Source organism: Ochotona princeps, chromosome 21 (assembly GCF_030435755.1).
Source record: "Ochotona princeps isolate mOchPri1 chromosome 21, mOchPri1.hap1, whole genome shotgun sequence".
Classification (NCBI taxonomy): Eukaryota; Metazoa; Chordata; class Mammalia; order Lagomorpha; family Ochotonidae; genus Ochotona; species Ochotona princeps.
The window spans coordinates 35,158,517-35,284,808 of record NC_080852.1 but is presented as its reverse complement, the minus strand read 5'-3'; the positions used below and the strand labels follow the sequence as shown (position 1 = coordinate 35,284,808).

General features: G+C 44.9%; 7 protein-coding genes, 2 long non-coding RNA genes and 1 pseudogene across 13 annotated transcripts; 7 read left to right on the top strand and 3 right to left on the bottom strand.

Annotated features, from left to right (window-relative positions):
* Positions 1-3,839: 3,839 nt before the first annotated feature.
* On the bottom strand, positions 3,840-4,772 carry LOC101536408 (vomeronasal type-1 receptor 94-like). Its single transcript, XM_004581682.2, has one exon. The coding sequence runs from the start codon at positions 4,770-4,772 to the stop codon at positions 3,840-3,842; it is 933 nt and encodes a 310-aa protein (XP_004581739.2).
* Positions 4,773-24,357: 19,585 nt separating this feature from the next.
* LOC101536659 (vomeronasal type-1 receptor 90-like) lies at positions 24,358-25,272 on the top strand. The gene has a single exon (XM_012925929.2). The coding sequence runs from the start codon at positions 24,358-24,360 to the stop codon at positions 25,270-25,272; it is 915 nt and encodes a 304-aa protein (XP_012781383.2).
* Positions 25,273-35,794: 10,522 nt separating this feature from the next.
* Positions 35,795-36,712, top strand: LOC101516095 (vomeronasal type-1 receptor 90-like). Its single transcript, XM_004581683.2, has one exon. It carries the CDS (start codon positions 35,795-35,797, stop codon positions 36,710-36,712), a length of 918 nt encoding a protein of 305 aa, XP_004581740.2.
* Positions 36,713-43,181: 6,469 nt separating this feature from the next.
* On the top strand, positions 43,182-44,108 carry LOC101516339 (vomeronasal type-1 receptor 90-like; annotated as a pseudogene).
* A 10,386-nt stretch (positions 44,109-54,494) lies between these two features.
* Positions 54,495-88,637, bottom strand: LOC131482901 (uncharacterized). Its single transcript, XR_009247397.1, has 4 exons — positions 88,607-88,637; positions 87,990-88,062; positions 85,493-85,546; positions 54,495-54,799 (listed from the first exon to the last, which is right to left on the bottom strand). It is a non-coding gene; the product is annotated as an uncharacterized LOC131482901 (long non-coding RNA).
* LOC101516819 (vomeronasal type-1 receptor 90-like) lies at positions 65,462-66,376 on the top strand. Its single transcript, XM_012925927.2, has one exon. The coding sequence runs from the start codon at positions 65,462-65,464 to the stop codon at positions 66,374-66,376; it is 915 nt and encodes a 304-aa protein (XP_012781381.2).
* Positions 73,484-74,665, top strand: LOC101517057 (vomeronasal type-1 receptor 48-like). The gene has a single exon (XM_012925934.2). The coding sequence runs from the start codon at positions 73,502-73,504 to the stop codon at positions 74,462-74,464; it is 963 nt and encodes a 320-aa protein (XP_012781388.2). The 5' UTR covers positions 73,484-73,501; the 3' UTR covers positions 74,465-74,665.
* Positions 80,140-81,535, top strand: LOC101517304 (vomeronasal type-1 receptor 90-like). Its single transcript, XM_004581684.2, has one exon. The coding sequence runs from the start codon at positions 80,195-80,197 to the stop codon at positions 81,122-81,124; it is 930 nt and encodes a 309-aa protein (XP_004581741.2). The 5' UTR covers positions 80,140-80,194; the 3' UTR covers positions 81,125-81,535.
* A 149-nt stretch (positions 88,638-88,786) lies between the features above and the next one.
* Positions 88,787-113,742, top strand: TCAIM (T cell activation inhibitor, mitochondrial). Of its 4 annotated transcripts, none has more exons than XM_058679038.1 (11): positions 88,787-89,042; positions 92,242-92,314; positions 94,890-95,025; positions 96,831-96,984; positions 102,283-102,535; positions 105,705-105,827; positions 107,838-107,935; positions 108,164-108,255; positions 110,753-110,985; positions 111,389-111,520; positions 113,075-113,742. In XM_058679038.1, the coding sequence occupies exons 1-11, from the start codon at positions 88,880-88,882 to the stop codon at positions 113,313-113,315; spliced, it is 1,698 nt and encodes a 565-aa protein (XP_058535021.1). In that variant the 5' UTR covers positions 88,787-88,879; the 3' UTR covers positions 113,316-113,742. The 4 variants fall into 4 exon arrangements, with proteins under 4 accessions (XP_058535021.1, XP_058535023.1, XP_058535022.1 ...); XM_058679040.1 differs by lacking the exon at positions 88,787-89,042 and adding an exon at positions 89,668-90,106; XM_058679039.1 differs by lacking the exon at positions 88,787-89,042 and adding an exon at positions 90,638-90,735.
* A 2,684-nt stretch (positions 113,743-116,426) lies between these two features.
* Positions 116,427-117,276, bottom strand: LOC131482900 (uncharacterized). 2 transcript variants are annotated; one of them, XR_009247396.1, is made up of 2 exons: positions 117,191-117,276; positions 116,427-117,060 (listed from the first exon to the last, which is right to left on the bottom strand). It is a non-coding gene; the product is annotated as an uncharacterized LOC131482900 (long non-coding RNA). The 2 variants fall into 2 exon arrangements; XR_009247395.1 differs by having other exon boundaries at positions 117,203-117,271.
* Positions 117,277-126,292: the final 9,016 nt, after the last annotated feature.

Below are 126,292 nucleotides of genomic sequence, written 5' to 3'. Positions count from 1 at the left end.
TGTGAATTGGCTGCTGGTATTGTAGCCAGGCCAGGCATGACCCACACCCCATTCTGGCTCTTGGGTTTACCAGTGGGTGATATGAACTGGTGCAGTCTGGCTCACCCCAAAGGCAGGCCCATAGGTACCATAACCTGGGCTGGTGTGGGCTGCTCCCTTTCTTGGTCCTTGCACTTACCTGCAGAGACTGTGTCCCCACAGAGGAGTTTCCAAGCTCCTCCATCAGAACCTCTCCCATTGCCAGATCTTGCGCACACCAGTGGGTGCGTGGGCTAGCCCTACCGAGTCCACCTCCTGTCCTGACTGGCCCTCACCCATTCTGGTTCATATTGTTGGGTGCTACAGCCCAGCCTAGGCTGGTCCACACCCAGACACAGCTCACACATGGCTCAGCAGGGACAGAGATCTAGCCTACATCTGGTTCTCACAAGCTTCAATGGGCGCTGGAGTCTAGCCCAGTCTTGCATGCCCCAGACCCCATCCACACCTGTGCTTAGAGTCTGCATCCAAGAGAGTTGCATCCACAGCCTCTCTTTCTGCACATTCTGGATTCCCATAACTCTTATATTTGGCCTTTTAATAGTGTCTTTCAATTCTTTTTTTTTTTTTTTTTTTTTAATTCTTGGATAATTTTTTTTTTTTTTTTTAGCTTGACCCAGCTCTATTTCCACCCTTTTGTTTGTCTCCCCCTGGTGGCAATATCTTCCAATTCTGAGAACCTTTCTTCTGCTTCCTTCATTCTATTTTGGAGACTGTACTGTGCTTTTAATTTGTTCCATTGTATTCTTTTTTTTTTTTTTAAGATTTATTTATTTTTATTACAAAATCAGATATACAGAGAGGAGGAGAGACAGAGAGGAAGATCTTCCGTCTGATGATTCACTCCCCAAGTGAGCACAACAGCCAGTGCTGTGCCAATCTGAAGCCAGGAACCAGGAACCTCTTCCGGGTCTCCCACGCAGGTGCAGGGTCCCAAAGCATTGGGCTGTCCTCGACTGCTTTCCCAGGTCACAAGCAGGGAGCTGGATGGGAAGTGGAGCTGCCAGGATTAGAACCAGCGCCCATATGGGATCCTGGTGCGTTCAAGGCGAGGACTTTAGCCACTAGGCCATGCTGCTGGGCCCTCCATTGTATTCTTAATTTCTGATATATCAGCTTTCATGTGATTCATTACCTGTATGACACATTGGTTAAATTCCTTGAACTCCTGTATTATGTGCTTCTCGTTAAGAAGCTTTATAACGAGTGTTTTGAATTCTGTATCCCCCATTTTCTCAATGTCTTCCTCAGTTAACTCTGAGGTTGGCAAAGGGTTTTGCTCCTTTGCAGAGGAGTCTTTAGTTATATTCATTGTGCCGTTGTCTCTTCTTTTGCACTTGGTACTTCTGGTTAGCAGATTCTTTTTCTTGGGGCTGGTTTCTAAGGTATGTCACCCACGGGTCTACAGTGCGATTTTACTTATTGCACTTGGCACACTGCTCTTTGTTTGCAATCACTTGTGCCCCTCCCTCCAGCGAGTTCCAGGTCTGGGTTCTTTTTTTTTTTTTTTTTTTTTTTAAAAACATAAGACTTCTTGTACAATAAAGCATAAGCATGTTTCATCTACAAAGTCAGAATATCTTCCTCATAGAACACGCAGGAAGAAAGGAAAAACACACACATGGCAAAGTAGTCACAGATTACCTCTAAAATAATTAAGACTTTGGGCCAGAAAAATTAATCTTTTGAAAACAAAAGTATAACAATTACAAAAAGCCATATTTCACACCTGGTACTAACAGTAAACATTCATAGTACAAAATTATCTGTTAAAATCAAATTCCTATATATTGAAAGTATTAATATCATCAAAATACCCATTGTACTTAAAGCAATTTACAAGCTTATTGCAATCTCAAAATGCCAAAGACATTTTTTTCTCATATCTAGAACATTTTTTTAACTGTTTTTCGGATTGACATCATTTCATAACAGCCACATCAATCATAGCATAAATAACAACAGCAACAACGTCAACAACAAATTGTAGCACCTTGATTAAGTAATGTGCCACTGAGTAGGCAGCACATGCTTAACTAAAAGGAAACACAGAAGTCTCTTAGGAACTATGTGGCCATCGCATACTCCGTGGGCACTTAATGAACTCCACAAGAGAAAAGAAATTATTTGGAAACAAACAAACCGACATAAAAACATCAAAACATCTGAGACACTGCCAAAACAGCCAACAGACGCTCAAAAAAACAGTATAGATTGGACTATTGCAGTTACCCTTTCCATGTTGGCTTCCTTATATGAGACAGAATATATGGTATTTATTCTTTGTGATTGACCAGGTCTGGGTTCTTATGTTAGATTTCCACCAAGGCCTCCGTAGCCCCAGCTCCTGGCTCATCCCTCTCTACCTCCTGTGATCCCGTGCTGAGGCTGCACAGTTGTCTGTACAACTTTTCTCTCACTTTCAGTTGGAGTAGGTCCCAGGAGTAGGGAGACACCAGGAGTCCTATATACCTAGGTTGTTGGTGATGCTGATGTAAGTTGATAGATTTAGATGAAAACACAAAGAATATCATGTAGGTGATAATTAAAGTCAACATATTCTCTCGTGTGGGAATATTTATCAGTGATCGATTGAACACTCTTCTTGTTGCACATGCATTTGAAAATGGTGATGACTCACTTTTCACCACTGATGATCACTAAAGGAACAAGAATGACAAGGCCATTGCCCACCAACATCTGGACGCACGGGACAGTCATGTCGTTTCTCTCTCTCTCCACCCTCCCCCCAGCATTCCTGAGAGGAACACGATGCAGTCCACTAAACGCAGGAACACAGACACCCATGAGCAGCAGGCTGGCGCGGGTGGCCCTCAGCTCTGGGAGGCTCTCGGAGAAAGGCTGGTGCTGTGAAGGTGCTGGGACTGCTCTTGTGCCTGCACAGGAGGGTCACCATGTAGGCACTGGAGAGGGCCAGGAGGCATAGGAGAAAGACAGGTCCGTGGGGGACAAACATCCAGTGATCAGGTCGGTGAGCTTGGGCCTGTACTTGAGAAAAAAATGAATGAGAGATTGTGGAAGAGCAAAATTAAGGCATTAACTGCAATTCTAATGCTGACTTCAAAGAAAAGGCCATTTTTTTATGTCAATAAAACTAGAAGGGATGTTGCTTCTGGGGTTATGTCCCAGAAGACTTTGCCAACACCAATATCATGCAGGATCCCTAAGTTTTTCTCTGGTAATTTGGTGGTTTAAAGTCTTAGGTTTAGAAACTCTGACCCATTGTAATGTGATCTCTGTTTAGGATTAAGTAGGGCCCCTGTTTTCAGTTTCTATATTTAGAAATAAAGTATTCCAGCACCATTTCTGCTCTTAATGACTCTAACATCTGAAAGCCTGGTTGGGTAAGCAAGTGTGGAATAGTATCTAAGTTTTTAATTTTGTTCCTTTTGTCAGCATGTGTATTTTAGTGTCAGTAATGATGGTTTTCATTATCATAGCTCTGTAGTGGGTTTGAAATTTGATAGCGTGGTCCTTTCTGCTTTGTTCTTATTGTCTAATATTGCTTTAACTACTTTGTATTTCTGTGTATTTTCAGGGTTTTTGGTAGTTCTGTGAAGAATGTTCTTGGGCTTTATTGGTATTTCATTAAATTTGTAAATTGTTTTTGAGAAATGTGAGTGTGTGATTATATTAATTCGTTTACTTCATCAACTGAGAAGATTTATCTGTGTTGTTGGATTCCTAACAATCATATATTTGTCCATTTGATATCCCATGAATACAAAACACTGTTTTCAGTGTTTTGAAGACTACACAATTTGTTACTGCACAATTAATCACTTATTTTTATTCTTGCACATGGATTTGAAAAGCTTGATCAGGCGTTTTTCACTGCTGATTAGCACCAAAGGGGCAATGGAGGCATAGCCATTGCCCACAAACATCTGGACACACAGGCGAACGGGGTCACTGGTCCAGGATACCCCCGAGAAGGAGTACACAATACAGTCCATCAAGGACAGGAGCACAAAGATACCCATGAGCAGCAGGATGGTGCGGGTGGCCCTGAGCTCTGGGGAGGCTCTTGGAGAAAGCCTGGTGCTGTGAAGGTGCTGGGACTGCCTCCTGTGCCTGCACAGGAGGGTCACCATGTAGGCACTGGAGAGGGCCATGAGGCATAGAAGAAAGACATCCTGGATTATGCCAAGGATGTGCAATGTGTGCCTGGGTAAGCTGTGTAAGATCAAAAGGGAACAGGATTTGCCAACGAACAAAAGACTGTTGGACGTTCCATTTTTAGTAGCAACAGTGGAAAGTAATAAATGAGCAGTCTTGTACAAATTGATGACCCAGAGGAAGATAAAGCCACTCTGGATGTGATGGGAGGAGGTCTGTTTGAACTTAGCCAACCAGGAGCTCCAGGGGCTGAGGGTGATGGCCTGGAGGACACTCAGCTGGCAGGTGGTGCACAGGGAGAGGCCCCGCATCACCTGGTACAAGTAGAAAAGCGCTTTACACTTGAAGTCATCCCATAGCTCCCAAGACTCAAAAACATCTGTGGCCATGACCCCGATGATGATCAGCATCACCAGGTGGATGAGGGCCAAGTGCCCGATGGTGAGGTCGGTGGGCTTGGGTCTGTGCTTGAGAAAGAAGGAGAGAATGTGGAAGAGCAGGAGGAAGGCATTGGCTGAGATCCCAATGCTGATTTCAGAGAGAAAGACATTTTGTACAGCAGGAAAATGTAAATAAATATTTCTTTTACTCATCTTTTGTGGGGTGACAGTCACACAGTAAATGTCTGAGGGAAAAGGAAGCAAAATGGTTGAACACATGAGTTATCTGTTTTGCCAGTCTCGGGCACGTCTACTCTTCTCATAATGATCTGTGCACATGTCAGCCCCTGGGAATGTGTGTCCACCTCACACTCTCTCGGAAGTCAGTCTCTTCCCGGTTCCAGACCTGTCATCCCAAGTAGGTAACTCTCCCCATTGTCTCATCCCAGCAGACCTGGAAAATAAAAGTTCCAATATTGGAAAATTGTTTGTGGTTTTTATGTTTTATGTCTTAAGTCTGTACCAATGAGCTATTTCTCTTTTTATTTGCAAAATTCTGATATCTTTCAGGATACATAATAGTGCTACTTTTGATAAATTCAAATAAATTCAGAAAATTCAAAAATCAACAGTTTTCTTATTTCAGTGCTAGGTTTTTTTGTTTATTTCCATAGTGAATATTTCAGTATACAAGGGACAAGACTGGTTAATGTAGGCTATGAATTTATTTAGTAGTTTTGTATAACTTTTCATAGTTGACTTTAGTTAGTGTTAACTGATTCAGTGACACAGTTCTTAGGACTTGCTTGTACTCCCTCCCTCTCTTCCTACTTCTTTACCTTTCCTTTTGTCTCTTTGTTTTTAGCTTAGGAATGATGTATTTTAAATTTGCAGCAAGAAGGCTTAATACTTCCTGAATAAGAACCTCAATAAATAAATACCGAAAATAAATAGTGGCCATCGGAAATACAATAAATGAGTAGTATAATCACTGGTTTGACACGGGGTGGACAGATGCTGGGTGAGGGGAGGGAGGGAGGTTGCTTTGTCTCCTGTAGCATGAGCATCATTCTTTCTCTCTCAGGATGCACCTGATGTGTAACTACTAGGATGTGTGTCCAGGAGATTGTAATGTGCCTTAGATGAAAGAGCGCGCCTTGTTTGGTCATTTCTGTATAGGTCACCATTGTGCTGAACATAGGAAATAGCTGGTGGGTGATATTGACCATATACAGTGCATGTATATTAGAAACTGTGAGTATATTTAGTGGTAACATGTTCTTCGTGGACATTCTGCCTGGACAATTGTGAAGAGGCCTGTGGAGCAACAGCTGACTGCTAACAGTCAGCATAGGCAAAGTTGGCACCAAAGGGTTGTTAGTGCTATGGTCAGAGATGCTGTGACTTACATGAATTCAAGGAGAATGATGGAAAACTTGAAAAATCTTAGGTGAATGAAAGATATTGACAGGATATGTCTGAGTTAGAATTATATATAGGTCATGCAAGCTGAAACCTGTGAAGTGCAACTTAGGTGCTTGCTTGCCCTTGAGCATTTATGGCATCAATATTTATGGTGCAGCCTGAGAAAAACTAGAAGCAGTGTAATTAATCCTCCTCCAAAGCAAAGCCAGGGACATTACTGAGATCTCGTCACTACAACATTCAGTGCATCGAAGATACTGACCAGGCCATCATGAGTGTTGACTTCCCTGGTCAACAGAGGACAGTCAGAGTGACTTCCTGTCTGTCTAGATCTTTCTCTCCCTCTCTCGTCATCACACAACAGTCTGTCTTTTTAGCAAGAGTGGTCACGTCACACTGTGTGTTCTAAGACATGCATGACAGATGTATACACAAAGGCACAATATATCTACACATCCCATGACATTTCCTGGAATTTCCTCCTAACTAACGGTTTATGGAGTGTTTCTTCCCAATGAAACAGGGAGGGACTTTTTAAATGTCTCAATAATTCTGAGATATAATTCTTCTAAAACTTCTAGTTATGCGGAATAAGGATCCCTCATCATCAATGTATTCTCTTTCTTTGCATTGTCATTTCAGCCTAATTTCCCCCAATTCAACTTTGGAATTTTCTTACTACCTTAAGACATAACTCCATCAATTTGAAATATGATGTTTGAGCCAGGATTAGAAAAAAAGTATTCATGAGAAAATACAGACACTGTTTGGAAAGGAAAGGCTAACTATTCACTACACTGTTGTGATCCAAGATCCCCATTTCCATATAAAGGCTTAAGTTGTTTTTAAAGATAAACTGTAAGGCAGCTTCAAGTGATGGTTTAGCTTTATGAAGATGAAACTATAAAACGGGTAGTAAGTGTTGGATGAAAACCTAAGTTCTTCATCTCCCAGGTAATTGGTACTTATGACAATAGTTTCAGTCTAACGTAAGAAAATCTGTGTTTTCAGAGTTTAAGCACTAAGAAAATCATTTTAGCCAAACAATTGGAAAAATAGAATGAGCTAATTTTATGTGTTGCCAAACTGAAACACCAAGTGTCCGGAGAAGACAGTTACCCACTGTGTAAGACAAGGAACACCCCTGAGCTGCAGAGGGCTGTCGGAGCCCGCATCTCTTCTGAGGCTACTACAAACCTCACTCTAGTTCCATGTTCCCCCCTTTCTAACCCTGCCTGGGAGCCCACCCACCCACGAGTCCCCATCTGTGGAATAAAGAGCCACTTACCAGGAGCACAGCTGAGGGACTCCAGGCACCTGAGAGGACCTGCAGTGCTTTAAGGGAAGGCCGCCCTGAGCTCAGCTCTCTGTGGATGGCGTCTTGGTGTCTGAGAAAGGTGACACGCTGCCTCCGGGCAGGCCAGGACATGGAGTCCCCGGTGGGACACGTCATCTGTCTCCTCATCTTCCTGTATTCTCTCCTGGCTAACAGCCATCTGGGGAGAGCTGTGCTCACAACTCTGCTCTGAGTTCCCTGACACTGTGTGGGGGTCACAGGGGGCTCAGGCCTGCAGACAACACCAAGTTGTCTCATTTTCCTCCAGGCTGTGCAGTGCTCACCTTGGACCCCGGGGGCCCCCTGTGAGTTCCCAAAGGCGGAGAGTCCTCCCCCACAGTGTGTGCAAGGCAGCCTTGTCCCTGCATCCACCTGGACACACAGCACCTGGTTTCTCATGGTCAGTCTGATTTTCATTTCCCTATTGATGAAAGTTGAGCATTTTTGTGTGCCTGGCTATTTACATGTCCTTTAAAACATGACTGTGGAGCTACTTCTCACTTCTAAATTAGATTATTTGACTTTTTTGCTTTGTAGTTTTTTTTTTTAAAGAAATTATGGTTATTGACCCCCTTGTCATATGTGTGCCCTGAACACCGTCTCTGACTCTGTCAGGTGTCTTTTCTGTGCTCATTGCTTGGTTTGCTGTGAAGATCATTTTTAGTTTGATGAAATCATTGTCTTTTGCTTCTGGAGTCTATCAAACTGTTGTCCATTGCTTGTTTTCTTCCAGCAGTTTCGAAGTATTAGAACTTACACTATCTTTGATCCTATTTATGCTAAATTCCACCTATGGTATGCGATAGTATCTAGTTATAGTTTTCCAAATACTCAATTTCCGGACACCATTTAATGAAAAGACCATTTTTTTCCTACAAACCCATTTTGAGCACCTTTGTCAAAGATCAGTTGGCTCAGTGAGTATGTTTTATTCTAGGTGTGTGTTTTATTGCTGTGGCGTTGCACTATAGTAGGAAGCCAGGTAGAACGATGCGTTGTGTTTTTCGTTAAGGACTGCATGGGCTGTCGGGGTCTTTATGCCTCTGTACACATCTAGTAGTGTGTTTTCCTAGCTCTTTCAGATACACCGTTGATATTTTGATGAGAGTGCAGTGAAGGTTACATAACTGTACAGTATGGGCGTTTTAATGATGCCTACTATTTCAAAGCATGAACATTTGGTGTCTTTCTGTTTATGTATCATTGATTTATTGTATCCTAGAGATCTTTTCTCTGTTTGGCTTAATTGATGTTTTTGTAGGTTACTGGAAATGGAATTGGTTTCATGATTGGTTTTACAGATAGTTTTTCCCTGGTGTAAAACACTGCACTGATTTGTACCCTTTAACTCGTTGAATTTATAACAATTTTTGGTGCAGTCTCTATTCCATCATGTCACCCGCAGACCCCCTTGTCTTCCAACCTGGATGACTTTTCTTTTCCTTGGCTAAATTCTCCGGCTGGGACCACTCTGTTTCTGACATAGTTCCACAGGATACTCTTTAAGTCATCTTTGATTTTTCTTTTATTAACATGAAGAAAAATGTTGCTATTTTATTAACACCTTCATTTTCTTTTTTTAAAGATTTATTTTTATTACAAAGATACACAGAGAGGAGGAGAGACAGAGAGGAAGATCTTCCGTCCGATGATTCACTCCCCAAGTGAGTGCAACGGCTGGTGCTGTGCCGATCTGAAGCCGGGAACCAGGAACCTCTTCCAGGTCTCCCTCACGGGTACAGGGTCCTAAAGCTTTGGGCATTGGGCCGTCCTCGACTGCTTTCCCAGGCCACAAGCAGGGAGCTGGATGGGAAGTGGAGCTGCCGGGATTAGAACCGGCGCCCATATGGGATCCCGGGGCTTTCAAGGCGAGGACTTTAGCCGCTAGGCCACGCCGCCGGGCCCAACATCTTTATTTTCACATTCGAGCTTGGCAAAGTTGGAACTCACTATATCCAAAACAGTTCAGTTCATCTTTAGTTTCCTGACATTGACAATATAAACATTACAGCTGGAACAGGATGGAATGTGGCATAATGTGTTACTCACAAAATTGATACAAAAGATAGCTCAAATATGTACAAACACACATTATAATATGGTATCATAACCGAACTGGTCAACATCTCTCTCTACTCATACAAATATAGCTTAAAAATTATGCAAAGAGTTGAAAGATGTTTATTTTCATTCAAAAAACTTTCATCCATGAAAATTTTTTATAATATGTATTTCCATGAACTTTTTGAAAACTTCTTACAATTCCCTTCAGTGTACAGCGAAAATCTGACATTTGTCCTCTTGCGCTACATAGAATACAGCAGTCTTAACCACTGAATGTGCAGAGATCGTCAGACTTAGGAAGTTACGTATAACAAATGAATTTGTAACTTATTTTAAAGCTATTTCAGATTTTGTTTAGGCGCAAAACGTTTTTGAATACCATGCATAGTTTTATTCACAATGTGAATTTCTGAACTGTTTAATTCCCTGCCCATTCTTACACACGTTTCATCTGAACCTGTTAATTTCCTTGTTTACATATAGGAGTGAAGCCATTGCGTCATGCGTTACACTTCTGTATATGACATCTTGGGGAAATCTGTTTTCCAAGGCTGCCACTTTGAACATCTTTATCAACCATATGGAACTTCCAGTTTGTTCACACCCTTGGCAGCATTCTTTTCCATGTTTGCTACTCATCCTTGGAGTTATGAACTGGCATCTCATGTGGCTCTGATTTGAAGTTTTCTGATGGTCAAAATTACTGAGTGTTTAATGAGATTACTGGTCATTTGTATATTGGAAAGTCAGAGAAAGAGAGACAAAGAGAAAGATCTTATTGCTGTGATGGCTGGCACTGAGCCCTTCCAAAGCTTGGAGCTTCTTACAGTCTCCTACATGGGTGCAGGGTCCCAAGGTTTTGAGCCGTCCTCGACTGCTTTCCCAGGCCACAAGCAGGAAGCTGGATGGGAAGTGAGTAAGCTGAGACTTGAACCGGTGTCCATATGGGATCCTGGCACATGTAAGTTGAAGACTTTAGCCACTAGGCTATGGCACCAGACCTTACTTTGCAACACTTACAGTGACTAAAACATTGAAAACACAGGTGCTTTAAGGATATAAGAAAATCAGAACTCTCATGTGGCTGACAGGACATCGGATGCAGCTGCTTTGGAAAACAGTTCCCTAAACAATCAGTCAGAAGTGTGATCCATGACTCTAATACGCCACTCCTAGGGGTTTTCTCATGGAAATGGAACAGTCAAGGTGCACCAAAACTCAGAACCTCTCTGTGAAGGGTGTTCAAAAGTTCACGGAAAATGCACACAATGAAAAAAACAACAATGCTTGATTTTTCAAAAATAGTGTTTGTACCAGAGCAAACACTTTTTTTAAAGATTATTTTTGTTACAAAGTCAGATATAGAGAGAGGAGAAGAGACAGAGAGGAAGATCTTCCGTCTGATGATTCACTCCCCAAGTGACCACAATGGCCAGAGCTGAGCTGATTCAAAGCCAGCAGCCAGGAACTTCCTCCAGGTCTCCCACGCGGGTGCAGGGTCCCAAGGCTTCCTGGGCCATCCTTGACTGCTTTTCCAGGCCACAAGCAGGGAGCTGGATGGGAAGTGGAGCTGCTGGGATTAGAACCGGCGCCCATATGGGATCCTGGTGCGTTCAAGGTGAGGACTTTAGCTGCTAAGCCACTGCACCAGCCCCCCAGAGCAAACTTGTAATTCCATTTCCAGTGAACTTTTTGAAATGCATGTGCACATACTGCCATTTTGTGGGAAATGGTTGCACTGGAGGACATTACAAAGGGCACAAACTTCGTAAGAGAAGTTCTAGAAATGTCTACACACCATGGTAACTAGTTAAACACTGTATTGCAAACCTGAAATTGCATAAGCGGGTAGATGAAGATTTTTAGCTTGTACAAATATGAGAGTTCAAAAGCTTTATGAAAATAAAAATTATGATTTTAAAAACTAAGAATTACTTTTAGAATGTTGTGCATTGACATGAATTTATCTTTTATTTTCCCACCATCCTTATGAGGTCACCATATGTGAGTGTAGGAGGTGTTGACAGGTCTGATCATGATACCCATTTCATATGTGTATGTCCACGAAATTCAAGTATCTCACACACATACACTATTTACAACAATTATCTCCCAAAACTCGAGAGGTGTCAATCACCAGAGGTGGGAAACTTATAACATATACAAAACAATTTACCCTTTTAAAATTTTAAATGCTACCAAAACAAAAAGTCATTTTTTCTGTCGTGTAAGGCCTGTTGTTGGACTTGCCTTGGCTGAAAGCAACTCTTCACCAGTTCTGGTGAAAATGAGGGAATAAAACTAACTTTTTGTAAATGACATAAATATACAGACAAACCTTAAGGATTCCAAAAACAGGAGCTCAAATTTGTAAACAAACTCAGCAAAATGGCAGTGTAAAAATCAATAGTGCTGCCATGAATCAGTCATGTTTTCCACTGTCTGAAAAGAACTCAAGAAAGCAATAACATTTTCAAAAATTATAAAAGCAGTAACATGCATTTCAGCCAACTAACCTTTGAAATATGTGTTAAAAATATGCTTTGGTTAAAGGTCAGTCTGTCTAAAAAATGGTGCTTGCAAATTGAATATCCAACTGCAGATTGTTAGCTATACTCTACTCCTCGCAATGTGCAAGATTCAACAAACAAATGGTCTAAAGAGTAGGGGAAGGTAATTTCCAAGCACACGCGTATTGAGGGGTTAACATCCAGAATACGTAAAGCTTAGTATCGAGAAAGCCAAATAATTTCAAAACTCTCTCTCCCTCTCTCCCATTCAATTAAATGAGAGAGAGACCCGGAACACCCATCAGCTGCAAACACCTGAGCGAGTGTGTGTTGGTGTGCCCAGGTACCCATCTCCAGGACTTAGTGTCAGCCCAAGGGTGCTCCCACACTGCCTCGTTCGTTTCCCCAAGATCTTGCAACAAGACGTCTGATATTACCTGGGTAGAGAAAACAAAAATATAAAGCCATTCAAACTTTTTAAAACATGCAGCGTGAAAGAAAAAACCATCCCACCTTTGGAAACATGCAAAACTAGATTTCTCGTAATTGGTGCTGGCAGGCTGCTGCTCGAGTAACAGCCAGCTCGGTCAGCTGCTGGGCACCAGGGGACACCATCCTTCACTCGTACACTGTCCCCTCATTCTGTTGGTCAGCAGCCACAGTCTGAGCCATCCCTGGTCGGGGCAGCCAGGACACAGCTGGGAAGTGGATCCCCCCAGTCACAGCCCAAGTGAGCCCTGCCTCCTGGGGGCCACACACAGGCTCACAGCACTTCCACTAAACCCACAGTTGGGCAGTCAGCTTTACAGACAAGCTGGCTGAGTAATAGTGTTTCCCGAACATCTAACTTATCTGAATACAGAGAAGTTTTTCTCCTCTAAGCTTCCTTCCTGGTGAACGTAGTCATGAACAGAAAATAGCCAGAGATGAACTTGTCTCACATCTCTGAGGACAATCACCCCTGAAGCCTGGGCTTCCTCAGCCACCAGGAAATCCTGGCTCACACTGCACTGCTCCACCGAGCTCAGTCCTCACACTTCCTGTCCTGGAGGCTGGCCGTGTGGCCATCTGAGGGCATCACCACACACTGCACAGGTCCCTGCCTGTGTGCACAGGTGTGAGCTCATCCCCAGCAGGGTGCACCATGGCAGGCAGGGCTGCGTGTTAGGGTCACACGTGGGCCACAGCAGGGATCACCAGAGGATGAGGATGAGCAAATGAGCTCCAAGGGAAGTTCTCTACATCCACACATATAACGTGTGACAGAGCCTGCAACTAGAGCAGCTTGGACATCACGTAGTCCCTGATTGGTGTGACTTGGAAAGCGGGTGCTGCAGGAGGTAGAGGCTGCAGTGACCAGGGAGCCCCTCCCACTGCAGGAAGAGGACTCTCAGCTTTGGGGAACTCCTGGGGCCACCAGGGGTCTCTGACACCCGAGCAGAGGCTCTACACGGTGGGGATTGGGTTGGGACTCATGTGCTTCAGATCAAAATGACAGAACTTGATGTTATTTACAAAGCTTGGCCCCTTGTGACGCTTACACAATGTCAGGGAACTCAGAGCAGAGTTGTGAGCACAGCTCTCCCCAGATGGCTGTTAGCCAGGAGAGAATACAGGAAGATGAGGAGACAGATGACGTGTCCTACCGGGGACTCCATGTCCTGGCCTGCCCGGAGGCAGCGTGTCACCTTTCTCAGACACCAAGACGCCATCCACAGAGAGCTGAGCTCAGGGCGGCCTTCCCTTAAAGCACTGCAGGTCCTCTCAGGTGCCTGGAGTCCCTCAGCTGTGCTCCTGGTAAGTGGCTCTTTATTCCACAGATGGGGACTCGTGGATGGGTGGGCTCCCAGGCAGGGTGAGAAGATGGACAAGTTGGCCCTTGGGTGAGGTTTGTAGTAGAAGAGATGAGGGCTCTGACAGCCCTCTGCAGCTCAGAGGTGTTCTCTGTGGCTTTTTAATTCAGCAATTCACAAAACTGCTTCATTCATTTAGAACAGTCAAGTAAGAAATTTAGTTACCCATTCATTTCCTTGGATGAAATAACTTTCATTTGTTTGGTATATTAACTCTCAAACCACACATTTTCTAATCATTTAGACTACAATGTGCACACTCATAACCACTCTTACAGTTCCACTAGGCCCTTCCCAGGCACCTCAGTTTTCATCCACTATTATTGGCTTTATAAGTTCATCTTTATGGAACAGAGGCATCATTTAAAACTATTTAAAAATACTGAAAAAATTACCTGCCATAAGGATCTTTGAAGAAATGCTGGGGAAGTTGCCCCTCTCCTCCTTGCACAATGTCCAGTGTTTTCTCATTAATCTTTCTTGTAGTAGCTTCAGATGGAGTCAGTTTTTAGGCTGTGTCTTAAGTCGTAAACTAGAAGATGGAGAAATGAGGCTAAAGTTATCGTAAAAAAATCTCCAATTTTTCCATCTCAGAACACTTTTAAAGATTCATTTTAAAAAGTCCCCCCTTTTCTATCACTGCTAATAAACGCTCTAGGAATCCTTTGTTAGGAGCAATTTCTAGAATAAATGTCATATACCTTGATGTCAACGCTTGGGTTTATACTTTCTTACCCCAGACTAGATGTACTGATTTCCATGACACATGTAGAAGTAGTGACTGACGCTGAACGACGGGGAGCTCGCATGCTCTCACCTGCTGTGTTGCTGATGAGGGAAGCCACGACGGGGAGCTCGCATGCTCTCACCTGCTGTGTTGCTGATGAGGGAAGCCACGACGGGGAGCTCGCATGCTCTCACCTGCTGTGTTGCTGATGAGGGAAGCCACGACGGGGAGCTCGCATGCTCTCACCTGCTGTGTTGCTGATGAGGGAAGCCAGTTCTCAGGTCGGTCCGCTCTCTTCTTGTGGCACCGTGCAGTTCTGTATTTTGCTGTGGGTTGTTTTTGTATTACCGATAATTATTCTGTGGAATGTTTTCTCAGATTACACATAAAGATTGGGTCTAAAATACCCAAGGATCAGTAAGCCCCCTGAGCTATATAACATTTAAGCTTGCATTACTAATTATAATATCTACCCACAGTGCTTACACACACCCTCGAGAAACACTGAAGCCCTGTAGTCCCTCTGTCACAGCTTGACACCGGCGCACAGGCTGCGCGCTCACATTCCTGGCATCATACATTTGTGCTAGTAACGGTCACTTATATTCAAAGCTTATGAAAGAGAACTTCAAAAAAATTTCAAGTTAAATGGAATTAAAAGTTCTTTTTGGCAAAAAAAAAAAAACATTTCAAGATATATACATAGCTTTTTCATAGTATGCCTTTTAATGAAAAATCTAAAGATTTCATATTTAGGGAGTTCAATTTTTTGAAGTCATCTTTCAACTGTTAGATTATTTGGGATATTTGAGGATTTAATATGAAATATGTAAGAACTTCTAAGAACACACAGTGTAAATTTCTAACTTTTCTCACCATCATTTGAAGTGTTACATTAAAATTAAACTATCAAATGATATAATTTAAAAAAACACTACCAGTATATATATTGCCTAGCTTAGGTAAAATAGGTACAATCACGAGGTAACATTTTGAACACAGGAAACACTGCTCAGGGATGGGGTCCTGGCCTACCATTAGACGCACAGAAACAGGTGAGTGGTGAGACGAACATTTCCTATTTTCTGAGCATTGCACAGCACCACACCCAGTCTTGCTGAATGAATGGACTGAGAATATGATGATGTCATTGTTTCATGGATTTCAGAAAAGCTTAATGTTACTATGGAATTTACAATGACTACAGTGGAAAGTTTCCAAGACTGAGACCTTGCTTCCACATCATCTCACTGTTAAATGTTAAACAACAAAGGGGCTTGAACAGTTCAGCTCCTCCTTAGCAACTCATACTGTCAAACCACTGTCTTCTTTCTGTGAATGAAATTCAGCCCGACATGCTGGCTTTTCAGATAATATATGAAAATGTATTCACGGGAGGATTTTTTACCATACATCAGATTTATAAGGTTTGAGTCAAAGTAGATAGCTATATTGCAGTGGGAAAATAACCCAGAAAGAAATTATAACCTATTTCTCTAGCATAAAATCAAGTCCATGCACTTCCGGAGGACGGAGGGCTCAGGCCCACAGCAGAACCCCTGTCTGGTTGAGGCCAAGTTCATCCACCTCTCTGGACTAAGGAATATGGACTCCTGATTCTACACACCAGTGCAAGAAGAAACCAGGGGACAAAGGTTACAGAGATGCCACTGGGGTGGTGCTCCCCGAGCCAGGGACGGGGCAGGCAGAGCCGGAAAGGGCTGCACTCTTTCAGGGATGTTTGTGAGGTAGATACGCATTGCAGAGTGGCAGCAGCTGCCATGCCCACAGAGATGGCTGTTTGCCAGGCATACTGCCCGCTTCATGCGTTTCCCTAATACCGTGCAGCATACAGTGCCGCGAATAATGCTGACACATGCTTACAGGCAACGGGCTTACAAAGGTCACACTTCAGGGGCCCGGCGGCGTGGTCTAGCGGCTGAGGTCCTCGCCTTGAAAGCCCCGGGATCCCATATGGGCGCCGGTTCTAATCCCGGCAGCTCCACTTCCCATCCAGCTCCCTGCTTGTGGCCTGGGAAAGCAGTTGAGGACGGCCCAATGCTTTGGGACACTGCACCCGCGTGGGAGACCCGGAAGAGGTTCCAGGTTCCCGGCATCGGATCGGCGCGCATCGGCCCGTTGCGGCTCACTTGGGGAGTGAATCATCGGACGGAAGATCTTCCTCTCTGTCTCTCCTCCTCTGTGTATATCTGGCTGTAATAAAATGAATAAATCTTTAAAAAAAAACAAAAAAAAAAAAAACAAAAAAAAACAAAAAAAAAAGTCACACTTCAGTAAGACAGATCACGGACTAAAATCCAGAGCCCACACTAATCAGTATTTGGTGTCTTCCATATTAAGAATATTTGTCTGCAATTGAATAAATCAAAACTAACAGCAAGAGAAATAACTGTAAGAGTGGATATGCCGTGAACACTTATTGATTAGGAGGTCTAATTTCTACTTTCCTAAATTTCTTATTTCAATTTACTAAATTATTACAGCACTCTTATTAAGGATCTATGAACATGAGTTAATATAACATAGAAATCAGCAAATCTTTCACACAGTGGCGATTGTGTTGGCCAGGTCCTGTGGGAAACTAGCAATGGGACTTGTTATCAACTCATGATGGGCAGGGTGTGGTGCTAGGAACATAGTAGCTTCTGGGTCAACTTGAGGGAGACTGCAATGCTCTGTGGTGATAAAGGGTGCGTTGGGATTGATCCAAATACCTTCCTAAGGGGATAGTTGCAGTTGAAACTAATGGAGTTCGCACCTTGTGATGTTACTTTACTTTTTCCTCAGACATTGACTACGTGCTTGTCTCCCCTAAAGGATGAATGAAAGTCATATAAACTCCAGGTTTATTGTTATAAGAAATGGATTTTTCTTTCTAATCAGCAATGGGATTGCAGCTAACACATTCCTACTTCTCTCCCACTTGGTCTTGTTCTTTCTCAAGCTAAAGGCCAAGCCACCGACCTCACCACTGGGCACTTGGCCCTCATTCACCTGCTGATGCTGACCATCATACATCATAGCCACAGATGACTTTGAGTCCCAGAATCTCTGGGATGACATCACATGTAAAGCAGTCATCTTCTCCTACCAAGTGATGCGGGGCCTCTCCCTGTGCCATGCCTGCTAGCTGAGTGTCCTCTAGGCCATCACCCTCAGTCCCAGGAGCTCCAGGTTGACCAAATTCAAACGGACATCCTCCCATCACAGTGCAAGTACCTTTTTATTCTTCCGGGTCTTCAATTTGTCCTTGAGTGCTTGCTTCTTAAACTCCATTGTTGCCAACACAAATCGTACATCCAGGAGTATTATGTGAGAAGTGATTGCTTCCTTCACCCCAGTGCAACAGGGAGTCCTAACAGCACGAATTTGCTCCTGAAGGATAATCAGCCTTCTTGATGAGTTCTAAGAACTCCTGGCTGTGTACTTTTTGTTCTCCTAGTCTGCCCATTTGCCTTTCCTTTCCCTTCTATGGTGTGACCTGTCCTAGTGAGAGCTCTTTCAGAACTTTATATGATTTTTCCTCTGACCTACATCATTATATTCAAAAGCTAAAATCCCTTCGAAGACAGTTGGCTTTCTCTGGTGTGGAAAATGTGATTTGGTGACTTGGTAATATGACGAGAGCAGGTGCCATCTGTGCCACCCTCTGACCTCCTGCACTGCGCTGTGCCAGTCAGGACTGTGCGTGAGGAGGCATGGGTTGGGAGATGCTGCCAGGAGCACTTTTATCTTCTTAAATGCTCTCCTCTACCAGGACATTGCCTGGAAAACTCAATGCACCAATATAAATCATTACTTTTACTTACATTCCTTCCCTGTTTACATTATAAAAAACCTAAGGTGTGGGTATCTAACATACGTGTTCCAACAGGAGCAGCAGGGTAAACGGGATGAGGTGGAGACAGCCGAGTGAGGGGACTTGTGTCTGGGCGTGCCCCTGAATGCTTCCAAATGTGTCATTTTCCTTGCTCAACAAACAGAACAGGAAAAGCTTTCCAACTCCTTCTGCACAATCTCCCTTAAAGGAAAAATAAGGCTTATCCAGAAGTCTTGACTAATGATCCACCTAACGTGATTTCCTGATGAAATCCCAGTAGTGTGGCATTGCCCTTCTAAATTCTGAGTAACCCGAAGGCACGTACGCCTTGGTCACAGTAGAGCAACGAGTGGACAAGCCCCTAGATCAGTTTTACACTATTATATATTTGCAAAGTTCATTTATTTATTGGAAATGCAGAGTTATTGAGCAGGGGAAGAGACAGAGAATTTCCATCCTATCACTTTAACTTCCATTGCCGTCTTCTAAAATTGTTGTAATACATATTAAATACCATTATTTAAACTAAAATACGATCAGTGTAGTTTGCCAAGGCGAGGTGAAACAGTTACTAGAGGATGGCATTTTCAGTTCAGGAAAGAGGCGGCTGACTATTCACAGCTTGTAATTAATGGAGGCACAGGACCCATGATTAACAGAAACAGGAGGGTGCCAAGACAAATGCTTGCCTGCATTCTCTGAGCACGTTACAGGACCTAAGCTTATCTTGTTAAATGTATTTATTGGAGAGGACTGCGTCATTTATTTGACCAGATCTTTGAGAAAAGGTTAACATTCAAAAATGCTGCTATGGAACTCCCACTGCAAACTGGAAATTTCCGAGGTTCATACCAAGATCCCCTATCTCTGAATTGCTATGAAAGGTATTGGTGTTTAAGCACTCAGCTTCTCCAAGAAACTCAAAGGATACAGGTCAACAGGATACTTCGCTGTGGATTCAGGGAAGCCAGACACAGAGAAGTATATTCCTGGGTTTCTTTACAATATTTAGGGCACATAGTTGTAAGCTGGGCAACAAAGTCCATAGCTACATTGCACAGGGGACCACCAGTAGGTCATAACCAAATGCTCCAACATGACTTCAACAAATACAACACAAGCGCTTTCCGCAGTGAGGAGACATCAACACCTGGTTCCCATGGAGATCCACCTGTGTGTTGGAGATAGAGGAAGTGGCCACTCATTTCTGTAGATAGCAATGCCTGTCTAAGTACACTGGGAAAGTGTTTGCTGCCATTTCCATATGCCAGGCAGTAGAGAGAGAAGAGATTGGAACAGGTATTTTCAGAGCCTCCTATTGGTGTTCATCTTCCCCTGTTTCTTTACACAGGGTCAGAGCTGGAAAGTGAATGGATTACGCTGTCTCAAGGCAGGATCGTGAGGAAGAAACACCTTAAGAACAATAATAGCTGGGCCCGGTGGCGTGGCCTAGTGGCTAAAGTCCTCACCTTGAACGCACCGGGATCTCATATGGGTGCCGGTTCTAATCCTGGCAGCTCCACTTCCCATCCAGCTCCCTGCCTGTGGCCTGGGAAAGCAGTTGGGGACGGCCCAATGCCTTGGGACCCTGCACCCATGTGGGAGACCTGGAGGAGGTTCCTGGTTCCTGACTTCGGATCAGCGCAGCACCGGCCATTGCATTCACTTGGGGAGTGAATCATCAGATGGAAGATCTTCCTGTCTCTCCTCTCTGTAAATCTGACTTTGTAATAAAAAAAAAAAATAAATCTTAAAGAACAATAGCTACAATTTCCACAGAGGCCATTGTTCTCCATAACCAGGCCCATCTCACATATTTGCCTGGCATACCTTCACACAAAGCATCTCTAGTCACATGCTCACCAGTATTTACGGAGAGTCTCCTGGGGCTCACACATCAAGTGACAGCTACAGACCACACGCTGAGTCAGTGTGCGAGCACAATGTCTTCAGAAGCAGCATTGGTCTCTGCTGTGATACAAATGTTCTCTGGAAAGAAATGAACCAAAATAAGCCTAATGGTGGGTGAGATAAGACTACATGCATGGACATACCCTAGACACACACTGCGTATGGGGGACTATTTTCCAATTCCCTGAAATGCATATTGGAGTTCATTACATATTATAACATTCCCAGTACGGATGCAGGACTTACCTGAATTTTGCAGACCTAAAGGGAAATAAGTCATTGCTCTTGACTTGGAGAAACTAAAAATAGGGAGAATGAGCAAGGGAACCCCTTTCAAGTACGGGCAGTTTGACAGTTCAGATCCTGGGGCAGTCCAGAAGTGGGACATTTGATCAAATCAAACTTGGTATGAATAGAGACAGCACTAGGGCGACTTCTGGCAGTGTATGAGCTAGACTGCAGGACGCCCAGGTGACAACTGCAGTGGAATTGATCCACATACCTTCAGAAAGGCAGTAGTTGTGGCTGAAACTAGAAGAAAGAGGTAATAATTGGGATGAATAGTTTCTCATTCTTTCTCCTTAGACATTAAATATATTTTTGCACCAAGAACATGAGTAAAACAAGTATATTTTCTAGCATTAAGGCAGAAAAAATTTCATTTTCTCAGAAATTGGCATTGGCATTGGCATTCCAGCCAATGCCTTCTTTCTGCTCTTCTACGTCCTCTCATTCTTTCTCAAGTACAAGCTCAAGCCCACCGACCTCACCATCGGGCACTTGGCCCTCATCCACCTGGTGGTGACCATGAGGGTCATAGCCACAGATATTTTTGAATTCTGAGAGATGTGGAATGACATCACATGTAAATCAGGTTTTTACTTGTACCTGGTGCTGCGGGGCCTCTCCCTGTGCACCACCTCCCTGCTCAGTGTCCTGCAGGCCATCACCCTCAGCCCCAGGAGCTCCCGGTTCAGTCCTCATTTTTATTGATGCAGAGGCCTGAAGGCATGGACTGCTCCGGGCATCAGCCACAGTGTGCACAGGACCGTACCTGTGTGCAGAGCTGGAAGCTCAGCTCATCGACGGAGACGAGCTGCAGTTTCATGTCACGTGTCCGGCCCCAGCAAGCATCACTAGAGAACACAAAAATGACATGGGTTCCAAAAGAACTTTGCTGCCTTTCCCCATACCTTTAAGAAGTTTTTATCTGTCTTTATCTGAGATACAACTTGAAATCTGAAACAAATCTTAGATATCATGTATTAGGAATATCACTCAAAGAGCAGGTGTTACATGAGGTAGAAGATGTAGTGGCCAGCTGCCCCTCTCACTTTAGGAAGAGGACTCAGCCTGTGGGTACTCCAGGAAGGCCGTCCCAGGCCTGAGCAGAAGCCCTGCTCACTGGGGACTGAGTTGGGACTCAGGTGCTCTCGGGATCAAAATGAGAGAACATGGAGTTATCTACAGAGCTGGGTCCCTCCTGATCCTCACACATGTGTCAGAGAACTCAGAGGAAAGTTTTGAGCATGGCCCTCCCCAGATGGCTGTTATCCAGGAGGGATTACAGGAAGATGAGGAGACAGGTGGCATGTTCCTCTGGGGACACACTGTCCTGGGCTCCCCAGCGTGATCTTGTCGCCTTTCTCAGACACCAAGACGCCATCCACAGAGAGCTGAGCTCAGGGCGGCCTTTCCTTAAAGAGGCTGCAGGTTCCTCTCAGGTGCCTGGACTCCCACTGTCCTGGTAAGTGGCTCTTTATTGCACAGATGGGGACTCTGGGTTGGGTGGCCTCTGGTCAGAGTGTGAAGGGGCAAGACCGGGGGTGGGGTTGTATATCCTCAGAAGAAACGTAGGCTCTCACAGACCTCCACTACAAGTGTTCTGGGCAGCACAATGGGGAATGTATCTTGGGAATGTTTGTCGTCTTTGGCAACTCACAACATCCGTCCATTTTTCATGTAAAACAGTTACTTTTAGTTGCTCATTTCTTTGAATGAAATGGTTTTTGTTCGTATAAACCCCCCAAAGATGACATTTTCTAAACATTTTAGACTAAAACTTCACTCCTACTGCTCGACTTCACTTTACAGTCTGAATTGAAGCTGACCTGCACAAGGGAACTCCAGGACTTCATCAAAGCAGAACAAAAGGGTTAAGTATATTGTCACATGTTAAAATTGATGTATATTTTTCCATCATGTGCATATTAATGAACATCTCTAAGACCCTTTACATATGCAATGTTTTAAAAATATTTTAAAAATCAAAATGTTCAATATTTTGAAGTTCTCAGCTATTGCAAAGAAGATTAGTAAACAGAAGTTTACCTTTTATCAAGTTTTAATTTTCTCCTCAGTCTTTTAAAGTTATGTCTGTTAAATGTTATTACGGTAAAGCAGCAGAGGTAATATGTCCTAACTTAAGTGATACTGACACACAGCAAATAGGTGTGCAGAGCAGATTGGACCACACAGAGCAGGTGCATGAGGGGAACACAGGACCAACAGGATGATGACAGCACTGTCCTCTTTTCACCTGAACATACCAAAGGATCAAACCTTATCTTGCTTAATAGTTCAGTGGAGAGGAGTATGCCATCTGGCCAATATTTAAACTTAACTTGAAAAACACTGCTAAGGAATTTCCATTATAAAAAATAGAAAATTTCCCAAAGTTGGAGCACCTTTCCAAATAGTCTCTGTATTGTTAAATGCTAAACAGCAGTGGGTCTGAAACAGTTCAGCTAAGCAACTCAAATATGGAACCACCATACTCATTTGCTGTGGGTACAATTTAATCTGATTCTTGATTTTCACACGATAAACGCATAAAAATGGATTATTGTGATGTAATCTCAATATCATACACATCATCATTTGTAAGGTTTGAAACTAAGTAAACTGCTATGTTACACAGGGGACTCATTCCATTCCTACTTCCTACCAAGTTCTCCAGCCTAAATTGAACACTTGGGCCCCAGGCACTCCTGACCCGAGGACGACATGAAGGCTCAGGGTCCCGTGGAGAGCCAGCTGCTGAGCCCAAGAACTGCCCCATCATTTCAGCAGCACAGAACCATCCTCTGCTGAGACCGATCAGATTCACTGAGGCTTCAAAGCCAGGAAGGAAGAGGAGAAACTGCCACACAGAGGCTGTCCAGAGGCTGCTGCTGTGGGTTCACTTCCCTGGCTCCTGCAGGCAGGGGTAGAGCCTGCTGCTCTGGGGTTCACTTCCCTGGCTCCTGCAGGCAGGGGCAGAGCCTGCTGCTGTGGGGTTCACTTCCCTGGCTCCTGCAGGCAGCGGGACAGAGGCTGCTGCTGTGGGGTTCACTTCCCTGGATCATCACGCAGGGACAGAGCTGGCAATTATGAAAGGACTGCCCCCTCTCAGAGATGCTCATGAGGAAGACATCATAACATCAACAGCTGTGATTTCCACAGCAATCACTGTTTGCCAGGCATGACCCTGGACCACACATTCACCTGTTATCCTGGCATGCACAGCATCTCTATTAATCATGTACTTACCCACAGCTACAGATCCTTGGGGCTCAGACAGTAAAACGGACAGCAAAAGGTCACAGAGTTAGTAGAATACAGATTTAACTTCTGAGTCTGCACTAGCCAGCATTTAGTCTCTTATGAAGAATATTTGTCTGGAAGTAAATAAAGCAAAATAAAATTACAGATAGACAACGATTCTCGTGGGCACCACTGACACGTACTGCATATGTGGGCCTGGATTCTACTGCCCTAAAATTCCCATTTGAATTCACCCCAAATTATGGAACTCTAACTTGCCAGAACTGTATCAGGATTTTTGCAGATAAAAGTTACCTGCCCTGATTTGAAAACTAAAAACAGTTTCAGGCAATTATTTTCATATGACAATTTATTTGTCCAGGTATGTTGGAGTCCAGCAAGGGGATGTATTTTACAGTCACAAGTGGCATCTAGTTTCCATCAGATTGTGAGTTCATCATTCCCAGGTTGAAACAGTGCATCGGGATATATTTACACATCTTTCTGAGGAAGCAGTAGTTCTTCAAACGGACAAATGAGTTAATTATTATGAAAAGTAATTTTCTTGCATTTTTGTTTATTACATGTCTGTAGTCCTCCAAAAAGATGAGTAAAATATATTTTTTTTCTCATTTTTTTACCGTAAGCAATGCTTTTTCTTCTGAAATCAGCATTGGGATTCCAGCCAATGCCATCCTTCTGCTCTTCCACATCCTCATGTTCTTGCTCAAGCACAGACCCAAGCCCACCGACCTCACCATCGGGCACTTGGCCCTCATCCACCTGGTGATGTTGGTCATCATACGGATCATAGCCACAGATGACTTTGAGTCCCAGAATCTATGGAATGACATCACATGTAAAGCAGTCATCTTCTCCTACCAGGTGATGCGGGGCCTCTCCCTGTGCACCACCTGCCAGCTGAGTGTCCTCCAGGCCATTACCCTCAGCCCCTGGAGCTCCTGGTTGGCCAAGTTCAAACAGACCTCCTCCCATCACATCCTGTGTGGCTTCTTCTTCCTCTGGGTCTTCAATTTGTCCATGAGTGCTCGTTTTTTAACCTCCATTGTTGCAACCACACATTGTATGTCCTGGAGTCATATGTTTGTCACTAACTCCTGCTGTCTTTGGCCCCTGAACTACTTACCCAGGCACACATTTTCCATGTTGGGGATCTTCCGGGACATCATCTTCACAGGGTTCATGGCCTTCCTGAGTGTTTACATTGTGACCCTCCTGTGCAGGCACAAGAGGCAGTCCCAGCACCTTCACAGCACCAGGCTTTCTCCAAGAGCCTCCCCAGAGCTCAGGGCCACCCGCACCATCTTGCTGCTCATGGCCGTGTTTGTTCTGCTGTACATGATGGACTGCACTTTGTATACTTTTTCAGGGATGTGGAGGACCACTGACCCTGTCCGCCTGTGTGTCCAGGTGATGGTTGGCAATGGTTATGCCACCATTGCTCCATTGGTGCTCATCAGTAGTGAAAAACAAATAATCACCTTTTTCAAAACTATGTGAGAGTAGGAGACCAAGCATTTGATTATTCATTAGAAAATAGTACAGCCTTACATGAACATGTACTTTACTCCAAAATTATCCCAATTGTACACAAGATGTGCCCTCTGGGGCCACTGAAATTTGTGGAGCCAACATTTTTTTTCTGTAAAACTATTTACTTTGTCATGTTAACAAGTAAATAATAGATCATTTCATCTATAATAACTACTACTGGGGAAGCTCTAGGGGTTCAATGCAAATCAGATATGTAATAAATACAGCTTGTACTGTGTTTTCACTTAGAAGTTAAACATAGGTGAGATTTTGGACATGGGGTCTGAGCACATGCAGGAGAGCACACAGAAACCATTGTGGAAGAGATTGTTGTTACACTCACAGGATCCATTGCCCTTGTGAGTGGACGGGCACAAGGTTCAAGAATGGCATGAGGGGACACTACCCTCCCCGCTGTAGCCTCAGTGGAACCATGCTCACCTGAGTTGAGACAACGCTTGGAGAGTGTGAGGTCCAGCACACACTGCCTCGCATTAGGGACACAGAGAAGCACACTTGGGTTGTCATCAAAACACAGGTCACTTTCACCATTGTGGCCTCACTTGAGCTTCTCAGTGGGTTCAAGACAACACTCTTGTGCTGGGATCTGTGGGGGACACGAAGGTGTGAAGAGTATTGTTCCATTGCAGGCAGGGTCGCAAGGAATTTTCCACTGTATGGCAGGGCCCTGGGATGTCTCTACAACCACCTGCATGCAGCCCCACCTTCCTTTGCATGCACACCGGACCACCCTGCGGTCCAAGGGACCTGTATTTAGGGTTTTCATTCTTTCCTTGATCTTTAGGTTCTCCTTTTCTTTGTGATACAAGATTGAGTTGTAGAATAAGAATTGTAGTAGGAACTTCTATTGTTTTTAGGTGAAACAAATGGCAGAATTATTCTTGGATACACCCATTTCCATGAGTCTGTGCCAGGGCTTATGATTGCTTCTGTATAAATAAACAGGACAGCTTTCTCGCATTGTCCATTATGATCCTGGAATTGCAGTGGTCTGTTTTGTTCCTCTTTGAGCCTCATCTACACACCCTCCTCAAGTTCCGAACTCAGCTGGAGCTGGACTCCGGCACTCTTGGGTCTTTTCAGCTGAGTAAGCATCCCACACTGATATCCTCAGATTGTTTATTTTGGAAAACATAAGCCTCACTGTCACTGTTGGGATCACACACATCTAACCTGCTGGGGTTGCTCTGATGCATTGATACCACGAACTGAAAGCTGTGATATCAAAGCTGGGACAACGTATGTTGTTGTGAAAAAAGGCCATGTCCTGGTCATGCAGCAATCTCCGTATGTCTGACTGAGTTTGAGTCACACCAATAAAGTGCTTTGATGCTCAGGAGATGAAATAGCAGAGAACAACTAAAAGGATTTTGGGAAAACCTCAGCCATTTGTGAATGAATCAGTGCACTTCTAAAAGAAGTCAAGAGACACATGGGAAATCAGAGGATGTGTAGAACCAAACCAAAGTGTTACTTTGGGTGACATTTGTGTGACATTGCATAAAATGAAATATGCCTCAAAAAGGAATGAAATATGCAGTAGTAAATGGTATTCTAGCCAAGAGTGGTCTCTAAACGGTTGTCTGAAGTGTTACTTTCAGAAACTGAAACACAGAAGATTCAGCAAGTAAATGTTAAAAGATGAAAATAGTTACACAATAAGTAGGCAGAAAAGCACCAGGCAACACTCAGTGCTAAGGAAGAGGCACCACCATGAGGTACATCTCACTATAGTCATTACCAAAGAAACGTAAAGGGACTATGTGGTGTCACAGCAGGTAGAACTATTGCCACCGCAATGCCAGCGGCACATGTGGGCACTGATTCATGACCTGGCTGCTCCACTTCTGATCAGCTCCCTGCTAAGGCACCTGGGAAAGCAGCAAAACATGGCCCCATACTTGGTCCCTTGCTACCCATGTGGGAGACTAGGATGAAGCTCATGACTCTTGGATTTGACCTTGGCTGTTGCAGCAATCTGGGAAATGAACCAGCAGATAGGAAAACTTTTTTTGTCTCCATCTCTCCCTTTCAAATAAATAAATTTTTATAATGTAATTAAAAATGGTCAGCTATTTTGCTGTAAAATAAATGTACTGTCAACAATCTTTACCATGAGACCTGAGACACTGATCAAAGACAATGAAGGGAATACAGAGCGATGGAAAGATTTTCCGTGCTTATTACTTGGAAAAGTATGTTTTAAAAGTCCACATTACACAAACAGAGTCACTGAATGTAACCTGCAAATACAAAAGACAGATTTCAGAGAACTACAAAGAAAAACAACCTATCATGAAAGACCCCAAAACAAAATCAGTATTGAGCTTGAACAAAGTAAGAAGCATCACATTGCCAGGCTTCCAAATACACTATAAAACTACGCTAACTAAAGCAGCACAAAGTATTAGCACCAAGAAAAAAAACAAAACACATAGATCATGGAACCTGAGTTGCTAGAATTAGACATTCACACCTACAACTCCAGCATCCTGTTAGGAATGTAAGTTTGTTTTCCTCTGTGAAAACAGAAGTTCCTCTATAAACTAAGAATGTAAGTTTGTTTTCCTCTGAAAACACAAGTTCCTCTATAAACTAAAACCAGAGCTACCCTATAGTGGGACCCAGCAATCCTACTATTTGCTGTTGGGGCCACTACCTGGGAATATGCCAAAATTGCTCATATGTGCAGGGCACCTGTGGCTTGGCACACTGAACTGCCTGGCTCAGCTTCACTGAGTCAGGAAACGGTGGGTAGCACTCTACCCCAATCCTGCCCCATCTCTATAGCCACCTGGCTGCACCTGCAGGGCCCACTATCAGACACCCTTCTCTGCCTGCACAGTTTGGCCCTTATTCCTATTGGTTTGTGCTGTTGTCTGACACCTTGCCAAGCACCTACTGAACTGCTTCCACCTAGCAACCCAAACCCTATATAACCATTACATGATCTAATAAAGGTGGATTGAGTGTTCTACAACTGGCCTCTCGGGGTCTGTTTGAGACTGCATTGCCACACCTGCCCCAGCTGTTCAGTGGACCTCTCTGCTTGGCTGGAGCCTAGGAAGACACTCCTCGCCCAGCAGGATCGAGCCCACACTAGTTATATATCCAAGAGTTATATATCCAAGAGAAATGAAATCAAAACTTGTCCAAGAGATATATATATGATAGGGCTTATTATAGTAATCTCACAATAGCCAAGATATGGAAACAACATGTTTGTGAACAGATAAATGGTAAAGAAATGTGCGTGGAAACAACAAAATGTTCTTCAGTTAATGGATAAAATCTCTCCCCTCCATACAAACACCCTTCCTGCTTTCATTAATTTTGCTGCAATGATATCCTGCTTGTCACTGTTTTATTGGAGATACTGTAGCTGCTGGGGTACGTATCTCAGAAAAATTTATAAAATTAAATCTGGGACAAAGTATATAGTCATGAGAAAACACTGGTGCATGTTTTTTGGAAAGAGAGGTTATTATGTCTATAGTCCAATGTCATTAGCAAAAGCTGTAAAGACATACAGTGAGATCCAAGAGCGATCCTGACAGCCTCTTAACAGGAGGTCATATGCACAGAGCAGGGGGGTACCCCAGAGTGGAACAGGAGGACAGGAGGAGGCTTGCATCCTAATCCCAGAGACTCCCGGTACCTAACCAAGGACTATCAGTATGGGCACCAAAGATTGTATCCTAACTGCCAAGGAGATCACAGGGAATTGGAGTGCCCTCATAGGCCAAAAACTCTGAGGTCAACCATTCCCTATCCGGTCTCCCTCACAGGATGGAAGAAACTCAGATCCTTCCTCACAGGATCTAATGTCAACAGAACAACAGCCAGGAGCCCTGAGCAGTCTTCAGAAACAGAAGAACAGTAAACTTCCTTCGGGACTCAGGAAAGGAGCTTTCTCTGGTCCTAACTTAGTTCCAACTTTGGCTCCCCACCCTCTCTTGCAATGATCATCAGGGTGGCTCCAGAGTCCTCAAAATTAGATCAGATAGAGACCAATAAGGAAAGCTTAGAGCAGATAGGAAAGAGTCAGCTTGGACTCACATATACCTTGCTAGGTAGGACATAAAGATTAGTTACTCCTCACTAAGGTATTGAAGATTTTTCTGCACACCCCTCTTAAAACTGTCTTGCTCCTCAATCGTTAACATACGGCATGTTAGAGTTATAAGCCAGTTTGGACTATCCTAAAATTCACCAAGTTCAGTAAAAATTATGCTTCAATACAATAAATTGCTAAATATAAAAATGAAAATAGACACAAGACAGCTGAATAGTACCCTACAGCCATTTTAAGGTGTATAGCAGCCAGTTGTGTATAAACTAAAATTGAAATGTCAATGAAGCAGTCAGGACATGGTTAAGAACTTGCATTTTCTAACATATTGGTCACTCAATACCATGCCAATACCATGTCATCATTACAATCATGTTGTAAATTGTTGAAACTGTGTAGAGGCTTTTCATTGGAGAGGATGATATTCTGCCAGCTCTACTTTCAGACCAGAGATGGTCTCCCCAAGAAACTGTTGAATTTATCTGTACAACAAGATGCTGGACTCTCTGCATGGTCTATGCCCACAATGAAGGAATCATGACTGGATATGAACTGTACTACTATAATAATATGGAGGAATTCAATATGGGAGGAGGGCTTTTTGGAGGGGTTGGGGGAATCCCAGAGTCTATGAAACTGTCATAAAACGAAATAAAAAAAATGCTTCTGAAACACAAAAACATAAAAAATTTTTCTAAATTTTTAAAAAATTCTCTATGTATTTGAATATATAAAGTAAAGGGCCTTATTAAATAATATTTTCAATTTATTTATGAAGATATGAGATGCAAAACTAAGTATGCTTAATGAAACTCTGGCGTTAACCTCACCCCTCCATGAATGAGCACATGACTAATTTGTGAACCTGAAACAACTAAGGTAACACAGCAATGTGCACTCTGAGAATTGTCATGGCTCAACCCACTTATGAATGAATGGGAACCTACATTCATTTAGTCATTGCTTTGAAAAAGATTCATTTCTCTTGCAAGTCATAATTACAGAGAACGAGCGAAACAGAGGTCTTTCATGTGCTGGTCACTTCCCAAATGGCTGCAATGACCAGGGCTGAGCTGATAGAAGTTGGAAGCTTCGTCCAGGTCTCCCACTTTGGTTCAGGGGCCTAAAGAATTTCCTTTCCCTGCTACCTTGCCAGGCCATTAGCAAAGAACATGACCAGAAGTGGAGCAGCTGAGACACAAACGGTGCCCATACAGGATGCAGTCATCATAGGTAAAGAATTAGGGATCTAGTCATTTCTTTTCAGAAAATCAACTGGTTGTATTAGTTACCTAATTAATGTACTCAATATAGTCAAGAAAATTTCCCCTCAGCATCCTAGATAAAACAGTTCAATTCATGGAGTTCCATATGAGATGGCTGATTAACCTGAGGCTACCAACCCAACATATCTCCCAGAATCACTTCAGAGAACCCCAGCCACTTGGTGATCCTATTGTTACAAAATTCTATGGAATTAAAACTCATCAGGAGGACGCGGACTTGGGATTCTGTGCACCCCAGAGGAACCTGCACAGTTTAAGGAAAGGACATCCTGAGTTCATCCCTCTGTGGATGTCATTTTGGCGTCTGAGAAAGGTGACAAGATCCCATTGGGAGCACAGGACACAGTCCCCACTGGAATACATCACCTGTCTTCATCTTCCTGTGTTCTCCCATGGATAACAGCCATCTGGGAGGGCTGTTCTCAAAACTGTCCTCTTAATTTCCTGACCTATTTTTTGAGACAACTCAAAGTTATCTCATTTTAACCATGAGAGCACAGAAGTCCTAACCCATTCTCCACTCTGAAGTGCCTCTGCTCAGGGCTGAGCGATCCATGTGGCTCCTGTGAACTCTCCGTGGCCCAGGGTCTTCACCCTATAGGGTGAGGGGCGCCCCCTTCTCCAGCTGCGCTACCTCACCAGTCATGTCGTTTGAGGCATTATTGACCATATGTGTCATTATCTCAGGTTTCATGTCCTAAGCTTGAATAGGACATAAATATCCCTTAAGGCCATGGACAAAAGTAGAAAGAGGTTTAACCCAATTCCTTTCAATGTTTCAGAATCTCCCAGGTGACCCAAGATATGACACAAAGTTATGGACTGCATCCTGTGACCCAGATTCCTTCTGAGGGAAACACACATCTTTGCCCAGAGTTGGGAACTTTCTTTGCGTTCTGTGACCTAGGCACCAAAAGATTCAACAAGCTGGGAATAGAATGGAACTCACTCAACTGACAAAGGACATATACAAAGGAAACCACAGTTAATATCCTACTTGTCAAAAACTGAAAGATGTCTCTGTAATATCGTGACAACAAATGAGACAATGATGTTCATTCTTGGTACTTCTCCTTAAGTACATTGCACTTGAAGTCCTAGACTGGATACTTATGCAAGGCAGAGAAACCAAATTTAACCAGACTGCAAAGGTTCGGCATTTTCCTGAATCAATGGGGCTACCATTAATCATCATCATCATCATCATCATCAATGTCTTTCCCTTCTGAAAAGCCCCTCTCGTGAATTGTAAAAATGAAAAGCTGCTAGCACACTCCGATCGCCACCACACAGGCTACAGGATGGTCACTGTCGTAACCCATCCCGTCCCACAGCACAGAACCCCATGCACACGGCCATCCTTGGGACCCAACTGAAATGCAACAGGAGTAATAAAAACCACTTCAGTTTGACACATCCAACTAGACCCGTGAGTGACATGAGCCCATTGCCTTGCCCTCCACTACATGGGGCAGTCTGGTTTGTGACAGCAAAGATTCTACGCCTACAACTTTAGAATGTGGGTTGGTGACCTCTTTGGTTTTTGAGCCATCCCCTTGTAATTGCTACCTTATAATTGTAAGTTGTCTGCCTTCATCCCCAGCTAAGAGACTTTCCTCCCTTCTCCCCACAGAGTTTGAAACCTGAAACTAAGAGCTTGAACATCATGCAGTCCATGACCAAGGCCACTCAGAAATCACATGCAGTCTGAGGGAGTAGCTGCAGGGACAAGGGCACCTTCACTGTACAGAGGGGACCTCGGAGCCACAGGGATTTCACAGGGGCAATTCAGGGGTCTCTCAACCCACATTATTGAAAGTAAAGTGCTCTCAGGATAAAAATCAAGAGAACGTGGTGCTGTCTGCTGGGCAGGCACCCTCTGATCCTCACACACATCAGGGAGCTCGGAGGAAAGTTGGAGCACAGCACTCCCCAGACGGCTGCTATCCATGAGAGAATAAAAGAAGCAAGAGACAAGTGACATGTTCTACCGGGGGGGACTCCATGTTCTCTGCTCCCCAGCGGCATTTTGTCGCCTGTTTTAGACACCAAAATGACATCCACAGAGAGATGAGCTCAGGACAGCCTTTCCTTAAAACTCTGCAGGTTCCTCTCAGGTGCACAAATGCCTTACCTGTGCTCCTGGTAAGTGGCTCTTTATTCCAGAGATGGGGAGTTGGGAGATGGTGGGATCTAGGCATGTGAGAAGAGGAAAATTGAGGCTAGAGTGAGGTTTGCAGTACCCGCAGAAGGAATAAAGACTCCGAAAGTCGTCCATGGCTCAGGGTTATTTTCTGTATAACACAATGGGGAAATTATCTTTCTAGAATATTTGATCTTTCAATTTAGCAACACAAAGAAGTAATTTTTTTCCTATAAAATAATTAACTTCAGTTTCTATTTCACATTGGTGGATTAAATCATCATCTGCTTGTCATATCAACTGTGAAAGCACATAGCTCCCAATCATTTTAAAGTGAAATGTACTCATTGAGAACCACATATTCATTATGACCTTTGCTTTCTCAAAGAAATATTACATTCATTTTAAAATTTTTCTGGTTTCTTAAAAAAAATGATTTACACCTTCAGAAGGAAATTGGGATCACTGTTCATAACCACACAGTATGCAGCTAGCCCTCCATTTCACAATGTATACTAGTATTTCTTTATGAAGATATTTCCTGTACCAGCTTAAGCTGACAATTTCACATTGAAGGAGTCGCTTGTTAGGCAGTGAGGAAATTCTAATCTGGACGAAAAGGAAAGGCTGAAATTTACACTAAAAACAAAGGAAAAAAAAAAACCTAAGATGTTGAAGGGGAATTATTCTTCTTACCTACATCTCAGAACCATGTGACCAGCCTTCTGTCCTCTGTAGTTCCCGTTTCACTGAGAAGTTCTCGGGAAACTTAGTTAGAATATTCCAGATTTTATGTGTATAAAATCAAGGTTCTTATAACCTTGATTATGCTGAGATCTCTACTTTCCCCCCAGTCTCAATGTATTGATGATACATGGAATGTTTTGCAGCTCCATACATCATGCATTTATTAGAATTGATAAATGTGAAATCTGCCTTGTTAGTAAGCTCCTGACTAATGCACGCCACACTAGTCAGTGTGTGTGTGCGGAAGCACAGCTGGGGAGGAGAACCTGCTGTGAGAATTATTTTACGCTTCTTTTATGAGATGTGCATATCTTCCAGGAGGTTTTCCAACAAATGTCAGCCCAGATATAGCTAATATAAAGGAATATGGAGGTCACACTAGAACAGCTGAGGTCAGTGTGTGTCCAGCACAGTGTGGACACAGCAGGCTGAGTGGGCTTGTGGCTTCAGCCCTCTCTGCAGTCCTCTGCAGCAGCTGCTATCAGTGGAGGCCCCCGAGGGGGAACAACTGTGTGGTTTTCCTTCATCTGAGAACATGAAGAAGTTATCCAGTTCCTTCTGAGAAATTCTCCTATAGGAAAGCTGAGCATTTTTCAGTATTTTTCAAGAATGCTCCACCTAAGATGGGACTTTCTGATTTAACACCAAGATCAACGTTTACTTACACAACCCTGAGAAGCCCTGCATAGATGTGGTCCTAAACTCACAGCTCAATAATGGTAAGACATGCTACCTGGCCAGCTTGTACTATTTGCACTTGGACTTGTAAGGTTCAATTTTATTTTTAAAAATACTTAAAGCAAACCCTGCGTGAGTGAACTTTAAAAAGGGGAGCAAGGGCAGTGTAATTGCCTTCTCAGAAATGTCTCTACAGAATGCATCAAATCCATATCCTTTATACTAACAGAAATCTAAGATTTTATAGGAGACAGAATTGTATACAAGAACACATTTGTGTTTATTCATAAATGGACAAATGTGTGTCCTTTTGTTAATATACATTATTATAGTCACTAAAGCAATTAAGGAGACAGTAAGAGTTTTGTTTTAATCACTTTAGAGCATGTTTATGAAAACACTGAAATGCACTAATACAGTAATATAAAGCTATATCATAAAAGAGTGCTATGAAATATTCTTATAGCCAAGACTAAAACATAGCATCTACCTTCAAAAAAGCTGTATTACAGTCTTGCTTTATTGCTTGCAATAAATATTTCCTATGCCAGCATACTAAATTTGAAAGGGAAGGATACTGATAGTTTTCTTCTCTCAGAGGAGGTTAATCTGCTTGCTGCTTACACCCTAAAGCACATTAGCATGCATTTTCTTTGAAGAACATAACATATGCAGATGTTATAACATTTTGTAGATTACCTGTACAAATATATACATAGAGGCAAGTAAACAATCTCAAAATCAATGAATAAACTCAAGGTGAAACAAATTGCCTTACTTGTAAATTTCTGTATATTGGGCCCGGCGGTGTGGCTTAGCGGCTAAGGTGCTAGCACTGAACGCACCGGGATCCCATATGGGCGCTGGTTCTAGTCCCGGTAGCCCCTCTTCCCATCCAGCTTCCTGCTTGTGGCCTGGGAAAGCAGTCAAGGATGGCCCAAAGCCTTGGGACTCTGCACCCGTGTGGGAGACCTGGAAGAAGTTACTGGCTCCTGGCTTCAGATCAGCATAGCATCGGCCGTTGCGTTCACTTGGGGAGTGAATCATCAGACGGAAGATCTTCCTCTCTGTCTCTCCTCCTCTCTGTATATCTGACTTTCCAATAAAAATACATAAATCCTTAAAAAAATTTCTGTATATTAGAACCAATGTAAGATTTAACACTTAGAATAAACAAAGAATTAAAATGTAGAATGAAAAAGGTTCATGAAACAAAAGCTATGTTCATTTTGGCACAAAATAAATAGCATAGAAATTGGGAAGCATGTTTTACTTAATGACAATCTTATCATTCAGATCCTGTTGGGAGCCGAGCAGCGGGATGCATCCTCCAATCACGGCTGACTGATGTGCAGCTCAGGACAGAGTGGCTTCCAGGAGACAGTGAGGTGGATGGCAGTGTTCCCAGGGGAAAGCGGTGCACTGCGACGGATCCAGAGAGCTGCACGAGGCAGCTGCAGGGACTCATGCTGACAAGAGTTCCAACAAATATTTTTCAACTTTTTCTCTAACATTTACTACACTCATTTTGTCTCCAAAAAGATGAGTAAGAACGGTATGATATCCAGTCTTATTGACATAAGAAATGCCTTTTTGGTTGAAGTCAGCATTGGGATTCCAGCCAATGCCATCCTTCTGCTCTTCCACATCCTCATGTTCTTGCTCAAGCACAGACCCAAGCCCACCGACCTCACCATCGGGCACTTGGCCCTCATCCACCTGGTGATGCTGATCATCATCGGGGTCATAGCCATGGACGTGTTTGCGTCTCAGCAACAATGGGACGACATCACGTGTAAGGCAGTCATCTTCTCCTACCAGGTGATGCGGGGCCTCTCCCTGTGCAACACCTCCCTGCTCAGTGTCCTCCAGGCCATCACCCTTAGCCCCAGGAGCTCCTGGTTGGCCAAGTTCAAACAGACCTCCACACATCACAGCCTGCACAGCTTTTTCTTCATCTGGGTCTTCAATTTGTCCATGAGTGCTCACCTCTTAATCTCCACTGTTGCCACCACGAATCATACGTCCAACAGTTTCATGTTCATCACTAAATCCTGCTCTCGTTGGCCCCTGAATTATTTACTCAGAAACATATTTTACACACTAGGGATCTTCCGGGATGTCTCCCTCACAGGGCTCATGGCCCTCTCCAGTGCCTACATGGTGACCCTCCTGTGCAGGCACAGGAGGCAGTCCCAGCACCTTCACAGCACCAGCCCTTCTCCAAGAGCTTCCCCAGAGCTGAGGGCCACCCGCATCATCCTGCTTCTCACGAGTGTCTTTGTGCTCCTGTACTTGATAGATTGCATTGTGTATTCCTTCTCAGGAATATGGTGGGAAAATGATCCAGTTCGTCTCTGTGTCCATATTTTGATTGGCAACGGCTATGCCACCATTGCCCCTTTGTTGCTAACCAGCAGTGAAAAACGAATGATCACCTTTTTCAAATCCATGTGGTAGCATTAGAGTAATGGTTCCCTTGTTCAGGAATAAACAACATGTCTTTACATGAAGAAATACATCAAAATGATTCATAGATATCCACGGGATATGCTCTCTCTGGGTTCATTGATATCTGTGAAGCTAAGATTTTTCTGTGAAACTATTCACTTTGGCAAATGTTGACAAGTAAGTTATGTACTGTTTAACCCTACAGGAATTCTTGAATAAATCCAAGGTTCCAATTCAAATTAGGTTACAGGAAATGCAGGAAAAGAGAATATGGGCAACAAAGGCAACACTGTGGAGATAACTGGGTTAGTGTCACCTGTGCTCTATATGCTGAGATTGATCACCCATACGCTTAAATATGTACACGTCATCTTGCATCACTCACACCTCAAGAAGGCTGTTACTGTAACAGAGCATCAGCATACACAGGTAACTAGTGAAGATGCATCCAGTTACCCTCAGAACTTGTAACAGGAAGTTCAGAACCAGAGGAGTTCATTGGTACACACTGCACAGTGAGGGGAGTGGATTACAGCAGTGATTCCAATTTCCCTCTAAAGGTGAAATGATGTTTTAAAATGTTTGATGAGTGATTTATACCAATTGTATGCATATTTGTTCTCCATTTCTATCTTTCAAAACCTAAGATTTGATTATTTCTAAAGATCCAATGATTATCTCGCTCCCTGTTTTGGAAGTCTGAGAGCCAGACAGCCTTACCTGCCGGTCCAGCCACACTGGCTGATATGACCACAGGCTGTACATTGCTTACTGCAGGTGAAATCTCTTGCCAAGAGAGCTTTGTTGCCCCTCCAGGCCCTTGTGTTTACAGCGGATGTGGGTCTTTGTGATATGGGTCTTGCCCTGTTACAGACAGCTGCTCACAGGCCAGGGACAGGTGAAACCTTCCTTCAGCCCTCCCAGCTTGCTGTCAGGGTGGGACAGAATCCTACTTTAATTTACTTTTCTGTCCTTTGTGTAACACAAGTCTGTTCTGTCTTGATAGGTTTAAGATATATGTGGGCCAGGCAGCGTGGCCTAGCGGCTAAAGTCCCCGCCTTGAAAGCTCCTGGATCCCATATGGGCGCCGGTTCTAATCCCGGCAGCTCCACTTCCCATCCAGCTCCCTGCTTGTGGCCTGGGAAAGCAGTTGAGGACGGCCCAATGCATTGGGACCCTGCACCCACGTGGGAGACCCTGAAGAGGTTCCAGGTTCCCGGCTTCGGATCGGCGTGTACCGGCCCGTTGTGCTCACTTGGGGAGTGAATCATCGGACGGAAGATCTTCCTCTCTGTCTCTCCTCCTCTGTGTATATCTGGCTGTAATAAAATGAATAAATCTTTAAAAAAAAAAAGATATGTGCAAAGAAGGCAGAAACAAACAATACATTTATCTACAGATACATTTATAAGTAGTACCTAGTTGTTAGAACTGCAATTAATCAAATTCATATGTAAATGTAAATTTAAAGCTGTATACATATACAAAAATACATATGTGTATATCTATGAATGTTTCAACAGTACATGGAGAAATAGAATTAAAAGATTATTTTGTTGCTGGGTACAGGGTGTTTGATACAACAGGGTGCTCCTGCTTCCAAGACCCTAGAAGTAGGACCATTTGCCTTGGGGTCTTCGGAAACATGAACACTCCCTGGGACAATGCATACCAACATAAAGAACTGTGCATGCCTGAACTATTGTGCCAGCACTGCTGATCCACTGCATGACTGCAGTGGTGAATACAGGCAACTGTAACTCACCTAGGACTTGGCATGACTCTACAACAGTTCTGTGCCCACCTCACTCCAGCTCTTTCCCCACACTGCTCTAGCTCTGTTGGGTACAGACAGGAGCAAATTCCCCCTGGGCATGCTCAGCACTGCCATGACTTCAGCAAAGTCACAGGCGACAAAATCAGCTCAGAAGTCAGAAGACTTTCTAGGCACAAATCATGAATTCAGTGGCAAGAGCTACAGGACACCATCCAAAGAACTAATGTTAGAACCATGGGGTTTTTCAGGCTAAGAGAAGTGTATGTATCAGAAACCTCTTTACTAAAAATAATGTAAAACTTCCCCAATCACCCAAGGACAGGAGAATGACAGGATGTGAAGGAGATGTGGCCAGAGAAGGTTCCCACTATGACATGTGGCACTCAAAGTGTCACAATAGGGCCCGGTGGCGTGGCCTAGTGGCTAAAGGCCTCACTTTGAACACACCGGGATCTCATATGTGCACTGGTTCTAATCCCGGTGGCCCTGCTTCCCATCCAGCTCCCTGCTTGCGGCCTGGGAAGACAGTCGAGGATGACCCAAAGCCTTGGGATCCTGCACCTGTGTGGGAGACCTGGAAGAGCTCCTGGCTCCTGGCTTTGGATTGGCACAGCTCTAGCCATTGAGGCTGCTTGTGGACACGGCAGGTCAGAGGCTTGCTGAAGGGCAGCAGCAGGCTAAACTTTTATAGATGTAGAGAAAGGCAGACACAATATTTCCAATCTTTTAAAAAAGAAACCTAGTTGGGTGATGGACCTCACCAACCCCAGCCAGAGTGAGCCAGGGCCCCGAGCCACACAGGCTCACAGCACTTCTGCTAAACCCAGTCTTGGTGGTCTGCTTTGCAGACACGTTGGGTGAGTAATATGTTTTCTGAGGGATTTACTTTCATGTCATTGAAGTGCTATTAGATTGGAACTTTTCCCCTCTGAGTGGTTCTCCACCTAAAGAATTAAAAAGAACAGACCATTTCTCCAGGCCAAATTGTCTGCGCTCTCTGCTTTGGGACGACAATTCCATCTAACTCCAATCACACCTAAGTCCACTGCCAAGAAACCCTGGCTCACACCACAAGCTCTATCACGATTCAGTTCTGATTGTTCTCTTCCTGGAGGCCTGAGTGCGCAGACTCCTTAGGGAGTCAGCCACACAGTGTGCAGGCTCCTGCCTGTGTGCAGACGGGCACACAGGACGAAACAGGACCCCAAGGAAGTTGGCCACCTTCACCCATGGCCCGAAAGGAAAATCTTGAGATCTCATTTAAACTAAAACAGAGTTGGAAGCTTGAGATTAATTTTAGACTTCATTCAGTGTGTGACTAAGGCCACTCAGAAACCAGGTGCTGTGTGAGGAAACGGATGCAGGGACAAGGGTGCCCTCCCACTGTAGGGGGAGGAGCCTCAGCCTCTGGGACTTCACAGGACACTCCAAGAGCTTCAGCCTGTGGCAGAGACACAGCACAGCCTGCAAGGGGTTAAGGCTAATGTGCTCTCAGGGTAAAAGTGGAAGAGCTGGGTGTCATCTACAGTGCTGGACCCTTCTGACCCTCGCACGCAAGCGTCAGGGAAGTCAGAGCAAAGTTTGAGCACAGCTCTCCCCAGTTGGCTGTTATTCAGGAGAGAATACAGGAAGAGGAGAAAGGTGACATGTTCCACTGGGGACTCTGTCCAACGCTCCCCAGCGTGATCTTGTCACCGTTCTCAGACACCAAAATGACATCCACAGAGAGATGAGCTCAGGACGGCCTTCCCTTAAAAAGCTGCAGGTCCTCTCAGGTGCCTAGAGTCCCCACCTGTGCTCCTGGTAAGTGACTATTGCACAGTATCAGCAGCGGGAGGGCTTCTAGGCAGGGTGGGAAAAGGAACAAATCAGGCCTACAGTGAGGTTTTCAGAAGCCACAAAGGAGACGAGGGTTCCACCAGGCTTCACAACTCAGGAAAATTCCCTGTGTAACACAATGGGGAAACTGTCTTCTCAGCATATTTGTTCTTTGGATGTGGCAACACACAAAATTAATACACTATTTTATATAGAAGAATTCATTCTACTGTCATAATTTCATCTGTGTATGGATTGCATGACTTTCATTTGCTTGGTCTACCATCTCTCATTTTTTTTTCAATCACTTTAATCTGCCATAAGTAGGAGCGGAAAAGCAGTTGAGGATGGCCCAAGTTCTTGGGCACCTGCACCCACTTGGGAGACTGAGAAGCTCATGGCTATAGGACCCAAACAGCTGCATCAGCACAAACCAGAACCCACATGGGGGGTAGAGGATTCCTGTGCTGTGCCACTGTGCTGGCCCCTAAAAGCATCTCTTAGTATTTTCTGCTTTAAAAAAAATAATCATTTAAACCTCTAGAAGTAAATGATATTCTTTGTTTTAAAAATACTATGTACAGTTAACCCCTTCCTTTCTGTACAATGTCTACAAGTGGTTTGTCAAAGACCTTTCTCGCCCTGGTTTCAATTTCATAAACATCATACTGAAGGAATCAGCTCTTAGGCTGAGGAGATTCTATTATGAAAAAAGGGAATGGGGTTGAAGTTATACTAAAAAACAGGGGGTGTCCCTCTCTCTCCCAAGAGGGAGCCTTCATCCCAGAGCCCTCATGGAAGGCGCTTTCCCCTTCCTTTTCTCATGCTTACTTTGCGAACAAAACCTCTCTGTCTCAAAAAAAAAAAAAAAAAAAAAAAAAAAAAAAAAAAAAAGCTAAAGCTAAAACAAAGAAAACAGATTGCGATGGGAATTGATCTTTCCCACCCCCTCATGATGGAAACAAAATAGGTCAGAAATACATGTCCAACTGTTCTTTTTCATTCATTAAAAACAACATTTTCACTGGTAAATTCACCTTCTAGAATAAATTTTATATACCTTGATCATGCTTCGATTTATGCTTTTTCCCCAAGCTCAATGCACTGATGACACAAGAATGCAGGTCTACATTCAGCGTGCATTTATCAGAACAATTAAATGTGAACGATTCTCTGTCCTGTTAGTAAACGCCATAGTATTCCACGCTGTTAGTCAGGAACGTGTGTGAGGAGGCATGGCTGGGGAGGACCTGCTAAGAGCACTGCTTTAAGCCGCATTTATGAAAGGCTCGGGTTGTTCAAAATGTTTTATCAGCAGAGAAACAGACACCATGAGTAAAGGAATATAAAGCTAATCATAATGTAACACATGCACATGAATATAAAATGTAGGTATTTGACATGTATGCCCCCTGGAAGCAGGGAGTGTGCTCAGCGCAGTATGGACACAGCTGGCTGACTGAACTCTCATCTTCAGCTGCATCTGATCCTCCATGGAGATCCCCAGGATGTATCCCTGAACACATCCCAAATGTATGGGTTTTCTCCATTTCCATTCTGAGAAAATGAGGGAATTCTGCCAGCTCCTATTGAGGAATCCCCCTAGGCTAATTCTATGGAAAGCAACCAACCACCTACTCAGACAATGGCCTGTTGCTTCCACATGCAAGAAACAGAGAAGAAATCATGGGATCAAGACTGCTCAGAGCCCTCTGTGGAGGCCTCCACTGCCCCCTGCTCCTCACGTAGGGATGGAGCCGGCACATCACAACAGGGCTTCACTCTGCAGAGGTGTGTGCGTGAGGAGCACATCACGGTAAGGATCATGGCTGCAATCTCCACAGAGATCGTTGGTTGCCAAATATTGCCCTGATAGAGCAAACATGTAGAATCTCTAAGTCATGTGCTTGCTTGTATCTGTACATGAGAGAACTAGGGATCAGATTATGAAGTGACAGCAAGTGCTCACACACTTGGTGAATGTCTAACACATTTAAATTCAGGGTCTACACTGAGCATCATTTGGTTTCTTGTGTATCAGAAGTATTTCTCTGAAATGAAACAACATAATGTAACAGTGAGAGACAAGTAACGGCTTGACTCAACCAGTGACAGTTACTGTATAAGGGTGGCCACGTGACTTTCTTTAACATGAATTCACAAAAAGTATGAGGGTTTTCCCTATGCATGCATATTTTATCCGATTTTAAGGGATATAATTGCCTAGTGTGATGGCTCAATTGTGAAAATGCTCGCCTTGCAAGTGCAAGGATCACACACAGTGCCGATTCAGACCAGCTACACTACTTCCCATCCAGCTCCCTGCCTGGGTCTGGAAAAGCAGTAGAAGATGGCAGGGAACCTGCACCCACATGGGAGATCCGGAGGAGAATCCTGGTTTTGGTTCAGCTCAGCTCCAGCCATTGCAGCCACTTAGGGAGGAACCAGTGGATGGAAATTCTTTCTCCATGTCTCTTCTCTCTATAAAATCTGCCTTTGCAATAATAATAAATCTTAAAGAGGGATAAAGAGAGACACGAAGGGGAAAGAACTCACTGTCCCTAACTTGGAAAAATTGAAAGTAAAATTTTAAATAATCAGGAAACGTGCCACATGATGACAGCTTCATGATGCAGACCCTGTTGGAGCCGAGCAGTGGGCTGCATCCTCCAGTCACCACTGACCGGTGTGCAGCCAAGGACAGAGCAGCCTGAGCAGAGTGTGAGGTGGACAGCAGGATTCCCAGGGGAAAGGGATGCACTGCGACCGATCCAGAGAGCTTCAGGATTGAGTAGCTGTAGTTCAGACTGCTCAAAGTAATACTTAAGATACATGATTTTTCTTTTTCCTGACATTTACTAAGTGCATTTTGTCTCCAAAAAGATGAGTAAGAACGATATGATATCCAGTCTTATTGACATAAGAAATGCCTTTTTGGTTGAAGTCAGCATTGGGATTCCAGCCAATGCCATCCTTCTGCTCTTCCACATCCTCATGTTCTTGCTCAAGCACAGACCCAAGCCCACCGACCTCACCATCGGGCACTTGGCCCTCATCCACCTGGTGATGCTGATCATCATCGGGGTCATAGCCATGGACGTGTTTGCGTCTCAGCAACAATGGGACGACATCACGTGTAAGGCAGTCATCTTCTCCTACCAGGTGATGTGGGGCCTCTCCCTGTGCAACACCTCCCTGCTCAGTGTCCTCCAGGCCATCACCCTTAGCCCAAGGAGTTCCTGGTTGGCCAAGTTCAAACAGACCTCCACACATCACAGCCTGCATAGCTTTTTCTTCATCTGGGTCTTCAATTTGTCCATCAATTCTCATCTCTTATTCTCCGTTGCTGCCACAACAAATCACACAGCCAGGAATGTTTTGTTAGTCACTAATTCCTGTTCTGTTTGGCCACTGAAATACTTACTCAGGCACACATTTTCCATGTTGGGGCTCTTCCGGGATGTCTCCCTCACAGGGCTCATGGCCCTCTCCAGTGCCTACATGGTGACCCTCCTGTTCAGGCACAAGAGGCAGTCCCAGCACCTTCACAGCATCAGCCCTTCTCCAAGAGCCTCCCCAGAGCTCAGGGCCACCCGCACCATCCTGCTGCTCATGGGTGTCTTTGTGCTCCTGTACTTGACGGACTGCATTGTGTCTGCCTTCTCAGGGATGGCATGGAATGACGCAGTTCTCCTGTGTATCCATATTTTGATTGGCAATGGCTATGCCACCATTGGGCCTTTGGTGCTAATCCGTAATGAAAAACGAAGGGTTAAGTTTTTGCAATCCTTGTGGTAGAAGGAAGGCTAAGGCCTCAACTGTTCAGTAACAAATAACCTGTCTTTAGTTGACCAAATACTTTGACTTCAAAGTCAATCTTGGGTGCCAACAGGATACACATGCTGAGTTCATTGAAATTTATGAAGCTAAGTTCTTTCCTGCAGAAATATTGACTTTGGTACATGTTGGGAAGTCAATAACGGAGTATCTAACTTACAACAACTACTTGGGCAAATTCAAGGAACGGATTCAATCAGACATCTAACAACCTGAGCTTGCACTTGTGACTGGGGACAGACATGGGGGTCTAAGCAGACACAGAGAACACTGTGGAGGTGACAGATCACAGTCACCTGTGCCACGTAACCTGCCCTCACTCATTTGTACGCCTCAAATGTGCACATGTCGTGCTCTGTCACTGGAACCCCAAGAAGCTGTTACGGCAACACAGGATCAGAACAGACATGTAACTACAAAAGAGATGGATCTGGTCACCTCTGAAACTCAAAGGAACCAGATGAACCCACGAACTCAAACGTTTCATGCATGATTTATGGCAATCATTCTGCAATGGTATCTCAAAAAGCTTAAGGTTGGATGATTCCTAAGGAAAATGCGTTATCGTGTTCCCTGGTTTAGACGGTCCAGCACCAAGTGACCCAGGGTGGGAAAACTACACGCTGTACATTGCTGACCCTGATCAACACCTGCCAAGGGGGCTTTCTGCCCGTCACTGCCCAAGCCCAGGGGGATGAGGCCCTATTTCAGACCCCTCCCAGTCTGTGGTCCCTGGTGGGCTGAAATCCTCCTCTACTTTGCTGTCTTTCTAAATAAATTCTGTTCCGTTTTGACCAGTTGTCTCTGGACATGTAACTTAACAATTATATAGAGAGAAAACACTTATTATCTACCAAAGCCTCTGAGAACTAGTTTTTCTTTTCTAAATGAGAAAAATTGGAAGACACATCAGCAACACATAAATTCTCTAAATTAGCAGTGACACATCTGGAAGTGAAATTAAATTCTACATACAAAGTCTTAAAAATTTTTTTAATAAATTTAATCTACATAATACATTTAAAACTATAAAATGTTACTGATTGTAAAAGACCTTTATTTATGGGAGAAAATTTGTGATTGAGATGGTTTCAAATTCCTCTAAATTTGTATACACACGCACAAGCAATATGTATTAAAAATACACATATAAAGACCTTCCAGAAATCCATGGAGAAATAGATTTAAAAATTATTTTAATTTGTTGCTATAAGCTTTTGCTTTACAGATTACAGCACAGCAGCATTGCAGCTAAGCCTCCACCTGCAGCACTGGCATCCAGTATGAGCACCAGTTCAAACATTGGCTGTCCCACTTCTGATTCAGCTCCCGGCTTCTGGCTTGGGAGAGCAACGGAAGAGGGCTCAAGTGTTGGGCACCTGTACCTGTGGGGGAGACCCAGATGAAGCTCTAGGTTCCTTGCTCCAGCTAAGTCCAGCTCCAGCTATTGTGGTCATTTAGAGTGAACCAGAAAATAAGATATTCTCACTGTCTCACCCCCCCATACTTTCTCATTCTCTCTCTCCCCCTCCCTTCCTCTCTCTACCTCTCTCCATCCCTCTCCATCAGTGGGTGTTATGAATTGGCTCAACCTGGCTTGCCCCAAGACCTGAGCCTAACATATGCTGGTGGGTACTGAAACCTGTCCTGGTCTAGGCTGCTCCCAGTCTTGATTGTTGCTGTCACCTGCAAGGAGTGCATCTTGACAGAGGAGTTCCCCAAGCTCCTCCATCAGGTCTCCTTCCAGCCCGACTTAGTCCACCTCCTGTCCTGGCAGCTACAACAGCCTTGCATAACCAACCCACCCCCATTCTGGCTCACACTGTTGGATGCTACAGCCTTACCTAGCTGGACCACCCCTAGACCCAGCTCTCAGGTAGTTCAGTGGTGCTGACATCTAACCCAGCCAATCCTATACCCATTCTGGTTCCTGTGAGCACCAGCTATCACTGGAGTCCTGCCCAATCTGGAAGAGCCCAGACACAGACCACACCCAAGCCAAGATATACTGCAGTCAAGTCCAGTCCAGTTTGCCACCTGCATCTCTGCTCTTGCACTCACAAGTAGAAACTACAATCCAGCTGGGACACCCCCTTACCTTCCCAACCAGGCCCTGCTCCCAGCCACAGATCTTACGCAAGCCAATGGTTGCTCTGATCTAGCATGGCATAGCCCATCACCTGTCTTGGCCTTTGCTATCAGATGCTGGAATCTGGCCTGGTCTAGCCCACTTCCAGTACCAACCCTCACTATTGGGTGCTGCAGCCTAGCCCTGCCCAGTCTGCCACCATCCCTGGCTTTCAAGCAAACTGGTAGGTGTGATAACCTAGCCCAGCATAACACACGTTCCATCCTGGCTCCTGCACAGTGTGCTAAGAGTTGGCCCGGCCCTGCTCGGTCTGTGCCCCAGCCCCTGAACCAGCCCATGCACTTACCAACTAGTGCAGCAATCTTGCCCAGCCTGAGCAGCACCCAGCACTGACTCTGCTCACCAGCAGGAGCTATAGCCTACCAGGGGAGTTCCCCAAGTTCCCCCATCAGGTCCATTCCCAGAACCACATTTCACGTGTGCCAGTGGGTGCTATATCCTTACTCAACATAGTCTGCCCCCTCTGTCTTGGCCTGTGTGTGTACTGGTGGATGTTGTGGCCTGGCCCACCTCATACCCTATTCCTAGGTGTGCCTATGAGTGTGCAGCCTGGACCAGCCAGGCCTATTTCAACTCCAGTACCAATGAGTGTCAGAGTTCCAAGGTCATGCCTAGCAGATCCTGTCACCCATCCCAGCTCATGAACAGATCAACAGATATTGCAGTTCCACAGGGATGAGCCCCATTTCCTCCCCCAGAATCTGCTGATATACCCGATTCTCTCATGTGCTGGTTAGTGTCATGGTTCTTCCTAACACTACCTGTCTCCTGTTCAGACACTCACTGGTGATTACTGTGATCTAGCCCTGCCAGGTAGGCCCCTAGCCCTAACTTCAATGTGTGTCAGTGGGTGATGGTCAGCAGTGGTCAATGCTAATTAGCCCAGCTCAGGTCTCCCACATGATCGGGAGCATTGACCTGACCCAGAAACGTCCTCCAGCTTCCCTTTTCTGAATCACTTGGCCTCAGCCCCCTCACTTACCTGCAGGTATAGTGACCTTGTCGGCAGAGGTCCCCAGAAGTCATTCCTCACCTGCAACATACACCCTCAGGGGTGCTCCTTTCCACACATCCCTATACCCACACCTGCTCAGTTCAATCTACAGCCTTCATTCCGTGAGCACATGGGTTCCCCAGCTTAGTCTTCTGGCAGGGTGGTATGCTGGCCTGGAGTCCTGTCCATCCACCCTGCATTTCAGAGCCAGTCCCCCGGCACAAATGCTGGCCTTGGATGCTACCCCTCCTACTACCTGGGACTCAAGCATGTTAACGAGTCCGCAAGCCTAGTCTACCAGCACATCATAACAGTTCCAATTCTCATTCGGCTCCCTGCTTATAGTCTGGGAATGTAGTAGAGGATGGCCCAAAGCCTTGGGACCCTCCCAATAATTAACAGTGTTTCACTACTGGGCCCAGTTCTATGGCTAAATGGCTAAATTGTCACCTGGTAAGCACTGGGATACCACAGGGTCACCAGTTGATGTCCTGGCTGCTCCATCTGCCATCCAATTCCCGGCTTATAGCATTAGAATGTAGTAAAGGTTGGCCCCAAACCTTGGGACCCTCTACTCACATGGGAGACCTGGAAAAAGCTCCTGGCTCCTGGCTTCAGATCAGCTTAGTTCTGGCCATTGTCACCATTTGGGGAGTGAAACAACAGATGGAATATGTTCCTATTATTCCTCTCTGTAAATCTGATCAGCCCTTCCAGTGAAAATAAATAAATCTTAAAATGTTATTTTGGAGCAAAAAAAAAAAAGTAACAGAAGAAAGGTGGACAGGAGGGATAGGGAAGGGTTGGAGGAAGAGAGAGATGGATGAAAGAAGGTGATATCATCATGTCCTTAGAATTTTATCTGCAAATCACAATCAATGTTAAAGATAAAATTTTAAATTAAAAATTGTTTTAAAAGAAAAATAAAGATGGCATAGAAAACTAAACCTCTGCCTATGGTGTCAGCATCCCCATATGGATACTGGTTCAAGTCCTGGCAGCTCTGCTTCTAATCCAGCTCCCTATTGGCATGGGAAAGCAACAGCAAATGGCCCAAGTCCTCAGACCTTGCAACCACATGAGTGACCTGGAAAAAGCTCCAGGCTCCAGGCTTTGGACTGACCCAGCTCCAGCTGTTGTGGCCATGTGGGGAGTAAGTTAGTGGATGGAAGATTCTCTGTGTATGTCTCACTCTTAAATAAATCCTTAAAAAGGAACTAAAAATATGGAATAAAATACAAGAAAATTAATGTAATAAATTAATTTTTGAAAGGCATGGCTATTCGACAAAAGATTTCTCCCTCTCAAAAAAAAAAAAAGTACAAATTAGTAAAATCAGAGTAGAAAAAGATGACCATGAGTGCCACAGAAATTCAAAAGACCATGAAGGGCTGTTAGAAAAACTGTATACCAACAAACTTGGAAAACGGGGAAAATGGATGTTCTGAACACATGACTAACTAAAATGTAACGGAATCTGAGCAGATAAGTCACGGTCAATCAACTGACTTGTTGATTAGAGAGCTCCAAAGACTAGCTGAGCACAGAATGCTTCCTCATTTTACATTACTAAACATTGGAAGGGTAAGTAATGCGAATTTGTTAAACTATCCCTACAACATGTGTAGACAGTGGGATGCTGGACTGTCTGACATTGTACCAACAATGTCGGGGTGCACTTAAATGAGACTGATAGAATTCTGATTCCTTATGAAGGACTACACTATTGTAACAAAATGGGGAAAATCTGATGGGGGTGGGCATTTTGGGGGGTGGAAATCCCAGCCTATATGAAGTTGTATCACATAATTCAAAATTCAAAATAAAAATATATTTTAGAAACAACAACTATCCCTAGAATTGATAAGGAAGGAACCCTCCCAAACCCATTGCACAGTTGTAGCATTATTCTGATACCAACACCAGATAAACACACAAGCAAACTCAACAAAACCTACGCACCAAAACCCCTGCTGCATGCAGAGCAAAACTACATCCCAGCCACACACACACACACACTGCAAAACTACACCCCAGCCACACACACACACACACACACACAAACTGCAAAACTGACTGCAAAACTACACCCAGCCGCCACACACACACTGCAAAACTGACTGCAAAAACTACACCCCAGCCACCACACACACACTGGGAAACTGATGGCAATGGTACTAAAAAAATGTACATTTGATCAACTGGGTACTATCATGATTCAAGCATTGTGAGACATATGCAAATCCATAAATACAAAGCAACAGGTTAGAATGAAAAATGTGATTTCAACATGCAGAAAAAGCATTCCATAAAATTCAGCATTTGTTCATTAAAAATCCTATTAAATAAATCAGCTAGAACAATAGTTACCAAATCATAGAAATAGATTTAATCTATGTACCTTTAAAAGAGGATTTTTAAATGTCTTGCTTGTTTGCATTTAGAAATTTCATCGTAACAGTAACATTAGCTTTTTGTTTCTAAAGAAGCTACAAAAATAAAATTCAGTATAAATAAAAATATCTCAACACAGTAAAGGTTATATATGATAAGCCCACAAGTCACCATCACGCATAGTAAACAAAAGGTGAAATTGTTCCAAAATCAGAAATAAGGCTAGGATGCCAACTTTCACTACTCATTAAATACAGTATAGGAAGTCATATGCAGCAATCAAACTGCACAAAGAAATCAATAGCCTCCAAATGGAAAGAACTCACATTAGCATGTTTGAGATGATTGTAAATTAAGAAAAACAAATACTCCAACAAAAAAATGTTAGCACTCACATATTCAATAAGGCTGAAGATAAAAAATCAGTTTTAGACACCAAAAACAAAAGTCCTGAGAAATAAGTCAAGAAAGCAGTCCTATTTCCAATACATTTTTAAAAAGTACCTAGGAATAAAGCTAATCAAGCAAATGAGTGACTTCTGCAATAACCAAACACCAATAGAACCACAAAACATAAACACACAAAAAAGATCACCACTGGAAAAAAAAACTTATATAAATATCCATATTACCCAAAGCAATCTATAGATTCAATAATATTGCTGTCAAATTTTTGTAAACAATGTTCTTCACAAATCTAGAAAATACAATCACATGTTCATATGGAACACAAAAGACAAATAGAGGAGACCTTGAGTGAAAAGAACAGAAATTGGAGGCAATCCAATGCTTAACTTCAAATCACTCCACAAAGATGAAATAACAAGAAAAGCGGGGCACCAGCACAAAAATCAGACACAATGGTGTGGGTATTGTGGCACAACAGGTCAAGATGCTGCTTGGCACACCAACATTCCACTTCCAAGTGCTTGGGATCAGGCCAGCTTTTGTTTCTGACCCAGCTTCCTGCTAGTTCACTTGGGAAGCAGCAAATCACGGCCCGAGTGCTTGGGTGCCTGCCACCCACATGAGAGATTCCCATGGAGTACCTGCTGCAGGCTTCACCTCTGGTGGTTGTCAGCACGTGAGGAACAAACCAGAGGGTTGTTCTCTTCCTTAGAAATAAAAACATACATGCAGCAGAGAACAGAATGGAGAATCCAGAAACAAACCCATGTGCACTGCCCTCTGATTTTTACTGAAGACAGCAGCAACATGCAGGAGGGACAGTCGGCAATAAGCAGTACTAGGGAACCGCATTTCCACATGTGGAGCTGAATTAGTTTTATCTCTCAATTATACACACAAAAAACCCAAAATATCGAAGACACAACTATAAGCCTTAAGCTCATAAAACTACTTGAAAATAAGAGAATTACTTAAGACATTGGTCTGGCAGATTTAAAAGCAATTGACAACGGAACCATAAACAAAATACAATGTTTCTTCACAGTAAAAAACAAACAAAACTGAGTTAAGCATTTATGGAATGAGAAAAGATCTTTGTAAATTCTTACTCAAGAGATTAATAGCCAGATATGTAAGGAACACAACAATAACCCAATTTTAATATGCAAATATCACAATGTGTTATCACCACACTCCAGTTGGAATGGTTATTGTCAAAAAATAACAACACTGCTGGTGAGGATACATGGGGAATTGTCAGGCAAATCCACATCATCATAGGGAAAAATCTTTGGTGGCCCCTCACCAACCCAGAACTAGAAACGCCACAGCATCTAACGGTCACACAGGCTCATGGCCGGATGAGCTGAAACCAGTCTGCCAAGACACCTGCACCGTGTGTACTGGAGCACCGTGTGTACTGGAGCACCGTGTGTACTGGAGCACGGTTCACGGCCAAGGTGGTGGGTCCCCAGGTCTCAGTCGTCAACAGAGGGAAGAACACAAGGCAGGCAGAGCGTGCTGCACAGCCGACCACTGTTCAGGCGTAAAGAGTGCAGCAGGGGTGGCAGTGAGGGTCATCATGCTCAGTCAGGCACAGGAAGACAAAGAGCTCATGTTGAGCTCACCAAAGTAGACAGAACAACAGTGGTTCCCCAAGCCCAGGAAGGAGCAGGGTGGCGGAGGAGAGGGGGTAAGTGGGTCGTGGTACAGGGCTGGCAGTCGGACACACAGAACTAACTCCATTGTTCTATGGCACATCAGGATAGCGATGATTGTCAATCATTAATTGAACACTTCAAAGCAGCTAGCAATTTCAATGTTCCCAACACGAAGTAATGTCTGAGGTGACGGGCATTCTAACTGAAATTTCACAATGTCTATTAAAACCTCCCAGTACAACCACAGTATTGCAACATAGAATACGTTAATACTGAAAAAAAAAAAACCTTGCTGGTACAGAATCACTTCAAAAAAGAAAGCATCAGCAGCACTTTGAAGACCAAACAGAGCTTGAATTAGTAACCCAGACAACAGCAGGTCCTTAGGAGGCGCACCTGTTCACCCGGAGGAACTTGGTTTCATTTGTTGGGAGTTTATCAATCAAAAGGTGTTGCCAGATTTTGAACCCGAATGCAACCTCAGCAGAGCAAAGCTCATGGCACCCCTAGTTGCCCAGTGACCCATTTCCTGCGTGCAGTCAGACCTGGGAGCAGGTGCTACTCATAGCTAAGACGCCAGCTTCCCACATCCCAACCCGCTAGGGCTTCTGACTCCAGCTTCCTGCCCACGCAGACCCCAGGAGGCAGGTGTGACCACTCAGGGACCAGATCACAATGAGAATGGACTCCTTGGTTGGGCCCAGTGACCCCACAGCCAGGCCTTCGGGTGCAAGTGGGGAGTTTGGCCAGGGGATGGGAGCTTCACTTCTCTCAACTCCTCTCCTCCCCCTGCTCTCTCTCACATAAATGAAGTTTAATAATAACATTTTATAAAGACTGTTAGAAGCAACCATTCTGTTCACTTGTTCGACCGTTTGTAGGACCTCAGACCCTCGGAAACCGCGCCCCCAGACCTCACTAAACAGGGAGAACAACCACAAAAGCCAAACCCTGGACTCTCTAGTTAACAGCTCAGCCAGAAAGCAACGCATCCCTCCGTGCCGTGGCCCTGCCATGGGCCCCCAGAAACCAGCGCTCAGCCCCATGGCCAGCCAGAGAACCCCCGAGAGACGCCAAGAAAGGGCCCCACAGCCTGGCAGGAGAGGAGCCTGAACAGGAGTCCAGATGGGGCCCAGAACCCTTCCACCCAGAAGCCAGGGCCGCGGGGCGCACTTCCAGGAGCCTCCTGTCGCCCACCTGGCACGCGTGGGACTCACACCCCGCTCCCCACCTGCCGGCCACCTACCTGGGCACCTGAGCTGCGAGCCTTGCCAGTTCCCCAAGTCCTGGCAGCCGGTTTCTCCCGGGAGGTCCCGCGGGGTCGCGGGGTCGCTGCAGGTCGGGGTCCTGGCGCACGGGCAGGCGCGGGCCGTCCCGGTGGGAGCCGGAGGCCGCAGCGCAGGGTCAGCCCCGACCAGCGCCGACCACCTGAGCTCAGCTGCGTCTGGGCGGAGACCAACCACGTGGCGGCTCAAGTAGCTGAGCGCTGAGTCCGCGTTCCTCCCTCACTTGTGAGGTGGAGGGTGCATTAGCACCCACCTGAGGACGCCCACACTCCTCAGCCTTTCCTGATCTGCTTAATGTCACGGAAATAAGTACACCTTTTCTTATAAAAGAAAAAGAGTAGGCGTGGTTATTGTCATCTCGCATAAAGCGGATTTTAAGTGAAAAAATAAAAAGCCTCTTGGAACAAGACATATTATTATAAATACGAGGAGGAATTAGATGATTTTTGGCTGCAAACGCTTACATTTAGGGGGAGAGGCTCTCGAATGAATAAACCTAACTTCGCACCTGAAGGAATTGGAGAGAAAAGATAAAACCAACCCTCCCTCCAACTCCCACAAAGGGAGAAAAAGCCTGAAGGAATGAACAGATTAGCAAGGAACCAAATGGGCAACATTAAAACAAGGGAAGGAAACCAACTGGATTCCTCAGGAGCAGCGGCAAAGCTACAACTTTTACCTGAGGTGAAGGGAGACGTGGTAAACAGCTGAAGCAGAAGATGGCGCTGAGGAGGTCGCCACCAAGTTCACGGGAATACTAACGATCTAACGGATCCCTTGGCACGGCTGCATGCCGAGAAGGTAGACAGCCTGAATAAAAACAACACATCCCTAGAAATACAACAATGACCAGCACTGACTGTGAGGGGTGTAGAAAATCCAGACACAGATCTGAGGACCGAGCGTGAAGTGGGCAGGATCGAGCTGGACTACAACACCCGTTGGTTCGTGTGGAAGACAGGGCTGGAAACAGAACTGACCCAGCAATAGCAACGACCAGCATGTGCATAAGCTGATTGGCACGACGGACGGTGTTGGACCTGTACTAGCAAACTCATGCAAGAATCAGGCCTGGGATCATCTCAGATGAAGTTTCTTTGGCGATCCCTCCAACTGAACTGCTGATCTCAGAATCCCAACCATGAAGAGACTGTCAGCCAGTGGATTCTGAATAGGTAATTTGTTTCATTGCAATTGGAACGGCGAGATTGGCAGCAATCCAGAACTGCTCAACTATCAAAACTGCTTGAGCAGGACCCTCGGAGTGCACCTCACGTTGGGGATTGGGATGGATGGGAGGCTGGGTGGGCCTTTTCCCTTTGTTTCTCCCCTGACCCTAGATACAAGGAAAAAATGATATTAGTGTGGAAACAATGGTATTACCCATTTTCACCCTGTAGCCCTTGACCCTTTGCACCCTAATCAACTAAGTAAGATTATTTTAAAAATAATTTAAAAAATAAATAAATTTTATGATACAATTCTATAGGCTCTGGGATTTCCCTTACCCCCTCCCAAAATTCCCTTCCCCAGATTGGTTTCTCATATATTATTACAATAGTATAGTCCTTCATAAGCAGTCGTAAATCCATCATTCTGTTTCACTGTATCGTAACATTGAGGAAAATGACAGAGAGTCCAAGCTTCCAATTGTCAAGGTATGTTTAAGAGTTTCATTGGTAGTCCATCTTTGGTTCGGAAGTAGAGATGCATTCTGCATTGTATCTTCACATCTGCATTTGATAGTCTCTATTACAGCTACTATTCATTTCCTTAAATGAAAAGACATAAAATCAATAACAGGAGTAAAGTTTAAAAAATTTACAACACCATGGAATTAAATAACAAGCTACTGAATAACGAGTGTGTTGATCAAGAAATGAAAAAGAAAACAAAAAACCTTGGAAAAAATGATGCTACTGCATGATCTGTTAGTCAGTGGACAATTTAATAAAAGAAACTATTTTGAAGAAATGAAAATAAAAACAAAAATTCCAAAACCCATGAGTTGCAGCAAAAACAGTATTGAAAGGGCTCTCAATTTTGTATTTTGCATAAAGCCTGCCTTATATCAAAGAGAACATATGATATTTGTCCTTTGGGGATTGACTTACTTCACCTAGCATAATGGTCTCCAGTTGGGACCATTTGGTTGTAAATTATAGAATTTTATTCTTTTTAATGGCTGAGTAGAATTCTATGAAGTAGATGTATCAGTTTCCTTATCTATTCGTCTTTGGATGGGCATTTGGGTTGTTTCCATGTCTTTGTTATTGTAGATTTTGCTGCTGTGAATTTAGGATTACAGGTTACTGTCTCACATGCAGATCTCATTTCCTTTGGATATATTCCCAGAAGTGGGATAGCTGGGTCATATGGCAGATCAATTTTCAGCTCTCTTAGCACACTCCATATTGATTTCCACAGTGGCTGCAGTAGCCTACACTCAACAGTGAAGAAAACTTTCTCCCCACATCCACACCAGTAGAGTTCTGAATGTAGGCCAATCTCATTGGAGTTAGGTGGAACCTCAATGTGGTTTTCACTTTTATTTCCCAGATAGCTATGGAGCCGGAGAATTTTTTTCATATGTCTATTATCCATTTGAATTTGTTCTTATGAAAAATGTCTGTTCATTTCCTTCAACTTTTTCTTCACCGGGTTATTTGTTTTGTTGCCACTGGGTTTCTGAAGTTCTTTGTAAATCCTGGATATTAGTTCTCTGTCGGTTGTGTAGTATGCAAAGATCTTTCCCCATTCCATTGGTTTTTTTCCCTCACTTTGTTGATCGTTTCCTTTGCTGTTGCAGAAGGGATTTTTAGTTTGATGTAGCTCCATTTGTTTTGGCTTTCACTACCTGTACTTTTGGTATTTTTTTCAAGGAGCCTTTCCCAATTCCTACATTTTGAAGAGCATTTCCTATGATTTCCTTTCCTTTAATAGTTTGATGGTTTCTGGATACAAATTGAGGTCCTTGATCCATCTAGGGCTTATGTTTGTATAAGGTGACAGGTGTGGGGGGGTCTTGCTTCTTACTTCTACAAACTGTTATCCAAATTGTCCCAACATCAATTGTTGAAGAGACCAGACTTTTCCTCTGGATTATTTTCAGTTCTATTGTCCAAGATTAACTGAACACATGTGGACTCCCTTCTGGGATTTGCATTCTGTTCCATTAATTTTCTCTGCTTCTGTACCAGACTGTTTTGATGACTACTGCTTAAGTATCTGTCTTGAACTCTGGAATTATGATTCCTCCAGCTTGATTTTTATTCTTCAGAATACCTTTGGCTACTTGTGGTCTTTTGTGGTTTCAGATGAGCTTTTGTATTATCTTTTCTATTTCTGAGGAGAATGTTTTTGGAGTTTTGATTGGGATCACGATGAATCTGTATATTACTTTGAGTATTATGGACATTTTGATTATGTTGATCCTGCCAATCCAAGAACATGGTAGGTTTTCTCATGTTTTAGTGTCTTCTTCTGTTTCTTTTTCAAATGTTTTGTCATTTTCATAATAGAGGTCTTCCACATATTTGGTTAGGTTGATTCCAAGGTATCTGAGATTTCTCTCTGCTATTTTAAAGGGAACTGTATTTACAATTTCTTTTCTCAGCCAGGGAGTTATTTGTGTATACAAGGTCAATCAATTACATTCATTAATTTTGTATCCTGCTACCCTGCCAAATTCTCTTATGAGATCCAATATTCTCTTGATTGAATGTTTTGGTACTGCTGTGTAGCAAATCATGTCATCTGTGTACAGGGCTCAATTTAATTCCTCAGTTCCAATTTGAATTCCTTTAATTTTTTTTTCTTGCCTAACAGTTCTGTCAACGATTTCCAATACTATATTGAATAGCAGTGGTGAAAGTAGACCTCCTTATTTAGTTCCAATTCTTAGTGGAAAAGCTTCCAGTCATTTTCAATTCAGCATGATGCTGACATGAGTTTCTCTTATATTGCTTTGATTGTGTTGCAGAATGTTCCTGCTATGCCTATATTTCTTAAGGTTTTTAGCATGGAGTAATATTGGATTTTGTCAAATGCCTTCTCTGCATCTGTTGAAATGATCATATGGTTTTTTTATGACACATTTTTATGGAAAAGTCAGATACAAAGACGATGGGAGAAAGAGAGGAAGATCTTCTGTCCATTGATTTACTCCCCAAGGGGCTGCAACAGCCTACACTGAGCTGATCCGAAGCCAGGATCCCAGAGCTTCTTCCAAGCCTTCCATGAAGGTTCAGGGTCCCAAGGCCTCTGTGCCATCTTTGCCTGCTTTGCCAGGTCACAAGCAGGGAGTTGGATGGGAGGCAGGGCTGCCAGATTAAAACTGGTGCCCACATGTGATCCCAGGGCATGCCAGGAAGGACATCAGCTGCTAGGCTACCATGCCGGGCCACACTGAACTCATCTTTAAACCCAAATTCTCTTTCTGCACCTTCTGGAACTCCTATGACTCTTATTTTGGCCTTTTTAATAGTGTCTCTCAATTCTTGAATACTTTTCTTAGCTTGATTCAGTTTCCACCTCTTTAATTGTTTCCCCATTCTGGCAAGAAATATTTTCCAATTCTGAGATCCTTTCTTTTGCCTCACTCATTATATTATTGAGATTTTCCACTGAATTTTTAATTTGATCCATTGTTCTTAATTTATAATATATCAACTTTCATTTGACTCATAGCTGTAGTTTCCTGTATAACATATTCCCTAAATTCCTTGAACTCCTGTATGTGATTCTCATTGTTGATAAGATAAAATAAGTTTTTAAAATTCTTTATTCCCCATTTTCTCGATGTCTTGCTCAGTTAACTCTGATGTTGACGAATGCTTTTGCTCCTTTGCAGGGGAGGCATCAGTAATATTTATTGTATCTCTGCCCTTGGTCATTGCTAATCTGGCTAGGAGATTCCTCTCAGGGCTGGCCTCTTAGCTGTGTTGTACACTGTTCTTTTTTTATGGAGCTGTATCCTTCCTTCCAGCAATGTTCAGTCCCAGGTTCTTGTGCTAGGCTTCTACCACAGTCTCCATTACGCTGCTTCTGGAACACTACTCCCCAGCCCCTGTGATTCCATGCTGTAGCTGTACATTTGTCTGCATAGCTTTTCTCCCACTCCCACCTCCAGCAATGCCTGGGATAAGGGAGATGCCAGCGGTCCTAACTCACTGGATGCTGGCCTTGCCAGAACCTGCTGGCTAGTAGGTCTGAGGGCCACCCAGACCTATTTTGGTTGGAACCATAATGCCTGATTAGCCCATTGGACCAATGCAATGCACGAAGCCAGAATTGATTTTGCTATTGGTTTTGTGCTTGCAAAGCTCCAAATTTCATTCCATTTAATGGCTAAGTAGTATTCTATAGCATGGATATACCACATTTTCTTCATTCACTCCTCTTTTGACAGGATAGGTGCTAAAATTTGCTGGGTTTTATTCTATCAACTTTCAGAGTTTGTTAACTAAGCTTGTCTATGAACTAAAACTTTCTATATTCCATGAAACATGGAGTTTGCAAATAAGTAAGAGTACAGGAGTATGTGTCTTGCCAGCTCCTTCACTGGCAATCATTGTGGTCCAGGTGATCTCCAAATTCCAGCAGATAGGCAAAATGTGGGAGATAAAGTGGTTAAAAGACAGCAGTGTCCCACACAGGAGTAGGGAGTGACAGCCCAGAGACCACAGGCTTTTGGCTCTCACCAGCACCTGATTCAAATGCACAAAGAAGGCAACAGAGTCTCAGAATCAGCCAGAATCAAGGGACCCTGCCCCTTCCTTTCTCACACTTGCTACTTCACTGCACGAGCCAACCTCCTATGCCCACAAATGGAAGGAAATGGAAAGACAGGGCAACATATACTTATAATTTTCCTTTTAGGCTTTTGTTATCATCAATAAACCAGGGGCAGAGATTGTTGGTAGTTGCCTGTGAGTCAAGGTGTAGCAGACACAGCTGGTTTTTGCAGCTCTTTCATTATCCTAGTACAAATAAAACCCACATGCGTGTGCAAACTACAGACTATGAACTAGATAAATTGTGAATTCCAGATGCAAGCCCAATGCTCTTACATGTTATTTAAAATTGACATGGTATAACTACAGACATGTATTGAAATATATGATAATAACATAAAAACATTAAATTATATTGAAAATATAATTAAAGAGCAAATAAAAGCACAACTGCACATCACAACTTTGATTTAGAATGGTGAGGGCACTTGTTTTCTGCTTGAACAAGGATCCTGACTTTTCAGTTTACTCCAGTCTCACCAATGACGTAGTCAACCAAACACAATGACAAGAAGTCTGACTCCGTGGAAAATCAGCTGAGTCTAGGACCCAGCAAAGTAAACACCAGAGGACACTGAACATCTTCCATCAGAAAGTTTTCCCAGAGCACGACAGTGGCCCTGGAACTCACCTCAAAGATCTCCCAATCGTCAAAGCAGAAACGACTGGAGCAGTAAAATGAATGACAAGGCAAGTGGTTCAAAGTACAAATATATAACCAACACTGACATTCACACAAAAAAGCATTGCAAACAAAATAAAAGGATTGCATACATACGTAAAATTAGGAGAAGAAAAAGTGAAACAGGATTAAAAACCATATGTTCAGATAGAGTCCCCTCCAGAAGGGGGTACATAATGCCTTCCCCTTGAGGGTGGGCTGGGCAGGGGTCTTGCTTCCACAGCAGAAAGCAGAAGGGTGACAGGGGGCTGCAGTTGCTTGAAGCTTCTGCTGCACTGTCCAGTCCACCCAAGGCCCACTGACGGCAGATTTCACATCGCACCAGGCATAGTTTGCAGTTTGTACACTTCCATTGGTCACCCTTTATATTTCCACTTCTTTGTAAAAATAATCTCTTCACCCATTTTATTTTTATTAACTCTACTTTTCAACCAGAGTCACAAAGGGGACCTTGAACATGAGAGCACAGGAAACAAAGTGAAGAGCCAGCAACACCCAGGGAGCAGGTGCTCCGAGAGAGAGTGGACCTGGGGGAGGGGACCCTCACACGCTGTGGGGAGATGAACTCAAGCCCCACATGCCACTGCACAGTGTGGAGAATGGAGGGGGGACTAAAGTGACCTCAGAATCACCATGGGGTTGATGGGGTGGGCCCTTCCTAATGAGTTCAACAAAATGAAATCAGAGTTTCTCCAGATCACTTTGTCTGACATCTCTGCTTTGGGAGAACAATCACATCTGAACCCAGGGTTCCTCCAATGCCAGGAACTCCTGGCTCACACCACATCGCTGCATCATGGTTTAGTCCCCATTGTTAGTGCCACAAGAGGTCAATATGTGGATTTCTCAGGGCATCAGCATGCAGTGCACAGGTTCCTTCTGCTGTGCAGAGGTGTGAGTTTCATCCCCTGAAAGATGTATACCACCAACCTGCAGGGGCTGCAGTTTTGAGTCCATGTGAATCAGTAGGCAGAAGATTTACCTAAAGAAATTTATAGAGAGAAGTAGAGAGAGAGAAAATCATTCAACCTCAGAAGAGATTTCTCTTTCTATGTTACTTAAGAGTAGAACGTGATACCTGAAACTAAGAGCTTGGACATCATGGAATCTATGACTAATGCCCCTCAGAAACCAGGTGATGTGTATGGGAATGGGTATAAAGAAGAGGCTGCCGTCCTACTGTAGCGAGGACTCTCAGCATCTGGGAACACTTAGAGGGCCTCAGCTGTCTTTCAGTACACAGCAGAGGTCTCACACAGTGTGGAAAAGGTTGGAACTTAGATGACAGTACTTGGTATGTCTAGCCTGGGCTGCTTCTGGTCCTCACACAAGTGTCGAGGACCTCAGAATAAAGTTTTGAGCATAGCTTAATCATCCACGAGAGACTATAGAAAGACGAAGAGACAGATGGCATGTTCCACTGGGAACTCCGTGTCCTCAGCTCCCCAGAAACATCTCATCACCTTTCTCAGACATCCACAGAGAGATGAGCTCAGGACGGCCTTCCCTTAAAACGCTGCAGGTTCCTCTCAGGTGCACGAATCCCCACCTGTGCTTCTGGTAAGCGACTCTTCCACAGATGGGGATCAGGGCTGGGTGGGCTCCTAGGCAGGGGAGGAAAGGGAGAAAATAGGACTAGAGTGAGGTTTTTAGAAGTCTCAAAAGAGATGAGGGCTCTGATAGTCTTCCGTGACTCACAGGTGTTCTCTGTGTAGCACAATGTGAAAAGTATCTTAGAATATTTGATCTTTTAATTTGGGAGCCAGTAAAACTTTTGCATTTATTCATATAGAACAGTTAACAGATCAATTGTAGTTTCCCATTCACTTCTCTGGGTGAAAAAATGTATTACTTGACTTTCAAAATGTACAGTTTCTAATTATTTTATAATACAACTCTACTCTCTCATAACCACACATCTCCCTGGTATCACCTATTGGATGAGTCTAACTCTAAGTTTTCATGTGATATTATCAAATCTATTCTTTTATGGAGTAGTTATAACTACCACTTAAAGTTATGTGAAAGTTTGTTTTAAAAAATAATTTTAAAAATGCTTTAGATGGACATGAGAATCTTTGTTCAAAACAACGTTTGGAAAAGTTAAGCATCAGCTTCTTACACACTGTCTACAAGTCTCAGAAAGAGGTTTCTTGTCCTTATAGTCACAAATGTCATATTGATAAAATCAGTTTTTAGCCAGTGAGGAAATTCCAAAGTAGAGGATGGGGAAACAAGGTTGAAATTACACTAAAAAGAAATAGAGAGACTATGTGAGGATTTATTCTTCCTACCAGCAAATTTTGAAAGAATAAAATCTCATAAAAAATTTTAAAGCCCCTCTCTGTTTTACTGATAAATAATCCACAAATGATTTTAGGAGGAAAGTCCAAATTAAAAATAATTTTTATATACATTGATGTCGATGCTGATTACTCATGCATGAGATATTATTGATGCAAGATTTATTGTTTCTGTATAATCTGTATTATCTATCATATGTTAATTGGAACAGATAAATGTTCCTTTTTAGGAAGATACAGACAATATGGAAAAGGACAGTGAAATTTGCTTCAACAGGAAATAGGCTGCTCCTACTTCACTTGATTGCAGAAGCCAATGCAGGACCGTCTTGTTAGTGTCTGTGAAACGCTGGAAGTTTTCAGTGAAAAACGCCCTCTGAATATTCCTGTGCTGTTCTGTGGGATAGCAAGAACTACTCTGATCGTAATTTTTCTCAGACTACACATAAAAACACTGGTGCCCTAAATACCCAAGGGTAAGCAAGCACTCTGAACTGTACTTTAAAATACTTTCAGCTTGCATCACAAATATTCTTAACAGAGTTCTCCAGTAAATAGCTGCCGTTCACTTACGTAAGTATTTCCCAAGGTTGTTGTTTGCTATTCATGTGTGTCACGGCATCTCTGTGCATCACACTAACACCTCTTTGGTGAAAACTTTGTGCTGTTGTTAGCTGTTCCTCCAAGGCTCTCTTCAGAAGTCTCCAGTTTGAGTTGTCTAATACACAAAGAGAAAAAGACACTTTAACCACAGAATTCCTAATATGTGTGCACTAAGTATGGTCACTGTCAGCTACCAGACCGTGATAGTAAACAGCTATACACCAATGACCAAAGTATGTTTGTGTGTGTCTAAAGCTTATTACAAGTGCTGGACATAAGTCCTAGTATTTACTCATCAACTCAGGCCTAAGACAGATGCACGATTACGCTCAGGCTACTGGGGAAAGAACATACGCCCTCCCTCTTCTTTCCCTCACCCTACATCTGTGCACCCACCAGGTCATAAATAGAAAACTTGCACTGGGGTCCCCTGCGGGTTTTCCTTCTTCTATCTCCACTTTCTGTTCTCTTCTGACCACTAGTTCAGGTGCATTGACCCAAGATTTTTTCATTACTTTATGATCAGTCTGATGATGCCATGACCACAGGATTTGGAGAAAGAATGTCAGAAGTGACTGCCTCCTTGTTTTGGGTGGCATAGGGAGTCCAATAGCATCCAGTTCCTCCTGAAGGGTGATTAGTCTTCACAGTCAATGAACGCCTAGTGGCAAATTCTCAGTGAAATACTGATGTTCTTTGACATGTCTTATTCCATGTATTCTTAGTTCTCCTAACTTTCTGACTTAACCTCTCCTTCCTCTCCTATGGTGTGCCCTGTCCCAATGAAAACTCTTTCAGAACTTTCTTCCATATCATTTGCTCTATGATCTATGTCCTTGCGTTCTATTAAAGGTCAGTTTGCTTTCACCTGCCTTGGGAGGCTTGATTCCTCAGGAGGGCAGGTTCCGTCTCAGCACTATCACTCCTAGGAGCCATATCAAGGAAGATCTCCTAGCTCTTCCTGGGCTCTCCTACACTATGCTGTGCTAGTCAGCATTGTGTACTAGGAGGAACAGTGGAAGAGAACTCACTAAGAACACCTGTTTTAGCTTCTTTTGTGAAACATTCATATCTTGGAAAGTGTTTCTCTAATGAAATGTCAGCTCTCAAATAGCTATCACTATGATATTGACATTCCTTTTCTTAGAATAATAAAGTAAGAGACAGACATACAGCATGTGATCCAGTGACAGTATTAGTGTGTACTCAGCAGTGTGGGGACAGCTGGGTAAGCAGACTCTGGTCTTTAGCCCCTTCTACTGGTCCTTCCGGCAATACTCAGTGGGTGCCCATGAATGCAGCCAAATGTGTCATTTCCTTGATCAACATTCAGATAAAATAGAAGTTTATCTGCTCCTTCGGGGCAATTTCCCTTAGAGATATGATCCATCCTTTGCAATCATATTTCCTGCCTTTCCATATACAACTCCCTGATAAACACTGAACTTCAGTAATGCCTCAATCACAACTGACCTCTATAAGATAACAGGTTAGTTTTATACTATCATGTATTCACACTTAGAAGGTTCTATTTTATAATCTGAATTAAAGCAAAGTCTACATAAGGAATTTTAACATGTTTGAATAAAATTGAATTAAAAGATGTTTATTTTTGCAAAATAAATTTTTAAATCTATGCAGTTTTTTCTATGCATAGTTTTTAATAGAAGCAATTTAATGAAAATTTTAGAGAACATTTTTCTATATAGAGCTAAATTTTCTTTTTTAAAACAATATTTCAATGTTTTTTTAAGTCCCAACATGATCCAAATATACCACGGAAATCCTCATATTTCAAATGACTTAAGAAAACAGAAATTTGGAACGTTTGCATTGCAAACTTTCGGTATTATATTAAAATATTTATATCTATCAGATATTACTTTAAAGCACGATCAGCGTATTTCATCTCACTTGCATGCATCGACATTCTCAGCGCAGGTAAACATGGCTGACTACTCAGAGCTGTGTGCTTAATGGAAACACGAAGACAGGTGCATGACAGGACAAGCGTTTCCCTGTTTTCTCCTGAGCACATCACAGGATCACACCTTATCTTGCCAAATGTATCAGTGGAGATGAGTATGTCACATATTTGATCAATTCTTTTTCCACAATCCAAGGTACAGAGATGAAGAAACTATGGAATAGAGGTTATTCAGAGCCTGCTTCTGTGGCATTCACTTCCTCCCACTCGTGTGGGCAGGGACAGAGCCAGCCACTTACGACTGCACTTTCTCAAGAATTGTTCATGAGAAAAAAGTTGTTGCTGGCCTTTTGAGAACAGTAATGGCTGCACTTTCTATAGTGATCATTGTTTCCTAGCCCCTGTATCTGTTTCATACATTTATCTGATCTTCTTGCGAGAATAGTCATTCTAATAAGTAATGTAAATAAGATGCTCACCTGTATAAATGCAGCAAATGGGGCTCACATGTTAAGTGACAACAGAGGGTTACACATTGAGTAATGTCAAATTATAGATTTAAATTTAGTCGATACTAACCAACATTTAATCTGTTATGTATTAAAACTATTTGAAAATAAATTAAACATGGAAAATAATACAACCATGCATACGGATATCCCATTGATGCTTGTTGCATTGGTCATCTGTTTCTACTTTCTATTTCTAAAATACCATTTGAATTCTCCAAAAAAAAAAATAACATTTTTACTATATGCCCAGAAATGTTTTGGGATTTTGGCCAATATAAAAAGAAATAACTCATTACACTGACTTTGAAAAAAATACTAAAGGTGAAACTCAGGATAGGATATACATTTCACACAATGGTATTTTTATCCTGCAGTTCTTCTGGGAGCTTGCTAATGGGAAATATTACCCAGTCAAGGTTGGCAGGTGTGGAGTTTGGAACAGAGTGGATTCCAAGAAGCTATAGAGTAAATTTCACTATTCCTGGGACTGATTCACACATTTTCATGAAGAAGTGGTTGTAGTTGAAATTGATAAATCAGTTAACATTTCTTAAAAAAATAAATTTCACTATTTTTTCCTCAGATATATACTATTGTTTTTTTCTCAAAAACATGAGTAAAAACAAAATGCTTCCCAGATTTATTGCCATACGAAATGCCGTTTTCTACGAAGTCAGCATTGGGATTCCAGCCAATGCCATCCTTCTGCTCTTCCACATCCTCATGTTCTTGCTAAAGCACAGACCCAAGCCCACCGACCTCACCATGGGGAACTTGGCCCTCATCCACTTGGTGATGCTGATCATCTCAGGGTTCATAGCCACAGATGTTTTTGGGTCTCAGGAACAATGGGATGACATCACATGTAAAGCAGTCATCTATTCCTACCGGGTACTACGAGGTCTCTCCCTGGGCAACACCTCCCTGCTCAGTGTCCTGCAGGCCATCACCCTCAGTCCCAGGAGCTCCTGGTTGGCCAAGTTCAAACAAACATCTTCCCATCACAGCCTGTGTGTCTTTGTCTTCCTCTGGGTCTTCAATTTGTCCATGAGTGCTTATCTCTTAATCTCTGTTGCTGCCACCACGAATCATACATCCAGGAGCTTTTTGTTTGCCACTAAATCATGTTCTGTTTGGCCACAGAGATACTTACCCAAGTACACATTTTCCATGTTGTGGATCTTCCGAGATGTGTCCTTCACAGGGCTCATGGCCCTCTCCAGTGCCTACATGGTGACCCTCCTGTGCAGGCACAAGAGGCAGTCCCGGCACCTTCACAGCACCAGCCCTTCTCCAAGAGCCTCCCCAGAGCTGAGGGCCACCCGCACCATCCTGCTGCTCACAAGTGTCTTTGTGCTCTTTTACTTGACAGACTGTATTGTGTATTCCCTCTCAGGAATGTGGTGGAACAGTGACCTCATGCGTCTGAGTGCCCAGATATTGCTGGGCAATGGCTATGCCACCATTGGTCCCTTGGTGTTAATTAGCAGTGAAAAACGAATGATCATCTTTTTCAAATCCATGTAAAAGAAAGAAAGAAATTATTCAGGGGAAAAATAACATGTCTTTAGATGAGCAAAATTTTTACTTCAAAATGATTCATGATTGCCTGCCAAATATGCTCTCTAGGTTCACTGAAATTTATGGAGTTTAGATTTCTGTATATGTGAAACTATTCACTTTGGTGCATGTTGACAAGTAAATGATAGAGCATTTAATCCTACATTGTTGAGAAAACCCAAGGGCTGAATTCAAATAAGACACATAACAACTAGAGCTTACACTGACTTTCAAGCTTGAAGGGATTCAAAACAATGATTTTGGGATGGATGTTGAGTCTGGAAAGATGGGGGGAATGGATCCTAAAGAGACCCAGGGAGCACCAAGGAGGTGAATGTGGTTACAGTGTCACCCAGGGATATATGCAGAGAGCTATCATTCAGGAAAGCAGTTACTACAAAAGAACATCGAAACAGACACACAACCTGCAAAGAGATGGACTTAGTCATCCCAATGTACCACAAAGAAAGTACATAACTGAAAAATTCACCAATCCTATCAAGTGCTCATGAACATACACTCATTGTACTCATACTGGTCTGTTTTACATTGCATTAAAAATGTTCTGGGGTGGGCCCGGCGGCGTGGCCTAGCGGCTGAAGTCCTCACCTTGAACGCCCCGGGATCCCATATGGGTGCCGGATCTAATCCCGGCAGCTCCACTTTCCATCCAGCTCCCTGCTGGTGGCCTGGGAAAGCAGTTGAGGACGGCACAAAGCCTTGGGACCCTGCACCTATGTGGGAGACCTGGAAGAGGTTCCTGGTTCCTGGCTTCGGATCAGCGCAGCATCGGCCCGTTGCAGCTCACTTGGGGAGTGAATCGTCGGACTGAAGACCTTCCTCTCTGTCTCTCCTCCTCTCTGTATATCTGACTTTGTGATAAAAAAAAAAAATAAATCTTTAAAAAAAAATGTTCTGTGTTATGTTTTGAATGTTATATGTTGTGTATAAACTAAAATTGAAGTATAGGTGAGGTGGTCACAGAAGGTGGCTGGGAACCCGCATTTACTTTTAACATATTGGTTACTCATTACTATGTCAATTAATTCCATAATGATGTAAATTTTTGCTGATGGTATGTTGGAGCTTTCAATTGACTGGGGTGATACTCTGCTGGCTCTGTCATCAGACCAGAGAGGGTATACCTAAGAAGCCGTTGAACTTGATGGGACAATAAGATGCTGGACTCTATGTTTGGTATACGCTTGCAATGGGGAAATCTCAACTGAACTTGAGCTGTGGTTATGCAACAAGGTGGAGGAATCCACCATGGTGGGAGGGTTTGGGGAGGGGTGGGGAGAACCCAAGTATCTATGTAACTGTGTCACATAATACAATGTAATTACTGAAGTTAAATAATAAATAATTAAAAAAATATATATATATAAAAAAAAATGTTCTGGGGCTTGTGCTTTAGCTTAGCAAGTTAGGCCACTGACTACAATGCCAAGCATCTCATATGCATGCTGGTTCAAATCCTGGTTGCCACACTTCTGATCCAACTCTGCCAATGTGCCTGGTAAGGATGCGTAAGATGGCACTTGGGCCCCTGCTCCACATGGGCAACCAAGAACAACATCCTGGGTTCTGCCTTTGGCCTGGCCCCGTCCCAGTCACTGTATTGATTTGGAGAGTGAACCAGCTGATGCAAGATCACTTTAACTGTCTTCCTTCTCTGTGTGTGTGTGTGTATGTATGTATGTATGTAACTGTGAGGCGCAGTTGCTAAGCACCATACAGACAAGGTTGGTCTGTAGCTTGAGCAGGATCATTCTGGGAAAGATTCACAAGGGTGAGATAGAGCACTCACTGCAGGGGAGCCCCCACACTGTAAATGGAGTGGGGTCTGTGGTTCAGCTTCCCACCTGGTGGCCTAGTCTCTGCATCTGTTAGGATGGGAGAAAAGGCTGGGGCACTGGGGTCCTGGTGTTATACAAAAGGAACTGACAAGTGCAGACCAGGAAGATGGGCAACAACTGGGTCACGGGTATCGTCCTAGGGTTGCCCTTGTGTTTTTGTTCTTGTTTACATTGGGGAGTGATAAGAAATAATCACAATAAGAAAAAAATATATATATATATATTTCCCAAAAAATACCAAACTTCATCCTATTCCCCATGAACTTTTTGAAGTATGTATAAGCATACTTCAGACAAAGAAACATCATACTCACAGACACACTCAGAGAAACACTGTCATTTGTGACAACAGGGTCAGGCCTAGCAGACATTATACCAAGAAAAGTAAGCCAGGTGAGAATCAAGATATGTGGGCCAAACTCCATGTAATTACAAGTCCTGCTGGTTAGCTTAAGAATTGGGGTGATGAGACATTCAAAATGGCAGAATAGAGTAAGAACATGTTTAAACAAATGGAGAAACATTAGCCGGTGTGAAGCTGAGAGGGCACATTCCAGGAAATAGAAGAGGACAGAACAACAGCAGAGGGACATCTGGAGATGGACAGGTACGGGAAAGCAGCGGATAAAATGGTATAGTGTTGCAGTGACCGATACCTTAGCAGCATTCAGCAAGTGAGAATCTGAACTACACCAGCAGCTGGGACTCCGCCAGTAACAAGGTGGGAAGGGACTTTCACCAGGAGCTCGGGAGATAAACCGAGACAAAAAACTGCCCATCCTGCTAGTCTGTTTGATTTGATCAGGAGCAGAGACAGAGCGGCAAGTCCCAGATGGGCGGTGCAGGAATAGGGTGGATTTCATAGCCCAGTCTACCTCCTAGAGCCATATTGGGAGCCATTTTGTTTAAGGAGACAAGGGCTGTGGGGCAGGACTGCGCATGCACTGAGCCGGGAGTGAACTCATTTCTGGCTCAGTAAACAACAACACAGCATCCTACAGGTTCCACCCAAGATATGTCCAGGTAGCCCTCAGACCTGATGGCCAGCAGATCTCCAGAGATGGAGAACGGCCACCCAATATCATCCCAGGATCCCCAGAGATAGAGAACGGTCACCTGATGTCATCCTTTGATCTCCAGAGATGGAGAATGGCCACCGATGTCATCCCAGGATCTTCAGAGAGGGAGAATGGCCACCCGATGTCACCCCAGGATCCCCGATGTACAGTATGTTCTGAGGGTCCACACAGTCACAGAGGGGACCTAGAACCTGAGAGCACGGGAAATAGAGCACAGCACCAGAAACACCCAGGGAGAGAGGAGACCTGGGTGGGAGGGGACCCTCACACGCTGTGGGGAGAGGATCTCGGAGCACCAAGGGCCACTGCACAGTGTGGAGAGTGGGGGAAGTAAAGTGACCTCAGAATCACCATGGGGTTGATGGAGTTGGCCTCTGCTGACCCTCTCACTCACAGAAAGTTTTGAGCTCAGGTCTCCCCAGATGGCAATTATCCAGGAGAAAATAGAGAGAGACACGAAGATGGGGGACATGCCTGCTGGGGACTTTGTATTCTGTGCTCCCGAGTGGGGTCATGTCAGCTCTATGCAGACACCTACACGACATCCACAGAGAGATGAGCTCAGGACAGCCTTTCCTTAAAGTGCTGCAGGTGTTTCCCAGGTGCATGGAATCCCCTTCACGCGCCTGGCTGGTGAGTAGCTCTTCAGTGCACAGACAGGGACGAGGCACAGCTGGGCCACTGAGCAGGGACAGAGGGGGCACCGCGCCATGGAGAGGAGGGTGGAAAATTCAGAGAAGACATCGGCCCCACTTGATTTTGTTCAGCCCAGAGACGGTCTCTGTGGAAAGCAATGGGGAAGGCTGCTTCTTCAGGATTCAGTTCTTTAATTTCCAGATACCTAAAAACTGAGGATTTTCTCAGAAAATAAGTAGTTGTAGGTTTCCAGTTGTTTTTCTCACTAAGACACTTTTTGGGGACTGGCGGTAGTGAGACTCAAGCCCCATATTGTGCTATCTTGGGAGTTTATGTTATCTTTGGAGGTGTTATTAGGCACACACATGTGCAGAAGGAATCCATATGCTTTAATTACTATTTCTATTAGGTATAGTGCTTTGCCTTCCTTAATTTCACCAGCCAAGCGGCACTATTAATTCTATTTTTGCTGTATTTTTGCCCATAAAAATTTCCATATCAAATTTTAAAAAGAAAAAGAAAAAAACTGTAACCTCATTTCACCGAGTAAAATAGACCAGTATTTTTTCTGGAAACATTCTTTTTCCTGCTTGAATGTCACAGTTTTTTGAGTGAATGGTGACACCCTAAAGCCTGTACTCCACAAAGCAGATGACTCCAGTGTGAGAACAGACACGATGTGCAGTAATTCCATTCAATATTAGAAATCAAGGGAAGGTGATGGAAGCTGTCGCTGCACAGCTCACAACACCCAGGGGCGCTATCTCCAAGAGCTACAGAGGGAGAGGACCTGCTTCCATCGGCCCCTTCTCTCTGCACTGTCTCCTCAACTACACCCTCTCCCAATTCGTCAGCAACCTTTCGGGCACTGGAACCTCATCCTGCCCAGTCTGGGTTTAGGCTTCAGATTCTCCACAGTGACATCTCAATATGGGACACCGTGTCCTTCTCTTGTCTCTCAGAGAGCGTGATGATGGAAGAAAGCCAGGGCTGCTCAGACAGAAGACCACTCACGCCCCCACCTCCATCTCTGGTGCAGTGAGCAGGGCTTCAGCAGGATTCCTGTTTCCAGTAAGGAAAATGCCCGTCGTAAGTGCTCAGGGTGCCTGGTCTACAGTCTTCAAACAGTCCTCTCCCTTATCCTGACCTATGCGGCTCTGGCAATGATTCTGTCTGCAAATATGAGTCTGCAGCTGTGCTTCCAAGCCTTTCTGCTGCAAAAATGATGGCTAGTGTCCCCTGGGATTATTTTAGAAACAGCTGCCCAGTGTGTTTCTCGCAAATGCTCCTGGGCTCCTGCATTCCATGGCATCCTTGTACACAACCCCGACATCCATGCAGGGATGCTCAGTCCCACATCCACATGCACAGAGCATGGCCAATCTCACCGGCCCCCACCCTGACCCACACTTCTCTTGTCCAATTTCCCTGTAAGCTACAGCATGTAACTACAGCAAGGACCACAGGGTCAGGACGTAGACATCGAGTGTCACAATGATGACAGTCCACTGTGCACTCATTCATGCATGCTGGGCATAAATCACACTGAGTGTGAGCACAGTTCCATTCAGACTGCAGGCAGGAGCAGGTAGGGCCCCCCCCTCATTTCCCACGGACCTGAACACACACAAAGTCATTAGCACCCAAGACTGTCTTGGAACTGCCAAGGGGGTTCCTCCACCTGTCACATGACCTCAGAGGACCTGGCTGGGTATGGGTCACTAATTTGGAGCCTACTGAGTGACTGTCCACTCTTGGGTACTCATAGGAGGCCATGATGTCTAGAGTGACTGCATCCTTGCTCCTCCTGGGGAGTCTCCACTGAGCTGCAGTAGTTCTGACTGCATCCTCAACTTCCCCATCAGCTACACTACAGGGTGCCCAGGTCCTCCTTCCTTCATACATGCTTCTTTCTGGAAACTGACCACTTTGCTTTCCCTCCTGTTCCCCACAGTTGCTCTTCTTGGAAATTCCACGTTGTTCTCCCTGTGATGTGTGTTATTTTGTACTGATGTCAGATCTCTCTGCGGGCCTCCTGTGTATAAACAGTGATTTTAATGCACACACGGTACGTTCTGCCTCATAGCTGGAGTCCTAATTTCCTCAATATGAATGCCACCTCTTGCCTTGTGTACATTCCCGCTTTTCCTAAGACACTGATGTTTGTGGCACTACTTGCTCTTAAGTAACACTGGATGTAGGAGGTCACAGCCAACTAACTACACAGCGAGCTTCACACCATTTTGTGTGCAAGTCCTAAAATCAACATGACACTGAATTAAATAAAAGCTGGATTTCACAGAAAATTTCAGAACAGCTGAAAAATGCTATTTACAAACCACTAATGTGCAACCACTTTAAGTTATTAGCTTTAACATTATCAGTACATATTTAGCTCACAGGTGGTGAGTGTGCAAAACTAAGCATATGCCATGTGCAGTGACACAGACGAGATCACCATTACAGCAATCTGCAAGTGATTGCACGCAATCCGGAAAGCTTGCAGACAGACGCTCTTCATTTAACGTTGTTCTTTATCTTCCTCCAACATCATTATTTAAGTAGAATTAAACAATCATTTTTAAAGATCTTGACTTTCAAATGATGTTTATTTGTTACAGTGTGACTGGAAACTATTCTAAATGGTATATGTCTCCTATTTAAATTGAGAACTGAAGCAAAAAAATGTGCTTTCAATAAGACATATTCTACCAACAGACATTTTCAATTACAACTTCTGTGTTGGGTCCCTGGAGTCTATAGAAATACTGATCACCAGAGAGAGGGATGAAAGCTTGGATTCATATGGGGATCCATTTGGGGGGAATTAATTGGTTGGTCATCTGTTCTATAGTTAAGCCTTAAACTAGGATGATCCTGAAATTGTTCCTTCCCACATTCTACACTCCACACGCATGATTTAAAAAAGAAGATGTTCCTGCTAAGAGTTAATAACTGGGCTCTGCTCACAAAAGCTATTGCCTCTGACATGGCAGTAAAAACCGAGTAAGACATGTAGCTATCTTTTGGAATTAAATGGAAAAACTTAAAATTATATCAGAGTTCTCTAAACTAATATTGCCAAAATATTTTGCTATTCTTGTAATTTTTCTGACCTTCTCTCCTTTAGCAGAAACAGTGTTGATCAATTATTAAAGAGTTGTATTAAGTCCCCCACATCACATACATGAGGACCTGGATAAGAGAAATATATCCAAGACGACATTTCTAGGTCACCACTACGTTTCAGATCAACTTCTATGTTTGGTATGTACACTTCAACTTTTGCTCCATTGGTGCATTAGCAACACAGGGTAGCTGACAAAGTAGAGGTGGCCTCAGGGCTGTGAGGCAGGTTTGTGTCTCAAATACCAGGAAGGGATGCCCAGGCACTGATCCCACATTTTGCTGATGACAACAATGTTACTGAAGACAGATAAAGGTACTAATATTTGTGGTGAAAAAATATTTCTCATTTTCTCCTCAGACACTCACTAAATGCTTCTTCCACTTACCCTATGGATAAAAAGAACAACATATTCCAAACCATTGACATGAGATACACCTACTACACTGAAGTCGACATTGGGATCTCAGCCAGTGCCTTCCTCCTGCTCTTCCACATCTTCACATTCTTTCTCCGGCGCAGACCCAAGCCCACAGACCTGCCTATTGGTCTCTTGGCCCTCATCCACCTGATGATGCTATCTGTGGGGATCAAGGCTCGGGGATCGTTTGAATCTCAGGGTATCTGGAATGACTTCATCTGCAAAACAACTTTCTACTCCTACCGGACACTGCGGGGCCTCTCCCTGTGCACCACCTGCCTGCTCAGAGTCCTCCAGGCCATCACCCTCAGCCCCAGGAGCTCCTGGTTGGCCAAGTTCAAACAGACCTCCACACACCACAACCTATGTTCTCTTCTCATCCTGTGTTTCTTCTGTATGTCCATTAGCAGTCACCTCATCACCACCATCATTGCCACTCCCAATTTCACCTCAGAGAGTCTAATGTATGTCACTGATCACTGCTCTATCAGGCCCATGAGCTGTCTCCTCCTAAGACTAACAGTTTCCATGTTGGTGTCCATGAGAGATGTCTTCCTCCTGGGGCTCATGGCCCTCTCCAGTGCCTACATGGTGACCCTCCTGTGCAGGCACAGGAGGCAGTCCCGGCATCTTCATGGCACTAGCCCTTCTCCAAGAGCCTCCCCAGAGCTCAGGGCCACCCGCACCATCCTGTTGCTCCTGTGCTTCTTCATGGTCATGTCCATTCTGGACTGCTTTATCTCCTCCTCAAGAGTCCTTTTGAACAATAGCCAAATTCTTTATTGTGTCCACACTATCGTGGCCTACAGCTATGCCGCCATCAGTCCTTCGGTGTTCATCAGTACTGAAAAACGTATAATTACCTTTTGGAAAACCAATTGGGGAGGTGGGAATCAATGTTTCATTGTTCTCACAGATAAGTTCTCTGAATGAGCCACTGCCCTGGCTTCATAATGTTCTACTGTAGCATCCAGTGTATGCTGTCTGGGGTAAGAATACTACGGAGTTAAGCTTGATGTTTGGATTTATTTGCTTTGATGCATGCACATAACAAGTCATAATAGATGATGGGACTATGTACTTGTGCAAGCTGACATAAGAGAACTTTCTGTGTGAGTGGCTCCTCAAGACAGAGTGGTGAGTTTGATCTCACTTGTCACTGCATGGTGTGACTCACATAGTTACAGAGTCAGTAAAGTTTAAAGTACTAGGAACTCAACAGTGAACTGTACATTGCCTTACTAGGTATCTAATCAGTTATTACCATAAGTTCCCATATGATCCAGCAATTCTACTTCTCAGACTCTGCTCCTAAACCTAGTTCTGTCGTGAGCTGGTTATTGTCATGGCCCAGCTTAATATGGTCCACCACTGCCCCAACACTCACTGATGGGTACTGAGGTCAAGCCCTGACAGGCAGCCCCCCTCCCAGCCATAGTTATTGAATGCATTGGTAGACAGTGGTTTATATCAAGAATCCCAGCTCAGGGCTCCCACATGGGCGGTATATTGGTTTGGCCCTAAAAGGTCCTCTGGTTTCCCTCTTCCAAGTCACCTGGTCTCAGCCCACTCATTAACTGCAAGTGCAGTAGCCAGGTTGGTGTAAGTCCCTCAGAAGCTACCCTCACCTATAACATTCTGCTCATCAGTGCTCCTTCCTACACATCTCCAAAACCACTTCCCTGAACAATCCACAGCCCCCCATGCCTGGTCCTCTAGCAGTGTGCCATGCCAGTCTGGTGCCCTGCCTGCCTACCCAGGACCCACACACACTTGTGCCAGACCCTGTCTGCTGGCATAATGGCAGATGTACAGATATGAGGACAAGCAGAAAGATCTTCCACCTACTGGTTCACTCCCCACGTGGCCACAACAGCCAGAGTTGGGCTGATCCACAGTCAGGAGCCAGGAGCTTCTTCCAGGTCTCCCATGTTGGTACAGGATCTCAAGGCTTTGGGCAATCCTCAGTTGCTTTCCTAGGCTACAAGCAGGCAGCTGGAAGGGAAACAGGACCACTCCAAAACTGCAGCATACACATTCTTCTCATCAGTGCATGGAACATCACCCAGGATAAACTAAATACTAGGTCATAGAATACAAATCTCAACACATCCAAAAAGATTAAATAATCCCATGTGTCTTTATTAACCATAGTGGTACTAAGCTGGAAATTAGCAAATGAAATTCTAAGAAATGCACACATACATAGAGACTGAACAACATGTTTCTGAATGAACACTGGGTTTTGAAAACAGCAAAAGCAGGGCCCAGCGCAGCAGCCCAACAGCTAAAATCCTCGCCTTGTACATACCGGGAATCACATATGGGTGTTGGTTCATGTTCTGGCAGCTCTGCTTCCTATCCAGCTCCCTGTTCTTGGCCTGGGAAACATGTCAAGTACGGCCCTAAGCCTTGGGATTCTGCACCCACATGGGAGACCTGGAAGAGACTCCTGGCTCCTGGCTCCTAGCTTCTGATCGGCTCAGCTCTGACTGTCACAGTCAATTGGGGAGTGAATCAGTGGATAGATCTTCCTTTCTGTCTCTGCTCCTCCCTGTATAACTGATTTTGCAATAAAAATATATTTTTTTAAAAAAGAAAATATCAAAAGCAAAACTTTTCTTAAAATGAATGAAATGGGGTCCAGCGTGATAGCGCAGTGGTTAAGGTCCTCGCCTTGCACGTGTTGGGATCCCATATGGTCGCCGGTTCTAATCCTGGTGGCCCCTCTTCCCATCCAACTCCCTGCTTGTGGCCTGGGAAAGCAGTCGAGCACAGCCCAAAGCCTTGGGACCCTGCACCCACGTGGGAGACCTAGAAGAGCTCCTGGCTTCAGATTGGCTCAGCTCCAGCCATTGCGGTCACTTGGGGAGTGAACCATCAGACGGAAGATCTTCTTCTCTGTCTCTCCTTCTCTCTGTATATCTGACTTTGCAATAAAAATAAAATCTTAAAAAAAAATTCTAAACAGCGAAGAATGACCTATACATGGTGAAAAATTTCTAGAGATTTTCCATGTAACACTGCAGCCATCATTAACAATAGCTTTTCTTGATATCTACTGCTGGATCCAGCTCCGAGCTTTCAAATTTCTCATAAAAATCATGATCACGCTTTCATCCCGATAGTTTATTTTTTTTCACTAGATTGAACGAGTTTCTGCTTGTTTTTTTTCCCCTATAATAAGTTGTTTCATCATGTTCTGGGCTATGTGTTTGACAGTGATGAGCCTTCCATGCCCCCACCTTTCATTCACGGTGAGGTGTCTCTCCTGCTAGAGGATTTCCTTCAGTTCCTTTGCTTTGTAGAGCTCTTCTTGCACGCAGGATTGTCAGCAGGTAACTCTCTTGCTCAGTCACACTCTGTCACTGTCACTGGCCCGTGGTCACTGGGCTGGGAGTTTGGAGAGCTCTCCTCTGCAGGCTCACTTCTCCCCAGTCTTGTCTGTGGACGACACATTGCACATAGTCTACCTATTAGTGCTTAGATCTGGACTTGCTTTCTTTTAAGTTTCCATTTCTTCATGGAAAGGGGCAATCTTTTTGCTTGCTACATGTTTTAACCTTTGAAATGCTGGGAACCGTCACTGTAAAGGACTGCTTTCCAGTTCCGACACTTGCAAGGTCACTGTGTCTACCTGAAATGACTGCTGGTTCTCTGGACAATAGATCACAAGGCCCCACTGTTACAGGCCTCATGATTACATATGGAACTCAGAGAAATGACATTTGGGAGTGAACACAGCTTGGCTTTATTCCCTGAGTGTGCCCTCCCTTGCTCCATTCATCACTAGGGCAGGGCAGGGTCGTCAGAGTCCTCACAGAGTTGAGCACGACTCCAGTGACACCTCAGCTTTAATTGTAGTCTCAGCCTGTCTGCCACCACTCAAACCTATATCTCCAGCTCTGACCAGACTTTTCAATTTCTGTTTCCATGAAATACACTGATAACTGGACTCACAGCTTGAATAAGGAAAATCAGTTTGGAAGACATGAAACACAGGACCAATAACACTCAGGAACCAAGTGTTCTCTGTAGGGCGAACCTGCGGAAGAAGGTGCATGGCCCCCATCACAGTAGCGGGATACTCAAAGCCACTGGGAGTGCTGAAGGGGGCACCAGGGTATGGAGTGCAATGGGTTGAGATTAACACACTCTTGGGATCAAAAGGAGACAACTCAGGGTCACCTACAGGGCTGGGCCCCTTCTGTAGCTCACCATCTTGTGTCAGAGAACTCAGAGGAAAGTTTTGAGCACAACTGCTGCCCCGCCCCCCCAGATTGCTATTATCTAGGAGACAATAAAGGAAATGAAGAGAAGGGTGACATGTTGCCCTGGGGACTCCACACTCTGCTGTTAACTGGTATCCTGTCTGCTTCTTGTAGACATTAAAATGAGGCCTGCAGAGAGATGAGCTAAGGAATGCTTTCCTTAAAGCTCTGCAGGCTCATTCTGGTGCACAGAATCCTCATACCTGTCTGGTAAGTGACTCTTTTTCTCCACGTATGGTAAAACAGGGGATGGGTAGTGGGGGACCTCAGGGCAGGGACCAAAAGTGGTATTTGGACCAAGGGTGGATTGTGGAAGCCTTGGAGGCATCAGCTACAATTGCCTTGTGAAGTTCAGAAATGCTTTCTGTAGAATGCAAAATGGAAAATTGTCTCTTAATTATTAGACTTGCAAGTCAACTTGATCAAGGAAACAATTTAAGGATTCCATTTGTTTTTCTGAGAAAAATAACATTGTTGACCTGCTCTATCAGTACTCAAGTCTGTACTGCCATTCTTGCTGATGATTCCAAAATTGAAACAAAATAATTTTAAACGTATCCATGGAAGTTGTGAGTTTTAATTTCAGATATTTGTTTTGTAAAAATACTGCTTGGATTCATCCTCACAAACCAAATACACTTACCATTTGTATAACTGATTGATACATTTAAAGCACCTAATAATTTCAGATTCTTTGTGTATCAATGAACTTATTCCTTCAAAAATCCCTCTCCTAAATGGAACTTAGCTTGTCTCTGTCTCTCTCAGTCTCTGTTTACCAAATAACTAGTCACTAAATGGTTGGCAAACTTTTAGCACAACGGTTCAGATGCCAACTGAGTGCCCAAATCCTAGTATCAGAGTCTCTGGGTTCAAGCTCCTGGCTTCAGCTTCTGACTCGAGCTTCCTGCCAGAGCCCACCTGGCAGCAGTGATGCTAACAGCCATTGGGGTCCTATCACCCACAGATTAAAGCGATGGCCCAACATATCCTAGAAAGTAAAGGACTCAATGAAGGAATAAATAAAATAATGAAAAATGATATTCCACCCATGGATCCACTCCCTGAGTGACTACAACAGCCAGTGCTGCACCAGGTTGAAGCCAGGAGTGTCTTCTGGGTTTCCTAGCTGGGTGGCAGGGGCCCAAACACAAGGATCATCCTCCTCTGCCCTTCTAAGCACACCAACAGGGAGCCAGATCAGAAGTAAATCAGGCTGGGTAATGTATGGATGAATGGACGGAAATTGCACCATGTCCTCAGCGTCTCCATCCTGCTGCAGCACAGGACGGCACTCAGGCTGCAGAGAAAAAGAAAGATGTGCTCTCTCTCCCCTCACCCACCCTGTCTCAGTCCAGCCTCAAGGTCATAGGTCATCTTATTTTTTAGTTTATACATTTTAGTGTTTTTATTTTATTTTATAGTGCTTAGTTTTTTTATTTAATTTGTCAGATAGACAAGCAGAGCATACTTATCAAATACTAGCAGAAATAGTTGGAAGTATTAAAAAAAGTAAAATTCCATCAGAGTTCTCGCTGTATAATATTTAACTACTTTTGTAATTTTTTTATCCTTTTTTAGGCAACAATAAAGATGACATATTACTGGAAGATCTGCATTAAGTCAGGTTTGAGAACTGACTTAATTCAGATACTGACATTTCCCAGCAATTGTTACGAGCAAGAACCATTTCCATATCTGGTATACACTTCATCTTTTTTCATATGTAATATTCATGAAACCCTGGCTAAATGACTAATCATGTTTTATCGGTGAACTGGTCAGACAGCCTCATAAGCTACTCATAGTCATACTAAATGGAGATTGAAGACATAAATTCAAGTAGTCTGACATTAAATTCCTCGTGTATGGATATTTGCTAACATATTAAGATTACTTGGCCTGGCAATAAACAAACCACAATCAAGAAATCAATGAAGCAACATGATGTCAAACATGGATAACACAGAGACTCGGCTTGAGAGGGTTTTATTACGTTTATGCTTCTTTCCAAATTCAACATCATTAACAACTGCACAGCTCTCAGTCAATGGCTCTTGTCTCTGAAAAGCTGAACACTGAGGCAACAAAAGGAATAATTTTCACAATGTGTGATGATTTCCACTATAGAGAAAAACAGATTATTCTTGGAGCTCAGCAAAGATATGTATAATACAAATGTGACTGGGAGTGGATGTGGATGGTTCCCAGAAGCTGGAGGAGGTGAGTCCTAAATGGGTCATGGCAGGCAGCCTGGTGATGGATCTATAAATTGTGAAGATGGTAATCATGCTGGCTGAGACTAAGGAAGCTGTTGATTTTTGTAAGAAAGCACTGTTCTTGCTTTTCTTCTCTGATAGATGCTATTTGCTGCATTTCTCCCCCCAATACAATGAAAAACAGCAAATTTTATAATAATATCGACCTAAGGAACATCTTTTTCTGTGAAATTGGCATTGGAATTTCAACCAATGCATTCATACTTCTCTCCCACTTCCTCTCATTCTTTCTCCAACACAAGCCCAAGCCCATCGACCTGACCATTGCTCTCTTGACTCTGACTCACTTACTGATGTTGATCACCATGAGTTTCATTGCTAGAGACACGTTTGGGTCCCAAGATTTCTGGGATGATGTCATATGTAAATCAATTTTCTATATTTACCGGGTGCTGCGAGGTCTGTCCATGTGCACCACCTGCCTGCTGAGTGTCCAACAGGCCATCATCCTCAGCCACAGTAGCTCCTGTCTAGCAAAATTCAAACGGATACCCTCCCATCATAGCCTGGGCTCCCTCCTTCTCCTGTGGGCCTGCTATTGCACTATCAGCATTCACCTAGTATTTACCATCATTGCCACCCCCAATTTGACATCAAGCAGCCTACTGTACGTCACTGAATCCTGCTCCTTTTTGCCTTTGAGTTACTCCTTCAGTCAGCTGTTTCCCACACTGGTGACTTTCCGGGATGTCTCCCTTATAGGGCTCATGGCCCTCTCGAGTGGCTACATGGTGACCCTCCTGTGCAGGCACAAGAGGCAGTCCCAGCACCTCCATGACACCAGTCTTTCTCTACGAGCCTCCCCAGAGCTGAGGGCCACAAGGGTCATTCTGCTGTTTCTGTGGTCTTTTGTGGTATTGTTCAGTTTGGACTGCACTGTCTCCTCTTTCCGATTTATGAGGAACAGTGACCCAAATATCTACTGCATCCAGATTCTTGTGGCCAATGGCTATGCCATCATCAGCCCTTTCGTTTTCCTCATTACCAAAAAACAAATAATTCTCTGTTGGAAGTCCTTGTGGCAGAGGACAGTTAATGTTTAATTAATCAGTGATGGATAAATAAGCCAATGCCCTGGCCTCAGAACAATTAATGGTGGCACCCAGTGTGGGCTCACTGGGTTATCTGAGATGCAGAGTTATGCTCGTCTCTCAAAACTGTTTTCTTTCACCGATGCACCTTAAAAATATGAGGCAGATCATTGAATTACAGAACTTTGTGAGGTCACACAAGGGTTTCACGTTTCTGGAAACTTTCGGAAGGGAAATCCATGAGGTATAGCCTGGGATTTCCCCAAACACTTACTTGTATGCGATAGTTCACAAACTTCTCAGTGAGTTAATAATCTCAGAGGTATATGTTTTGCCTAACTAGCTATGTAAGCTATTATGAACATAAGCTAAGTACCATTTGACCCAATATTCTACTCTGTGTGCACATCAATCAGAATTAGATGGTTACCTTCTTAGAATTATGTCTATGAAATACATCAAATATATTCTTTTACATTAATACCTTTTAAAAAATTGAATGGAGAGAGAACTTCCAGCAGCTGCTGGCAGTACCCAACTCAGGTCGTACTCAATGCTTGGGGCCCTGGCCACAGCTACCGCTGCCATGTGGTGAGCAAGTCCTGGACTTGTCTGGGCCCAAGAGGTTTCTCCCTTCATGGTGAGTAAACTGGGAAGGGATCTCTTGGGAGCAAAGGCAGGCCCTGCCTCTACCTGCTGCCACCATAGTGCAGCAGGAAGGACCTAGGGGAATTTGACCTCTGGGCCTGGGTGGAGAAAACTTCCTGTAACCTGGCGGCTGCTTGGAATGCCCAAGCAAGGTTGGACTCAAGACTTGGGGACCTGGCTACAGTTACCATTACCACACAGTGAGCAAGTCCTAGGTTTTGGGTGGCAAGCGCATTATTGGCGCCAGGCTCCATGCCTGGTGGCAAGCTCTGGGGTCTTGGGTTGTGTGGAATTGCTGCCTAGGTACGTCCATGAATGAGGCCACTGCACACGTCGGTGAAAGAATCAATATGAGGGACTCCCCACAACAGGGTCACTTTACTTGAAGGTAAGCGAGGGTACTGAGACCTGGTGGTTTGGAGGGAAGAGGCCAGGTGATTTGTACGGGTCAGATTGATAGACCAGCCTACAGTGAGTCCTGTGTAGGACTTGTTACCACCAAACAATGCTGACCACAACACACCAGTCCATGTGAAAGCTAGGGCTGGAGGCCTGTCTTGAATAGTTAGATCCTAGTACCTGACAGATTATCAGAACAGGAGATGGTTCGCATTAGCAGGGCCATGACACTAACCAGCACACGAGAGAACCAGGTCCAGGGGTAGATTCTGTGCAGATTTTGTGAGGGATGTGTGGGCCCAACCCTGTGGAAATACAAGTCCCGCTGGTCAGCTCAGGAGTTGGGATGGTGATGGGCTGACTTAGGTGTGACCATGGAACCTGCCATCATTGATGGGTACAGGGACCAATAACAGTCTGGGCAGATCCAAGCTACAGCACCCAAATGTACATTCTAAAACAGGGTGAGGGGTGGGCCATGCTGCAACATTCACCAGCTCATACAAGGCCAAGATGGAAGGGTAGGTTACGCTGGGTACTGACCTAACACCCACTGGCATGTATGAGATCTGAGTCTGGGAATTGGTTAAGTGGGGGAACTTGGGAAACTGCCCTAGTGGGTCATAACTCTCACTGATGAGCACATGGTCTAGGCCTGGGGGTTGGGCAAGCTGGGCAAAGTAGTTCTAATGGCTAGCTATTTTGTGGGTTGGTCATGGAAGGGGGCAGATTGGGCAGGGTTGAGCAAACCTTAGCTCATCAGCAAGAACAGAAATCAAGCTGGAGCATAGGTCATGATGAGCTAGGCTCTTACACCTACTGTTTTGCATGAGCCAGGGATACCAGGCTATAGCATCTAAGACAAAGGCCAGGACAGGTGAGGGGCTATGCCAACCTGGGTCAGAGCAACCACTGGCACATGCACAATCAATGGCTGGGAACAGGCCTGGTTGGGGAGCTAAGGGGACACCCTGCCTGGGTTAGGTTTCCCACTGGTGAATGTGGGGGCTGGAGTGTGAGCTGCGGTCTGGTCTGGATAATGCTGCAGTGTCCCTCACACAAGTGTGAACTAGGGCTGGGCACACCAAACAGGGCTAGACTCCAGCACCCAGTGGTACTCTGGAGGATCAGGGTAGGTATAGGACAGGCTAGGCTAGGTCTCTGCCACCTACTGAGCCATATGTGAGCTGCATTCAGGTTTGGACCAGCCTTGGCTGGGCTGAAACATCCAACAGTAAGAACCGGAATGGGCTGAAGGCCGGTCAGGAAAGGCCACTGTTCCTGCTAGGACAGGAGGTGGACTAAGTAGGGCTGGACCACCGGTGGACTCCCCTGTGTGCTCAAGATCTGACATTGGGAGAGGTTCTGACAGAGGAACTTGAGAAACTCCTGTCAGAGTACAGTCCCTACAGGTGAGTGCAAGAACCATGATAGGAAGCAGTCCAGACTAGGCCAGGGAACACTACCCACCAGCATACATTTGGCACAGGTCAGGGGAGGACCAGGCTGAAACAGTTCACATCTCACACTGGTGAATCCGAGCACCTGAATAGAGTGTGGGTCTGGCTGGGTTCAGTCGCAAAACATATCAGTACACATTATGGCTGGGATTGAGTGCAAATTGGACTAGGCTGTAACTCCCACCAGCATGAGCTGGAATTGGGGGTGGGCCAGGCCAGGCCAGGCTACAGCACCCACCGGCAAATGCCGAGGCGAGGCGGGTCTTGCCAGACTGAGCCACAGCACCCAACCAGCACATGTGAGAACCAGGGCGCAGGCGGCAAAGCAGGTAGGGGGGAATGTGGAAGGCTCCTCTTGGACCACCACTCCCATTGGATAGCGTAAATTGGGATGGGGGCAGACTAGACCAGGCAGGGCTACAACACCTATGGGCCTCATGTGAGCTACATCAGGGGAAAGCCAGCCTGGGTTGACTGTTCCTACTGGTGTAATCATAAATCAGAGTGGGTGAGGGTTGCTTGGGCTTTGCCGCAGCATCAGCTGGCAGAGGCTGGCATGGGGATCTAATTCTGTCAAGTTAAATTGCAGAGCCACTTTGAGAATGCAAGATCTGTGAGTGGGAGTGGGCCCATTAGAGAAATAGTGGGCACCTCCCTCTTGGGTTATCACACCCACTGGACAGCATGAAAACAAGGACTTGGGCAGTGGTGGCTAGACAGAGTGGCACCCACCAGCATGTGTATGAGCTGGATAGGGAGGGGGGCAATTGGGTTGAACTAGGCTTCAATGCCCACTGACATGTATGAGAGCTGAATGAGAATGTGGAACAGACAGGACCAGTATGCCGTACATACTGGCAAGCACAGGAATCAGGGCAGATGGCGGGCCTGGTGGGGGTTATTGCAGGTCACTCTGACTAGGCTGCAGACCCACTGGTTTGTGTGAGGGCCGAGTGAGTGGTGGGCAGGATCAGGCTGGACTGCAATACCCATTGCTTCGTTTGGAAGACAGGGCTGGAAACAGAACTGACCCAGCAAATGCATCCACCAGCATATGCATAAACTGATTGGGGCAACAGACTGTGCTGGACCCTGTACTGGCAAGCATACACAAGAATCAGGTCTGGGATCATGTCAGACGAAGTTTCTTTGGGGATCCCTCCAACTGAACTGCTAGACTCAGAACCCCAACCATGAAGAGAAGACAGAAACTCTAAGGTGGACTATATCAGCCAGTGGATTCTGGAGAGATTTCAGCGTGCTTGGAATGGTGAGAATGGCAGCAATTCAGAACTGTTGAACTACCAAAACCACTTGAGCAGTGCCTTGGAGTATGCCCCAAGTTGGGAACCCTGGGATGGTTGGGAGGCTGGGTGGGGCTTCTCCCTTTATCTCCCCTCTTACCCCAGATACAGAAAAAGAGAGAGAATGTGGAAACAATGGTCTTACCCACTTGACTCTGTGCTCTAATCAACGATGTAAAGATTATCAAAATAAAATAAAAGTAAAAAAATTAGATGGAGGGACTCAAACTCTGTGTACCCCATTGTTTACAGTAGCATGATTTCCAACAGTTAATGGTAGAAGCAACCCAGTGACGGTAGCCAAACAGCGTGTGAACAGAATAAATCCATCCACATAGTAGATGCATATGCAGCCTTAAACAGGAAGAGGATTGTGAGCACAGCAGTCATGGTGCTCAGAAAAGGGTGGAAGAGGGAGATACTGGTTAATGGATACGGAAGATCCGTTCAGGAAGAAAAAGGCATTTTGGTTTGGGTGGTGTGATGGTTACACAACAGGATGAATAAATTCAATGCCACTCATTATGCACTGAAAATTGCTGAATGGAAAATTTTCTGTTTGTATTTACCATCATGAAAAATGCATGAAATTTCCTTATAGGCAACTGTAACAATGATTCTCTCTGAAATTAAAAAAAATTGACAATTTTCTATAGATGGCCACATAATTTTCTATAAAGAATCATAGAAAATTTGTGCCAGGCAGTGATTTTAAGACTGCTTCCTAAAGTCCCCAATTCTGTATCTGTAAATTTCTCTAATGGAGGAAAATAAGCTGTTGGCAAAGATTCTGTTTAGGACCCACTGTGCTGTTTGGTCTCATAACTCCTACGAATGTAACGGTTCAGGGGAAGTCAACACACATATGTCAAATATTAGGTAAATACAAGGAAACATATGTAGGCTTTACATCAACTCAGGCTGTGAATTTTAGGGACTATCTCAGTATTTTTAAGTTAGGAATACAAACATAGAAAATAATATTGGGTATGTTTTTTTACATAAGCAATACTAGTACAATATTCAATATTTCCAAAATGCAATGCAAAAAAAAGTTATAAAATTCAATGCCACTGATATTCTGTTATCTGGTCATATAATCGTTCAGACTGTTTTGCCTGTAGGATTATGATTTAAAGAAATAACTGAAAATTGAGATGGCATCTAGTAACTTTTCTAAACATTATGTTATATACTTTTTAAATTTATCACAATACATAACAGCATAAGTGATTTATATCTATTACTTAACATGATAGACTACTACACCACTAATAAAAATTTTAATTGTGGGAGAAATGAAAATAAATTATCTAGTTGAAAACTTTAGAGAACCCATAGACAGTTCCCAAAATCAGACCTCTAGAAGGCAACAAACGCCTGGAGAGTGCTTAGCCAGCTAACCTCTCGTTCTCATGGCACCTTGCCACCCACACCCAAGCTGAGAAGCTTGCCGGATTCAGGCACCCTCACAGATGGAAAATAGCAACACCAAGTGGCACAGCCACTTAGGAAACATTGTGGCCTCTCCCCGTCCTTGAAGATCAACTTGCCATACAATCCAGCAATCTCACTGTTGACCATCTGAAAACCTAGGTCCACACAAACTTTGTATGCAAGTACTTACAGCAGCTGTGTTCAGAATCGCTGCAGAATGGAAGGAATAAGTACATCCTTCAACAGGAGAATGGACAAGCCAAGACCAACTTCCTTACCATGAAGATTGCCTGGCAATGGCTGTGCTAGGATGGCAATGAAGACAAAGTTCCTTTTTAAAAGGCTTTGTTATACATATATTATTATTGTTATTTTACTTGAAAGGCAGAGTTACAGAGTGAAGGACAGACAGATAGAACTTTCATCCACTGGTTCAGTCGCCAAAAGGTTGCAATAGCCAGAGCTAAGCCAATCCGAAACCCGGAGCTAAGTGCCTCTTCCAGGTCTCCCACGTGGGTACAGGGTCCCAAGACTTTGGGTCATCCTTGACTGCTTTCCCAGGCCACAAGCAGCGAGCTGGAAGGGAAGTGGAGCAGCCAGGACAGAAACTGGTGCCCATATGGGTTCCCAGAAGATGCAAAGCAAGAATTTAGCCACTCTGCTATCGCACCGGGCCCATAAGTTTTTTTTTTTTTTAATAGTTGATGCATTTTTAAAAATATGGATGCAAAAATACGGATTTAAAAAATGTGGATACAGGTATTGTATCCACAACCAGCACCATCTCACTAAAGAGGAATATGAAGCATAGAGGACACACAGGGAGTGACCTGAGACCCAAGGCTCCCAGAACAGGTGGCCTGCAGCATCCTATGAATGCTCAGGGAAGGTGGAGGGGAACACACTGGGGCTATAGGGACAGGCACTCATCCAACCACTGTGTCCACAGTGGGTCTGCAAATTGGGTAACTGATGCTTGGGAACACGTAAGAGTGGGTTTATTCCTGTGTTTATATGAACAGCACTTAATCGAACCGGGAGCTGGACGGCTGGACTGGAGGCATGACGCTGAGCAGACTGAAACACCAGCAGTCCACAGCTTCAGTGCGACCTCAACCCCTGGAGCACACATGGCCGGTGACCCTCCAAGTCCCACCCTAGACTGCCCAGAGGAGAAGCCTCCACAGCACTCTGCATGCACAGGTTCCCTCGGCACTCCTGACTGATCTAGTCAGAGACGGAGAGGCAGCCACTGGCCCAATGGCCTTCACTGCTTTCCCAAGCCATCAGTAAGAAGCTAGATTGGAAGTGAAGCAGCTGGGATTCTGGCGCTAGAGGTGGCAGCTTACCCTATGCCATAGCCTGGACCCCAAACAAACAAATCTTACAAAAAAAAAATGCAGCTGCATTCCGAATGAAGTCAGGGCTCCCTATACCTGTCCTGGGATATAAATATTTATGTATTTATATACTTCTTTCTAAAACCTTTATGTGTTATGTGTATGTTGTAAACTTGGGTAACATTTAAATTAACATTTCCACTTACTTGAGATTTAAAACCAAACAAGTTGTCAGCATTCAATCAACACTTTAGCAACTGCACACATGTTATTTTCCTTTAGTACTAACCTTTCTTGTGTTTAGAAATCAGTACTTAAAACGTCTTTATCTTCGGTCATTCCCAAACATCGAGGGACCATATCTGGAGGAGAAATATGAGTTTATTGGATTCCGTCAAGAATACTGCTGAAAATAAAATTGTCAGTATAGCTTCTCTATTTTAAAATACTGGCAGAAGTGCATAAATATTGCATAAGAATGGTACATATGGACCATTCTTTGCAAGCCAACTTGGGAAGTTTGAACTGCTTTTCTGAAGTCATCATCATGACTCAATACGCTCTCCAAGCTGGAAAGCCTCGCTCTCAATTTCACTTTTTAGATACCACTCTAAATGTGATATTTAAGCCAGAATTCAAAAACACTAAGAAAAAAAAAAGGGAATGTGGAGAAGAGTAACACCAAGTTGTGAGAACTCAAAACTATTTTTTAAAGTCTCCAAAATATAGGAATGGAACCCCAGTGGTCTAAGCCTGCAACCTCCCGAGGCGAGGAGAGCCGCGGCCGCCGCTGGACCCGGAGACCAGCCTCGCGCGGGTCTGAGGGAACGCCAGGGTGACGACCACCGCCAGGACCGGGCGCCCGGGGAAAGCTGACTGACAGAAAACTGACAGGGCAGAGCTAACCTAGTCGTCTCTCCAAAGGCGTAAACTTAAGTAAGGGGAGACGTGAGGGACAGGAGGCCCGAGAACCGACGACGGCGCGGGTGCCACACGCCCGGCCTTCAGGAGAAGCGCGCGGGACGGCCTGGCTCTCCTCCCTGCAACGGGAGCCACAGGCCTGCGGGCGGCCACACGCGGCAGGCCACAGGGGCCCCGGGGCCCGGGCTTCGAGAACGCCGCGGCCTTGCCCCCTCCCGGGCCGGGGGCTGGGGGCTGGGGGCTGGCCGGGGACGGCGCATGCGCACGTCCGCCAGGCTCCGGCGCCTGCTCTGTCGTCCTGCGTCCCCGACCGTCCCGGCGACCCTCGGGCCAGGCCTCCCCACCAACTCGTCTTTGCGCGTGTCTCGGAGCGCTCCTTCGCGCTTCCGAAAGCCTCGCACGGAGCCTCTCCGGGCGGCAGGTCAGAGGGTGGAGGAGGCAGGGGGATGGGGGCGCAGGGGGCGCCGACGTCTGCGTGGGGCCAGGTGTCGCGGGCGGTTGAACCCGCGCCTCGGCCCGCGCGCAGGCGCCCTGGGGAGAGGCCGGGCACGCGCCGACCAATGAGCGCGCGACCTGCGGCCCGCCCCTTGTCCGAGCTGCCCTCGGGCGAGCTCCGTGCGGGGTCCCGGGGCCGGTGGGCGCCGGCAGGTGCAGCAGGGGGTCCCCGGTGCGCACGCGCCTGCTCTGCCCAGCGGGGGCGGTCGGGGCGGCCTGGGCAGCCGGGGCAGCCGGAGCAGCCGAGGGGCAGCCCGGGCAGCGTGGGCGGCGGAACTGGCTGGACGCCCCGCTGACCCGGTCCGAAGCGGGAGGGGAGGGCGGGAAGAGGGTCGGCATGAGAGCGGAGGCCGTGTGCCCGCAGCCTGGGTGTCTGCGTGGCATCTGTTGTTAACTCACTGCGGAGTGAAACCCAAGCGACGACTAGGGAACTTATCGTTTTTTTCCTGAAACCTGTTAGGATTTCGGTCTCAGAGTCAGAAAAGGAAGCGACATCGTTTGCGCTGATGGGCCTCCTTCGCAGGTCCTGCCCTTTTTCCGAGCCTGAGAAGTACGAAAGATTACAAAAGAAGGAAAAGTTGCCTGCCCTGAGCCCTCGTGGGCGGAGTAGACCCTTCAAAACCCCCCTGTGAGAGTGATTAGAGCTAGTGAGGCTAAGCCTTCCACCAACTCTGCCAAGTGGCCAGAGCTCAGGCCCTGACCCTTCTGCTTGGCACGAGCTGTTGGTGGCCGTGTCTGTCTGGCCAGTAACTGAAGCCAAACAAGCCGGCTTTTCTCGTAATAGAGTCCCCGTTGTTCCAGTTTCTCCCTGTTGTCCAATGGCTGTCCCAATTTGGTTGCAAACTGTACAGAAGAAAAAATGCCTCAAACTTTTAGCATTGAGTTGCAGGTGAAATGTTTTGTCTTCTGAGGCAGAAGCTGGTGTGGTATATGGAGTTATTTCCAGTGAGTTGTGAATTGTGCCCTCCGCCTGCCATCCCCCCATTCCAGGTGTGCCATCTGGGAGTTTCCCATCATGCACCTGTGCGTCTGTGTCCTTGCATATCCTCCATCATTTGTAGTAATCCGCCCTGTCTCTATTTCTGCTTCTCCTTCCCTCTCCGCTGGACCGTCAGCTCTTGAAGGGCTGGGGCTGATGGGGTTCGCTTGCCGGTGCTTTGAGCTGCAATCTGAAGGTGTTCTGATGAGTGAGTGCGTCAACCTGGGATGACCACCTGCCCAGTTACTTGGTAGCAGGCCTGAGGTCTTTTCCACATTTCCAAATACTAATTAATTAATTTATGTATTTCTCTCTTTCTTTTTCAATGTATTTATTTATTTATTTGCAAATCAGAAAGAGAGGCCCCGCCTGGTACCCTAGGGCTGAAGTCCTCACCTTGCTTGCACTGGGAATCCCATAGAGGCTGGTTGGTATTCCCAGCTGCTCCACTTCCCTTCCAGCTCCCTGCTTGTGGCCTGGGAAAGCCGTAGAAGACAACCCAAAGCCTTGGGACCCTACATCCACATGGGAGACCTGCAAGAGGCTCCTAGCTTCAGATTGTCCCAGCTGAGGTTGTTGCAGCCACTTGGAGAGTGAACCAGCAGATGGACAGTCTTTCACTCTGTATCTGTTTCTCTATGTAAGTATGCCTTTCCAAAAAAATTAATGTCTTAAAAAAATAAAATCAGAAAGCGAGACAGACCCTCCATCCAGTGGTTCACTCCTCAGATGGCTGCAACGGCCAGGGCGGGGCCAGGCTGATGGCAGGAGTCAAAAGCTTCGTATGGGTCTCTCGTATTGGTGGCTGTGACCCAAACAGTAAATCAGCTGCTTTTCCCAGGCCTTCACCAGCGAGCTGGACCACAGGTGGAGCAGACAGGACTTAGACTTGGATTTAAATAGATACCTGTAAGCACATTCAGAAACCAGGAAGCTCTTGCCATCCCAGTCAACCAGAAAATAAATTCAAGTATCCACTGTTGTTTGAAACTGCAGTTTTTAAAACTCTAAGCCTTGGTTTTTCTTTAAAATAGCATTTCTGTTGTCAATGACAGTAATGCTTCATTGTATTCCTTTGGCTCAGATGTAGCCATCACATATTGAAAACATCAGTTACTTATTTCATGGATGATGCCTCTCTAGATTTTCTCCTTTGTTATCTTTTATGAGTTTGCTATTTAAGTCTGTACCCCATTTTCAGTTGGTTTTTGTGAAGGGTGTTTAATTTATTTTGCATGTGGATGACCAGTGGTTCGGTGTCATTGAGTGAAAGCTTATCTTTGCTCTATTATATTGCCTTTGTTCAGAAATCTATTGACTACATGTATGCGGGCCTCTTTCTGGATTCTGTTAGTTCTGTATTATTGCCAATATCTTACTGTCTGGATTATGGTAGGTTTAGGATAACTTTAGGTAAATCTGGAAGTTGGGTAGGATCAATGTTCCAACCTTGTGTTCATTATTGAATTGGCTGATCTTGTTCTTTTGCCTCTGTGTATGAACTTTAAAACTTGTTTGTTACTGTCCACAAAATAATTTGCTGGGATTTGATTGGGAAGAAAATCAAATTGGGAAGAACTGACATCTTTGTTGTTGCTTATTTGTTTGTTTGAAGATTTATTTTGAAAGACAGATGTGAAAGAGAGAGAGAAAGAGGGAGAGACAAGAGCTCTCCCATCCACATCTTCATTCCTCAAATGGCCACATGGCCACAGTTGGGCAGGTCGGAAGCCAAGAGCTATGTCTTCATATTTCCATGTAGGTGTGGGTCCCAAGCACTGGGCCATCCTCTGCAGCTCCCGGCAGGGAGTTGGGTTGGAAGTGGAACAGCCTGGAGTGAAATCCATGCCCATATAGAAGGCTGGTGCCACAAATGGCAGCTTTACCTACTGTGCCACACCACCAGCCCAGGACTGACATCTTGGCAGTACTGGGTCTTCTTAGTCATAAACATAGAATACCTCTCCTTTTATTCTGACCTGTGACTATTTCATTAGAGTTTCATGGTTTCCCCTATATATTTTTATACAAATTTTATGAGATTAATACCCAGGCATTCCATTTGGGGAAGTAATACTATAAATGATAGTGTGTTTGCAATTTCAGAATCAGCTTGTTCACTTGTGGTATTTGCTTAACTTTTCAGCAATTAATGGGTGCCCGGAAGTTGGCCTACATACATATTCAGAAATGTTTCACCACCTGAGACCTTTGAAGAGGTGAGCTTCATGGTCCTATCCATAATTAAGATTGTAGAAATACCTGTTATGCATTTAGTTAATTCCAATATGTTGTGATTTTTCAGACTTTCAATATGTTATTTTAAAGTATGATGGGGAACAGGAACAAAAAAGGAAGGAAAGGAATAAGGAAATGTGTATGACCAGCCAGCTGGTTCTCCCAGAGTCCATTCTGAGCAGCTGGGAAAAGCAGCCTGATTTTTCCCAGAGTTCCATGTGGAAAACTTCAGAAGAAAAAAAGATCACGTTCCAAGTTTCCGCTCAGCACAGTTCTCTGTATGATATGATGTCGCAGACATGCAGGGCACACACAGTTAAGAAGATTGTTTGTAATGAGAACGCCTGAAGGAAGGTTCTTAGGGAAGAGGGTACAGTGCCCTTGGCACATCACAGGGTGCAGTTGTTCAGTGAGTAAATGCAGTTTGGATCTTGGAAGAGAGAGGCAGGGAGGGAGCGTTAGGGCTTTGCAATCATGTAGAACAAAGGGATATTTATAACCTGTGATTGGCGGTCAAGTTGGACAGGTAGATTGGTCCTCAGATATAAAGGGCATGTGGAATGGCAAGGGACAGAGACAGGAGAGCCAACCAGGGAGGGGCTGTGCAGTCCAGGATTACCATGCTCATGGGTGCCAACAGAGAACATGGAAGAAGGACAGATTTCTCCCAGGCCCTGGAGAGTGAGAAGTTGCAAGAAAACAGATGTAGCGGGGGAGCCAACTTGAGTTTTGAACTTAGCAGCACCAGGAAAAGTGGCTACACGGTGACCCAAGTAAGAAGGTGACCGTGAACCAACTGACTGACCCTGTGACCAGGCTGTGCCCTGTGACCAGGCTGAGTTTAGAAGGAAAATATTGGCCCCTGCAACTTTTCCAGATGTGTGAAATACAGGCGGCCAGGAGCAGAGCTCGCTTACCTGTCACACGCCTGGAGACAGATCGGAAACTCAGACAGTGGTTGGCAGAGCCAGCGCTGCCATTCACCTAGATGAGCTCTGAATGTGAACTGACATGCTGAGTCAGCCGCTTCCTCTGCCCTTCTGGCTCCTGCGAACGTCCTGACCACATCACGGCGGATCAAACACCTGAGAAAACACAGGCGAGTAGCCAGAAAAGCCTTGGCTTGAAGAGATCTCCAGAAGTGATTCTTATGATCTGCACCATTTTAAAAATGTGAAGACTTGGCCAAAGTCTCCCACACCTGATGTAGGAGAATAAAAATGCCAGGTTTGGAGACTCCTTATGTGTCCAGTAGAAACGCTCAACTGTTACAACAGTCAAAAGTCAAGATGACTCTGTTCAAGCTTAAAAACAGTGCTTCCTCAGAAACGGATGTGGGACAGGCTGGACTAGTCTGCCACACATACTGGCAAACCAGGGCAGGGGGTGGGCCTGGTGGGGGTTATTGTGGGTCGCTCCTACTAGCCCACATTGGCTTGTGTGAGGGCTTTGTATGTGCTGGGCAGAACCAGGCTGGACTGCGACACCAATTGGTTCCAGTGGAAGACAGGGATGGAAACAGAACCAACCCAGCAATTGCAGCCAACAGCTGATCCGGGCAGTGGACTGTGCCGGGCCCTGTGCTTGCTAGTACATACAACAATCTGGTCTGGGAACACCTCAGACAAAGTTTCTTTGGGGATTCCCCCCCCCCAATCGAGCTTCCGGACTCAGAACCCTAACCATCAAAAGACAGAGGACAGAACAAGTCAATCAACCACCTCAGCTATATGTTGGCCGTGAACAACTGGGCAAACGGAGACTCTATGATGGACTATGTCAATCAGTGGATTCTTCAACGACCTTATCATGCTTGGAGTGGTGAGAGTGGCAGCAATTCAGAACTATCAAAACCACTTGAGCAAGTCCCTCAGAGCATGCCCCACATGTGGGACCTGGAGTGGGTAGGAGACTGGGTGGGGCTTCTCCCTTAAAATCCCCTTTTACATCAGATATATTAAGGAAACAATATGGAACTAATTTTCTTGCCCATCTTCCTGTAGCGCTTGAACCTTTTTACCTTAATTATGTCAAGATTGTCAAAAAATAAATAAATAAATAAAAAACAATAGTGCTTCTTAAACATTCAGAACAGATCATGCCAGAATTAAACAACACAAGTGTCAAGTTATCCCAACAAGCGCAATTTTAGCATGCTTGCATGAGGAAATGAACTGAAAGACATCTCATCTCTTTTTAAATATAATTCTCAGTATTTTCCACAAATTAAAAGATGCTGTCAGACACTGGTTTTTTTTTTTAATATGAAGAAAATTGCCATCATTTTCACTGAGAACAGTTAATATTCCAAAGATCTTTGAGGATCAATTTTGTTATTTCCCATTTCTCATAGGAGCAGCAGCCCAAGTCCCCATTTTAGAAACCATGCAGCATGTTCTGCCTGTTGAAAATGCTGTGCGTCACAGAACCACCCAGTTTCTGCCTTGTTTCCGTGGTACTTGCCCTGCCTGTCCCTGCGTCACTGTCATACACAGGACAAGGGTGTGTATGTGTGTGTGTGCCCCGGCCAGTAATCACACCACGTCTCTCCAAAAGGTTGTGTCTCAGAAGAATGTGCCCACACTCCTTCCTGTACTCCAGAGCCCTGTCCGGAGCAGAGGCCGTCAACGCCCTCAGGCCGTTCTACTTCGCCGTGCACCCGGACTTCTTTGGGCAACACCCCAGGGAAAGGGTAAACGCCAACTCATTTTCCGACTTTTAGCCCTGTGTCTGCTTGTTCCGTTAACCTTTGATACGGTATAGTACAGTTGTAAAACTGCAATATTCTGTCACCGCGATATAAACAATGCTTTGAACTAATGTGAAATATTAAAAGATACTACCATAAAATGAGTAGATCTTCTCACATCCTGTCCCACCTCCTTGCTGGGGACACAAGGAGCAGAAGCCGTCTCCACGTTTTCACAGGTCTCCACTGCGAAACGGCATCTGGAAAGCTGGCACCCAGTTTACCCTGGGGTCTCTGGGTGCCTCTTGCCCTTGCTGAATTCAGCCTGCATCCTTCTGCTATTCCAAGCCACACCATGAGTATAACGATTTTCCAAATTCTATGGATCTTTCTAGCAAATCCTTAAACCTGAATGTGGCTCAACAGAGTGCCTAGAATTTCATTGGTCTGGGAAACCCACATATTTGTTTGCTCTTTCAACCTGGCACACTGGGTACCTCCTGTGTGCCAGCCTTTGCACCCACCTGGTAGCCCACACATGGAATCTTTTAAATAAATAAGTAATATTGAGACCCTCTTCATTCCTTCCCATTACTCCTGCCCCTCTCCCCTGCAGTCCTTCTTCTCATTTCCCTATCCCTGTACCAACTTCCCAATTGTTTGATTGTTTCTTTGCTTCCCTCACTAAAATGCAGGCTCCCTGGCTTCCTGTCATCCCACTTACAAGTCCTGTTCTGGACGCAGAATCAGGCTCACTGACCAGGATCTCAGGACAATATACAGTTTTTTTGGGGGGGGGTTAATCTTAAATTTAGTATTAATTTTAAAATTTGCAGAACATTTGGTAAGTTTCAAAACTCAATACAAAGTTTACTGAGAAGTTTCTGCCAGCTCCCTGCTCCTTTGCCCCATTGGTGTTTGTTAGTCCCTGGGTTGTCCTAATTGTGTGTCCTTCTGAACAAAACACAAACATGTATCACAAAATAATGACGAAGAAATAGTCTTACTAGGTGAAAATGACCCTCTCTTGGTAACAGGTCTCTCTCATGGCCAAGAATATTACATTATAATAAATTCAGCCGGCAAAAATAAACAAGCAGTTCTCATTTCAAATGACACTGTGTGCTTGAGAAGAAATGGAGAGTGAGAAGCAGTTATTTAGGCCTTTCTGTAGAGCTGTTCCTGAACTACCCCTGGAGAGCTGGATACCGTGCTGCAGCAGCTTAGCTGCAGCAGACACACCCATATCCCATATCAGCATGCTGTCTGCCTGATATCTGTGCCTACTGCCTCCTCTTTCAGTCCAGCTTCCTGCTGATGTAGCTGGGAGGCGGCAGATGATTATGGCCCAAGTCCTTGGGCCTCTGCTACCCATACAGCACGATCAGATAAGAGCTCTTGGCTTCTGACTTTGGCCATGCCTACCCCTGACTGGAGCAGCCACTGTATCCTGTCTGTAAAGATGGGATGCCATTGGCTATAATAAGCCTAGCTATGTAATTGAGTTCATCAGTCATGTGTTACCCTGGGATATTTCATCACTTATGCTTTCTCCATCATTGGATTATAAGGGTACCTAGTGGTGGTTCCTTCCAGCACTGAGGCGATGGGTACCCACACGTCATCCCCAGGGATCTCATCCTGTGACATGTTGTAAGATGTGGATCTAGTTTTCTCTTTTACCAAAGAACCACAAATGCCAACACTTCATAATACTGAATTACTTAACATTCTCAGTAATGTGTTTAAAAGGTCTTCTAATAACTTTTCTCTTTTCTGTGTGTAAATTCTCTTCTTTTTTATTCCAGGAAGTCAATGAAAATTCTCTAAAGAGATTAAGTGCCTACTTGGAAAACCTCCAGAAACCAGGCTTCAAGTCCTTGAAACCCACCCAGCTTATGTTTTACGTAAGAGAAACAGACCAGAATCTCTCCGAGAGCCAGGAACCCCTTAGTGCTTCTGGTATGTGGTTCTACTCCCTGTGTGTCCCTTGAAAGTTTTGTGTTAAATGTATTTATTAATTTGGACACTACTTGAGTACCTTTGGGTTGAAGCTTTGGGCAAAGAAAAAGAACATCAGTTAGTTGATAGTTTGGCCAAAGTTAGATGCTACTGCAGGCTCTGTGTGCTCTGCCATGTTGTGTTTAAACTTTTTTATTTGAAAAACTAAAGTGTTGTTATAAGTGTGTCTTTTATGATTTGTGTTTTTTAAAATGTTATTTATCTATCTTCATTTTATTTTAAAGGCAGAAGAATAAGAGAGATTCACTTCCTAAATGTCCACCACAGCCAGGGCTGGGCCTAGCCACAGGCAGGACGGAACCCACGTCTCTGCCCAGACCTTGCAGGTGGGTGGCAGGGGCATAGCCTGAGGCCATCACCACTGCCTCCCAGGATGCACAGGGTCAGAAAGCCTGGTCCAGAGTGGAGCGGTCAGGACCGAGCTGGCCCTCCTAAATGGGTGTGCTTGTCCCACGCCACATCCTAGCCACTGCTCCCAGTGCTGCCCCTGCAGTTTACTTGACAGAAACCTCTGCTTGCCTTCCCTGGCAAGTCTTCCCAGGACCCCGTAAGGATGGGCCTCTGTGTCCAGTTGTAACTTAGTGAAGCTCCGTGACTTTCTCAAGACCATAAATAGAGACTATTGTCTTGAATAAAGATCTTTAGACTCCAGCCATGTTGCCTCTGAGATTTAATGAATCTCAACATGGAGAGTTCTTTCCAGTACCTTCTTTATTGATTTAGTCATGATCCAGTAGTGCCTGATGTTAGGATAGATTTTAGGTGTAGATCCATAAAGGCCTATCATTTCTCTAAGTATGTATCCCTTTTTGAATCTTGAGTAAATATCTATTTTTACTGAAAGCTTATTGCGAATTCAGGCTAAAAGAAGTAGAAATGGCACTATAGGCTTTTATGTTGGTTTTTTTTTTTAGCATACTATCCCACAAGTCAAAATTTGGTAGGTCTTTTGAAGCATAGGATTTGTTTCTAGCTCTGCCAGTGACTAACTGTGAGACCTGCACTCCTGGGCCTGCATTTACTACAATAAAAGAGTTGGAGTCCTCTGTCAAGGTCACACACACTGAAGACCCCGAGTGTCTCCACTTGAGGCTCCCCCAGTTCCAGGGTCTCAGCTGGAAGGTGAAAAGTGTGATTTAAAAATTACCAGAATCCGCTCTTTCCCACCAAACTCCCCTAGGACTACTTAACGTCTCATCGTGTGGTCTTCTAAATATCGCAGATTCCTTCCTTGGCTGTGTTCCCAACTACCTCCATCTGAGAGTTTGATTAAAATAACCTTAACAGTATTCTGAGACTAAAACCCAGCTGGTGGCCATTTTGTAAAGGAACATGCTGTCAGTGGTACTAAGATATCTTGGTCTAAATGACTCAGTTCTAACAGAAGTGTATGGGATCTGGCCGCAGACATCTGTCGCCCCATGGATCACCAGAGTAAATAACCATTACTGGTGTGAGCCATTAGTCTCAGGAGTCACTGAGACACATTGTTGGCTGGCTTAAGCCCAGACTCCTGGAGATCCAGGCTCCTGCACTCAGCGGCAGGATTAGGAGTTAAGGACTTGTCAGTCTTAGCCATTAGGATCTAAGTTCCCAGGTTCAGTTGGTGGACGGACCAAAAGAAGTTGACGTTTTTGTTTCTTTAACATTGTATTACTTATAAAATGTTTTGTAGTTTTTGTCTTCAACATTAATGCTCAGCCTTTCACTGATAATCAGGAAGGCAGTAAAATAGTTGCTTGTGATTATTTCAAATATTGATTTATTTAAAAGCTAAAGAAATCGAAAGAGAGAGAGATTTCCCACAAACTACTCTTCAAATGCCTGTGACAGTTGGGCCAGGCTGAAGAGCCGAGAGCTCAACCCAGGTCTCCCTTCTGGGGCTTACCCAGGACTCTCCCCAGGTGTGCATTAGCAGGGAGCCAGGATGGAGAGTTGTCCCTCTCCCCAAGAATGGAGAGTGGTCCCGGGGCTCAAACCCAGGCCCTTTCCCCAAGGATGGAGAGTGGTCCCGGGACTCAAACCCAGGCCTCTCTCTGAGGAAGCAGACATCCCAAGCCACAGCCCAACCACCATCAGCTGCCTTCCCCGGACTTTTTATTACCAGAATATGATGAGCAACAACTTTGGACTATTTATATTCAAGGCATAAGTTGTTAGCTCCACATCTTTTGGGTGATCCTTAGAAAGTAAGCTTTATTTTTAGAATATATTTTAAAACAAGGATTTAGTAAGCATTCTTTGTGAATTAATAGTAAAACAAATAGCTATAGCCAGCTCTGGCTGAATAAAAACAAATATCTTCTCATTTTAGTTGGTAATTAGTTTTTAAACCACTTACAAAGTAAAAACAGGTCACAGAAAAAATGAAATTAGAAGGGCCAACACCGGCATCATGGTATAGTGGAGTAAGCCCCTGTCTTCAGCACCAGCATCCTATATGGACACTGGTTGAAATCCAGTTGCCCCACTTCCAATCCAGATCCCTGCTAACATGCTTGGGAAGGCAGCAGAGGACAGCTTTGGTCCTCTGTACTCACGTGGAAGACCTGGAAGAAGTTCCAGACTACTGGCTTTGGACCCAGCCAGCTGTGGCCATTGCAGCCATTAGACGAGTGAACCAGCAGATAGAAGATCTCTCTCTTTCTCTCTGTAACATTACCTTCCAAATAAAAATAAAAAAATAAATTTTTAAATGAAATTACAAATGGCAGGGAACATGCAACATGTATGACATGAAGATGATGTTAACATATGATAAGTTCTTAAAAACCAGAAAGAAAGTATAATCTCTGTTAGATGAAAATAAATGAAAGCAAAGAGCAGAAACCAGAAAATAAGTAGCCACCAAGTGTGTTAGCCTCAGTATTACAATGCAATCTGGAATAATCAGGTACTGTTTTTCATGAGTTGATTTTTTAAATTGATAAAACATTAGTGAGCGTATATTTTTATTCGTTGTTGGTGGGGGTGTAAATTCTGGTAAACTTTCTAGAATGCAGTTAAAAGTTGTCTCTGCTATTCCACAGAATTCCTGCTTTCAGAAGGTCTCTTAAGGAACCATTGAAGATTACGTGCAGGCAGCACGTATATATTTCGGTAGTTCAGACCCCTGCAGCGCACAGCTGAGCACCGGAGTTCAACCCCTGGTTCCAGCCCCTGACTGCGGCTCTCTGCTGGGGCAGTCCCTGGGAGACAGGAATGATAGCTCAGGGAATTGAGTTCTTTGCCACTTATGTGGGGGACCTGAATTCCCACTTCTAGGCTCAACCTCCACCCAGCAGTGGCCATTGCAGGCTTTTGAAGTGAATCACAGGTGGGAGCTAGCTCACCGGCTCTCTCTCATCTTTCAAATATATATAAGAACGAGGACATCCTTCAATGTAGAGCCACATTTGTATTACATTAATGGTTAATCAATAAACTAAGTGGGGGCAGTGTTGTCACATAGCAGATTTAAACCATTGTTTGCAATGTCAGCATCCACATTGATGTGCTGGGTTGAGTCCTTTCCAGGAGGGCAATAGAAAATGGCCCAGGTTCTTGGGGCCCTGTCATGCATGTTACACACACACAGATGGAGTTTCTGGCTCCAGAATTTAGCTTGGCCCAGTCCTGGTTTTGGTGACCACTTGGGAAGTGGACCAATAGAAGATTTCTTTCTATCTCTTTCCCCTTCCCTTTCTTTCTGCCTCCTTTTTGCTCTTATTTTCCGCCCAGTAAATACATCTTTTTAAAAATCACTTAAGTCTTTTTGCAAAACAAAATGGGCTTTAAGTTGTACTACCATCAAAGACAAAAAAAAAAAAAAATCTCACCCCTGTGTGGGATGAGGAAAACCTGAAAATAGCTTATATACCCAACACCATTGGAAATGTTGAATAAATAATACTATAGTTGTCACGTGGACTAGACAGTAGCTGCTAAAAAGAATAAGGTGAATTTACCCATCCAATGTTGAAGGTCATCAATGTTGAGTTCCAAATAACTCATTCAAAATCTATACAAAATCAAGTTAAAACAACCTGTTCAAACAGATCAGGTGTGTGACAGTGAATGTGTATATGTTATATGTAGAACACACAGCATAGGTCTTCACCAGTGCTGCCCAGGACAACTTTCTGCAGTGAAGATATATCCCCTGTCACTACCATCCAGCACAGCAGCACTAACTCCAGGGGGCTATGGGCCATGTGACATGTGGCCAGGAAGTCCAAGGAACTGAACTTGAGATTCTTTTTAACTTTAAGAAATTCGATTTGAAATGGTCACTTATGCCTAGTCACTACTGTGTTAGTGCAGATCTGAAAGCATATGTACCTGTTAGTAGTGGTTGTATCTGGTAAAAGCTTAACATTACAAAGTAATACATATACATATATATATATATATATATACACACTATATGTTATTATTTGTCTGTAATTTGACAATAAGCATGTACTTACATAATGCATATATACTTTTCAGAGCTAATTAGAATTACTTTTCAAAAAGAAAAAAAAGTCCATATTGTAAAGGAGATATTTGGTTTGATGTCAATTCTCACTGTTAGTGAGAATATTGATTTAAAAGAATCTTGCCTAATACCACTTAAAGGGGAAAAACCAAACCAAACCAAACCAAACCAGCAGGTTTCTTATCAGTGACTTCATTGAGATGATAAAATGTAACCCAACATCAAAATCCGATTATGAAGCACTAAATTTCAAAAGGAATTTTTAAGCATTCCGAAATGATTCCTGGATTGCTAGCTGGTTAGTGGGCATCTGTGAGGAAGATCTCTTGTAATGAGAGGAAGTTGAAGATGGGTGTCTGTGACCTCTGCGGTCAGGTGGCGCAGCTGTCACATCTGACCCCCATCACAGTGCAGGCACAGTCGCTCCTCCGCCTCGCTCTCTCGCTCTGAGTGTGTGCCTGAACGCTGTCTTTGCTGGACACTTGTTCCCGTCTCTCCGAGACCACACTTACGGGCAGGACTGAAAATCCTCTGAACCCCCCTGAGCTGGGATGGGTTTGGTCCCTGATGCCAGGCTGGGACAGGTTGATGACAGAGAAGGAATTAAGGAAGGTAGAAATCACACAGTATCATTTTAAAAAGAAAAGTAGTTCTCCACTGAATTTCAGTCAGTGATGGAATGTTGTGAATATTTTGATTTAATCGATGTATGAAAAATGTGTGTAAGGTAAGGTGAGTGATCATCTGTATTAATTGTTTGGGGGAATTATATTCTCTAGGATTTCGAGCAGTCAAATTTACTTTGCACACCAGAGATCTGCTAAGCACAGTATTGTATATTCTCAACTCCTGCAGTTTATCTGTTGAACATGTCCAAAGCTTGAACACTAATGTGCGCTCCCAGCCTCTCAAAGAAGCCAAGAGGACACCTGACAGGCCCATCAAGTGGGACAAGTCCTACTACTCCTTCACTGGATTCAAGGACCCCGAGGAAGACCTCGAGCAAGCCTCGAGAGTGGAAACAACCCTAACGTATGTGACAAAACCAGCTGTGTGGTTCTTGTTTAAAACGAAAGTCTGACTTTCCAGCATGTCTCTTATCTGCATAGCTAATCCAGTGACCTTTAGGGAGAAAATGGGTTCATGTCTGTTACTTCAAGTTGCCAGAATACTTCCAACCACCTTTTCAAAACAGGCAAGAGAGATCGTTTTAAGGTTTTAAAATGCTACTTTAAAAAAATAATTTAAAATTTTTTTACATGTTAGGGATTTCCCCTTTTTTTGGTACAGCTATATAGTAATTTAGTATAATTGTGCATAAAGAAAAATCATAGAGATGCCATCATAACACCATCTGGAAGAGATTCCTGAAAAATAATGATTCCGTTATATCTTAGAAATCACATGTAAAGCGTTTCTTTATTGCCTGGCATGCCATTTTGGTGAAGCCACCATTCATGCTTTTTGAGTCATTGTTGCTCTTTATAAATAGGCAGTCACACTGTGCCCCTTCAGTTGCATCTAAAAAGCTCAGTGACTTACTTACCAGATGATTCTGTGATACTAGCATAGTAAATGTCCCTTAATCATCCCCCAGCATCCTATTTGCTGTGTGGATTCTCTGCGGTAACTCAGGCATTCCTCTGCTTGTTGCCCGGGTAGGGCCCAGTCAGCACAGATAGCCTGGAAAGGTGCAGGTTGTAGTGTGTGTGACAGCCCGTCTGGGGTGCCATTCTGTGTGCACAGCTGACATGCACATCCCCAACCTCACCCTGAGTCCGAGGACTTAACAGTCCACTGTGAGTTGACACACCAAAACAAAGACAGGTTTGGGAGAGTTTTCAAGAGACCAGAAGTAATGAGTCGGTGTAAGAAGTTAAGAGTACAGGTGAACAATAATGACAACGGGGAAGAAGTGGATAAATTTAGGTTGTGGTTTAGGGAGGCGGAGATGCTCGAGTGTCAGCTGTGCGGAGGCTCCAGCAGGCACTGAACTAGACTGTGGTGAGCGTAGTCTGAACGCTGTGCTGAGCCTCACACCTGCTGGAACCCAGCATCACTCATGGTATTCCAGCCGCTGGGCCTGGGAGCACATGGCCTGGAGGTTACAGACAGAAAGTCCAGGCAGAGAAGAAAAATGGAAAGTTGCCAGACCTTTGTTCAAGCTAAGGGACTTAAGAATCAAGCCTTTAAGAGCGGAGAATCCTCTAGTCTGTGGCTCAGCGGAACATTCTATAAGGCACAGTTTGGATCTGGAGCTGAATGTGTAGCTGTGGTGCAAAGTTTGTTCTGTGGACTCAGAAGTAAGAGCTGGCCAGCTAGCAAAGTCACAGACGGTAGGAGAGGCCAGTTCAGCAAAGCTAAGTGCTGTCTAGCCAGGTCCCTTCTCTCAGCTGAGTATTTGTGATTTATTTATTTGTATGTAGTTCACCCAATGAATTCCCAAGTCTTTAACAAGACTTTCTTGCACTTTATTATATTATACTAGAGAGTTCCGATGAATAGGGAACTTGTTTTAATCATCCGTGTTGATTAATCTTCCTCCTAGATTCATTATTGACCTGAATTAAACACCTGTGGGATGAACACGACTGTAATACACTGGAGGCTCAGTTAGGAGAACTCAGGGTTTACTCTGGAAGTAGAAAGTAGCTTAATACAGGTGGGATCAATAAACATGACTCAGTACTGAATGTAGAAGCCATTTCTTTCTTAGAATGCCTCTGTTCGTTTCATTAGCATTTACTTAAAGATGTCGGCTGGCTTCAACAAGGATACATTTATCTCTTAAAAGAACTTCTGTTTAGCAGGGGTTTTTTTAGTCTTGATTTCTTGATTTACTTCAAGATATGCTGCTCTAAATTTACATTCTCATTTATATGTGTGTGTATATATAAAACATATATATTTATTTACTTTAAAAGCAAAGTGATTGGAAAAGACAGGAGAGAGATCTTCCATCAGCTGGTTTACTCCCCAGATGCAAAGTCGAGTCCAGGTTGAGCCTGGATTAAGCCACAAGCTGGGAATTGCATCCAAATCTCCCTCTTTGGTGGGAGGAACCCCAGTACTTGGGCCAGGATTGCTGCCTTTCCAGGTGCAGGACAGTGACCTGGAAGCAGAGGCGCCAGGACCTGAAGCACCTCCCCAGTGCAGGACGCTGGCCTCTAAGTAGCAGCTTCACCCTCCTCACCCGTTCCCTCTCAGGCTGTCATCTTGACAGTTACCAGGACAGGCTCAACAAATGCTTGACTTGTTATCTCTCCTCACAATCGCCTCACAGCCCCAGTCACTCGGTGGTTCCATCCCGCCTGCTCCTGCAGTGACGCATACGTCTCCAGGCCTCCTGACAGTGGCCAGCACACCTCGAGTCGTGGTGACCACAGCGCAGGTCAGGAGGTTTCCAGGGGCAGAGCTGCAGGCTAGAGGGCCACATGGCTGCCTCTTGGCTCTTCACCGAGAGCTGTCACTTCGCAATCCTTAAAGCTTCATCTTGTAGTTTTTTTTTTTTCTAGTAAGACTATTGAAACAAATATTTTGAGAAATGCAGTGTTAGCATCCTCCAGCAGAGTCTGTTACTCCATAGTTGTAGACATAGGATCTGGTCACGTGGTTGGATGGAAAGGAATGAGTGTCCTGACAGGGTCTGACCAACGGGGGAGTTGGGAAGTAAACTTTACATACAAGAGTAAAACAGAGGGAGAGGCCGGAGTCTCCCCAGCCAGAATCCCACAGAATAATCTGTCTTGTTTCTTCACCAGCTGTGTTGCCCTTCCTTGTCTCCAGTCCCCCAGGGGAATCTTTTAAGGTCACTTTTTATACCTTGGCACCTAACAGTTGCTGTATAATTATTATGGGTTCTAACCTCCATGAACCTACTGAGAGTGGCAACAAACATGAAACGGTTTGAAGGCTCTATCAGTTGTCTTAAATTAGCCCACCTCTGAAAAGCTAATGACAGCGATGGTGTTAGTATGGGGAAGAAGTTGTCGTCCTTGGGGTGGGATTGGACTGGGGCTGGCTGTTGTCCCAGCAGCCAGTTGTGGGGTGTTTGTCTAGAACGGCAGACGGGCCCAGAAGCTTATGATTGAAACCACGACACCAGGGATGCTTGAAGGCACTGCCTGCGCCTGGTGTAGGTAGAAATGTTTACACTGTCACTGGTCTTTGCACAGTGTCCATCTACATTTTTCCTTTCCAGGTCCTGGTTAGATAACAATGGCAAATATGCGGTTAAAAAGCTGAAGAATAGTTTGCCTCTAAGGAAAGAACTGGCTCGTCTCAAAGAGGAACTCTCTCACCAGTTACAACTCTCCGATATCAGGTACTGTGGCAGAGGGCACCGAAGTTACAGACCAAGAGATATACTGTCTCTTTATCTCTTCTGATAACTAAATATTCTTCTCTTCTCTTTCATGGATGTAATCCAGCGTTCCTCTAAGTAAAAAATCAAACACAAAAACAAACTTATTAACTTCTTGTTTAACAATTTGGAAATTAGAGCTGGTGTTATAGCACAGTGGGTTAAACTGCCACCTGGAATGCCAGCATCCCCTCTGGGCTTTGGTTTGAGCCTGGCTGCTGCACTTGTAGTCCAGCTCCCTGCTAGAGCACCTGGGCGAGCAGCAGGAGACGGCGCACATGCTTGGGCCTGCATGAACACCCAAAATAAACTCTGCTCCTGCTTCAGACCAGCCCAGCTCTGGCCATTGCAGCCATCTGAGGAGTGAACCAGCAGATGAAGATTTCTGTCTCTCCTCACTCTGTAAAATCTGCCTTTCAAATAAAAATAAATAAGTCTTTAAAAAAATTCCAAAAATTGTAGTGTAGTTTCTCAGTTGTGGTTTAATGGAAGTTTTTTTTTTTAAAGAAATGGTTTTCTTTTGATCAAGACATGGGCCTTTGAAGCACTGTTTGGAGGACACAGTGCAGAGAGCCTGTTTGGATGCCTTGTTCTGTCATACATGTCAGCTCATTAGCTGTGCCCTGCCGGGAAGCAACAAGGGTACAGGGGTAACAGTGGCAGCCCCAAAAGGCTGGGGTCAGCTTGTTCCCCGCCATGGAGCCAGGATATTGCAGAGTCTGGACTCAGACATGGGCTTCTGGATGCCACTAGGGACTGGGGAGGTGTGCATTCCACAGCAGTGCTCTGTGACGTCACAGCAGTGCCAGCTTGCAGTCTGTCACCGCGATTTACTGTTAGCATGTAACATGGGCAGATGACATGTTGGCAAAAAGACTCAAATGTTCTTTTATGAACTCTCTTTTTTTTTTTTTTTTTTTTAAGATTTGTTTATTCTTACTGAAAAGGCCGATTTGCAGAGAAGAGAGACAGAAAAAGATCTTCCATTCACTGGTTCACTCCCCAGGTGGTTGCAGTGGCCAGAGCTGAGCCGACCCACAACCAGGAACCAGGAGCTTCTTCCTGGCCTCCCATGTGGGTTCAGGGTCCCAAGCACTTGAACCATTCTCCAGTGATTTCCAAGGCCATATAAGCAGAGAGCTAGATGGGAAATAGAGCAGCCAGGACACAGACTGGCACCCATATGGGATGCTGCACTACAAATTGGGGAATTAGCCAGTTGAGCCATTGTGCCAGCCCAAGAATTGGATACTTCTAACTGGAATGCCAAACTGCAAAACAAATCTGAAACAAAGTGTCCTCAGTATCTAGTGTGAAGGAGAAAAAGATGTCTTCAAAGTTTTTCCCATTTCATCTTCAATTGTTTTTATATATATATATATATATTTATATATATATATATATTTATATATATATATATATATATATATATATATATACTATTTTATTTAAAAGGTAGAAAAACAGGAAGAAATAGAAGAGAGTTTGTCCACCCACTGGTTCACTCTCCAAATGCCTGAAAAAGCCAGGGCCAGTCCTCCTCCTCCTATTAAAATAGAAACAACAATAAAAAAAATAGAGATAATAGAGTGTTTCTTCTTATTTTAAATCTTTGTATTTTTAAATGTAATATATAAGGCATCTTCAGAAATTACATGAAAAATGTGTATCATGAGAAAATTGCATGGGTTTAAAAAAAAAATATGCATGGGTTTTACCAAAATAAACTTTTCATTCCCTTTTTCTTCAAACATTTTGAAGTTGCCCTGTATATAACTTCACCCTCTAGTGAACAGTTCATTTCCACTGAGTCATGTTTCTGTTTTGGTAAAGTCGGCTGGTGTGGAACCTAAGCTGTGTTAACACAGGCTGTGTACAGCTTGATGAAGGCTGCCTAGAGCCAGGCAGGTGGGGTGGGCCCGCAGGGTGCCAGTCATGGTCACTGACAAGCTCTGTGCTCTGTTGGCCCAGGTGGCAGAGGAGCTGGGGCATTGCCCATCGCTGTGGCCAACTGCACAGTCTGGGCCGCCTGGCACAGCAGAATTTGGAAACACTCAAAAAAGCGAAAGGTAAGAGTTTTGCACTTTCTTTGACAGTATCACTTGGCTGCTATGTAAGCTATAGTGGAAAAACAGGTGAATATTATCATAGCTGAGTGGAACACTTTTTCTTTAAATAACACCGCAGCACCAGGCTCCCACTAGCCCTAACCCTGAGTTGATTCACTGAGTGTAAGTAACTGAGCTAGAGGGTGAAGCACCTTTGCAATGACCAAAGGGCTTGTGTTTTGTCATCAGGGTGCACCATCATATTCACTGACCGCTCCGGCATGAGCGCCGTGGGCCATGTGATGCTAGGAACGATGGATGTCCACCACCACTGGACGAAGGTGAGCCAACAGGCGGGACTTCTCTCCTTTACTGCCCCGTACTTGCATTCCCGAGTGCTGATATGAACAGTGAACTAAAAGTTAAATTATGGCTCCCACTGTTTTCACATAAGATGCTTAAGTGAAAATAGTTAAGAGAAAAGATTGAATTTTTTAAGATTTTTTTTTTTTAATTTAACAGGCCCTGTGTGATTCAGTAGCTAAATCCTCCCCTTCATTCACCAGGATCCCATATGGGCCCCAATCCATATCCCGGCTGTTCCACTTCCCATCCAGCTTCCTGCTTGTGGCTTGGGAAAGCAACCAAGGATGGCCCAAAGCCTTAGGATCCTGCACCATGTGGGATACCCAGAAGAAACTCCTGGCTTCAGATCGGCTCAGCCCTGGCTGTTGCAGCCCCTTGGGCAATGAAGCGGCAGATGGAAGATTTTTCTGTCTCTCCTTCTGTCTGTGAATTTGCCTTCCGAATAAAAATAAAGAAATCTTTAAATATTTATTTTTATTTATTGGAAAGGCAGAGTGATGTGGAGAGATGGGAAGAGAGAATCTTCCATCCGCTAATTCACTCTCCCATTAGTTACTGGTTGGGTTGGGGCTAGCGCTGAGCCAGGATAAAACACCTGGAGTCGAAAAACTCCATCCCGGTCTCCATGTGAGCAGCAGGAGCCCAAGCTCTCAGACCATCCTCCTCTGCCTTCCCAAGTGTATGTGCAGGGACCTGGCTTGGAAGTCAAACAGCTGGGGCTCCCATGTTCCCTAGCCAGGAATGCACATGGCTGCTTGACCCACTCCACCATAAGTCCAGGCCAAGAAGAATGGTTTTTAAGGCTGTTTCCCTCTGGTCATGTTACAGTCTTTTCTGAAGCACAGCCTGCATGCTGTTGTGTTATATTAGTTGTTTCTAACAATTTATTGAGAAATAGATGACGTTAGTATGTATCATTTTGATAAGCGTTGCTGCATCAATACAAGTACTTCAGAATGTTCATGGGAAAGTGGTGTTAAAAGACGAGTTTATTTTGATGCAGAATCATTTTGAAATCCCTGTGTAGCTTCTTCATAATATGCATGCTTTTGAATTTTTTGAAGACCCCTTGTCTATACAGATTTCAATATTTGCGCCAAACTCCAACAGTCTCAGAAAACTCCACATGCACTTGCCATGTGGCCCAGCAATAGGAAGATGAAAATCAGGTTCTCACTAAAGGATTATGCGTATCTAGTTCATAAATATGTTTATAACAGCCAAAAGCTAGAAGACAGTCCTAACGTCCTTCCCTGTGTAACTGGTTCACCAGCAGTGCCTTAACACTGCAGTAGCCCCCTGAGCAGCGAGGAGGACAGAGCTTGGACGGATGTCGTAGGCGTCGCTCCGCGTAACCAGAGCCAGCCTCATAGCATGCCCGCCACGTGACTGCATTCACAGAACAGCTGGAACGCACCACAGTGTAGGAAGCGGGCACACACGGTGGCTGCCGAGGGTTGAGGACCAGGAGCAGAGCTGCGCATGGCTCTGCGCAGGTAGCAAGGGACCCTGTGATGGGACACCTCGTGTCCTGCAGGTCGCCATGTGTGATAAAGTAGCAAAGTGTTAAACACACACGCCCAGGAGTGCAGGCTGATGAGATCTGAGTGTGCCAACGCCAACTTCCTGATTGTGACACAGCACTGTAGCTTTTGCAAAGTGTTACTGTTGCGGAAACTGGGCAAGAGGTGTGTGAATCTGCAGTTAGCTCCAGATAAAAATATGTTCACCCCATATACATAAGTCGTCCACGCAAGAAAAAAATGAGGGATAAAACTGTTTTTTCTTTTGCCAGATATTAGGAATAGATTGTAAATAACCTATGTAGTTTGTCATGTTACTGTTGCTTTTATTTTAGCAGAATGTTTGCTCCCTTTAAGGTTGTGCAGACCCCAGCATTGCACAGAAAAGCTGAACCCCTAACTGCCCTAATGGATGCCCTTGCTTCTCTGCACCTATGCCACACGCGGGCCACACGCAGCCACATGCAGACACATGCAGCCACACGCGGGCCACACGCAGCCACACGCAGCTTCTGGCCTCCCTTGCAGGCTATGCTCTTTGCATCTCCCCACCAACATCCCACCTGCATCCACCTGCAGGTGCTAACCCCTGCCTGCCTCGTAAAGATGGGTCCAACCCAATGCCGTCAGAAGCCTCAGGGGAACACCCTTTCTGGGTCCAGCATCCCCAACAGACATTTTGTGCTCTGGATTCAGGGCCACCTGAAACACAGGGACAGATTTCATCTGTAATTCTACTGCCCAGTTCATTAGTCACAGTGGCCTGTGTTAGATATCACTGTTCCCAGCATTACATTAAATCTTTTTTTCTTTAACTTGAACTTTCTTCCTAGAAAAATGATTTATTTTTGTTGTTAAAAATTCTCAATATCATTTGTTGGAATGCTAAAATCAAATTACTTACATAACATCACACTTGGTATTTCTTTCCTTCTTTTTATCCTCACAGCTCTTTGAAAGACTGCCAAGCTATTTTGACCTTCAGAGGCGGCTGATGCTTCTAGAAGACCAAATAAGCTTCCTTTTAGGTGGCATTCAAGTCGTCTGCATTGAAGAACTTCAGCCGGTGCTGACACTCGAGGAATACTACTCCATTCTTGACGTGTTCTATAACAGATTAGTGAAAAGCAGAGTTCCCTTCCACCCTCGTAGCCTCCGTGGGCTGCAGATGATCCTCAGCAGGTGAGCAGCGTGGCTGCCTTCCTCTAGGGCATGGCGTGTGCATGGGCATGAACTCGCTCCACACGTCACTGTGTGGCTCATAGAAACCACAGGAAGGAATGTCCCGGCCTGCACCAGTGTGTGAGGAGAAAAGCCAACACGAAAAGCTAAAGGGCTGAACCCCGGCACGTGCTCTGGATAGACTGCCACTCACTGGGCCAAGTCGACCCGTGAAACGCTGACAGTAAATACACAGACAGCATGCTGTTTACCAGGCACCGGGCGGGCCGCCTCAGGCCTTCCGTCTGCCGGCTCTCACGGCCTCTGCAGGAAGGAGCTTGCTGCCGCAGTGGGAGGCTCACAGTCGTGCTGAGTCAACCTTGCTGTCACTCTCAGGTGAATGCTCACGTGTGTTTCATTTCAGTGACAGATACGCTCCCAGCCTGCATGAACTCGGATATTTTAACATCCCGATACTCTGCGACCCAGCCAGTCTGCAGTGGTTCATCCTCACCAAAGCCCAGCAGGCCAGAGAGAACATGAAAAGAAAGGAAGAGTAAGTACTGCGAGCCCTCTGGGAAGTCAGAGTGTTGAGCCGAGCTTTTCCGGCCTCACCGGCATGGGACCTGAACTCTGCGTCGGGGCGGGCTGGGGGCCTAGCCCTTCAGGCACCAGGAGGGACACCCAGTTCCAAACGGGAGTTTCTGGGTTCAAGTCTCACTTCTGCTACCAATTTGATCTCTCTGCTAATGCCTGCCCTGGGGGTGGGAGGTCTTGTAATAGCTCAAGTAGTTGGGTCCCTGCCCCCATGTGGGGGCCACATGGTGCTCACAGCCCTGGCTGCTGTGGCCAAGTAGGCACTGACCAACGGGTGGGAGATACTTCTTTCTTTCTCTACCTTTCAAATAAATAGCTTAGTTTTTTTTATTATTATATTAAAGTTAGGAAACTAACTTGCACGTATTCTGTATTTATTTATTCCCCACCTATAAAAAAAAACTTGATGTGGCTATTTTTTAAGTCTAAGTTTTATCAAACTAAATTGCATCTCTGCCATGTGCCTCCATTTGAGTAGAATTTGTTCATAACAAAATTCAAGCCAAGCATAGAATGAAAAATGAAATACCAGAAGAAATTCTCTGGGTGAAAAACAGTAGCAACAACGAAAATCAGTTAGTACTTGATGAATAATCTATCGTGTAATGTTTTAAACCTATAATTAAGAAAAACTTTTATCTGTGCTTTAATTAAATAGAGAGGAAATCTTACAGCAGGAAATTGTCTCTGTTGCTTTGCTGTTGGCATCGCCGAGGCAGTCGGTGCCGTGCGCAGTGCCCTGTGCGGGCCGTGAGACGCTGCATATGTGCTTCCGACAGAGAAGGGGACATGTCACTGTCAAACCACTGTCGCTCGCTCGCTTTTTTTTTTCAGATTTATGTTTATTGGAAAGACAGATTCACAGACCAGACAGATAGATAGAAGGATCTTCCATCCGCTGGTTCATTCCCTAAGTGGCCACAATGGCCGCAACTGAGCCAATCCAGGGAGCTGGATGGGATAAGAACCAGTGTCCATGTGGGATCCTGGGCACGCAAGGCGAGTACCTTAACCACTACGCTATCGCGCCGGACCCTAGCTCTATTTTTAAAAATATTTGGGGGTGTGGGAAGTGGACCATCGGACAGAGGATCTTCCTCTCTGCCTATCCTCCTCTCTGTATATCTGCCTTTCCAATAAAAATAAATCTTTAAAAAAATACATTTTTTTCAAGTAACATGTTTTCATAAAATTGGCAGTGCCCGAGGGCTTGGCTTGAGGTGGCACCCAGAATTCTGCTTCTTTCAGTCGCTGCCCACTGCTAGTGAGGCAGGACAGGGGTTTGTGGAATTAGGTACTAATGGCCTTTGCCCAATACTGCTACAAAGATCGAACCACATGAAAACCCCTCCTGGGAAGCTGCGTGGCTGACTGAGCAGGTCGGCTGAGCCCCTCAGCGGGCCTGGTGAGGGCCACTGATCTCCAGGGCTCTGTGTGGGGAGCTGCAGCCCCAGGACCTGAGATGACAGCGGTATCCCTGGCTGACAGCAGTGTGTGTGTTCTGACGTGACAGGCTGAAGAGCGTTGAACGTGAGCTGGTGGAGGCTTTGACCAGGAAGTTTGCCCTGGAGAGGCTGTACAAGGAGCCCAGCATCTCGAGCGCGCAGATGGTGGACTGCTGCAGGAGGCTGCTGGACCAGCCGCTGCCTGGCCTGCACGGGCTGCACCTGTGCGTCTCACACTTCTACTCGGTCATGCAAGACGGAGACCTCTGTATTCCTTGGAACTGGAAGGACGGAGAAGCCACTGAGTAACACAGGAAGCTGTTTCGTTATTTTTTTTTTTTAAAGCCATAAGAAACTGTACCATCAAGCCTATTTAAATCCACAGTTTGATACAACAGTATTATTTACGTATTACAAAAATGAAGTTTCTAGCTGCTGCTTTGAAGATAGACCTTTTTTTTTAAATTAATTTCTGCTAAAAAAGTCTGTTTTGAAAAGATTTTATCTCGTAGTTTTATGATAAGGATTGACAAAACCTGCGTGAAGAAAGGGTAGGAGTGGAAGAGCATATTTTTAGAGATATGTAAATGAAGAGCCCTACAATAGTCTATTTTTATAAATGAGGCTGGACATGTGTGTGTGAGAGAGAGTGAGCATGGAAGAGCGTCTCTTACCCCGCTCTGAAGCAAGGGCCGCCTTCTCCGTGTGCGATTCAGCACTCCCCACTGGAGGCACATCTCAGGAACAGGTGCACGCACGTGGTTCGCAGCCAGCCGGGGACAGCGCATGTCCAAAGACAGTAGTCACAAGCAGCAAAACTCAGCCAGCCAGATTCTGCCTCAGAGAAAAAGGAAATTGGTCAGTGCAGTGTCTGGTACTGACGTTGCAGTGTGATGCCAGTGTGTTCCGATGACCTCGGGGGCTGGGACTGTAGCTCCCCAGGGCAGGCAGAGCCAAGGGTGCAGCGGTCGGCACTAGTCAGGGTTTATGTTAACCTCCCCCCCACACATCCCAATCTTCCTGTCCCTGCCTCCATTTGAGATCCCTCATTAGCTGCAGCCCCCTCACGTCTCCCCTCTCCCCATCAGCACAGCTCCAGGTGGCTTATGGTGTCCGCAGCAGAGCTGTGAGGCTTGATGTCTGTCCAGGGTGACTCTACAGTTCTGGCCACATCCAGGTCGTTTCTCAAGGGGACAAGATGAAGCCCCGGGCAGGACACTGTTTCTGTGGCTCTGGCTGCTCAAGCAGTCGGGATGCTTTTTTTCCTCAGTGCATTAGAAAGTCAAGATGACAAAGTCAGCCCTGAAGTGTGTCTTCATCTAAACCCTTGGTTAGTGAAGTCATTCGAGTCCATGTGTGTGCTCAGATGTGTTGACTGATCCCAGTTTGTGCCTGAGCGTCCCTAGTCCGAAACGTCCCAGGATCCGAGGCTCCTGGGGCATCGACACGATGCCACAGTGCAAAATCCCTCAACATGAACTTTGGGTGCAATTCCCTTCAGTCTGTGTGTATGAAGGAGTATCAAAGATGTATCTGAAACCAGTGAATTTCATGTTTAGATACTGGTCCCATTCCTCAAGATAGTTCCAATCATCTGGGCCCAAGCATTTTGGACAAGGGAATATTCTGTCTGTACTTAAATTCTTAAAACTTGTTTTCTAATGTAACAAACGTTGCCTGTAAAGACTTTTCCACAACTCAATAATGAGACTGAAAAAAGGTTACATAAGAAAAATTATCAGAAAATGAAGTTTGATTTGTGCCATTGTTAAAATCAACTAATGTAGATGTCTCTGAAATGTTTTGAATTGGATTTTTGTCTCAGAACTGTTACATAATAAATAATTCCTGTATCCTCCAGCTAACTGTCCTGTCCTGGCGCCTGACTACTCCAGAGCAGCAGGAAGCTACGTGACGGGTGACCTGTGGTGCCTGTCCAGCCTCCCCGCCCAGTTGAACACAGGAAGGAAGGAAGTTTCTCCCCTGCCACTCCCCCTTGTTTCTACAAAGCCCTGGGGAGCACCAGAACTTGGCTGGGGCTCTCACCCCAGAGAGCCAGGCCCTGGGGCTGCTAGGCACCAGCTGCCCAGCCAGGAAGGCATGTGGCCAGAGCCTCATCCATGCCAGGACGTACCTGCTGGGACCCTACTTTCTCCTTGCTCCTCCAGAGGCCTCTGCCTCCTGGGAGCCTCCCTGAGCTGGTGAGAGGGTACTGGGTTTCGAGGAGTTGGCAGGGTAAGAGGGACCAGGGCTGATTCAGGAGCGGCTGCACAGCTCAGGCAGAAGTCCCTGGAGCAAGTGGTGCTCCTCTCCCACACTGACTAGGCCTCTTTCACAGACGCCTCTGCCTGGGCCCCTGTCCTGGTGGCAAGGTTCTGTCCAGACCTCCCCGAGCATGTCCACTTGACCACACCAGTCCCATGGAGACAACAGACCTGGTGCTCCACACTCCTGTGAGGCAAGTTGCAGTCCTGGCCCCTCCCAGCCACAGAGCAGGGTTCCAGGGCCTGGTTCCCCTTGCTGGTTTACTCCCCAAATGACAGCAACATCCAGGGTTGGACCAGGCTGTGAAGCTAGCAACCATATCTCACATGGGTGACAGGGGCCCAGGCTCTTGGGACATCTTCTGCTTTGCCCGGCACCTTAGCAGAGTTGGATTGGAAGCAGGGCAGCCAAGACTTGAATTGGATTCGATGTTGCAGGAGGCAGCTTAACCTACTGACCTTCCATGCTGCCCCTCTCCCTGCCTCCAGCTTGGTTTTCATTCTGTCTTGCCAGCTGTGGGCATCATGCAAGTTCCCCCTGGGACCTGGCAGGGCACCCATTCTTTACCTGATATTTCTGCACATCTGCCTACATCCCAAGCACTAGCTCCTCCCCAAAGCGACCACTCTGGGCGGCCAGGCCAAGTCACAGCTGCCCTCCTCCCACCACCCACTCCTGTTCCCCAGGGGCTTCCCACAGCCCTGGGCCAGCCTGCCAAAGGGGCTGGGGTGGAGGGGAACAGCAAAACTGTCATGGGGGTTGCTTCCCACTGCCTGCCACTCCATTTCTGGGGAACTGAGAGGAGCAGCCAGGGGCAGAGCACAAGCTGCCCATTTTTCTCATCCAAGCCTGTTCCAGCAGCAGCTCAGGGAAAGCACAGAGCTGGGGACGAGGGTCACTGTGCCCAAAAGGCCATGTCTGACCCTGAGCCCCTCCAGCTTTGGCTGCACCCCCTCACTGCCCTGAGCCTGCCTCAGGGGTGCTGGGCCTGTGGGTTCCCCTCTGCCTGCCTCCTCCTCCTCCCCACCCACTGCAGTCTCCTTTGCCTTGGCTGGGACATCAGCATCAGAACTGGGGCTTACTGAATTCCACAGAGCTAGTATGAAAACCCAGACAGCTTCTCCCGGGCGGCAAAGGAAGTTCTAGAAAAGATGATTGTTTTAATCTAGGCAAGATTTATATCGGTATTGGAAGCATTTGGCAAGGTCCTCTGCAGAGCATAAATGTGGCCAGGGGTCAGTGTGGCTGCTCCAGCCCCGATGGCTCAGAAGGGCACCTAAGGACACAGCCACCCACGTAACTCCCCGGCCTCAAAAAGAAAATGGGTCATTTCTGTTAACATGTTTCATCTCGCAGGTGAAGGCCCAGGGGGCAGAAGGATGGGGAGAAGAGGTGGCCTGATGGCCCAGGCACAGAGGGCTGAGTGTTGGCGGAGCGCCCTCTGGTGGTGGCATGGTGATAGCGATCTCTGGGTACTGCGAGGTGCTCCTGGCCCCAGGGGTGGCCTGGCCTTGGGTGGGTGCCCAGGGTGAGAGATATCTTGAGCTCTTGTCTTTCAGTGAGGCCTTGGGAGAAGGTACAGGGGTAGGCCTCTGCGCAGGAGTGGTGGGTGGGCGCTGGGCAAGGGGAGGAGTCCCCTGCATGCCCTCATGCTGAGGGCGGGACTCCTGGGGCACGCCTTCCATGGGGGCCTCCCATGGGCAGTAGGTGATTTCTCCAGTTATCTCGTTTTCCCAGAAAATTGTATCGAGAGGCTTCGTCCCCGGTGCGAACTGACTTCTGGACATATCTGGGAAGGAGACAAGCAAGTCAACAGGCATATCCTGCAGGTTCCCTCCCATGGGGTGGGGTCTTAGAGGTCAGTCCACACAGTACCACCAATCCCCGTCTCCTCCGCCCCCAGCACTAATCTTTGGAACCTGGAAACACACGGACGTGTGTGGCCACAGAGACGTTGTTCGATCTACAGCACGGCCCTTAAACGAGGGGTGTCATCCCGGAAGTCAGGGTCTCACTGTCCAATCACTTGAGTGAGCTTTTCTCGGACCAGGTCCAGGGAAGATGCTGCGGGGCACAAGTAAGGTTCGATGTGTGAAAAAGAACCTGCCCTGTCACCACTGCCTTGATGCTGGAAGGGGCTGAGGAGGAGCCAAGAGCAAGAAATTCTCGGGGTGGGTGTCAACTTGAGTGGCAAGAAAGCCAGCGTCCTTTGGGACCCGCGTTGTGCACAGCGGGTTAAGGTAAGCCAGCATGCCGGGAGTGCTGCTCCTTCCTGCCCCAGCTGGCTGTTCCCTAATGCGTCTGGAAGCAGACAGAGTGCTCCGGTGCTTGGGCCCCAGCCGTTCACGTGGGAGATGGAGATTCAGCTGGCCCAGCCCAGTCGTGGGTAAACTGGTAGATGAAGGCTCCCCTCCCCCGCAACACACTCCCCCCTAAACAAAGGGGTGGGAGGAGCAAACTCAACAGAGCCAATGAGGTTCTGTAAAGGCCCCGATAAAAACACTGAATACCAACCTCCCAGCTCTGAGGGGCACTGCTCCTAGCAGTGACATCTGTGGCTGGTAGGGTGGCAACAGAACACATACGTACCATGTGGGCACTGACCCTAGGGTCAGCACAGGACAGGGGCTGCAACTGGGCAATTCTGCCTCCAGCTTGCTCCCTGCTTCACCCCCGACAATGGACGTAGTGACGCTGCCCCAGAGGAAGGCCAAGGTCGGCTACAAGAGACGCTGGGCAGCAGGAGGCAGCATCCTACCGGACACTCTGGCTTGCTCTCTGGGTAGAGGCCGTTTCACCACTACCACACCCCACCCCGGGGAGCTCCACAAGGCCATGGGGAGGTCAGCACAGCCTACAGAGATTCCCTAAACCACAGCGGATGGAGTGCTGGCCAGGAACCAGGGGGCTACACAGGTCTGAGCAGTTCAAAGCTCACCTTCTGGAAGCTTCTGGCTGGGGTACAGGAGTCTGTGGAGAGTTCTGGAGGGCAGGAGGAATGATGGAAGGCTTGAGGCGGCTCCTAGCAACCTGGGCATTGTGGTGTAAGGCCCCTCCGCCCTCCCTCAAAGGCTGCACTCGGCCTGGACAGGCCAGAGCTCTCCGGAGCGGCAGCACGTCCACCTGCTCCAACACTCTAAGTCACAGTGCCCAAACCCATGACCCAGGGCCATTTCTGGCATCCCATTGCCTTCCCTTCCCACTGGTATGACCGCTGAAATACCTCAACATCTAACATTGCTATCAATTCCCGTTCAGGTGTCTATAATCCTTTCTCGTATTTTTTTTAAATTTAGAATTGATGTTGTGCTACACTGCTTGGGATGCTTGCATCCGTACTGGAGTGCCAGGGTTTGAGTCCCTGCTCATTCAGGCAAGGGTGATGATGGCTCAGGCACGGAGGCCCCTGGCTCCCACACCTGCCTGCAGCAGCCAACTGGGGAGTGAACCAGCAAACTGAACGTATGTCTCTGCATCCACCTACCTACCTCTATCCCTGTCTTCTCTCAGGACTGCTTTTTAAAATAAATACATCTTTTTTAAATAGAAAAAAGTTATTTATTTTTAAATATAAAAAACTTTATTTTAAAAAATACATCTTTTATATTTAAAAAAAAGCCGCAGCTGAACCAATCCAAAGCCAGGAGCCAGGAGCTTTTTCCAGGTCTCCCACATGGGTGCAGGGTCCCAAGGCTTTGGGCCGTCCTCGACTGCTTTCCCCGGCCACAAGCAGAGTTGGATGGGAAGTGGTCAGCCGGGACACGAACTGACACCCATATGAGATCCCGGCACATTCAATGAGAGGATTTAGCCACTAGGCTATTGTGCCAGGCCCACAAATACAGGCATCTTAAAAAACTTAAAAAAAAAAAAAAACTGGGCAGGGCAGACATTTGGTCCAGACACTGGTGAGGATGCTCATAGCAGACATCTGAGCTCCTGGGTTCAAGTCCTGCTCCTGCTCCAGCCTGCTGATAATGGAGCCTCTGGCGAGGAGTAGTGGGATGACTCAAGCAACTGGATCCCGTCACTCACAGGGAAGACCTGGATTGAGTTTCCAGCTCCTGGCTTTGGGTCGGCCTCAGCCACTGCAGTCATTTGAGGAATAGATAAAAGCTCTTTCTCATGGGGCCGGCATGGTAGTATAGCACGCAAGTCCTCCACCTGTGGTGTGGCATCCCATACGAGTGCCAGTTCTGGTCCTGGCTGCTCCATGTCCAATCCAATGCCCTACTTACGGCCTGACAAAAGCAGCAGAAGATGGCCCAAGTCCTTGGGCCCCTACACCCATATGGGAGACCTGGAAGAAGCTCCTGGCTCCTGGCTTTGGATTCTCCCAGCTCCAGCTGTTGCAGCCATTTGGGGAAGTGAACATTAGATGGAAGATCTTCCTGTCTCCTTCTCTCACTACAACTGCCTTTCAAATAAATCTTTTTCTTTTTTTCTAAATCCTCTGTTTCTATTTGCCTATACAATTTAAAAACTTAAAAACAAGAAAGTAGGGAAAAGGAATGGGCACTTGGCTTAGTGTTTCAAGATGCCACTGAAGATGTCCGATTCTCATTTTTACAGTACCTGACCCCAGCTCCAGCTGCAGACTCTGGCTTCCTGCTTGAAGTGAACTCTGGGAGGTGACAGGTGACAAGCAGCTGGGTCCCACGCTGTGGGAGAGCTGCATTGAGTCCCTGGCTCCAGTGCAGGCCTGGTGGTTGTGGGCTTTTGGTCTTAGAGTCTAAAATCCAAAAACATGAACATGTCAAAAATATAATCTAGGAAAAATAAGTTTAAAAATTTTGTAAAGGCATTTAGTTATATTTTTAAAAGGGATTTACTTGAGAAATGTACAAAGAACAGGACATTTCATAGGCTACTTTATACAATAAAATAAGTAATAATGACACACATTTTTCCAAGTATGACAGTCACACAGGTACAATTATGAGCAAACAGCATCCATAAATATTCTGAGATGAAAATATCTAAGGATGTGTTGCTGTGGTTGGTAGCTGTGTGAGCCCAATCTTCCAAAGGACAAAAAGGATCCGAACTTGCCTTGAGTGAACAGCTTCCCAAGAGCCAGCGTTGTGAGAAAACTGTTCTTTCATAAACACAGATGTACAAAAAGGATCTCTCTTGTACGCATATACACAGCGTTCCCTTACAAATGGGCCTTGTAATAATCGACTTTTGCAGATTTGAAAAAAAGCATAAAACAAACAGAAATTCCCTAAAACGGCTTTATACAATTTACACCTCTAGGATCAGAAATGACACAAAGATGAAATACATGAAATGGCCAATTGTAAAAAGAAAAGAAAAATGCTAGCAACTTAAAATACTGAGAAAAAAAAGATGGAAAATGGAATTAGTGAGTATGTAGAAGACTGTTTAAAATAAACCTCAACATCCCTACATTAATTGCAACATATCTGTGTGTGTGTGTGTGTGTGTGTGTGTGTGTGTGTGTGTGTGTGTATGCAGATTTTATATAAGGAGCTTGTTCATGTGACTAGGGAGGTCATTGGATCCAGAAGTGCAGAGTAATGCCTGGCACAATGGCTCAGTGGCTAAAGCCTCACCTTTCATGCTCTGGGATCCCATACGGGCACCAGTTCATGTTACAGCAGCTCTCTGCTTGTGGCCTGGGAAAGCAACAGAGGATGGCCCAAAGCCTTCCATGTGCAAGACCTGGAAGAAGCTCCTAGCTCTTGGAGTCAGATTGGCTCAGCTCTGGACATTATGGTCATAGGGGAAGGAGACAGAAGATCTTTCTGTATCTCCTTCTCTCTGAAAGTCTGCCTTTTCAATAAAAAATAAATAAATCTTAAAAAGAAGAAAAAGTAGTGAACAAGCTGGATGAAGACCTGGAAGATCAAATACTCCAATTACAGCTTGAAGACCATATAATGTGGAATGAGGAAGCATTAATGTTACAGATGAAGTTTGTTGGGGAATTCTCTCTTCCTCAGGTAGTTCTAGACTTTTGTTCTACCCAGGTCTTTCTATTTTATGCAGGTCCCTAATCAACTGGATGAGGCCCAACAACATCATAGGGTGTCAGCCTGACTCAGTCCATCAATGTTAACTTTACCCAAAAACACTTTCCAAAAACACCTTTGTCTGAATCACTATTATGAGCTGAAAATTAGCTAAAACTGCAGGGCAGTCCATCTGAAAGCCAGTTTGGTGGGAGGAGACTCTACAGAATTTACTATAAAATTCAAAATTTGAAATAAAAATTTTAAAAAAACAGCTTGGATCTTGTACAATGGCTCAGTGACTAAATCCTTCCCTTGCACGCATGCGGATCCCAATGGGCACCAGTTTGTGTCCCAGCTGTTCCGCTTCCTTCCAGCTCCCTGCTCGTGGCCTGGGAAAGCAGTAGAAGATGGAGAGAAAGAGACATTGAGAGAAATATCTTCAGTCTACTGGTTCACTCCCCAAGTGGCCGCAATGGCCACAGCTGAGCTCCACCCAAAGTCAGGAGCTAGGAACTTCTTTCAGGTCTCCCACACAGGTGCAGGGTCCCTAGGCTTTGGGCCATCGTCTATTGCTTTCCCAGGCCACAAGCAGGGAACTGGATGGGAAGTGGAGCACCCAGGATATGAATCGGCACCCATATGGGATCCCGGAAGATGTAAGGTGAGGATTTAATCACTAGGCTGTTGCACCAGGCCAGGCTAACAGCTTTTACCCCATAGGTCGAAAAACTAATATAAGACACATGACAGTTGCTGCACAACATTGTTTTAATTATGCCAGAATCGGGAGAATAGCTATAGAATGGATTCAGGAAACTGTTTGGCCTACTAAGATGGATGTTAAAACTCCACTGAAATATCCGACTTCCATAGGCACACACTCTGGGGAACCACAGCATTTTGAGTCTTCTGTCATTAGAACCAGGGTCTAATCCCAGGAAATCCTGATTTTTGCTCTTCCCAACACACTATCATTGCTGTAATTAGCCTCTGATGCCTCTAGGGACAGTTATGAAGGTTAAACACACCACTCTTCTCAGTCTAATCGAGTCTTGCCTCAAGAGACCTCGTATAGCCTTCATTGAAGAAACCCTATGCTCTGCATGTTGGCCCAACTAGCTGATCCTCCACCTCCAGTGCCAACATCCCTAATGAGTGCTGGATTATATCCCGGCTGCTCCACTTTCCATCCAGCTCCCTGCTTATGGCCTGGGAAAGTAGTGCATACATAGTCTGATGCTTTGGGATCCTGCACTGGCGTAGATCAGCTCAGCTTCAGTCGTCGCAACCATTTGGTAAGTGAACCAGCAGATGAAACATCTTTCTATCTCTCCATCTCTCTATAAATATGCCTTTCCAATAAAAATAAAATCTTGAAAAAAAAAAAAACAAACAAAAGCAGTCTATGAACCAGCTCACATCTAGGGACAGCGTGAGAGTCTAATTTGGTGATTCAAGTCAGATAAGACTCCTGATCACTACTAGACCTGCGACTTCTTCACTAGTTCGAGCTGTCTCAGGCTGCTCACCCCCTCTGAGTTTCGGAACACCAAAGGTCTCCGGGTCAGACTATCCAATTGAATGTTCTGGCTCACCGTCCATTACACTCACCACACCCCTCTTTCCTCTGATGACTCAGGGTTACCACATGTCCCCCTCTCTCTTCAGGATCTTCTCACCTCCACGGCTCTTGGGGATCACAGGACAACACATGTGTCCTGTGCCAAACACATGGAAGCTTTAGCATAAATTTATTTTTCACCGTCTTGATGAGAGCCTCTGGAGAGCCCCTTTGGGTAAGGAAGCAGGTGTTACATGATACACGCAAGCATTTCAACTTCCTAAATCACTTAATTTTCTTTTATAGTACACCAAGAAAGTTCCAGCATTTCAATTCATGTAGTATAGGCTCTAGGTGTGTTTATATTTCAATCAACAGGCAAACTGTTACTGGCATTCTCAGCTTCCCAAGTTAAAAATACACCTCAAATCTCTGTTGAATAAGTATCAGTAAAATTGGCTTAATCATTTCTTCCCTCATCCCATACCCTTATACCCCTTCTCATACATTCCCCATAATCGGCAAAATTCCACATTTCGAGGGGCACTACCACTTCCATCTCTGAGTCTGCCCCACAAGTAGATGGTGGATTAAGTCCTGACAAACACCAACCCTCAGAACATGACATGATGTCAGAAATCCAGTTGAAGTCTCCTTGTGACTCCCTCTTCTCTCCCTCAACCCAGACGCTCACATGAGCAGGGGGACCCTTCCTCTGAGCTGGGACATGCACATCGACAACAGACTACATAAAGGCTGGAGGTCAGCTGCAGGTTCATCTATCATCTCCTGCCTTTAACTTTTCTCGGTTCCTCCTTTGTAGCTGACCCCCTACCATCCTCTCAAGAAAGCGCTCAAATGTCGAGACCAATGACATTGCACACATATCAGGTTGCTCTGGTTTTTATTGTCAGAGGGCTCAGCACACTGGTAAACGCCTGCCCTTGCCTGGCACTACAATGGTGTGCCTCTGCTTTCCTGTCAGTTTACTCACTTGCGGGGCAAAATAAGATGCAGAGTTTGAAAGCTGTCAACAGCCAAATATTAAATGGAGGAGACTAAGCTTCCTCAGCCCAGACTGTCCTGCAGGATGCTACCTCCCTCATCTCTCCAGTTTCTCAACGTTATCTGAATAACTCTTCCAATTCATTGTTAAAATCAGCAGAGTTTCCATCTCCAATGCCCAGGCTGATAGAGACCTTCTTGTTCTGAGTAGAACGAGCATTAACTTAGCAGGTGTGGCAGAAAGTAGCATGGCTGAGAATCATTTCTGGCCTCCTCAGGATCCCAAATCCTCACCAAAATTACATACTGCAATTTCTGGATTCGGCTGCTCTTCCTTGCCAATGAAAGTCAAAGGGAACAGAGCTTGCAATTTCTTATAAGCTGCACGTCATGTGTCAATACGTCGAGATCATGTGTCAATACACAGAGAACTTCATTTGCGGTATTCCATCACAAGGGTCCCAGTGATGTTCAACCACCCCTTGTGTTGACACCGAAGCCCTGAAAGCCAACAGCTCTCTCTGAGAAATATCATGTAGATGGCAGACCTAGGACTCCTATGCAGGCAAAAGATGTCAGAGACCGTGCTTAAAAATACTTTTATTTTGAAATATCTTAAGCTGATATAGTTAAAAAGAACCCATTACATTATCTTGTTAAAGGCTTAACATTCTGATGCAACTGTATTAATTTCTAGAAAGAAACAAACAGTAAGGTTAGTTCCATGGCCCCTCCCCAGTTTCATCCGCCTCTCCTGCCTTGGAGGAAGGCAGAGCAGCAACTTGTACATATCATTCCAACATGTGACTTTACACTCATATTTTATCATTTGATTCCACAGAAACTACTGTGCAGAACAGTAATGCCACTGCCTGTTACATGCCAACGCGAACGAGCCAGACACTACTCTAAGTGCTTTGCATGCATCACTTCGTTAGCGGCCCCCCACCCCTAATCACCTTGTGTGGCTGATACTACCATTTAACAGAACGTGAAACACAATTTCCTGTACTTGGAAACACACAACATTTAATTTTACAGAAGTAGTATACTGCAGTTTACTTTCTCTGCGTGGTTTGAACTTATTTCTGGAAACACACAGTTCTCTTTCTAAAGTATCAGAAAACATTTACTGGTTCTTCTGTGATAAAATGTAGGGTTTTCCCAATCTTGCTACATAAATAATACTGCAATAAACTATCTTAGTCACTTCTTTCTTCACATGGGGTTGCTGTAGGATACATCCAGGAGTGCAGCTGCTGGCAAGCAGAAACCTCACATCTTCACAAGATTTCACACACTCCGTGGCACAATCATTGTAATTTCCACTCTCGATGCAGTGTGAATTTCTATTGTTTGACACACTTACTCATACTTAAGTTTTCAAGAATATGCCAATTTCATAACAATGAGGTTTTTTGTTGTTTTGTTTGTTTGCTTGCTTGTTTTAAATTTCCACCGTTCCACCCTCTGGTCCAACGGTCTGTCACTAACAGTAGGGCTGAACTCACCTAACAAGTGATCAAAAGATCTGATATCCACTCTTCTTTGTGACTTCCCTGGTCCAATTCTCCCAAACCCCAAAATCAGTTCCTCCAAGGTAGCAGAGAAATGGGCAGGACTAGAAACAGCGTGCATGCTCTCCAGGTTAGGCTGGGACGATCAAAACTCAGAGCCATCAACACCCTGACTCCTAACCAGCAGTTGTGTGCTATTGGATGGCGCACATCAACATTATACTTAAGGGCTCCTTCCAAGAACTCCAAACTTGACTTGTTCTAGATTGAACTTGGGCAATCTTGTGCAGAAGCTCCACTGTGTGGCCACGGGTCACTTCTCGGCCTTCTGGCTAAGACCCACTGTGTGGCCATGGGTCACTTCTCGGCCTTCTGGCTAAGATCAAGTGTGTGGCCATGAATTAAGTCCCAAATCCAGGACTCCACATTCAAATCGGTTTGGCTGTGGGTATAACTGGAAAATCAGACAATACCTAAGTGAGCAAGACAGGCTCCAGACAAGAGAGGTTAGAGGAAAAGGTTTAGATGGATCTGACCCAACAGGGGCAGAGTTGTGGCACTCCAAGTGAAAGACAGAGCATGAGGCAAGAGTCAGAGGTATGCATGGAGGAACATAAGGCAAATCTGACGCTGATTACATCAAAATGCCTAGTAGTTCACTCCCAGTGGTCAGACTTTTGCTTCTACCTTTTCACTCTGTATTTACCCTTTTTTTCTATAATAGGTTGCATATAAAAGAACTATTTGAAAATTCAGATTATAGATTGCATTAGTAAAATTCAAAAATACTGACAGCTTATTTCAACATGGAATGATTTCTGCTGATCTTGACTTAAAACCTATTTGAAATGTGTAAGCTCATCTCATTCTATAAAAATGACAGTAAAAACACCTCTGCTGGGGCAGCAACTTTGCAAAGTACCAGATAACAGAAGGAGTAGTAAGATGATGGACTAA

What these genes read in the sequence shown, in the direction of transcription:
- LOC101536408 (XM_004581682.2), bottom strand. Translation starts at nt 4,772, where the DNA reads ATGAGTAAAAGAAATATTTATTTACATTTTCCTGCTGTACAAAATGTC.
- LOC101536659 (XM_012925929.2), top strand. Translation starts at nt 24,358, where the DNA reads ATGAGTAAAATATATTTTTTTTCTCATTTTTTTACCGTAAGCAATGCT.
- LOC101516095 (XM_004581683.2), top strand. Translation starts at nt 35,795, where the DNA reads ATGAGTAAGAACGGTATGATATCCAGTCTTATTGACATAAGAAATGCC.
- LOC101516819 (XM_012925927.2), top strand. Translation starts at nt 65,462, where the DNA reads ATGAGTAAAAACAAAATGCTTCCCAGATTTATTGCCATACGAAATGCC.
- LOC101517057 (XM_012925934.2), top strand. Translation starts at nt 73,502, where the DNA reads ATGGATAAAAAGAACAACATATTCCAAACCATTGACATGAGATACACC.
- LOC101517304 (XM_004581684.2), top strand. Translation starts at nt 80,195, where the DNA reads ATGAAAAACAGCAAATTTTATAATAATATCGACCTAAGGAACATCTTT.
- TCAIM (XM_058679038.1), top strand. Translation starts at nt 88,880, where the DNA reads ATGCGCACGTCCGCCAGGCTCCGGCGCCTGCTCTGTCGTCCTGCGTCC. An exon ending in GGAACCCCTTAGTGCTTCTG is followed by an intron (nt 96,985 to 102,282) that starts GTATGTGGTTCT and finishes TATATTCTCTAG; the next exon opens with GATTTCGAGCAGTCAAATTT. An exon ending in AACATGAAAAGAAAGGAAGA is followed by an intron (nt 111,521 to 113,074) that starts GTAAGTACTGCG and finishes CTGACGTGACAG; the next exon opens with GCTGAAGAGCGTTGAACGTG.